This window comes from Anomalospiza imberbis, chromosome 1 (assembly GCF_031753505.1).
Source record: "Anomalospiza imberbis isolate Cuckoo-Finch-1a 21T00152 chromosome 1, ASM3175350v1, whole genome shotgun sequence".
NCBI classification, from domain to species: domain Eukaryota; kingdom Metazoa; phylum Chordata; class Aves; order Passeriformes; family Viduidae; genus Anomalospiza; species Anomalospiza imberbis.
The window spans coordinates 94991689-95135867 of NC_089681.1; the positions used below are offsets into that span (position 1 = coordinate 94991689).

Here is a 144179-nt window from a genome sequence, read left to right on the forward strand (position 1 = left end):
CAAGAAGCTGTCACAGAAAATTGGATAGGCAATAAGGAGTTTGAACTTTGTGCTAGAAATAGATGAAAACTAGGAGGTTTTGAATGTGTGAGATGGGTCTTGACATTTAGAAAATGTCTTCAAATAAAGACCATTTCCTAGAGGTGAAAGGGTTTTGTTTGTGCTGTCTTTTGAGGTGATCAGGTCTTATTCTGAGATTGAAAATGAAACTTTTGGGTTTTAATCACCAGAAAGGCTGAAAAATCTCAGCAGCTCCATTTGTTAGGTTTCTCTTCAGGAACACACAGGTGGTCACTGGCAAAGGACCAGCCAGAAGAAGGGTGCTTCCAGCTGCTCCACGTTTGTCTATGAGCACTTCAGAGGCCCAAAAAAGCCCCTTACAGCAGTCTCTGCCCTGTTTGTGAAGGCCCAATATAAAGCTTGTAGGACTGTGTGGAGATTCAGGGGGGAAAAAGGCCTGAAAAAGATTCTGAAAATCATCAAAGCTTTCACACTCCTCCCAAGGGAGAGAAGCCATATCCATGTGTTTGGTAAACATTTACATAGACTATTTCTGAAAGATTTGCCAGACTCTTTCTGGTGGATATTCTTCAACTTCCCTAGGCAATACATTCCAATATTTCACTAGCCTTATCTTTAGAAAGGTTTTTTGTCCAACCCAAATTTTCCTTGCCTCTGTTCTTGTGAAGGAAAATAACCTGTATTCGCCACAACCTGTTTGCAACAAAAAACTTGCTTGCTGTCATGGTGGTACTCAAAAATAATGCTGGATGACTCATTCAGGGTGGATTTTTTCCCCAAACAACCAAAATAAAATTATCAGTATAAAAATTCTTATTTCTTTTCTTTGCTCCTCTTCAAAAGAATCACTGCCCACCATCCCAATCTTTCAGTACATTCCCAATCCTTCACAAGCTGCCAAAATAACACCAAGTCCCAACATTGCTTCAGCTGTTATTTTTAATTCCTGTGATGAGTGACCCACCTTGAATTAATCTGAAGGCAATACTCTACTTGTCTCACTTTTTCTCACTGAGTGATACAGTCAGGTAGCTATCAATGTCTAGAAGTTTGGAATTAATTACTTTCAACAGTTTGGAATGAATTTCTTCTAGTAATTTGGGTGTTGGAGCTGCATAATCCTTATGGTCCTTTTCAGCCCAAGACAATCTGTGCTAATGCCAAGGTTTCATTAACACAGATTAAATAATCTGCCACTTCCTGTGAGAGCATTTCTGTTTTGCTGTAGCACTTCAATCTTTTTATGTCCCTGATTTGGTATTAAATAGATAATACTGATCAATTGAATGTGATAATGCTAATTTCAAATCTGTATGAATTAAACTTTCATTTTGAAGTACTCTTACCTTAATTTTAGGCCTTGCATTTACACATTCCTGGACAAATAACTGAACAGATGTTGGAAACAATCCTAGACTTGGCAGAAAATGGTACATGGCAAAACTTCTGGACAACTTAGTTTTGGCTGATGGCTTTAATGCACATAGGCACACTTACATGTGAGCATTTGCTCTTATTCTATGAGCAGTAACAAGAACATTTAGTAATGGTGAGTCAAAAAGAAAAAGGAAAATTAGAGTTTTTCCAAATCTCTTTACATTTTCCAAATGTAAGTAGCTCTAGAGATGCCTTGCCAATGAGTCAGTGCTCTAGTGACTAACTAGCAATACTAGCTAGAATTGTACTACTAATACAAAAACCATTGTATCGCAATAATAAACAGGATAAAAATAACAAACATTAACTTCACCAGAGAGAAAATCCATGTGCTTGAGCGCTCTGTTCCCTTACCTGCACTGCACCAGGAAGCATGTCCTTGGTGCCTTCTGGAAAGAATGAGTTTGCTTTGTTTGCTGCTTTTGCATCTTTTTTAGGACCAAGATGGAGCCTTTAGGCCTTTTGTAGAAATAGTACATTCAAAATCTCACACTGTTCTTTAACACACCGTGTTTTGCTCATAGGTAAGATATTCAGAAGCTGCATATGCTTCACAGGGATATATGACTGATAATATGCTCCTTAGAGAAAAATTCAGGGAATGCAAGAGGAAGATGAAGGAATGCAAAATCCCTGCAAGTGTACTAGCTCTAGACATGTGGTCTGCTTTCAGCTGTTGGGTTCTTTCTGTTCATTAGGGGTCTTCTTAACTTGTTTTACTCCCATTGTTGTATATGTCCTTCAAGTTATATTCTGAGCAGTTTTTAATAGGTATGATAATTCATTTTTCCCCCTTTTGGTTTCCTAGCATAACTATAAAATCCCCCATGTCCTTTACAAAGAAGAGGATGTCAGCCTAGTTACCAAAAGGCTGCTGAAGCAGAGACAACTACCTGGTTATGTGTCTTGTTTTCTTGGGCCTACAGGTGATGTACTGAGAAATCAAAGAGTGGATTATGTTATTTGGTCCAATGTTGGCTGACATGAGGAACAGTTCATCCCCACAAATACAAGAAGCACAGAGGAAGGATGGACAATCCCTGTACCCCAGTAAGAAGAATGAAGCCTTTGTCCCAAAGCTGCCCCAGGAAAGCCATCAGCCTTGCTGTCCAGCTGAGAGTCCCTGCGGATGATCCTGCTGCTGGAGATGAAGAGATTTGCGGAATAAATAAATAGACTCCACAACTCGATATAGTTGTGAAGTGGGTATGTATGCCAGCGCCCAGCACAAGCGAGATAGTTCTCCAAAAACTTGTGCCCCGAGCCTCAGTCTGACCCACATTTTTATTCACAAAGGTGTTCCATATGCAATACATTACACAACTTTCCCAAGCATATTCAACCCCTGGCCCCGCCTGTCCTCGCCTCTCATGATAAATAGGTCCCCGCCCTTCTGGGCATGTGTGGTTTGCTGTGGTGATCGTGCGGGTGGTCTCTGGTGGTCTCTGAGGCTGAAGATTGTGGTCTTCCTCCTATTTGAACTATTGAACTTTTCTCCTCTGTGCATGCACTTTTGGTCCTTTGGTGCTTATCTGAGTAGGTCTGTCAGTCTTGATAAGCTTGGAGACAGAGGAGCCCCTTTATCTGGGTTCTTTGCATCTCCTGGTCTTCTCTGGCATTGTCCTTTATGCAAGTAGCTTCAGAGATTTGCATTTTCTTATGCCCTTTGTACCATGGCAGAGGTTTCTCAAGTGAAAGGTTAAAATTCAACACATAATTCTACAAACTAAAATTTAAATGTTTTAATTTATTTTGTTAATTCAAGTGAACTCCAAAAATCTCTGTTTTAGAGAGGTTCTCTCCATCTGGCCTCCAGCTGTATTTCCACAGCATATATAGGGGAGGAACCAAAGGTAGGGAAAGCGGGAAGCGAAGGAACAAGCATAGGAAAAGAGAGGGGAAAGGGGATAAAAGGGATGGCTTGGTGAGAACAGGTGGCTGCCATTACACTTAAGGTCATTATACTTTGGTCATTACATTAAGGCTGCACCCTCTGTTGCACTCCCACATTCTGTTCTGTTCCATCATGAAAATCCATTTCTATCTACTTTAAATACACTTTCATTTAAAGACAGCTCTTTCTTTAGGATTTGCAGAATTTTACGTGCCATTTAGGATTGTGTTTCACTATTTTTCCCCTATCTTCACATCTAGGAGGTACAGAACAGCAAAAAACACACCAGAGGGCTTTCAGACTCTGTAAGTGGTTTTAAAGATAAAATTTTGGTTCTGTTTTTGAAAATGCTCTGGCACTTCTAAATGTACAAGATGTAAGTACAGCTTGATAAAGCACATTTAATAACATTCCCCCTTTCCCAGGTTTACTTTCATTAATGTTGTCGTGGTTTGACATGGAAGTGATTTTTTTTTTCAGGAAGTTGGGTCAAACCAATCAGTGGTCAAGTTTGGATATTGGCACCTGAAGTGACCACTGAAGATAGGGATACGCCTCTGAGAACACAGGGGGTTAAAAGCAAGAACTCCCAAGAGCTCGCTCTCTTTGGTTCCGGTCAGGGTGCTGTGCAGACCTCCCCTGCCCAGCCATGGGGCTGGGTGGGGGAGGGGAAGCCACGAGGCCTGGTCGAGGTGAGCTGAGGGGTAGAAGGACTGGAACCGAGCCAGCTCCTGTGGACGGAAGGGTGGAGAGAAGCGGAGATGTCTTTGTCATTCCCCCCCCACAGAAGGAAGAGATAGAGTCCGGACGGCACCTGTAACTTTGCCGGTGCGGAGGAGAAGGAAGGGGGGGGGGGGAAGGCACCCAGCCTTGGCCTTGGGGATCGGCTGCTGGGCAGAGATATCAGCCGTCCAGGGAGTCTGAGCTTTTAACCCTTTCCTGAGAAATGAAGGCTTTGTAAAATATTGCTCCTCCTTGATTTGAAGTAGAAGAGAGACAGTCTGGGATCCGAGATGATGGAAGAAGAAATTCTCGAGTTGGAAGGAGATGATGGAGTGGCTTGTGGCTGGACTTCTCTTGTTAGACATAAACTGAACCAAATTCTCCTAACAGAAGCTGCACTTAGGGTGGTGCGTTGGTGTGCCAGGAGACCTGTTTCAGTGATTACCAGCAGAGGAGTAGCGAGAAGGTGTGGAGAAGCCCTCTATCTTCAAGGAAGAAGAAGAGGAGAAGAAGACCTCTGTTCTTGGACCCTCAGCCCCAGGGGAAAATGGGGGGGACTGTAGTCCCAAAATGAGAAACTGAACTGTTGTCTCTTTTGGTCCATGGCAAAGCATCCTTAAAGGAGCCCTATGAGCAGTCTGTCCATGCACGGTGGTGAGAGCACTGTGACATGGAAAGGAGAGTGTCACCATGGCAGATTTTCTCCGGGCGGTTGCCATGTGTGACATGGAAACACAAGGGTGGCAATTGTGTTTCCTGGGGGGGGGGTCTGTGGCACAGGAGAGACTCCTGTCTCCCTTGAAAGACTGAGTATTTGAATATCTGAAGGGTAGCAACTTGATCAGGATCCTGGGTGGTGTCTCACTGTTAAGTTTGTTTAGAAATTAGGTGGGAGGAGGAGGGGTGTTTTGGAAAGTCTTCATCCAGGATTTAGTGTTTGTAGTTTTTCTAGTAGTAGTAGTTTAATAAAGTTCTTTCCTTTTTTACTAAGATGGGCCTGCTCTGCTCTGTTCCTGATCACATCTCACAGCAATTATTTAGAAAAGTATATTTTCATGGGGGCGCTGGCATTGCGCCAGTGTCAAACCATGACAAATGTATCTTCCATATGTGCTGCCTACTGAATTAAAACATAAAAAATAGTGCAGGTAAGGTATACAGGTATGCATAAAGGACATCACTTATTTCATTTGTGACAGCAGTAAATTATTACTTGATTTTCCTTTTTGGCACTAGTAAGAACACTTTTAAACCAAGCTACTCTTTAATTTTGTCCTTTTAAGATGCTATGTGATGGGCTTCATTATAATTTTGAGAGGCTGCTTATTCTCAGGCTTTCCATGAGAAGATCGTGGCCACACAGAAGGATGAGGGGCTCACAGCTTTTGTCTGGGGCATTGATACCCACATCTGCCTCTGTTCCACTGGAGGAGATGAGCTTTGGAGGATGCCAATCCACCAGCACAGCTAAGAATGTAGGAAAAAGTGTCTGGTGAAGGAACTCAGGCAGCTGAAGCATGAAGTGTATGCAGTGTTTCCAAGCAGTCTATTTCAATTTTAGTTTTATGTTTCTTTTTACAGCTCTTGCTCTCACTTCCCCACTGCCTTGTCCCTATGCATAGCTCCCTTTCTCCACTCTTCTCAGACATGTTGCTTCTCCTTTCCTAGCAAAGACATCCAAGTTCTCTAAATAACTTCCTTCATTCTTAATATGAAAATTACCCATATCTATATATATTTTTATTACAAACAGCTACATACGACGGGATAAATAAGGCACCTTTAACATTTTTATTAAAGCATTTTGAGAAGTATTCGGGATTAATGCATACTACCAAAGTTCTACCCTAATTCACTCATGTCACTCAAGCGTAGGTACAAATGGGAATAGGCACTGATCTGTAATTCATGTAGTTATAATGTCATCTTGACAGAACTTGATAGCTAATTTACGGAATAGCAAGAATAAAACAATTTCATTGTAGTTTAACTGATTAGTTTTAGCAAGTTTAACTAAGACTGATTTAAATAGTATGACACAAACTAGTCGCAAAAAATGGAATTTTATGCCTTCCCCTTCCTTTTTTATTTAACCTACCAATCTACATTGATTTTTTTCCTGTTTGAAAGTAGAAGCAACTGCACAATTGTCAATTAGCAGCATAAATTATTTCATACCACCCACACCCCTTTCTGCAAAGCTTGCAGACTGTTCACACAGAAATAAATGTGAATTAATTATATACAGTCCTTCAAAGGTTACTAATTGAGAGAGAATTATAGCTGCTAAAACATAGAATAAAATTAATAAGGCTCTTTGGATTCTTTAAAATATCTCACTGTAGGTGCAGGTTATGATGTAATTTTGAACTCAATTCCATAGTACAGAAAAACATAAAAATAACCTTTGGAAAACATTCCAGCAGCAATTCGGTCCTTAAACACCATATGGAGAAGTAACTAATCCTATACACAACTAGATAATTCAGTGGGATAATCCACAGAAGAATTTCCAGATGGCATTTTCAGTGTTCTTCAACACATCCTGTTCTATCTCCAGCCCATGCTTATGAAATGCTGGCAGATGCACTGCTGCTACAGAAGTCTGAGTTGAAAAGCAAAATGAATATCCATTTTATCTGTATCCAAAGACACAGATGACACATGGATGTGTCATCACCAGCTAAATGCTATTATTTGTCCCCTTGGATGGTGAGCCAAGGCCAGCAAGAAGACAGAATTTCAACTGGCATAAGAACAGCCCATCTCTGCTATGGTACAGATGTTCCAGGCTTGAGTTTAGATTCAAATTTAGATCATTAGGATGGCTGAAGGATTTGACTGGACTGAACATGACTCCTTTTGAAACACTCTTTTCCTACCTTCCTGTTATATGTAACAAGTATAATTTGCGCCATTTTTTTGCATTATATATATATATATATATATATATATATAATATTAAATAGTTGTTAGAATGTACCCTTTGGCATTAGAAGCCCCCCTTCTCAGGCAAAACCAGGTGTGTGTTGAAACCTGATTTACAAGCAAGGGGATATAGCTCGCCAGGAGATGGGCCTTATCTGAGGCGATATGGAGACACCCAGGCGCTGATCATAGCGTGAACGACCCGAGATGGACATCAGGAACATCCCCCCGGGCCGATACATGTGAATACTCTGTTCCCGTAAATTTCATCAAGAGTTTCAACGACACAGGACTTCAAATTTTTCTGCCTTGTCGCCGAGAAGGAAATCTCATCAACTTATGGGGCTTTGAATGAAACAAAGGACTGAATGCCGAAATCCTGGCTTCAGGCAAAATTTTCCCTATAAAAATCGCTTGTACCAGGATGGTGGTGTGGGGGCATAGAGAGTCTGCTGAGGCTGATCTCTGTGTCTTGCACCCAGCGCCGATCCCGGGCTCAGCACTGTCCTTTTCCGTGTGGCTAGCTAAGTTAGATCTCTATTGCTGAAATAAATTATTTTTATTTTTTTAATTTGGCTGGATCATTTTTCATTTATAACAATTCCCAAACTCCAGGATCTGCCAGTGTAATCTCCCTCATTTCCAACTTCTCAAACTGAAAATCTTTTTTTTTTTCCTTCTGTCAATCCCTCAGTGTTAGTCTATAAATAATTTTGTAATTATCTGTCCAATTAGAGGGTGTTTTACATGAAGGTACTCTAGACACTCTCTAGCAACCTCGGCCCTCATGCAGTGGTCTTGAAGGCAGCAAATTGATACAGATCTATTAATACATATTTCCATTATAAAGAGTACACAGAGACGGCAGAGCATATAAAGAGCATAGAGAGATAAAAGCATCTGACCAAACAGCAGATATGGATCTTATTGATTTCTTTGAGCATTATTTTTAGCATCACCTTCTTTAGCATGGAAAGACATAGTAATTACACTTCACTGATGAAGTTCTTCTCTGTTAAAGAAAATGAATGGCCTTGATGCTCTCATCACTGCACAACCTGGTTTTAAATTATCCATTTTATAAGTTCTGTTACCAAGAAGTGTATTTTACTTCACTCAGCATTTTCATTTGAAGAGAAGCAGATATGGCTCGAACCCTGTAACTGATTCCAGGAGCTTAAAATTTAGACTGACAGGTAACTTTAGTTTCAGGTGGCTTGCTCTGCTGAGAAAAGTTATGCAATGTGAAGCAGAGCCAGATTTCTTATAGTACCTTTATGAACATCAAAGCTGCCTCTGAGCAAGCATGAGATCCATTTCAAATTCCTTTCTGAAACAATAGAATAGTTTCTTAACTTACGCTCACTGATGATGACAGAATCTTATTTACTTCTTTATTACCTTCATAGCAAATTTTAATTAATTATACATTCTTCAATTATTTAACCACTTTCAGTTGACTATCCTTCCAGACTTGATATATGCAACATTAATTATTTGCCTATGGCAAGATTTTTGAACTCTAATATGCACCACATGTTCAACTTGCTCAAAATTAATTACAGACATTGTATTTGGCATTAATGTACATCCTTAATTTGCTTTAATTTCACATCTGTGTTGCTTTATATACAGCATTCTTTATCAGCATAAATGCACACTGCTTCTGATGGGTGTAATAGCAGCCATCAAACCCATCTTTTGTATTAACATTTTTTTTTCTTTTACTATAAATCTAGTTTTCTGGGCTAAAAAAAAGTAATTTGAAAATAATATTTCTCATTCATATTAATTATTTAGAAAGTCAGGTAGAAAATGCTGGCTGAGATCTAACAGAGAAAATATAAAGTCGCTAAGCTTTGCCTGAACAAGAAGGTTTGTCTCTTTAAGAAAAAAATCTCTTTGAAAGAGGCTTTGTTGTGGAAATCCATGCTTAGCCTGAAGAAACAGGCAACAGCCTCACTTACTAGCTAGCAGCTTGTTAAGGACAGCCCCAGGACCGCTCCCACGGTTCCTCTCAGTTTGTCTGGAGACACATCTGAGGCAGCTGTAAAGCCCTGCCTTGGTTCCAACCTGGAGATGAAACCGAACAAGACCCAGCACAGGAAAACGATTCAACTCTCGCTAGGAATCTGGCACTGGTTTATCATGCAGGTATCTAGTTGTTGATACACAGATTAGACAAATTAATGTTAATTTGGGTAAGTTCACAAGTGTTGTAAGCACCTTTCCAATTGCAAGGTGTAGATATCCTGAGAATTACAGCAAAACAACACTGCACATCTCAAATGAGATACAGTGTGTATTCAAATACAGGACACTCTTTGGTCCACAAAGTACTCTGCTGAAATACACAGAGATTTGCCACATTGACAATTTGGATTTAAGAAAACTGTGGCATAATTTTACTTTCTGAGGGTATCCTGATCATGTCAGAGCTTTTTCAGTAGAATGTGTATTTGGACCAGTAACTCAGACAGTGACTATCAGAATCTTCACCTATTGCTGAGGGAGACTTCAACATAAACTATGGAGTAACATTCAGCACTTTTTAGGATAGGAAGGTAGGACCAAAAGCTACTCAGCACAAAATATAATTAACTAATTATTCAAGGTATTACTAAAAGGGTAGCTGAATGAGCAGACATTATTATATTCTAGGCAACAGGAAATACAGCATACAGAAAAAAATATTCCTTTTCCCTTAGCAGTTGACAGGAGCAGCAAAAAACAAGATAACACTTGAAAAACAATTTCTGTCTTACCACCAGACTTTAAAATTATGCTGTCAGCATACTGTAATAGATAAGAGAAGCCTCTTTGTTCATCATTAAACAGGAACTCAAAGAAAGGAGGAGGCTTTTGTGAATAGCAGGAAACCCGAGGATATGGTGACTCCTTAAGTTGATTGTACAACTAGGGTCGGGAGGTGTGTAACCATATATGGAAAGATTGTTACAGGGTCATAAACCCCCAGCGAGGAAGAGGAGGAGAGCCTTCATCCAGATGACCACCAGAGAGCAGAAGGCGACCCCCCTAGCAATTGGAGGCGCATGCGCACAGTACTCCCGGAAAAGCCACAAACGCGGAAGAAGGGGGAAAATAAGACCGTGGGAAAAGAGAAGCGGTGTGAGCCTTGGCGGAGTACTGACTCCCCGGCTGCACCCAGCGCTTGTCATTGCTTGCTATAATCAATAAATTTTCCAATCAATCCCTAAAGGATCGGACAAATTATTTACCTTGACTTATAACAATACTTGTATTAAACTGCTTTACACTGAGGCATTTAATTATTTCAAGTCCCAGAATTCCACTTCTCATTCTTAAATAATCGGTAGGACTCAATTCCAAACGGATGCTGCTTTGAAAAGGCCAATGCACACGGTTTAAGTGGAAATCAGTAGCCTGCAGATTCAGCATCCAAACTCCAAGGACAAAATTCTTTGCTTTCTAGAACAATTTAACTTCATACCTCCCTTACAGAAAGCCAAATTTTAGAAGCTTATATTATTTCAAAGTTCAGTTTGCTGCTTTAAAGTGAAGGAAATACTTTCAGTGGTCTCAAATATTTCACCTGGAACTGAAGAGGTGACTTAGAGTGTCTATGAACGACCTTTGAATTGTCAGACCCACCCACATCTTCTCCCTGCCTGTTTGCTTGGGGGACAAATTACTGCTGCTAATGACTTGGCACGTAAGTGGCACTCAGGGGAAGCGGGATGCACAGCAGTTCGCCCTCATCCAAAATCAAGCCAGATTAAACCATTTAGCATTACTGAGAAGAATGCATCTAAATTGTTCAGGTCCTTGGTATTTTCAGAGAATCTAAACCCAAAAATTCAGCCATCGTGCTAATTTTCCTATGGGATCTGCTGCCGCCTCGTGGTCTCGCCGTAAAATTTAAGTCCCAAGATAGAAAATTAGAAGTTAACCTTGGATTGCGGGGGGAAAGCCCAGATACTTAACTGACATGTAACCTCACTTACATACCAGCATCATTTCTGTCCTGGTGTGACAAGATTTTTGTGTAATCAGGTTACAGTCGAGACTTCACTTTCTTGAATTTACAATTATAGCAATAAAAGACCTCAAAATACAACTAGCTGTATTATTATTTTTTATGGCTTCGGTCAACAAAGAAGTAATACACTTGAATCACTCTATACTGTGTATAGAGTGTAGAGAGAGAAAACTTTTTCAACTTATTGGAGTGTTCTCCTGTATTGTGTTGGTTTGGTTTTTGGACCATTTATAACTTGATATTGGAATTAAAGGGTTTCTACAGATTCTTCAGGCTATATAAGATCATGGAGTCATTAATAGCTTGGTAGATTGTCTTCAGAGGAGGAGGTCACTGGGATATTAGATTGGAAAAAGGAAAAGCAGTTTGTGGGACACTGAATTCCATGGGTTCTTAAAAATTTTCCTATTTTACTATTGCTGGAAAATCTGATAGTGGGATGTTAAGGTGCTCTTCCAAAACACCTGAAGTTGTCAGAAGCTTGGAATGACCAAGCTTCACCTTGGAATGACGAAGGCAAAACAGTTGCATGAGCAGTATGAAATGAGCAGTAACTTAAATTCATTTTAACTTGATTGGATAGCTTGCATCTCAATTCCCTTTAATTCTTACCAAAAAAAAAAAAAAAAAAAAAAAAGGAAAAAGGTGGGGTAGCCTAATCTCTAAATGGAAAATAAACTGCAGTGGTGGCTCTACTGTACAGAGGTTTCTTCAGTTACAGACTCTTTAACTGTACACCCTATGGACTGAATTTGACACCGATGATGGATCAGCATCACGGTGTCACACGGTGTCACAACAGCCTCCTCGCCTCTGTCCTCCCAGCCTAGGGGTCATTCCCCTTTGTAGCCCATGCTTGGGACCACTGAGGCCACTTCTCCCCCAGTCACTGGATACACAAAGTAATCTCAAGCAGAAAACATTGCTATAAAGTTGCCTTACAAACATAAAAATCACAGAATGGTTTGGGTTGGAAAGGACCTTAAAGACCATCTTGTTCCAAACCCCCTGCCATGGGCAGGGACACCTTTCATTAGACCAGGTTGCTCAGAGCCCCATCCAACCTGGCCTTGAACACTGCCAGGCATAGGGCATCCATAGCTCCTCTGGGCAACCTGTGCCAGTAACACACTTCCCTCTGAGTAAAGCATTTCTTCCAAATATCTAATTTAAATATCTCTTCTTTCAGTTATAAGTTATTCCCCTTTGTCCTGTCACTATTTGCCTGAAGTCACTCTCCCTCCTCTTAATAAGCCCCCTTTAAGTACTGTAAGGCTGCAACCAATTCTTTAAAAGTGATGTCTATAATTATGCCAATAATTCAAGTACTATATAAAAATAGAAATTAACAAACCAACCGAGTCTGTTCCCCCTTCTCCTCTCCTTAGTCCTCTTTTCAGACCGAGCCCGAATCCTCCCTCCGGGCACGGCCCTGTCGCTCCATGGGCCGGGGAGAATGAAGGCTGCGGGACGCCTGCGACCCTGCAAGAACAAAACGGGCGCCCGCGGTCAGCCCGTGGGCGGGCCGAGGAAGAGCATGAGGAGAGACCAAAACCCCCCCTGCGCCGGGCTCCTGCTGGAATGTCCGCGGCTGCCTGGCGGGGGCGGGGCCTGGCGGGGCGGCTCAGCCAATGGGCGCGGTGGGCGGTGGCGCGGGGTTGACGGGAGGGGGCGCTCTCGGCTGCAGAGCTCGCCCGTCCTTCCATCCCTCCGTCCGTCTGTCTGCCTGTCCGTCCGTCCGTCCGTCCGTGCGGCGGTCGGGGGGCGCCGGGCGGGGTTGGCGCGGTTTCGAGACCCGGCCATGGCGGCGGCGGCCGCTCGGTGGCCCTGGGCCCTGCTGTGCCTGGCGGCGGCCCTGCTGTTGTGCCCCGCGGCGGCCGGTGAGTAGCGACCGCGGGGGAGGAAGTGAGGGGAGGTGGTTGCGTGGGTCCCTCTCTACAACATGGCGCAGGGGCGGTGTCGCCGGCGGGAATGCGGCGCCGCGGGACTCTCCTGTCCGGCCGCTGTCGGGGCAGGATGCGGAAGCTGGGGAAGAGGGGGGACCCTGCCCTGCGCCCAGGAAGCGGCAGTAGCGCCGTCCCGGTACCGGTCCGGGCTGGTGCCTGTGCCGGCTCCCCGGGGAGGGAAAGCGCCCGCCGGAATCCCTGCGGTCAGGACCGGAGCCGGGGAGAGGCATTTCCATAGCCTGCATAGCGGCCGGATCTCCGGCATCCCACCCGGCAGCGTGACGGGCATAGACTTCCTCGTCTACGCCAGCGGGTTCCGTGCCTCGAGGCCGGGATGTGTGCCTTCGGCTCTCAGGCTGCCTGCGGATGAATTTCCTGGATTGTGGCTTGAAATGGTCTAAATGGGTAAAACCTGACGCAGTGTCAGATCAGGCTGTGTGTTACAGGGCTCCTATTCCTTGTTTTCAGTAGAAGAGTGGTATCGAACAAGGTATCGAGTATTTTAAAAAGTGGGTGCAAGACGTTTAATAAAGAGAAGGATGGCAGTAAAATAGCTCCACACATTATAGCTGTGATAGCAGATGTCTTGGCAATGTGTGCGCACAGCCCAGAATGCCAGTCACGTCCAAGTTTCCCAGAGGATGGATGCTCCATTCCTGGATGTGTTCAAACGAGTCTGTATGGGGCTTTAAGCAGTCTGGTCTACTGGAAAGTGTGCCTGTTCATGGCAGGGGGCTTGGAACTAGCTTATCTTTAAGGTCTCTTCCAACCCAAACCGTTCTAGGAATCTATGTGTCTGTAACTTCCTGACAGGACCAAAAAAAGAGTGGGGGGAAAGAGAAGGCAGCTTAAGACAGGTATTGGAAAACACCCTTTAATACATAGATGATATTGTCATAGGAATGGAAACTATAAAACATGTAATACTTTAAAGCAGAAGACTGCAGTCACTAAGACATTTATGGGCATTTAATTGTTCTGTAGTTTTGGTTTCTAGTGAGGCTTAGTTCTAGGAGGGAGACAGTAAAAAACTAGTGGAATGAAATACGACAGACTCTGGCCCAGCTTTCCATTGATAAACCTACTAATATTGCAAGGAAATAATGCCCAAGTTCCTTCTTGATGATTCAGTCAAAATCTCTTTGGTAAGGTGTTGTGAAAAAGACTTTAGTTGTTGTTGTACCAGTGTGATACATAGTTCAGATGCATCTCAGCAGAAATCTATAATCATTAAATGATCATGTGTGTGGAACTAAAAGCTTTGAAGGACACCTCTGTCTGTTTTCTAAAACACTGGAGAACATAGGAAAATGAGGATGAAAATGGATATTAAGGCACTGTTCAATTCATTTTATATTTGCCAAACTTAACCATGAATGAACAAAATATTTGAATGGTAGGGGGTACAAAGCACAGCAGAGTATAATTCTAAAAATGCTGCTTTAAGCTTCGGTCTTTCGTGACTTTCTCAGTGCTTCAGTTGTTTTTTGGGGTTTTTTTAACTCTTGATGTGTTCATATCTGTGTTTGTTCTGTGACTTCCATCCAGTCAGGCAAATCCAGTCTTAATCATCCATCACTAGTGAAACAATGTACAGTTTTGTTCCAAGGTTTTTAGAACAGAGAATTCACTGAGCAGCTATGTGAAAAGAGACCATGGTCTGATTTCCTTCACCACCTGTTCCTAAATGATTCTTGCACTTTTCAGATTCTGTGAGATGATTCAATTTACAAAGGCACATATTCTCTACAGAGATTTTTGGCAGGTTTTTTGTTTACTTTTTCATATTTATTCTTTTTTATGTTCCCCCTGAGTTAATAAATTAAATTGTCTCATGAAGGAATTTGCCATGTGCCAAGCTAGTGCAAGTTAAGTAGCAGAAATGTGACTAGAGGCAGAAAGGGAGTGAGATCTCATTTTGGTAGCAGTGAGTGTTCAGAGGTGACTGTGAGACTTCTTGTAAGGATCTTCATAATTTCAGAACAAAACTTTCTCTTGTTCATTTTTTGCCTTTTGGGAAGGAATGTTTCCCACAGTCATATGTGGGCCAGAAGATTGTCCTGATAGAACATCAAGTGTGTACTTGTGTTCAGTAGTGATGGTTAGGTGTTTCAAAGCTTTTAAGTATCTTTTTCCCTCTCCCTACTTTTCCATAGGCTTGTCTTGTTGTTACCATGCAAAGGACAATTTAATGTGCCGTGATGTCTGTGAACAGGTAAGCTTGTTTTAAATTTAACTCCATCAGAGTTGAAATTGCCTTTAGACAATGATGTAGCAACATTAAGTTCTTAAGCTAACGATCCTCTCTCTGGAGGCTGTGTGTGAATTGTGAGATGTAATGGTATCGAAATGAAAACTTGGAAGTTTTAGAACCGTAGTCCTCTTTCCTTTCGTAGTGGAAAATGGGTTCTGCTGAAGTTGAGGAGAAATAGAAATACCAACATGAGGCCACAATTTGGTCGAGAAGTGATAAACACGTTGGGAAATGAGAGGTCTGAAGGTATTTTACAGAATTTATGAATCTTACATGTTTCTAAATTCTGGGGAGTTCAAACTGAAGAACAAGATGCTGGTATTATTATTTCTTCCTTCAGGTTCTTGTTTGTCCAATAAGCATCTCATTATGATTTTGGCTTTGTAAATGCAGCAAAAATCTGCTCACTTACTCTAGTCATAACACTGTTTGTTCTGAAGTCAAGCTTGAAAAGTATTTTTCCATAAGTTATGTTTGGATTTGTACCTGTTGGTAGTAATTTGTACAGCTTTGGGTGTGTGTGTGTGGTTACATATATTCATCTACATAAGAATTTTACATCAGTAAAACATCGATATAGACACAATTTTTATATTAAAGTTTTGTTCTTAGATCATACTTGCCCTCTTCTTGTTTTCATTGCTCAGTTTGGGGCTGTTCGAGCAATAAACCTGGTTATGATTAAGTTTATGTTTATCTCTGATTGTACTAACAAAACTTGCACTTTAAATTGCACTTTTCCCTCCCTGATATAGCTAGAGAATACAACCAAATCTTCTTTCAGCTTTTGTATTGTTAGGTCAAACAAGGAAAAGTCTTACAGTCTCTTTGCATAAGATATTCTCTTAATTCCTATAATAATTCTTGCAACCCTTGCAGTATAAGGTTATCTCTTTTAATGCAGGTAAGCAAAACTATACACGGCATTATTAAAAAAAGTGTGGAACTCAGTCTTAAAAATTGTGTTCGAACTTGGATATAAGAGAAAGATATCCATTCCTGTATATTAAAAAATGGTGAATTTAGTAGTTGAAGTGATACAGCATTTGGAATCATCTTCCCATTTTTTTCTTGTATTTAATTGGTTTGAAGTTTTCACTTTATCATGTTGGCTCTTCATGAAAGGCCGCCAGCTTTTTACTGTCAAATTCCATCCTAATTCTGCTATACTGGTTCTAATTATTACATAATTTTCTGTGGGTTTTGTAAGATACTCTGATCTGGTTTCATCTGGATGATCTCTCTCCACTCAGATAATCAGCATATCCAGAATCTTAGTAGTGAGAGGTCTAGAAAAAGTCTGAAGCAAGACTGGTGCTCCTCAAAGTATGCTATAAGTAGCTGGCTTAGCTACCTCACATCAGGCTAATGGCATCATTTTCTGTGTGATCCTTTCATACAGTGCAACAGGCTGACTGAAGGAACTGTCTGCTGTTATTTTACTGGTTTTCATCTTCTATAACTTAACTGTTTTGTGCAGCTGACAGGAGGAAGTAGTTTCATGGCTGTCTTTGGATATGTACTTGCCTTGGAGCAGATGAGGAGGAACAATTTGCTGAGGAGCCATCTTGGCCTAACCAGCAGATTGTAAACAATACCACCAGGAGAAACGCTCCCTTCTGCAGGGCATGGAGGCACTCACCTGCAGAGGAGGCTTTCTGGCTAAGGTCATTTGGTTTTCAGGGACTCAGATCTAGGATGCTGCAGGAATCACAAGGGTTTTTTTGACCCTTAGACTGTTTCATATTGTCTGCACATCTGTACAGACACTGGCAATAGTATTGAGGGAGGCCTTGCCTGGGAGTCGAGGGACTAGGGGGAAAGGCACAGGACACCCAGTGATGTTGCCCTGGATCCTGGCAGTTAAGGAAAAAGGCTTGATTAAGGGTAAGGAATTCTACTAACCAGTAAATCAGCTACTGTGAGACTTTTGAAAAATGAATGTGGATTACAGTTATGTTTGTCAACTAACATGATTGAAACAACTAATTATTTTGCATTCCTAATAAATATTACTCTACTCTTCGCTTTAGTATCATCTCCTTTTCATGATTATTTGATTAAACGTGTCAGATACTGTAGCAAGGAATAAGCGGGCCTCTCTTTCTTCAGTTGATTTTTTTTCCCTAAATTTATTTCTGAGAAGTTTCATTGTGAAAAGTTTCCTGGCAACATTTATCTTTATACCGTTTCAGAGGACTCTATCCATATCTTTCTCTAAGCATAAGGACTGTCTGTCCCTGCTCCCAGGAAAACTCCTTAATGTTCCAAGAATCTGATTCAGATAAACAGAGAAGTCATTAACAAGCTTTGGTGCAGAAAAGGTATGGTATAGAGAGTGTAGAATCAGGGAAATGTTTTACAAGAAGAATTTAGTCCTTTTGCCAAGGAAAGTAAGGTTATATAGGGAAAGACAAAGCACAGCTGGAATTGAGGCTCGTAGAGGAAGTCAAGGGCAACAAGACATTTTATGGCAGTAGTGAAAGGCTGAAGAAGGAAAAATATAAAGCTGTTGCTGAAGGCAGTGTGTGATTTAGTGTCAGTAAATTATTCCTGGCCAACCTGATTTGATAATGAGACTGGATTTCTGGATGAGGGGAGAGGTGTGTATGTCATTTGTGTTGTCTGTAGCAAATTTTTAAACATTAATTCACTCAATGTATTTGTATTCATTTGAGCATCATATAGCTTTGAGGAATGGGCAATTAGATGAGTAAAACACTGGTTGTAAAATCAAGCTCAGAGATAGAGGTTAGTGGGTCCTACTTTGCCTACAGGCTAATAAGAAGTGGAATACCAAAGGGGTCTGCCCTGGCACCTGTCCTGTTTAACATCTTTGTTAACAACCTGGACAAGGCAACTCATTGAGTTTTCAGGCCATATGAAGCTGAAAGGAAGTGTTGTTAATCTTAATGGTAGGACTGTCATCCAGAGGGACCTGGACAGATGGAAAGAATAAGCAGATGGACACCATGATCTGGTCTCGTAGTTTACCCTTCTTTGAGCATGAGTTTGAAATAAATGATCTTCTAAGATCCCTTCTAACCTGAATTATTTTATTATTCTATGACCTCAGAAGAGTCAAAATACTTATACAGTTCTTTTTTTGCTCTCATTTCTGAAACAAATGGTGTTGTTCTCTTGATTTTCTTTCAATAGGTTTATCATGTTAGAATAGAACTGTTTATAGTGTTAGAGTAGAACAAATTTAGAATAGAACTGTAATGTATTTTTGATTCTGAAATTCATCTGTTTCAGTTATATATAAAATACTTCCATTTTCATATCACACATTAAGAGGTCTGTTTCCATTCCTCTTGTTGACCAGTTTCTTGTTTTAATTTATAAGTAAACCTTTTTTAGACTGCTAAAGGAACAACATCTTCAACATCCTCAGTTGTATTCCATCCAGCAACTTCCTGGGTTTTCAGTTTGCATGTGGATATTATGCATTCCCCTGCTAGTTTTGATTGTGTCTTTAACTAGTCTTGGTTTTGTTTGACCTTTTTCCACAGAAATTACTTGTTTCAGGGTTTTTCTGAAGTTTAATTGCTTAAGGTCATGTAACATGTAGCAGAAGGTTAAGTAAATAGAGTTGTATAGTGTTTTGATATGTGCAGCAGAAATCCTCTTGCTAACATTGCCCTTCCACATTCAGTAGGAACATTTTGATTGAAGTGTTTGAGGAGGAATTTCTCATTTCTTCTAAACAGAAAAAATTGTGTCTCTATAAAAAGTGAAACATATTTGAGAAACTACAAATACATAAAAAGACATCTTAAATTTGAATTCTATTCATACTGTTAGGCAAAGTAGTCAGAGTAGATATTAGAGAAACTAAAACCAGTGAAATCAATTGAAAAAAGTACTTAATGTGCCATTACATTCTCTATGTTTTAAGATGTGTTTTGTTTCTAACAGATTTTGTCTTCTAAGAGTGACTCCCGTTTGAAGCACTTAGTGCAGCGAGCGCCTGAATATTGTCCAGAATCAATGGTAAGGCTTGCTAGAAAAGCTCTTCAAATGAGATTTAACCCCAAAGTAGGATATTTTTTTTTCTGTAAAGCCATCATAAATTATGTTACTTGCAATAAGGTGGCATGTATAAGCTATAAAATGCAATGAAAATCTTAGCTATGTTATAAAAACTTGTGCTGGGTGATTGTCACTTGGATGTTAATGGTAGTGACTTAAATTAGATTGTACCTTCCAACATTTATGGCACAAAGCCATGAGGTCTTGGGCTAAGACAAGAAGGCCCTGATAGCTGCACCAAATTGTTTATGGCCTTACCTGAGAAACTGAAGTAATGCTTTTATTGGATAAGTAAGATTGTTGTTTCCTGTAAGTTCTGTAGTGTCACTAAAGTCCTTTAGTTTCACTAAAAAAAGAATGTAATCTGCTGCGTTTTGTAAGGACAATCTAATCAGGGAGTAGATAAGTATGGTCATTCAGATTGTAAATTTTAGAGTCTTATCTCTTGGCACCCTTTTGCAGTCAGAAATGCCTGCTTTCTTCTGGTAATTTCTGTTACTCCTGAACAGTATCAATACTGTTTGCAGCAAGCCTAAAACATAGCTCAGCTAAAACTCAGCTCAAGTGAGCCTAAAACTCAGCTCAAGTGAGAAATGAGTCGGAGCAGTAAATATAGGAATAACATTTAATCAGCAGCTTTACAGGATTGTGTTCGCTTATAGATCCTTTCTGTCTGTGTGTCAAATTCCTTAGGTTTTTTGTTTCTGGGGTCAATAGCTTTAAGGTCTCAGAAGGTTATAGACAGCTCCTGGTATGAGTAAAACCTGTCATGAAAACCTGTTGAAGTGATGAATAGCATTTGGTTTGGTACTGGTTTTCTTTGTCTTTCATTCCCTGATGAGTAGAATCTTATCTGTACAGTAGAGAACTGCTTCTGATAAGATAGGATTGGAGATTATCTGAAAGGGGAAAAATGACACAATGGTTTTTATATCTCTCAATTACTATCTTTATAAATGATAAGTCAGCTGTCCAGTGTGGATCTTAAATTAATATCACTGAACTGGTAATACCTAGATACATAAAATAGTTAACCATTCAACAACCTTATTTGTTGTTCTCAGATATCTCTTGTCTTGTTGGACAGGTGTTCTAGTGCCATTTCACTGATGAGCAGATGGGTTTAGATTTAATCAGATGGTCAATATTCTCGAGCACTGGTTACAGACATTGTGTTGTGTGTATTCCTTCAAGGAATATTATAGGAAGGGTATTGCCTGGTATTAATTTAAAAAGTAACTGTCAACACAAGAGGTGATTTTTTTTCTTTGATTCATAGATGCATTTAGTTTGGAAAAGACCCTAAAGATCATTGAGTCCAACCATTAACCTCCTCATGAAATAAAGGAAGTCAACTGAATCAAAGGGATGGAACCTGAAGAAGTAGCAGCTCTTTACCATCTTTGTTCGATCTTGCTTTGACCCTTGTCTAGGTAGAAAACCTCCACAGATACAGAGTATGATAGCGTTAGATCATTAAATACAGATCCATTGCAACTTTGGAAAGTCATCAATTCCTGTGATGATAGATAGATAGATAGATAGATAGATAGATAGATGTGTCACTGTGTGACAATACAGTTTGCTGTGTCAGTGTGATTGAAACACTTTAAAATTTGTTTTCTGTGTGGTTTTGTGTGTTTAGGGTATTTTTAAGCTGGTGGGAATGAATGTCAGGGCAGTGAGCTTCTCCACAGGTCTTAGTCCTAGACAAGTCGTTTTCTTTGTTTAAGTTGCCGTTTAGTTCTGTGAACATTGATGGAGAGAGTTGACTAGCTTGTGTATTCTAGATAACTACATTATGTTCTACTCCTGCAAACATGCTGCTATTGATTTTATAGTCTGTGCATAGCAGCCCCTCTCATGGAAGGAAGTGGTACTCAGCTTCTATCATAGCACTTCTTTAAAATATGTTTAAATGTAAGAATTCTTCCAATCAGATATTTAAAATCCAGTGAAAAAATGTTGAAATTGCTGGTTTGAGTCTGCTATAAATTCTCTTATTCTGTAGACTTTCTTTTGCTTAATTGCATTTTTACTTTTCAGAGAGAAGTGTGGGGTTGTATAAATTCTTCTTTGCCAGGTAAGAAATACCAGTTGACTATTGAATCATGTTGCTTTTTCACCCTGTCTGTTTTGATATTGAATCTGCCACCTGCACCTATCAATTTCATGATAGTTTAACTTCCACTATGCATCTAATACAAACTGTGTGTTGTTAAGTTTCCTCTAGTATATAATGAGTTACTTGTGCATTTTATTAATAGTTTTCCTAGTTAAAAATATTCAATGTGTTTGTATAATTAAACATATTCTTCTGTGACAAATCAGGGAAATATCAGCATTTCTTTCTTTTCAAGATTTTTTTTTTTGTTACACCTTAACCTGATCTACAAAATGGTTGATAATTATGACTTTACTCTAGATGCAGCATAATTTGAACAAAAACTGAGTAACACAGGGAGATAGTAAGAATTAGGCAAGCGATTTAAGTGCAGGGGCTCAGATTATGAACCCAACTGCTTGGTACAAATGGATTTAGAAAGTGTGACAGGTTGAAGCTGGCCAAATGCCAGTTCACCCACAAGAAATCATTTATTCATTTTCCTCTGTAGTTAAGCAGAGGGGGAAAAGAAAACTCATGGGGTGAGATAAGGATTAGGAGAAAACACTGTAGGGGCAAAGCAGGCACAAAACTTTAAAAGGTATAAAGAAAAAAAATCAACAGAATTAGAAGAGGATAATAAGAACTAAAAGAAACCTTTAGAACACCTTTCTCCCCCGCCCCAGCCTCTTTTACTTCCCACTGACAGCGCAGGGAGACAAAATATGCGATTTTTAGTCAGTTTGCCACTTTTTAAGATCTTTCTTCAGTTCACTTAGGGAGAGGAGTCTCTTTTGCTATGCTATGGGGTCTTTCCTATGGGAAACAGTTCTCTGTGAACTTTTCCAGTGTGGTTTTAATTTTCACAGCTAATAGTCCACCTGGAACCTGTTTGCAATGTGAGATCCTTCCATGGCTTGCAGTCTTCCCACAACTACTTTTCAGGGGCCATTTATTTTATGGAGTGCAGTTTTTAAGGATGAACTGTTCTAGTATAAAAGCAAGGTCCTCTTCCTCTATCTCTGAAAGCAAGGGTTCCCTCTCTCTCTCTCTCTCTCTCTCTGTTAAAGCCTCACACCAGATCACAGCTTTTCAGCATCCATGTGCTCCAGCATGAGTGCCTTTTTCTCTTGGGCTGAGGGGAAATGCTGCATCCCCCCATGCACTTCCTGAATCACAGGGAAACAGTTTTATAGAGTTCTGCAGCACTGAAAAACTGATTTAATCCAGGCTTTGCATTGGGGAATTGCTTGCTGTGCCTCTCGCTGTTGGTCACATAGTCCAGGCCCCACAAGGTTTTTGTGTCACTGGGATGCCCCCCTGGTGACAGGATCTTGGCAGCCAGGATGGGGCTCAGACACACTGCTGACCACCCCTCCAAGGGCAGAAAGAGAGCTTCCTACAGTTTCTTCTTTCTTAAATATGTTATCATAGAGGCATTACGAGCTTCTCTAATTGGCTTAGCAGTGTGCCTGTTCTCAGAGCCAGCCAGCGATTGGTTGTGCCAGGCACGAAGGAAGCTGCTAGCTGCTCCTCACAGAGAATTACTTCCATGGCTGACTCTTTCCCTCTTCACCAAAAGTCAATTAAAGCAAATACAGCATAAAAAGTTAAAGCATGAATCACAAGATAGGGCTGTAATGTTAAAAGGAGAGATCAAAAATAGATTAAATCAGGCTTAACTAGTCATTGTATCATGTGTGATTTCTAAAAGACTTTGAAATTACAAAATTAAAATGCTATAGTTGGAAAAGTGGGAGTGAGGGAAGAGGAGGCTGTAACAGTTTTACAGCATCTGCTCAGACTCCCCCACCTCCTTCCTGTCCCCCCACCAGGCCTTGGAGGCAAACTGTTGATTCCAGTGCTTGTAAACAGACTTCCTGTCTTATTGGTTACAAACCTGTGTGCAGCTACCTGGCTTCCATCCTGTTGGAGTCACAGAGACAGCAGGAAAGCTCCCACAGCAGGTGTGCTGTGAAGAACAGGTACAGGAAGATGAGAAGCAGGAGTTGCCCTTTATGTGAGAGCGTTAACTGGATTGCATGGAGCTCTGCCTGGAATGGCTGATGAGCCAGCTAAGAACAACCTGTGGGCATGGGAGTGCATTGTACAGAGAGCCTGACACAGGTGATGATGTGTGTGTCTGCTGCACACTGCCTCATCAGGCTGAAGTAGTAAATGAGGTCTTCTTTGTACAGCTGGAAGAAGTCTTGTGTTTACAGGCCTAGTGTTTATGGGCAGCTTTAATCACCCGGATATCTTTTGAAGAGAAAACACATAAGGGCACAGGCAGTCTACTTGGAAGAATGCCATGGGCCTTGGAACTGGAGAAAAGGAGGGTCCAAGAGAGCTGCTTGACCTTCAAGGATCACCTTATCCAAGCTCCACTTAATGCATGGTGGGGTTAGAAAAGCCAGAGCCTATCAGGAGTTGTTCCTGGTGAATAATGTGATTGGCAGCCAGAAAGCTTCTTGAGCTGCATTAGCAGAAAAGGAAGACTGAGAAGAATGTGAGCCTGCTGCTGAATGAGGCAGGAAATCTGGTGACAAATGACACTAAATAGCCTGTGGTCTTCTTTGCCTCAGTCTTTATTGGTAAGATGAACCTGCAGGAGTGCCAGGTCCCTGAGATCAGTTGTAAAGTCCAGAGCAAGGAAGACTTGTGTTTGATGGAGGAGGATGGGGTTAGGTATTGAGAGGGGATAATGAGGACTTTGAAGAAGAAGGGAAGAAAGCAAGTTCACTCCTGCCTCTAGAAAGGGCAGGGAGGACCTGAAGAACTCTAGGCTTGGACAGTTTCACCTCAAATCCTCGGAAGGTAATGGAGCAGATCTTCCTGCAAACAATTTCCAGACACATCAAGAACAAGAACGTGATACTCTATAGTAAGCATGGATATATGAAGGGGAAACTGTGCTTAACCAACCTGATGACCCCCTATGATGAGATGACTGCCTTTTTAGATGAGGGGAAAGCAGTGCATGTTACGTATCTCAGCTTTAGTAAGGATTCCACAGCTATTTTTTATGACTTGCTTATAGACAAACTGATGAAGTGTGAGCTGGATAAGTGAGCAGAGGCAGTGAAGTGAAAACTGGCCAAATTGCTGTGCCAGAAGGTTTGATCATCATCACAGAGTGCAGCTGTAGGCTGGTATCCCGAGGGTTGATGCTGGGTCTAGTCCTATTTAACATGTTAATTAATGATGGGACAGAGTTTACCCTCAGTATATTTGCCAGTGATGCAAAAGTGAAAGGAGAGGTTGCTAGACCAGATGGTTGTGCTGCCATTCACAGGGATGTTGATTAACCAAAGGAATAGGCAGACCTTATGAAATTACAGAAAAGGAAATGCAAAGTCCTGCACCTGGTGAAGGCCCCATGCTCCACAGCATGCAGGAGGCTTGGCCAGCTGGAAAGCAGCTTGGTAGAAAGGTACCTGGGAATCCTGGTGACCAGCAAGTGGAACATGATCCAGCAATGTGCCCTTGTAACAAAGAAGACCAGCAGCATCCACACTGCATCAGTGAAAATGTTGCCAGCAGATCAAGGGAGCTGATCCTTCCCCTCTACTCAGCATTGGTGAGACCACATCAGGGATACTGTGTCCAGTTCTGAGCATTTTGGATGAGAAAACTATGAACACTCTGGAGCAAGTTCAGCAAAGAGCCACTGTAAAGTGATTAAGGAGCTGGAACATATATGAGAGCAGGCTAGGTGTTTGTGTTAGGCAACTAGATGATTTGTTATGGCTCAGGAATCTGTATGGTACAGATTAATGTGATGAATTATCATAACTGTGGGCTCCAGTCAATTAATTGTGCACTGAAGGTGTATTTGCATTTAGAAATGCACACAACTACCTTGATGACAAAATTAATTTACAAGTTACTGTATTAAGACTGAAGTTCAATGTTTCTTTAGAGTGTGACATCAATTTATTCACAAGCTTGTCTGCTGGCTGGATATAACCTGAAGAGAGGGCCACTTGTCAAGAAAACATTAACAACAGCTGAAAATTATCAGCCTTCTTAATTTGGTGTGTATTTGTAGTTTGTTTCATTCTTTTGTCACCGTTTAGTTCCAGTATGTCTGAAACCACAGGCTCTGTATTGTACAAAATATGGATGACTGATTACTTAGTGGTGACTGCTAATTGGTGACACTGCTCCTGAAGCTGTCCAGATGTATTTACCATGTGTTTCTCCTGGATACAGCTAGTTATTGCCGCAGAAATTTCTGGAAATCTTTTTTTTCATATTGCCCATGATATTTCTTTCATGTTTTTTTAGATTGCTTATGCCTTATGTTATCAATCCTACTAATAAATGTTCTACCAAATATTACTGTTCTGATTGAAAGGAATCCCCACACAGGAATTTATGCAAAAATTACTGATGCCTACTGATTACTGTTATTTTATGCCTAAAACAGAGTACAGCGAGTGGTTGATTTGGCCATTAACTGTACATATGTAGGAAAACCTAAATTCCAGATTCCTGAGCAGTGATTGCAAGCTACTGATTTGTGCGCTACGGCGATCTCTTTGACACTGTCAAAAAGATGCTTAACCTCTGAAAAACTAATTCTGCACCCCAGTTGTGGAAGTGAAAGGTGAGCTGTATTTGCAGTTGTTAGTGACCTTCACAGCTAGTGTGAATTGGAAAGCTGAGGCAATGCTCTGAATAGATGTCAAGAAGATTTTGAGAGTCTCCAGAAGGTTCTGTGGATCACTGGCCTGCAGAGGGTCTGAACCATTCTGTCAAACTGACAGAATACAGGCTACAACCAGAAGCTGTAGTGCACCTTTGCCCCTCACTTCCCTTCCCTGGCTGAGTAATGCTGTACCTTACTTGCATTAAGCTTTTAATTTGTATTTTAATAACTGTTATGCATATTTTAATGTCCACAGGGAATGTGTTCATTTTGCTTTGTTCAGATTTTGCTCCTCTATAAATTTGCCATTAGCACATTTTCTTAATTTACCCATTGGAATGTCATGAAAGACAGATGCCGGCAAGACTTTCCATGCCACCTGTGTTTGTAAAGCCAATCAAGTGTGTTTAAAAGGCAATTTTCTTTATTATAAATACCAGTTGGCCATTGTTTTCCATTGATTGCAATTATTTTTTTATTCCTTTTTTTCCAACACTTTTTCCAAGTGTTTTTGTAGCTTTTAAATTTAAGATCTTACACCTAGCTCTTTCACTTCCCTTTTTCAAAGCTGGACACCCCATGTGGCTCTTGTAAATAGGCATTTCCAGTAGGCTTAAGAGCATTTTTTTAAATTAACTTACTGGTTCTGCTTTGTCATGGTTTGACACTGGCGTGATGCCAGTGCCCCCATGAAAATGTACTTTTCTGAATAATTGCTGTGAGATGTGATCAGGAACAGAGCAGAGCAGGCCCAAGCTTAATAACAAAGAAAAGAACTTTATTAAACTACTACTGCTATAAAACCTGCAAACACTAAATCCTGGATGAAGACCTTCCAAAACACCCCTCCTTCTCCCACCTAATTTCCAAACAAACTCAACAGTGAGACACCACCCGGGATCCTGATCAAGTTGCTACCTTTCAGATAATCAAATCAAATACTCAATCTTTCAAGGGAGACAGGAGTCTCTCCTGTGCCACAGACCCCCCCCCCAGGAAACACAATTGCCACCCTTGTGTTTCCATGTCACACATGGCAACCGCCCGGACAAAATCTGCCATGGTGACACTCTCCTTTCCATGTCACAGTGCTCTCACCACCGTGCATGGACAGACTGCTCATAGGGCTCCTTTAAGGATACTTTACCATGGACCAAAAGAGACAACAGTTTAGTTTCTTATCTTGGGACTACAGTCCCCCCCATTTTCCCCTGGGGCTGAGGGTCCAAGAATAGAGGTCTTCTTCTCCTCTTCTTCTTCTTCGAAGACAGAGGGCTTCTCCACACCTTCTTCAACTCTCCTCTGTTCTTTCTACTCCTCTGCTGGTAATTACTGAAACAGGTCTCTTGGTTCACCAACGCACCCCCCTAAGTGCAGCTTCTGTCAGGAGAATTTGGTTCAGTTTATGGCTAACAAGAGGAGTCCAGCCACAAGCCACTCCATCACCTCCTTCTAACTCAAGAATTTCTTCTTCCATCATCTCAGATCCCAGACTGTCTCTCTTCTACTTCAAATCAAGGAGGAGTAATATTTTACAAAGCCTTCATTTCTCAGGAAAGGGTTAAAAGTTCAGACTCCCCGGACGGCTGATATCTCTGCCCAGCAGCCGATTCCCAAGGCCAAGGCTGGGCACCTTCCCCCCCCTCCCTTCTCCTCCGCGCCGGCAAAGTTACAGGTGCCGTCCGGACTCTCTGTCTCTTCTGTCTGGGGTCGGGATGACAAAGACATCTCCGCTTCTCTCCACCCTTCCGTCCACAGGAGCTGGCTCGGTTCCAGTCCTTCTACCCCTCAGCTCACCTCGACCAGGCCTCGTGGCTTCCCCTCCCCCACCCAGCCCCATGGCTGGGCAGGGGAGGTCTGCACAGCACCCTGACCGGAACCAAAGAGAGCGAGCTCTTGGGAGTTCTTGCTTTTAACCCCCTGTGTTCTCAGAGGCGTATCCCTATCTTCAGTGGTCACTTCAGGTGCCAATATCCAAACTTGACCACTGATTGGTTTGACCCAACTTCCTGAAAAAATCACTTCCATGTCAAACCACAACATGCTTTCTGCTTTTTTATTTCTACATAAAGAATATAATTTATATATTTAATAAAGTACTGCTTTATTTTTTAAATGTTTGTAACAAAAATGAGTGGTTCATTTGAGTTAAATAATTCTACCTCCTGTCCTAAGAAAAGGAATGTAACAAGTTTTGTCACAGCAGCTGGGCAGCTGCATAAATCAAACCTTCCCTTTATTTCTGTCTTTAAGGTTACAGGAGAAATAGATGCAGGAATGCATTTTTAAATTTTATTTATGGTGTTTGGAAAACATTAGAAAATCTGTATTTATTATTAATTTAAGAGGATGAAGCATCTAATGGCAACAATTTGCTTCTTACCATATTTCTGTGTAACCTTGTGGTAAGAAATGACGATCATGCAAACAGTGAAATAAATGGATTAAGAGAGACAAGGAGATGGGAAACTTCTATTTGCAATAGTTCTGGCTATGAAACCATGTTGCTGGGGAGATAAATGACAGAGAAAGTGTTACGGATTAACCCCAGTAGGCTGCTAATTACCACACAGTGTTTGCTCATTTTCCCATTAGTGGGAGAGAGGGGAGAATCAGAGGGCAGCAGTGAGAAAACCCAGGGGCTGGGATAAAGACAGTTTCTAATTCAAAAATGGAAGGAAAAACAAGAAAGAAAGGAGGAAAAAAACCCAAACCCAAGAAAAACAAGTAAAGCAAAAAGAAAGTAATTGCTTACCACCAACCAACTGATACCCAGACAGTCCTCAAGCAAGGGCAGCCCCTGCCATCCTCAACCCCAGGCTTTATTGCTGGGTATGGTGCCATGTGGTATGGAATGTTAGCTGGGGTCAGCTGTCCTGGCAGTGTCCCCTCCTGACCTCTTGTGCACTGCCAGCCTATTTTTGAGTCCCTATGAAAAACAGAAAAGACATGGATGCTGCCTGTATTTGCAGTAACTAAAACATCCCTATGTTATCGACACTCTTTTAGTCAGAACTCCAAAACATAGCCCCATGTCAGCTCAGCTGAAGAGATTTAACTCCATCCAGACCAAAACCACCACAGGAAGTTTGGAGAAAGAACACGGAACATTTTCTGCATTGGCAAAGTTGGTAGAGAAATGTGCTATTGAAACAAACAACAGGGTGTATCTGTAAGAGATGATGCTGTAATGAGATTTTTTTCCTGATGGTTTTTGTTGTCTTATATTTCAGATTAGATAGATTATCAAAATCTGGTATTTCCATTGAACATATAAAGTAGTTTATGTAAAGCACCTTTATCCTCAATGTGTGGAAGGTACTTCATTAATTGCTAGTTTCAGCATTTATGAAAACACAGACTTGGGGTTTTTGCTTGCAGTTGGTTTGGAATTCCAGTAAAATGTAATCTGTACATAGGCTTCCTGAATGAGAACAGGATTTTCAAATTTGAAAAGTAGAGGGAAGGGAAAATGATGGCATAGTTTCTCTTTCTACTCTAATTTAAAGTCTGTCATCTTATTTCCCAAGGAGTTTTGAAGAAGTCTGATGGGTGGGTTGGTTTAGGCTGCTGTGAGCTGGCTATTGCTGTGGAGTGTCGTCAGGTGTGTAAGCAGGTAAGGCTTTCACCCTACTGACTGAATCCAGGCTGATTCTGCAGCTCTCTTTGGTTATGCTAAGCTTACTTCTCACTATTTGTCACAGTCTCTACATAAAAGTTGTTACTTTAAAATAATGTTGAGTGAAAGGCAACACTTGGCTGATCCTAAGCTCTTTTTCTTTGTAGTGTAATGTTTAGTGATAAAACATTGTGGTTACAGCCCCTAACAGATTTTTGTGCCTCTTCAAAGAGGTTTTGGTTCATCAGATTAAAGAAAAGGGGATATTTTGGTGTTAATAGAGCCAGTGCTTTTGTCAAGTAACAGTTTTAAGCATAATTTGTAAATTTAGCAATGACCTTTTTGTTAAAAATCTGTGAAGCATTTAGTGATTTTTTTCTCCCTGAATATGTGTTTGTGGCTTTAAAAACATCTTCAAAATCTAGGAGCATATTTGTGTTTATCATCATCCTTGTAATTCATTTGTGGAGCACAGATGTACTTAATATTCATATTTGTGAATGTTGCCTGTGTAGCACAGTCTTAATCTTGACCAAGCAGCCTGCTGCAAACTGCCGTGATAACAAAAGAAATTCTACTTTCACCCAAAAGCACAGGGTTTAAACTATGTGGCAAGAGATGAGCAGTGAGTACAGAGTAGTGTGGGAGAGAGATGAGGAGTGAGTAAACTGGATACTTTTGATCTTCAGGAAAGAAGATGTGTTCATTCTCAAATGCATTTTTAAGCCCTGTTTTCAAATATGTCCTAATGCTTAAGTGTCTCCAGACCTGCTAAAGACATTTCTGTTTATTGCAGTCTTATTAAATTCTGTTAATTTAATCTCATGATTGTTACATCATTTCTCATTATTCTCTTAATCAGATGTTGTATTGTTTGACTGCAGACTGTTGTTTCAGAATCTTAGCTATATTTTGTACTTCAGCAGACTCTGGTTAAAACATTTCCTGTTTTTTTTCATTTATTCTAAAATCTAAATACCTGCTAAATATTAGGGATAGTGGGAAATACTTGAATTTTAATTTTGATCCTTGAAACTTGAGGGGATTTTGGTGTCATTTTGAAGGCAGTGATAGAATAGGTCTGAGGACAGACTTTACCCAAGTGTTTTAAATTACTGGAGGGGGAAGTAACGTGTTAGTAGTTATTATAGTTTTGAATATCTGTCATATGAAAAAGGAGCACGAGATTTTGTGTAGAACAAAGGGATCTGCAGTTCGCAGGGAGAATTTCTGCAACTCAGTTTGACAATAGGAACCATAGAAATGAACATACAACAGGGAAGAGAGTGGAAAGCGACACACAAGTTATAAATCAGCAGGGAAAATGGGGAGATCCTTATGCTCAAGCTCTTCAATTTCTTAAATGCTTCCTGTGTTCTGCAATCTGGCAAACCTTTCACAAAACCTAAGTTGCTTTGTGTGCTTCTGCTATCAGCTAACTTGGTGCAGAAATATGAGGGTTTGGGTTTTCATTAAATGTCATATTAACAGTCATGGTGTCTGCTCTTTTTTCTTAAAGCTTTCTTTAGGATTCTTTAGGTTCTTAAAGGAACATTTTAATAGATCATTAATCCATTGTTATTGCAGTTAATTTAAAAGTAGAACAGTCTTTATTTCACAACATGATTTATCGTTTTCTACTACAAATGGAGAAATTTATCTTTCAGGCTTCTGCAAAAAATGATGTTTTAAAGGTCTGCAGGAAGGAATACGAGGTATGTTTTTATGTGTCTGAATATATCTGAAAAAAAATCAACTTTTATATCAATCATTTTATAAGTCCTGTAAAAATATCCTGTGGAAGAGGGAAAGTTCAGTCTTTTTAGAGCTGTGTTTCTGAATGTGTTTATTTTCATATGAATGTAAATTACCTCTCTGCAGTTTTTATAAAAGTATAATCACATTCTGTAAAAATGTTTTGGACTTTTTAGACTTGCATATAACTTAATTTAAATGAAAAAGTTGCAACTTTCAAATTGGATTCCCAAAAAGTTTATTTCATAGGAGTTTTGATCAAAGTCAGCATTTGTTGTGATCATTCAGTCTGTCAGAATCCTTTCAGCTTAGACAGTGAGAGCTTAAAAGTGACCTTAATGAAATAAACTCAGGATAGAACAGCCTTAAGTATCGTGTCTGAATATAAATAATTTCAGTGTATAATTTTTTGTAATGTCAGTGAAACTGTTGATGCTTGCTGTTATTTTTACTGTTTTGCTCATAAAATTACTCATCAGGATATCTTCAGAAATCTGCCTTTACCTATGTTCTTTTTAACACAATGTATGGAAATGCTATTTTGCAAGAACTGCTTTTCTTTCGATCTTCATCTTAATTAAAAGCCAGATTCCTTCCATCTCCTTTCATCTGATTTCCTTCAGCCCTAAGTTACGTAGTCCTGCATCAGTTCTGCTCCTAATCAACAGTTCGGGATATCAGAAAATTTTCCATTCTTTTGATTTGGGCAGAAGTGGAGCAGTTTTCCTGTTTTTTTCCAGGGAGTATTGAATTACTTTTTTTAAATTTATTTTCCCTTTTGTCTTTTTATCTAAACAATCTACAGAGTATTTTCCTAGACTCTTCACTGTGGAAGTTAGCATGGGTTGAAGTTGCTGTAGCTTGTTCTCTTAAAAATGCATTTTCATTTTAGGTAGTTCTGTCTCCTTTCATGCTATAGTATGCTATACTGTCAACATCTGCAAGCTTCTCCTCTATTATGCTGGTCTGTTTCCTTCTTTTTTTCTGTATTTCTGCATTGCTGTAGGAGGTTGGCCAGGATGGGTTGAAGGAGAACAGGAGAGGAAAGGTAAGAGAATAAAGAATGACTTCAAAATGGTCATACTCATCTTACTTACTTTTCCAGTTTTTATCTGGAATTTTGAAAACTGTGTGTCTCACTCTTAATCAGGAGTTAAGAGTTGCTGTTATTGTACAGAAAACCTTAATGCTTGCTATCTGTGCAAGACTAAAAGAGAAGGAGAGGGAGAAAAATCATAGTAGAAAGTATCAGTCTTCTGATTAGGGAAGGAGAGAACTTTTTTAATGAGGACTAGGTGTAGTAGATAGAAATAGTGTGTCAGGGACAGAAATTGATGTGCTAGGTCTTCAGTTATGATAGAATTTTATATGACAATGATTTTTCATATGTATCCAGGCTTACAGGTGCTCATGGAAAATAATACTTAAAATACCCTAGGAGGCTCATTGGTTGAATTAAATTCAAGGAAGTTATGCCTAAGATTGAAAATTCTAAATACAGCTTTTGGAGGGAACCTACATTTTCCCTGTCATTCTTTCTCTTAAAAAAAAAAAAAAAAAAAAAAAAACCCAAAAAAAAAAAAAACACCAAAAACATTGTTCTTGCCACTTTGGTGTATGAGTCCTGCTCCCTGTGTAGTATGTGAATAGCTTCTTTGTCCTGTACTGTACTTTGCATTCTGTGGAGTTGGCTGGGGAAGCACTGAACTGGGGAAGGAATGGCTACTTGTTCTGGTTTGAAAAGGAAAACCAGTGAGAGATTTCAAGTCAGAAATACAATTTATTAGGAAAAGAGAAAAAAAAAACTAAATACATGCAATAATACAAAAGGAAAGAAAACAACCACTGACAGAGTCAGAATACAACCTGACACTCTGGTGGTGGTGGGAGTCCAGACTGGAATGGCCTCAGTCTTCCTAAAGTGGCAGATGTGATTCTGTCAGATCCTGTAGAAGGGTGTAATCTTCCTCTGACAGTGCAGTGGAGAAACCCCAGCTATTCCCAGTGGGAAACTGCCCAGATTATATTCAGCCAGGAAATGCTCGTCTCCTCCCTCTGGGCGGAGCATCCCACAATGGGATGATGTAATTTCAACAGTCATGCAGTGACATTGAATGGGCCATTAACAACAGATATCCTCCCGGGGGGGAAAGATAAGAAGATAAGAGATAAGGAGGAGGTAGAAAAGGTAAGAAGAAACTGCTCACTGATGGGAAATAAATAACATCTTGCATTTCAACCTGGGACACTACTTCAAACTGAAAGAGGTGACATGAGATCACAAATAACATGTGATTCACATAAATACCATGTCATACATACTGTGTTTGGTTTTGCATTTAAGAATTCATACTTTTCTAAAAATGAGGATCCAATTAGAAAATTAGTTTGCAGTGTGGATCATAATGCTTGGTAATCAGCTCTTAGGTCTGTTGCTGAGGTATTTAATAATTAAGTACATGACATAAAAGTAAAAACTCTGTTAATTAAGTATGTAAATTATAATTCCATTTTTTGTAAACACTCTCATAGCTTACCAGTCTTCTTAACTTAGTTAGCTTACGCACATAAGGATTTCCCAGAGAACTTTTACAAGCTGCTTAGAGAGTCTGAGCTGTGCATAGTACACTTCTGTAATCTTTTGTGATTAGGGAAGCAACTTCTTGAGTTACCCTTCAGCCTCCCACTAAGTTAATGAGGGTGAAGAAGGAGGTAAATCTTCAGGGTTAGGGCAGAGGGTTCAGAGCAGTGAAAAAAGCCAAATTCCATGCTGGAGCTGTCACAAGTTTGAAGTCACTAAGTGGAGTCTCAGGTTGTGGCGTAGCAGAATCACTTCAGCATTGATGTGCCAGCCTTAACTGAAGATGCTTTTCCTGCTGATCATATATTTCTGCATTCCTTTTACTGTAAATATTTATGTTTATTTTAATGTCGAGATTTTACACATTTTAGAAAAGTATTGTGTTGGAATAAGGTATTCATTTTTATCAGTGCTTTGAAGATGGCGTGTCCTGTTAAACAGTTTTTATTTTCAAGCAGCACTGCATGCAGAAGTGAATTAATTTTACACAACTTGCGCAGTATTTTTGAGTGTTACCAAAAGGTATTTTATTTGCCTTCTTTTGAAGATTTTATTCTAATAGTCCTTTTTTCCATCTTCTGCTACTCAGATACTCATTTTGTCATCTTCATTTTTCCTCTAGTTCTGTGCACCTCAGTTCTTTTATCTTTCACTACTTCTTCCAGCTTTCTGCTATCGTGTTCAAATTCCTCTAAAAAGAAGGTAGGTAATAGTCAAAGGAAGAAGAAGAAAGAAGTGGAGATGGTATGGACTGTATGTAGGATTTTCTGATTTTTGAATTTTTAAAACTTTCATGTAAAGTGGGGGTTCATTTTTTAAAAGACCACTGGAATACATGCTTGGAGGAGCAGCTTAAAATACTTCATTAGTCTTAAAATAAGCTGTAAAGGCTTTATTACTCTGTTTAAGGTCCCTTTTCTTTCTTCTGTGCATGGAAAGAGTAGCACTAAAGTTTCCATTAGATTGCAGCTCTTGAGTCTGTGCACTGCATATTGTGAGTTCACCTCTCTGAATATTAAGAACTCCAGTTTTTACTTCATGTGTTCCAAATAAGACATATAAACTTCTCTAGTTAATTGGCACTGTGAGAGCTTTATTGCAGCTGAGCACTATTAACATCTCCCAAGCAGTTGAAATGCAACTGAAAATGTCACCACTTATTTAGCCTCTGCTCTTAAAACTACTTTTGATACAGTGGTGAACACTTGATGTCCCTGGATGGCTTAAAGGTAGTTTTGCTATCACAGATTTGAGCAGTCTAGTCTAATCTCACTTTGCAGCTTTTAAACACAGAAACTTAAAATGCAGTGCCTGCAGCTTCAAGTGCTGTAATGGGTATTCAGAAAAGTATTCACTCTGCTATGGTATTGGTTTGTTTTTTCCTTCTAGGGTCATATGATCCTGCTTTTTGTTGAGATTTTACTCAGTGCTGACTATTAATTACCCCTGCTGAAAAAGGCAGTGATCCGTTTTTAGCTCTTATCTAATTGTTTGTGTGGATTACTCCGAGACAATAGATAGTAACCCTAAACAGTTTTAATGAACTCCTAAGGCACAGGACTGTGTGTGGCCTCTGGAAATACTGCTTAATGAATTCAGGATGGACTCTGACCATACACTACACATCGTAGATAATGTTATTGTCATCTACTGATGCTTTTTGTCTCTATTCTCTGCTGTTCAAAGAAGGGTGATAGAACACTCAATGATCTTGCCAAAATTTGAGTTCCAGTAAATTTTGTACTATCTCACTGTGCAAGTGTTTTCAGTTCTTTACTGGTTTACATAATAGAGGAAAATCTTGACCTTACTTGTTATTACTGCAAGTTTTTAAAGTTTTTAACATATGTTCACCATCATTTGACACTTCAGCTGATTCCACTAAACCTTAGTATGCTGACTTTTTCTGAGTTTTATCTTCTTTCAATAAATTAAAAGATTAAATGAAGTCAAGAGGAGATCAAGAGGGTTTTCTGTGCTTCACTGCACAGAGTTAAGCATTTTACTATTTGTTAACTGTAGGTAATACTTATAAATTAAGATGGCCTTAATTGGGTAGAATCTAGATTCAAATATTTGTCATGGTTATGTTGCCCAAGACAATAGTACTGAAGTAATTTTTCTGCCAAAGTTAGTAGAATATAGATACCATTATAATTTTTAGGGAGGAAAATATTTTTTATGGGTTGTTTTCAAAATACTCTTAATTTCTGGTGTGAAACAACAGCTTCACTGTTGCTTTTCATTCAAGACATATGATGTAGCCATTTAGAAAAAAATGTGCTTATAATGTGAAAGCATGCCTCGCAGAGGACTTCTTCCTTCAGCAAAATGTTCTGCTCTTTTTGTGTTGGGGTGCATGCATTTTTGAGTTTTGAGCCGTTACCTGCAGCTGATGAGCTCCAAAAAGAGCGAAACCAGATAGGTCCTGCAGTACTGGCTAAAATCTTCCTTCAGGGGGTTCTGGTGGGGAAAACTAAAGAAGGTTCTCTGCTGCATAAACCTCAACAGCCTTTTTCAATTTCCATAACACCAAAAAGAAATCTGTGGGAGTATTTGCTTTAAGGTGAACACTGTTGTGGTGCTGGTGTCCGCCTGCCACTTTTCACTCCTGTTTGTAGTCTCACTGGCTTTAATCACCAGGCTTGGAAACACCTGGCTTTAAAAACAAAGAAGTCTGAAGGATGGGACTTGTGCACAAGTAAAACAAATCATTGTGGTTTTGGTTTAGAAATGTTGATTTGCCATCTTTGTTTGCTTAATTGAGTATTCAACACATGTTAAAAATGAAGTATCAGACTGTGTGTACACAGTATTGCCTTTGTACCATCATTTTCCCAAATCCTGATGACTTAATCATTCCTTTAAAGAGAATATACTTTTTTCCTCGTTTGGTTTTTGTGTTGATTGGCTGGTTTGGTCTATATCTGTCTTTTACCTTTTGTTTTCTGTGTCTTTCTTCACTGCCAGTTCACTCAAAGATTCCAAAGGATATGAGTGAAGGATATCCTTAGATATGAGTGCTAATTTAGTAGAGATGGACATGAACCTTGTGTTCTGAAAAGAAGTTGCAGTTAGTAATTCAAATCAGACTGACTGTCTAATGATGTTAACAACTTTATTTATGAACATGTGATTAGACACTAATTTTGAAATTTTTTAAAAATATTATCTCATATCTATGTAGCTATACCCCTCACATGTGTGAGGGGTATATACATACACATGAACTGAACATTACCCGGACCTACCCAAAAAACGAAGTCGGCACCCTCAACTAGCATTCTAGTGGTGGCTACAGACACTTACTTACAGTTTTGTGAAATATGGTGAGTTGCTGTAACAACTCAGTGCAGCTGAACTTCTTCCCCTGCCTTCCTTCAACTGCCGTTTTTCCACACAATTCCCTCCCCTTCCTTGCCTTACTCTGCCTCTGGCATCTGGCAGGTCCTTCTAAAAGACAATATCTAAAAAATGCTTCTTTTATTCTGCTCTAACATAGTATTATACCTGTTGATATCACTGATTTAATCCTAAGGGGATGAGAAAAATGATTTTTCACCAGGGTTAGTGAGAAAGATCAGGTCATGACAAGGTGATGGTGCAAGGGCATACACAAAACTATACAGCTGGGAACAGGGGAAAGGTGGAAAAGAGAAGCCAGACCACCTCCTCTTAACAGAAATGTGAGGATTATTGCAGTGATTCAGCAGTCTGTGTAACTGTGGTTTCGAAATACAGAAAGAAGATTTATTATTAGGTTAGGAATTCCTATATGTATAAAATTGGTGTGTGAAATCACTGTGAAAAGATAATTTTATCTCAATTTGAGCCCTTCTTTAGAGGAGGGATATTAGTAAATGCCATAATTTTATCAACATTCTCCTTTCTTTTGTGTCCTCTGAGCAGGGCAAGTGACACTATTATTCATTAACTGCTTTAGAGTCACTTGTTTGTATCATTCAACTTCTAAATAACGTGACAATTTTATCTGAGTTTATTGCAGCATTAGAGTATGATTCTAAGTATTGTTTGTGCTAACAGTATGATCAAGTACTCTGTGTAACCATGGCAGACAGACTTTAGACTTTCCAGCGGCCTCTGCTGTCCCAGTGCCTTAATTAATAAAGTTACGGTGCTCATTCTGCCTGGCTGGTTTGTGTGCCACCTTCCAGTTCTCTGTGCAGGGTGGCTCTGGAGAAGTCAAATATCAGCAGTTTCTGAGGACAGTCAGTTTACAGGCAGAGTGTTGTTGTGTGTGGCAGGTCCCAAGGAAACCAGATGGCCACATCGAAACAGGGCCTTTCTGGTAACCTTTGCCTGGCATCCACAGTGAAAGATATATGGTGCTACAAAAATGTCATGAGCCTTTAGGCAGCAGTATAAATCTATTCTTTACAGAGGTGACCCCACCTCTGTGTTCTATCTCCATTAATTCTCTTGTCCCTCATCTGTGTTACACAGATGGATGCGTAGCAAGATTTGGTTTGTGTGTAGGAAAGAAGGGAACATCTAAAGTTAATCAGATGAAAACGTGCTGCTGGGATGAAGAATGTTGCTGCAAATTCATTGTAATCTGAGAGAAATAATGTAGTATCCGTGCTTTTGGGAGAAAAGATCTGAAATACTGCAGAAGATATTTTTGGCATGAAAATAAAACATCTGAATTGCTGCTCTGTGAAATCCGGGGCTTTGTTTTATGTAAGGCACATTTTTCAGTTTTTGTGTGAGGTGTACGAATAGGTCTGTGCTTTATTTATGATCACTAAAATTATGAATAGTTGCTGTTTGTGGAAAAATAACTTAACACCTTCAAGTTAGATGTGTGTTTATTGTCTTAGGGCCTTTCTTTGCCACATCTGCCATGGCTTACCCAAGGTTTAAATTAATTTCTGAGTGTTAACAGAAGGAATTTGATGCTGCTCATTACAGTATTGGGACTGTCCTGTTTAAGATCTTGTGTTCAGGAGAAGGAAGTAGAAAATACGAATGAAAAACAAATTCCTGCACACTAAACAATATCTAAGTCAAAAGCAAAAATAAAATAACCAAGTTAATTCCTAACACATTTGTATTTTCATATGTTTGCTGCTGTACAGATCTGCATAAAATAGCTTCAAGATTATTTGGGATACCCACTTCTCTGCAATGCAATCAATAACTAGTAATTAAGATAGATGAAGAATGGTGAATTACTGAGCTTGAACTAGGTCTGCATTTTGAGCTCTCTTCCATGTGTTAGAGGTAGTAGCACATCTGGTGCTTTCCTGTGTTTAAGCAAGACTGTAATCCCACACGATTTGGGATCAGTCTGATGGTGATTCTGTTTTCTTCTCTAGATACTCTCTTTTGTGTGTAATACAAATTTGCTTAATTATAGGGATAGGGGAAATGGAGACCAGGAATTTTACAAAGATGAGGATTGTGTTTTGTCACTAGATCAATGTATTTGATCAGTTTTTATAATCTGGTGTTCTGATAATTGTAGAGGTTAGATATTTTTAAATTCAAATTTCTCTTCTCACAATCATATAATTTTAGTCTTTAATAACTGGCAACTACATTTTGGAATTTCAACCTCATGACTTCATCTTTTCATGGAGTTCCAGACAGCTTATATGCAGTATCTAATTTTTTTAATAGAAATGGGCTTATTCAGTGTGGGGAAGACTGTGGGTTTTTTTGCAAGAGTTCAGTAGTCGTTAGGGTGGGGATTCTGTCTTTCTGCTCTGCTCTGGTGAGACCCACCTGGAGTGCTACATCCAGGTACAGGATGTGCTACATCCAGTGCTACGCCTTCAGCCCAGGGAAAATGTGGACCTGTTGGAATGAGTCCACAGGAGAGCCACAAAGAGAGATGGGGCATGTCTCCTATGAAGACAGGCTGAGAGACGTGGGGTTGTTCAGTCTGGAGAAGAAAAGGATCCTGAGAGACCTCATAGCACTTCCTGGTGCCCAGAGGGGACTTACAAGAAAGCTGGAAATAAACTTTTTGGCGGGGCTTGTTGTGATAGGGCAAGGGTTAATGATTGCAAACTAAAATAGGGTAGTTTCAAACTAGATACAAAGAATAATTTTTTTTTTTTATGATGAGGGTGGTGAGGCACTGGAACAGGTTGTCCAGAGAAGCTGTCGATGCCCCATCCCTGGATGCGCTCAAGGCCATGTTGGATGGGGCTCTGAGAAGCCTGTTCTAGTGGAAAATGTATCTGCCCATGGTAGGGGGTTGTGACTAGATGAGTTTTAAGGTCCCTTCCAATCCAAACCATTCCATGACTGGTCTGCTGATTAGAGACCTCCGAAACAAAGCAGCAGGATGTGTGTGTTTCCCTTCTTCTGAATTTTGAGACTTACATTCCCCAGCTGTGCCTTTTGGCTGCAGTTCAAGGGAGTTGATTGCATGCTTTAGCTTTTAAGGTAAATTGTCAGGGAGTTATTTTGTTGAGACTTCCTATTTGCATGCATCTGTGCAAAATTATTTTTTTCTACATAGAATCTTTAAAATTATTGTCCTTAAAAAAATCCCAACATTTTGGGACACCCTATTATAACCATTTACCCTATTTCTAAGTTAGTCCAGGAAAGTCTTCCAATTTACTTGTTTGCTTGAATATTTATCTGTTTTATTATGAGTACACACAGAACTTTGGTGACCCTTGATCTCTTAATTTCCTGGTTTCACTGTTTGTATAGTGGTTTTGTTTTAATATAATCTAATTGAAGCAAATAATACCAAAGGTTTATTAGCTCATTATAACAAATGACTGGATTTATTATTATTATTATTATTCAAATATTTATTTGAAGTTTTCTGGCTTGTAACACTGCTTTTGTTTTGATTTCAGAATGCTCTCTTTAGTTGTATTAACAGAAATGAAAGTAAGTATATAATGGTTTCTTTTGGTTTTCTTTTATAATATTCATTTTTCTCTAAACTATAAGAGATTATGTAGGAGAATGTGAACATATACACAAACACATGTATTTCAGACCTGTATAAGCAAAAGTCATGAGTAAATTGTGTTACTCAATAATGAAGGGATTTGGCTATTTGTATAATTAATATCAGTTTTAGTTTGTGTATCTGCATTTGTCTTTTCTGTCATCTTTTTCTTCTGCTTGTTCATTTGATGTGTGCTAAGTAGCAAAATTAAATGCATAGCTGAAATGTTGAAGAACCATGTGTTTTGTTGCCTGATATCTGTTTATATAAAATGAAATCAGTGTCTCAGAATTAATTCAGGTAGAAGCTGTTCTCAAGAACTACTATATGTGTTTAACAACATAGCTAAAGTGGGTGAATCACCAATACTATCTGTCTGGGTTTTTTGAATGATAATACTCTCATATTTGTTTGTTTATTAGTAGCATTTCTCTGATAATTCAATTATTGGACATGTCTGGTTACCTAAAATAAGAACAAAACAGCTGAAAATGAGATTTAGCTGGGTTGTTCATGTCTTGAACTTGAGTTCAAGGCAGCTTTAATGCTGATTTTTTTCACCTGCCAGACAAACAAATGTAGTTTGGCTAGTTACAGATATTTCCAGTCATTCTGTAGACAGAGGTTTTTCAGTAGAGCATAGAATTTATTCTTTTTTTTTTTCTTCAGCATCATTGTGTGTCAGACTTGCTTATGTCTTCATTTCTCTGCGTAGGAACCCATAGATTTTCTGTTGTTTGTCTGTTTGCTTCCCCAGTGGGTTCAGTCTGTTGCAGTTACGCAGGTCACCATACGAACTGCCGGGAATATTGCCAAGCAATTTTTCGGACAGATTCCTCTCCTGGTCCGTCACAAATTAAAGCAGTTGAAAATTACTGTACATCTATCAGCCCTCAGCTTATACACTGTGTGAATAACTATACACAGTCATATCCAATGAGGAACCCTACAGACAGTAAGTACAAATAAAACCATCTTTACTGAAAGAAAGTTATAGAAGATGTTGAAAAGGTACTTCTTGTACTTTTTATATAAAATGTGTTATTGTAGAAGTCTATCATATAATTGCATTACTATCATTATGTGTATATATATGATTATAACTTTTGGGTTTAGGTGCAATCATTATATGAATTTATATGATGATAACTTTTGGTTTAGGTGCATTAATAATTTTTATTTACTTCTCATTTTTGCATATTGGCTTTGTAGTTTTTTTACAGAGTTGATTCTGTATCTATTTAGGAGAAGCAATGTTATTTGCGATTCTTTGGAGGAGAAGATACCTTACAGAACTTTTATTTTTCAGGGCTGTTATGTTGTGCATCTTTAACGTTGTTTTGTGCTTGACTGTTAACTATTTTGTTAACAGGTTTGTATTGCTGTGATAGAGCAGAAGACTATGCATGTCAGACTGCCTGTAAAAGAATTCTAATGTCAATGAAAACAGAGCTTGAAATTGTTGATGGACTTATAGAAGGCTGTAAAACCATGCCTCTCCCTCAGGACCCACTTTGGCAATGTTTTCTTGAGAGTTCAAGATCTGTTCACCCAGGAGTCACTGTGCACCCTCCACCTTCAACAGGCCTCGATGGAGCTAAGCTCCATTGCTGTTCTAAAGCAAATTCTTCCACATGTAGGTCAGTATCTCTCTAACCTCATTTACAATTCTGAAAGTATTTAGGAATTTGTCTTGTTTCTGGCCTTTGCCTGAATCCTGCTGAGTACATCAAATAGGAAGTTCTGGAATTCTTAGAAAAAATACAGGTTCAGGTAATCAGATAGTAATCTGTTTAGTAATGTATTCTGTCCAATACTTTGTATCTCAAAACATACTGTTTCATAAGAGGACTCAACCTTTTCTTACATTTGGCACTGGCTTATTACAACAGACACAGTAAGTTAATGAAATTTGTACCATACTTGTGGTCATAATAGCCAATATTGCAACCTCTGTTTAAGAGGTCTTAATGAGATGCTAAAGAGAGACAAATGATTATCAGCTCCACAAACGCTCAAGTGCCTGGTTGCTTCATGTTAGAACCTTGGCAGTATTCCTTTCTACATGTTCTTCTGGTTTTTGTCAGTGAAAAATAACTTAGGTGTTTTAGTAATTAAACAAGGGAACTAACTATTCTGACATTTAGAAAAACAAAGGTTTTCAGCAAATTGTTGCATGCTTCCAAATTATTGAGGCATTTTTAGTCTAGAGTGGTTTTCTGTCCATTTTAAAAATAGATGATGATTGCATTTGAAATGCATCAATGTGTCTGAATAAGTGGCAAACACTTTTGAGCTATTGCTTCCTTTTATATCAAAGTTTCCAGTAATGTCTCATGAATGCAGCAGGGTCTTTAAGGGGTTTAATAGTAGAGCCCTGGACTTACATTATTTCTTAGAATGTTATAGCATAGGATAGTTAATAAAGTATCTTTTAGTTCCTTGCTTTGACAATGAGTTCTAAAATGGATCCTTCTATCAAGTTTTCAATAGGCAGGAGATCTAATAATACAGTGAAGTTCCATATCTTGGGATGGAAACATTTGAAGTTTGTAGGACATTGCTGTAAACAATGTGGGCTGGGTATTGCTGACACCAGGAAACATCTCAAACAAAAGCTGCAAACAGTATCCCGAACATCAAAGAAGGCAAAAGAAGGAATGTATTTTGCTTGACAGTCATTTCTGTAGGAGGAGAAAGTGTGATTTGAAGCTGAAGGAAGGGATTAGAAGTTGTTCATTGTGATGGCAACTTAGATTTATTACCAGTAAAATCAGCTGGGATAGTTCTAATCTCAAAGTTGTAAGTTCAGGTTTCAAGTTGTTGCATTTTTATTGGATATTACAGTTTTATATCCTGAAGTCTTTTGATCTTACTAGCTTAAAGATGTGCTGACATGCTTGAGCAAAATGAGTTACTTGCTTTGAGCACTACATTTGGCTGCCCTTGGAGATTTTGTGGGCTCTAACACAATGCTCTGTGGTGAGCAGAGGCAGAGTGATGGAGCAAAGAAGTGATGGGCTATATCTGAATGGCTGTTCTTTTAATTTTATTTTCTTCTTCTCTATTTCTTTTTTGTTTTCAGAGAGCTCTGCACTAAACTTTATAGCACGAGCTGGGGCAATTCACAGAGCTGGCAAGAATTTGATCGCTTTTGTGAGTATAATGCAGTTGAAGTTTCCATGTTGACCTGTTTAGCAGATGTACGAGAACCTTGTCAGCTGGGCTGTAGAAATCTTACTTACTGCACTAATTTTAATAACAGGTAGGAGAGAGACACTGAATAATTTATAAAGGAATTCCTATTCTTTGATTTCAAAAATAAAATTAATTGGTTTTAAGACTTATTTTGAGATTGTATGTAACTTTCTTTCTGCAAATATGGTTTTAGTTAATTTGAAAATAAGTACTTTTTCTTTAGAATGGGCTTTTGGAAATACATTTAACAACAGATGTAACAAAACTTACAAGAATAAAAGTTGTAAAATGTCACAGTATATTACGTCTGCGTATTCCTCTGTCTTACTGCATAGACAAGTAAGTCATGGTTACTGGAATGTTGTATATTATAAATAAGGTTAAAGTGTTTGTTAAATTTACATGTTACTCATTTTCAAAATTCCTTTTTTGCAGAAATGTTTCTGTGGGTGTGTAGGACAAAATTATTTAAAAGTGGTGTCAGAAAGTAATTGCAAGGTTAGAGTTTAAAAAAAACAAACTAAAATTTGTTTTAAAAAAGCCCTAAATTTTCTTAGCTATTAGAGATCGCTGGCTTTTTTTTTTTTTTTTTTTTTTTTTTTTAATAGTATGTATTGGTGTGAGTGTTATAGGAGAATCCTAATTCTGGCTAAATATAAATCATAAATCAACTTGCATTAGTGATTCACTAAGAAACAGAGATAATTACAGAGATATTTGGGCTAAGGTATTTTCTCTTAGGTCAACTTCATGAGAAATATTAAAGTGATATTTGATCTAAGAGATAGAGGTGAGAAGGGAGTTTCAGCCTTGAGTCTTAAAGACCTTGTCTTCCTTAAAGACAGATTTCAAATTGATTTTGATCTTGCTTAACTGTGGGAGGGATTAATTGCTTGTATACCACAAAAAGCAAGCCATATGAAGGATGTAGAATTCTTATGGTGAAAAGGGAAAATGTGGGGTATTTATTTTTTTTTATACATGCTACATCTTACCTTCTCCTTTTAAGACCAACAGAACTATTTAGAAGCTGCAATATTCAGTCAGACCAGGGGGCCATGAATGACATGAAGTTATGGGAAAAAGGGAGTATTAAGATGCCTTTCATAAATATTCCTGTGCTTGATATTAAAAAATGCCAACCAGAAATGTGGAAGGCAATTGCCTGCTCCCTGCAGATTAAACCTTGTCACAGCAAATCTAGAGGAAGTATTATCTGCAAGTAAGTACCGTGGGGAAAACTTCAGAGGTTTTACTAAGGATTTTAATGAAAACTAAAAAGCTGTAGGACTGTATTTGCTATGTTAGGAAAACATGGCAAGGCAAACATGGAAGGAATATGAAATTGTTTGGTTGCCACTACTTGAATCTCCAACAGTGTAATTTAAGATATTTGCCTGTTAATGAGATGGATGTACATGCTTGCATTGTAAAGTGAAAAAAAAAAACCCAGATGTATTGAAGTTTTTTGGCTCTCCATGGAGTGTTAAATCTTTCCCCTTTTTTGGTTTTGAGATCTACCAATGACTTTCAGCTGACAGAAAGATCTGGGAAAAAAAAAAGTGGGTTTTTTTGTTGTAATAAATTTTGAAAGTAGGTGATTGAGTAGAAAAAAGAGCAGTCAATAATGCAGGTAGTGAGGTAGAGTTCAACCCATATTAGACATTAGTAAAATTAAGGAAGTGCTTGATCTTGGAAGATGGCATATTATGCCATAGAAAATAAAGATCACCAAGCCAGAAGTCAAAGAGGAGTAGTACAAGCGGTAGTTTCTGTCTTTGTGTCACAAATTTGTTCCTTCCTCTTACTTAAAATGTAACATATATATATATAAACACTCTGCTGTGAGGCATATTGGGAAAGTTGTGGATTCAGCGAAGGGAATAACATAGAAAGAAATTTTTTTCATATAAGCCCTTTTTTCTTCAAGTAGTCTTCATGAAGTTCTGTCTTTTTATTTACCTGTAGATCAGATTGTGTGGAAATACTGAAGAAGTGTGGAGATCATAATAAATTCCCTGAAGGCCACTCAGCTGAGAGTATTTGTGAGCTCTTGTCTCCAACAGATGACTTGGAGAACTGTATACCCTTGGATACTTACCTGAGTAAGTACTAACATACCTATGCAGAAAAATTAGAAACCAGGATACTTTGAATGCTTGTCATTACTTTTAATAATATTCATTATTGATCTTAGAATTGTATTGAATTTGAGACATTTTATTTAGTGTATTAGAGAAAATATGAATTTTCTAGTTGCCATAGTTCATTGTTTCTATTCCTTCTTGTATTGGACATATGTGACAGGAAAATCATTGGGCAGACAAGATAAAAAAAATATATTTTGTTTGTGAAGGATTATCTGGGTCATTATTTCCAGGACTGAAGATTAAACTATTGAAATAAGTTAACTACCTGGTAATATCACACTTCTACATCTATAATTAAAGTAAAAAAATTTCACAGAATTGTCAAAAATATCCTTTTACTGGATGTACGAAATGCCATGCTTTGCTGAAGGAACATAAACCTCATTTAAATCACTGTAGATGATGTGTATTCTGTTTTCAGGCCCAAGTTCTTTAGGCAACATTGTAGAAGATGTCACACATCCATGTAATCCAAACCCATGTGCAGCTAATCAGCTATGTGAAGTAAATAGAAAAGGATGTCAATCTGGAGAGCTGTGTCTTCCATATTTGTGTGTGCCTGGTAAGGTTTTTGGGCTTCTCTTTACTGAATTTTGCAGGTAAATGTACCACTGAAATACTGTTGAAGATTTTGAAGTGAACTACTGTGCCATGGTTTAATCCAGCTGACACGTGAGTACTGCACAGCCGCTCACTCGCTTTCCCCTCTGGCCTGGGCAGGAACAGTTTAGTCACTGAAATAAAGTTAATAATAATAATTGTCATGGTGCTGCTGATGAAAAGGGAGATAAGAAAAAGAGAGGAATACAACCCAGAGGAACCAAGAGATACACAGTGCCACGGCTCCCCTCCCACTGACCCAATGCCCAGCCCTTCCACCAAAGATGTCTGGACATGCAGCTAACGGCGTTTCTGCTTCTGCTCCCTTCAGTGACACGTTTAATGTGGTTGCACCTCACCAGAAAGACACTTATGGTCATTTGGGAACTACTTTTTTAGAACACTGGTGTTGTCTAACCTCTGCACCATGTGTAAATGTGAGCTGACTGGGGAGAGAGCCTCATGCAGAATAAGTTTCAGGTACCTGACTTTGAAATGGCAGAGTTGGGTGGTGTCAGTAACAAGGATTAAACCTACAAAAGGAAGTGTGAGACTCTGCGATGTCCAACTTCTACAACCCCTTCATTGTTCTGCCCTAGGCACTGGTAGTGCTTGCCACAGTTTTCACCTTTCCTTTAAAGCAGGAGGTGTCATTCAGTGACATGAGGGGTCAGCTGTGGTTCTTGAAGCAGTGCAGAAAGTGTGCATTTGGTGACCTCTTGAACATGTGTGTGACTGAGCAAGTGAGAGCAACACTCTCACTCAATTTTTACACTGAATTGCGTGGAGCAGCCTTCTTTCTAGAGAAGGTGATAGAGAACATTGCCATAGCTGTCTCACATCAGTTCCCTCAGCCTCTTTTCTTCCATCAGTTTTCCCAGTGGTTCCTAATTAAAAAGGAAAGCTGGATTTTGCTTCACTCATACATCTGCTCTACTTGAGCTCTTTTAAAAGTGGGGATAGACTTCAGCTCATTCTTTGTGTGAGCTTAGGGATATTGTTTTAGTTACACTTCTATGACCCTTACAAATATTTTTGTTTTCCTGGAAAGCTGAGCCTTATTACTATAAAGGTTGTATTGTCTTTACTTGCTGCAAAAGTCATTCAAAGTCATCTGAAAACAAGCTCATACAGAGCTTTTGAAGAGACAATTTACTTCCTCTGAAGGCTGGAAAGTGACTTTATATTTTAATTCAGTCTTTTTATTGGCTGAAAGTTTCAGGGGGTTTGTTGCAGTTCACCCCTTGTAGGGTTATTTCAATCTGGTATTTATTTTATTATTTTTCCTTGCAATTTTTTAAAACAGTTGTTTTTTTGTTTCCATTCTTTCTTTTTTAAATCCACTTTTCCTGCTTTTTCTCTCTTTCTCCCCTCTTCACGTCTCTTGTAAGAATCCTTCAGTGTTCACTTAAGAGGTACAAGTAGAGAAGAAAGGCACAATAAAATATGTGATAGAAGGGAAATAACTGGGCTTTGCTTGTGAGACCCTTTAATTCAAATTCTGTATTGGAGAGGGTGAAGCATATGTAATATTTGTCATATAACATGTTTCATACTACTATAGAGCTGAAAAATTAAAATACTTGAGAATTGTAATTTCAAGTCTATTTCTCAAACGTAACTTCTTCTACAGGTACTTCAGAACATTGTCTCAAGCAACTGTCTTCTGTTTTTGCTGCTTGTTGCCTCTGTGAAATGGGTGAATAAAGGGGCAAGAGTAAGGCTGCTCAAGAACACCTTATGTTTTTTGCAAGTCAGTGTAGTAATTAATTTCAGTAGTGGCACTTGCCCACGTGTTTACTACTTACGAGCTAAAATTTTTCCTTGTATTCAGGCTGCAAACTGGGAGAAGCCTCCGATTTTATTGTCCGACAAGGTACACTTATCCAAGTTCCATCCTCAGCTGGTGATGCTGGGTGTTACAAGATTTGTATCTGTGGACACAGTGGCTTGCTGGAGAACTGTATGGAAATGCGTTGTGTTGACCTCCAGAAATCATGCATTGTTGGAGGACAGAGGAAAAGTAAGTAATAGAGCAGTGATGCATCCAGCACCTGCTCCTTACCTAAGGAATTTTGAGCTATGTGAGAAGATACAGAGGATCTGAATTCAGAGCTTATCAGAAAATACAAAAGCTGATGATTGCATTCCTATTTTTAGTACTAGGTTAAGTCTTACATATGCTGGAGGGTTCCACTGTTGAAATCAGTACTGAACTGTGCCTGTCTCAAATCAATCACAGTCCTGTGTGAAGGGTATTCTCAGTACAATATTTCGTTTTAGCATGGGATGGTTTCTCTGCTAGCTCCAAATGGTTGGTGAGGGGTTGTTTTGAATTTGTTGGGGTTTTTTAATTCCTTCCAGTGGCTTGTGGCATCTGGGCCAGTGAACTCCCAAGGTTTGTGTTTCCACTCCAGTGGTTGGCACAAAGACCCCTTTTCCTACTTACTGATTCATTCAGCTTAAGGTTTGTGAGTACTCATGCAGCTATTCAGAGTAGGAAGCACACATCTTAAAAGTGTAAAAATGGGATTAGATAAAAATATAGGATAGGTTGTGGTGATCAAATGTAGGGTTTAGTGAGAAAGGCATACTGTCCAGATACCTGTCTACATTGAACCATTCTCGTTTTCCCTTCTTCCCTTTGCTTTCCCACACATCTTCCTGCTTGATTCATCCTAATTCCTCCTTTTCCTTTCCTTTGGCTCTTCCACTAAACATCCCTTAATAAATTTTGCACTATCTCAGCATTAAGTAAGAATTATAGTTTAAGATATTTATCCATGGGGCTAACATATGCCTAAAAAGAAATGTGTAAGCAAATACATGATGATGATGATGAAGGTGCATTGAACAGTCTGGTTTTTTTAAGTCTTCCTCACCATGGCAGCTCCCTGTTTAAATTGGCATGGATAACAAGGATTAATTGGGTTCTACCTAATCTGACAGTCCAAGGAGTTCAAAGAGATGTGACAGGTGCTTCTTAGAAGATTATATTGATTTATTTTCAGATTAACTCTTTGCTTTAGAGCTTTAAATGTGTATTTTTGTCATGCAAATTGGCATAATAATCTTGGAAAAAGAAAACAAAAAACAAAAAAAACAAACAAAAAAAAAAAAAAACAAAACAAAAACCAAAAAAAACCCCAAAAAAAACCCCAAAAAAAAGCTACTAAGGTAGGGGGAAACTTACAAAAGGTATTGATTATAAAATTGAGTTTGTGCTGAGCTGTGACCTGTCTGAAGTTGGTGTCTTTTAATCAGCAAGCAAGAGATATTCTGCTAGTGAACATTTGCATAGCTCAGCACTAGACATTGTTTAGTGTCTGTAAATCAGCCCTTTTAAACTACTGTCACACTGTTGTCCAAGCAGAGCTAAAGCAAGGTAAAAATACCTCAGGAGTCCAAAATAACTGAGGTTTCTTTTTTACCATGTGATATGAGTTATTTTCACATTAAGTAAAACTTTAGAAGCAAGGCACTTATTGTAGTTTCATTTGTCACAAACATAATTTTCAGATTGGAAACCAAATCCTCAATCATGAAAGAGCAGGAAATTGGGATATTTCTTTCTCACAAAAGATACCAAGTTGAGCTAAATAATCAACTGAACTATTATTTTCATCACTCAGAAAAGTCTACCTGCAGTATTCCAGGGAATGGAATGGGGGATTTTGGAATCTGGTCTTTTGTTGGTTTTTGTCCGAAGAAGATAAAAGGCAGCCAAACATACTTAAAATTTTTCTTCTGTTATTTTCTTTTTTTTTTTTCAGAGTTGGTACTATTTGTTAATGGAAGCAGAACAATGAAAACATCTTAACATTAACAATATATTTGATGGGCATTTGTAGAAAATATCTAGTGAAAGTGGATGCTTTTAAGATACAGTTGTTAACAAATACAGTTTTTAAATGGTGACTGTGACTTTTTATGGACCATTCTATCCAAGGAACTTGTAGTTTTTCAGATTATTGGTGAAAATAATCACAAAGATGTTTGATGCTGTATTTGTATTTAACAGTTGCACAGTGTACAGCTCTCACTTGTTCTGGGAACCATAACAGTATGTGTAGCTGTAGGTTTTCAGTAAGTGCTGTCCATTTAAAAACAAACAAACAAACTACCACAACCCCAAAACCAGACAGCTTCCTCTTTTGCCATAGTGACTTATGAAGTGTTTATGGTGATTAAGACTCTAGGTATTATGTAATAAAAAAATGAAAATTACTAGGTTTCAAATTTGTTAGATGATGCATTGAAAGCAAAGAATTAAAAGTTTATGGTCACCATGTAAATATTTTGTAGTAACTATATTTCATTAGTTTATATATCAATCATAATAAAAAGGGTTTAGACATAACATCTGAACTGTGTTTTTTAAAACCATTCTCTATAAAGAAAACAACTCTGAATGTTTTGAATGATGCTGGGGTTTTTTGTGTTGTAAGTTGACTCCAGCCAATAACATGATTACTGATGAGGACAGGTTGCTGTGTGTGCTCTTTGACAGTGAAAGACAATAGCCCTGCACAGATTTCAAGTGGATCCTAAGTCAGGTACTCTGAAGAATCACCTGAGATCCTGTGTTTGTCATTACCTTCTAAGCTTTTCTTTATCCCTGCTGGCAAATTCTTTGCTCCTTTGAGTACAGTGGTGTAAAGAGAGCTGTTTGTGCTCCAGAGGCTTTCTCTCCCACCCCTTCTTTTCTGCCCTCATTTGTCTTCTGAATTGCTCCAGTCCTGAGGGGTTTCCAGCCTGTGTAATATTTTCTTTAAAATTCTAATTCTCAATCTCAACCCTTTGAAAAGAAATGAGAGGGAATTACCTTACTTTGTAATTACCTTATTTTGTAAGGTAATTCCTATTACGTTTTCCTCAAGAGCTGTGTACTTTTTGGTAGTCTTTGATAACCAGTTTGCTTATGGATAGATCAGAGTCTTGTCATCAACATTAATTGATTTGATATAAAACATATATCACAGCAAAGGGCAGTCATATGGGCAGTTCAGAAAACCAAACTGGAGTTGCTAAACTGAAGAAAAATCCTCTAAGTTTGCAGTTGGAGTCTTAGATTCAGGTGTGAAAACGTTACTGACTTATAAAATACATTCCAATCCAATGAAGGCCAGAATGAAGCATTGGAACTTTTACCTCTTGACAATCACATACAAGTTGTGCTTAATGTGTGAGACTAAAAGTTTAGGAAGCTTATGTAAATTTTATTTAGAAGAATGTGTCTTTACAAAAGCTTTACCTTTAAGAAAATATGAAACTTGCTAGCCAGAATTTATTGTTCTTAAAAAAAATAAAACCTAATTTATACAGGCTTTGAAAGAACTAAGTGCTTGCTTCTGTGGTTAACTAATTAATCAAAACCATATGTGAACAGGCTTTTCTATAAGTGAATAAAGCAAAACTTGAAATCTATTGAAAAAAAAAAGATGGAAATTTCAGTGGGAAAATATACTGAGAAGAGAAATTACAGAAGCAATTAATGAGAATGTAATATCTTTATAGTGCATATGAATATGTAGTCTTTGGGTGTATTTGCATTAATTCTATGTATTTACTTAATTTATTTGAAGGCCATGGAGCATCCTTTAATATAGATTGCAATGTCTGTTCCTGTTTTGCTGGAAACTTGATTTGTTCGACACGTCAGTGCCTAACTGAGCACAGCTCAGAGGATGAACGTCGGAAGTTTACAGGTAACTTTCCAAACCATGAAAACTCTTAAGTTGAGTATTTTTAAAGCAGAAATTATCAACTAAATTCTTTCTGCAGTACTAATGGAAAGCACCTGATAGTTTGTTATTACTATGGTTTTTTAACTATTTATTTTTCTCACATCCAACCTGCACTGCAGGAAAAAGCACATACTTTAAAAAAGAAAATCAACACTGAAAAATAAAACCTCAAGTAATACGTAAAAATAAGTAGAGACAGGGTGCACTAGGTATGAGAGAGATAAAGAGTTTAGGGGGAAAATGGAGAAAGCTGAGTAGAATGAGCAAAGAGGCAGGACACAAACTTCTCTTCCTGCTCCTTGTGCTCCAGCACTGCTAAATGGCAGGTGGCAGAAAGGGGCTGAAGGTGAGACGCCTTGTGTATCTTGTGTCATGGAAAATGAGTGTGCACCCAGTCCCTGTTCTGTGTGTTGCTCTTGCAGGTTTGCCCTGTAACTGTGTGGACCAGTTTGTCCCAGTCTGTGGCCAGAACGGGCGCACATATCCCAGTGCGTGCATAGCTCGCTGCGTTGGGCTTCAGGACAACCAGTTTGAATTTGGATCATGTATTTCCAAGGATCCTTGCAGCCCAAGCCCTTGTAATAAAAATCAAAGGTAAAAGCAGAATACGTTTTTCAGCTTTTCTTTGGATTCGTCCACTCATAAAGCAGATTTATGTGTTCTTTGAATGTGTTGTATATTGTAACATTCTACTTTGGGGGTATTCCAATAAAAATAACTGTTTGAAGTAGCTGGTTTTTATTTATCATAGGTAGTAATATTGGACTGTAATAACTGCCAGTTCTGGGTTCCAGTTTTGTAATACTATGCCAATTAAATTCATTATGCAGATCTCAGTTTAGCAATAAAGGAGATTTGACATATACTTTCAAAAGTGGGAGAATCAGATTTTGTCAAAATGGCAATAACTGTCATTTTACTACTTTGTTTCACACCTTTCACTAGTTTACAAAGAAGACCCACATCTGAATTCAAGACTCGGAGTCAGTCTTGCTTATTCAGTCAGTAATCTGTGCTTTTTGTCTCTAAAATAGGAAAATATCAATCACCCTTTTTTTTCTTAGACTGAAATCTTGTGAAAACTATGTCTGTACAACCTCTGGTTTTTCAATATCAAGAAAAGAAAAATCTGCATAGACAAATACATTAAAACAAAAATATGCTTTGTACTAGTGTCAGGCAAAAGAAAAATCTGACCTTTCTTAAAAAGATCAAAGTCTGTGGCTCACAATATTGGTCTCTGTCTTCAGTTTTCCCAGTGTTGTGCAATATTGCAGTCTCCTTTGAATTAGTGGATTTTTCTGTTTTGAAAGAAAGCCATCAAAATAAGTTGTGTAATATTGTGCTTTCATGAAAGCTGATTGTAGCAATTTTAGGGTTTTTTCCTTTTTCTGCACTTGTAATGCTATGATGCAGAAAAATACTGAGAAAACACCATAGTTTTGTAGCTGTTACATCCATAATGACATTCAAAATTGGAATTTCAAACCTGCATTGTGGATAAACATTTTTTACTTTTTATGTTTGAAATTTGGAGAGTACATAGAGGCTCCAGTTTTTCAAAATACCATTATGCTTAGAACCTCAAGTTGTAGTTTCAGTAAAAGACTGTACACAATACATTTTTCTGGGTCAGTTTGATAATATAGCTCAAACTGAACATGCTCATCTGAAAATGCCCCTGATGCACTTGGAATGTATTTAGGATCTTACATTCCACTTGTGAAGTGTTTAAATCTCAGAATTTCCAAGCCTTCCCTAATATCAAAGGCGTGTCTGTAATGCATGAGAGTGCAGCACTCAGAGAGAATAAGGACATATTGTGCATTATCCAGTGGTGGCAATACTGCTGTAATTTATTGAAGCAGGGAGTTGTCCAGAGAGGCCATGAGACCTTTCATCAGCCTGCTCAGCAGACTGCATTGGCTGGTATTTCTCTAGCAGAGGGATGCCTTGCAGGGCCTATGCCAAATGTTTTGTACATAAGATCATGGAAGGTACATGTTTTATACAAAAGGGAAAGAAATTGTGCTGTTTTTCTGTCTGTACTTGTCTCTGAAGGCTGCAGAGGAATGGACGGTAAGAAAGGGTAAATACAACATTCTTCTGTTTGTTTGCAGTCATCCTCTAGATGGGATGTCGTACAATATTCCGAACCTCCAAAGCTAGAATCCAATTAGATATTCGTAATTGAAACCATATAATCATGTAGATCTTGTTTTCACCCCTTTCTCAGAGAAGGGCAAGACTAGACCTCTGCAATAGAATCTTTTCTTCTTGCTGTTTCCATGTTTTCTCTAGCCTACCTGTTGCTAAATACTCATCTACAAAATGAAGTATGGGAGCAGGTAAGAAGTTTTTCCAAGCATTTGTCAATAATCCATTGAAAAACACTTGGTAAAAGATAAATGTTAGTGGAAACTGCAGTTGTGTTGACATCATTGAGTAAACATGGGGTGCAACTGTCCCAGGTTTGTGATGAGACCTGAAAAGGGCTATTCAGAGTGTTTTATCACTTGTATTTCCTGCAGCTCTGCTGAACCACAGTTAGTTCTAAAGCAGTGGAGAAAATTTCACTGAAAATATTTTCCCTCAAAAAATAATCCCGTGACATGAAATGAAATTATTATGACTTTCTGCAGGTGCATACCAAAGAAACAAGTTTGCTTGACCAGTTTTGAGAAGTTTGAATGCAGCCAGCATGAATGTGTGCCAAGGCAGTTAAATTGTGACCAGACCCGGGATCCTGTTTGTGACACAGACAATGTGGAATACACTAACTTGTGTACTTTGTACCAAAAAGGAAAAAGTTTGGCATACCGAGGACCATGCCAGGTAGGAAGTGGTTCTGGCAATAAGTATCAAATAATGTTCTTTGTTCCTTGGTGTTCAACGTAACAGTTTTTATTTTTATTTTTTAAAATGTTGTTTGGGTCTTTTTTTAAGTATTCTTTTTGGGGTTTATAGCTTATAAAATGTTCTAATAAAAAGTAGTAATCTAAAAACTTATTTTTAACTTATTTTAGTATAAAAATAATCTCACATTCTTCAGAATTTTGTCAAATCTTTCTCTGCTTTAGTTAACAGTTGTCTCAAAGCCAATCAAAAGCTCTACTAATGCTTTCTTGGTGGCAATACTCTTGATATTTATATCTTCCTATATATGCTATTAAAGCTTGCACACTAAGGTGTGTTTGCAGTAATTAGTGCAGTTCCATGGTTACTTAAATCTAATTCTTACTGATATGAACGTGTTGAAATATAAAATAATGCCCAGTCATGCAAAGTCTTTAGCTTTTTGTGTGATTGTGCCTCAGGTTTACCAAGTTCATTGCTCAGGATCTATTTACAGACTAGGCAGTCTGTAATAATTTCCTTGTTAGTCTGCATTGGATTAGTCTTCATATTAATCCTTGGGAAGGATTAAAATTAGGTTTAGTTTTTGCATCCCACTGCTCTCTACGGTGGTGTTAGATGAGTTACTTCTGTCACCTTACAATAACACATATACAAATATAAGTAATATAGGTAAATAAATGATATGTAAAAATATACAATGTGTTAGAAACACATGTGCATGCATACTAAATTTTAAGCACACAAAACTACACTAAGATGAATTAATAAATTACTAATGAGTTGTTAACAAATTAATTTTATTAATAGAATATTTTAAGGTATAGTGAAATTATAATTATTTTAATTGATTATAAAAGTTGATTTAAATATGGTCCTTTTATTTAAGCACTGGAGAGAACAAAAGTAGTTAGTTTCTGAAATATGTTTTATTGTGCATTTCTCAGACTCTGTCACCTTCTTGGAGTACTTACCCTTTTCATTTATGGCCCATTCATAAACTGGCAGGTTCTTTCCTCTGGATTTCCTACCTTTTCAAAGTTCTGACAATATTAGTAGTGAATTCCCATTAACTTTGGCTTTTCTCATGTTGAAACTACTTAGCAGTTTGTGCAGCAGGGCTGAGGTGACACTGCCGGCGTTGCTGTGTGTTCCAGCCCTTCTGCAGGTCGCTGGAGCCCGTGTGTGGGCACAACGGGGAAACCTACGGCAGCGTCTGCGCCGCCTATGCCGACCGCGTGGCCGTGGACTACCAGGGGCACTGCCAGGCCGTGGGCGCGCTCTTCGACTACGGCTTCCACTCCGAGTGTGCCTTCGTCAGGTGTCCCCAGCTCTCTTCCACTGGCTGCAAACCAGTCCTTGCGCCAGGTGGGGCAGGTCACTGCAGAGAGGGGAGAGTGCTCCAGGCTCTGGGGATAAATAGGGCGATACTTGGAACAAAACACAGGCTTTAAAATGTTATATTAACAGAAAGCATAAGGTAATGACTCTGCTTAGGGCTAGAATAAGCCAGTAACAGGACTCAGATGAGTAAACCTGAATTGGAAAGGCCTTGGCCTTAGAGGGATGCTCCTTCAGTCTCTTAGAGACTGGCAGCTGGGATGGGTTTGGGAGAAATGAATGAGCTCTGTGGTGTCCAGGGTATGATGCTTCTAGGAATCCGGTGAGTAATTTTTTGGAAGTGGCAGCACAGATACCACAGTGGAATGCTGAGCTGTCATCAGCATAGGATTCCCAGAAGGGCAAAGATGGTATTTAATTAGAAGACAGAGTAAAATACCATATGTATTCACAGTACTGTGGAAGACAGCAGGAGTAGTTTTGCAGTGTGCTGGTTTGAACCAGTTTTTATTGTTTTCACAAGTGCTTCCTTTATGAAACAACAACTCATCATAGATAATACACAGAGCAAGAAAAGCTCTGTTCTTGAAATGGAAGTTTTATTTATTTTTCTCCTTTGTCACCCCCTTTGAAAAAGGTCTTCGTAATAACATTTATTATTACAAAGTAAATGTTACTTTGTAATAACATTTAGTACTGTAAATGTCACTCTGTGAATGTGAATTACATATAAGTTGGAGAGTGGATTTAATATAGAGGCATGGATAGAAAGTTGAAATATTATCCCTTTGGTTTCTGACATGGTGAGGAAAAACAGTCGGAGAAATACGATACCTGTCAGACAAGCACTTTTTCTCCCTTGTTATCTAAAGATTTTACTCTCCAACATGGTGTAACTGCAGAAATTAATGCTTGCAATGTGCATAAATGCTTCTGTCATGTCCTAGCTATATCAGCTCTTGAAATCCATCATTTCTGTAGGTCATATGCATGCATCCATACAAAATCTTGTGGTACACACAGTGCCTCCAGTTTTTAGCTTACAATAATGAAGGATTTATAAAGGATGAAAATTCGTCTTGTTGCTTCATGCTGATAGTAGTAAATGTGTGTTGAAATGTGACTGATTTTGCATTATAAATATTTTCAATATTAAAAAAACATTAGAAATGTGCAATTCTGCTGTCAAATTGAAACATTTTCTTTGGAAATTTTGCTATTTTCATTCTCAGTTAATTTTCAAATTTTGACTCTTGCTTACTTAAAAGTGAAAAGACTATTTGTTTTTATTACTGAGATTTCTTTAATCCACATAGGAGCCTGCTGTCCACTGTGTGCTGGAATGCTAAGAATCTTATATGACAAAGACAAGCTGGATAATTTTGCAAGGGTAAACAGTTCAATCATGCCTAATGTTTAATGGTATATGAAAAGTCAAGTTACAATGCACTTCCTCCTGAAAGGTTAACATGTTCTAAAAGCCATTATTTTTCAGTTGTTATTTGTGATTGTAGGTTTTTTTTTTCCTTATACTGCTTATACTTTCCTTTATTTCTTTATCTGAATCATAAATTGAATTACAATGCAAAGCAAAACAGAATTAGATTACGCATGAACAAGCAGACTCAGGTTTGCAGTTTATAATACTGCGGTTTGCAGTTTTTGACTTGTAATAATGCAGACAAATTACATGATTCTACTATGATCTATGATTCCAGTGCTTTCCTGTCAGAGATTTTATGTTTGTAGGTGCTGTGTATGTGTGTTGACCGATTTTGCTGAATAACAGTATTTGTTGGGTCATGACTGCATCCTGGATTGCTGTCCAGTTGTCATCTCTAATGGTATCAGGGACATAGTGGCTACTGCATCTTCTCAGTTCATACATTACAACATGTGACTGTGATGAAGAATTATTAGTTTCTGTTAGAAGAAGGCTTTCTAGTTAAAGAAATGTATTGGTCTTATTCAAGTAGTTGGTGATAACTGCTCTCACCTACTAAGCACCCTAATACCTGGATTGTAATTTCTGCCTCTTTTAGTTCAGATACCTTGTTCATGTGAGAAAAAACTCCTTCAAATATTACAGAGTTCTATAAATCTAGGGCTGCTCTGCCTCTTGTTTTCCAGTGTGGGAGCACAAACCACTGTAACAGATAACCAGTTACATTATTTTGAGGTACCTGATACATAGACACACTAACCATGAAGGTGGACAACACATATCAAAACCATAGTTAATATAAGAAGTAAATATTTTTCCTCTTTTCCTTTTTCTTTTTTTCACTTTTTACATTTTTGGAGGGGTTAGTTTTCAGGTTTTTTTAGAATCAGTGAATCATTTGTTTGAATGATGTTTTCGAAGCATTGAATTATTTAGGTCTTTTGCTAGCATTTAGAGTAGAGTTTGGAATAGCTGAAACATTTTCTAGCATGACATAATGTTACAAAACTGAGGAGGAGAATTTTCCATAATATCACATCATCCACAGAGTTCTTTGTTTTCCTCCAGGTAACAAATAAAAAGCCGATAACAGTACTTGACATACTTGAAAAAATCCGCCTGCATGTGTCAGTGCCACAGTGTGATGTGTTTGGATACTTAAGCATAGAATCAGAAATTGTGATTCTCATCATTCCTGTGGATCAGAATCCCAAACCATTGCAGGTAGATGATGTTATTATTTTATTTACATTGCATGAATTTGCTTCACTATTGTATGTGTAGGATGGTGCTTGTTTCTCAGGCAGATCCATTGGGTGTAATTTGATTGCTCATGCCCTATTATGTCCAACTCAGCTCCAACTTCTGTCTCCTTCTCTAGCAGAAATAGCACAAAATGTTACCAGGACTTAGGAAGGAAATTCTTGCCAGACTGGTCAGTCAGCCTGGTCAGCTCTCACTCCATCTGCAGCAGATGCTGTCAGATTCCTGGGGGGAGGAGGATTCCAAAATCAGAGGCCACCACTGCTTACCTCATTGGTGGCACCCATTGCTGAGCTAGACACTCCTCAACTTTCAAAGCTTTGGACCTCCAGATACTAAGCTTGTCAAGTTTAAACTTCACCAGAGGCAGCTCCCAATGCTTTTAAAGAGGTGACTCTTTATTGCTATATTTCTTTCTAGGGTGCAGTAGAAAATGAAGTGGAAAAAATTAATTTCCTAACAGAAATTAATTATTATCATCATGTCAGTGGGGGAATGGAAAGCTGAAGTTTCCCAGGTTCTGTTGCTTCCATTCTTTTCTCCCTTTCTCATAAACAAAATCAGTTATCTCTCATTTGGAATAAAAATCCCAGGAAGGAGAAAATCTGGGTTTTTCCACCATTGCAGACTTCAAGGAATTGAGTTGGTCAATCAGGAAGGAAGTCCTCAGTTTTAGAGGCACTTTCTTTAGTGATAATTCACTGTGGGCTTTTTTGCATCAACATTCAAAATGTATCATCCCACACTAACTTGTATATAGATTCCTTCCTTTTCCTTTTCTACTGCTCAGGGCTTCCACAGGAGTTTTCATAGTACCGAAGTCTATGATGAGACCTCTGATCTGTTTTCCAAGTACTCCCCAAAATTGTATAAATCTTATGTGCTGATGGGAATATTTTTGCATTGGCATTTTACATGGTAAGAGAAATAATAACTTTTTTTTCCCTCTAGATTGAAGCGTGCAATAAAGAGGCAGAAAAGATCGAGTCTCTGATCAATTCGGACAGCCCAACATTAGCATCACATGTGCCACTGTCAGCTCTAATTGCATCTCAAGTGCAAGTTTCATTTAGCATTTCTTCTGCTTCTGCTCAATTGGTGCCTGCTCTGCACTCCCTGTTCATAAGCCTTCTATTCCCCTTGTCATCAGCACTGAGATATTGCATATAACTGCTTGGGAAGTATGCATGAGCATATGTATTGTGAAGGACATTTGGAGTTGTTGATCACTGAACCAGAAAAAAAAAAACGTGGAAGATTTGGTGAACTTATATTTTTCAATGAAGGACTAAAAGTATTTGAATAATGTGAAAAGATTATTCTCTTATTCATAACTAGTCAGATGACTGTTTCAGCATAATTAGATTGTTTTCCATGGATCTTGGAAACATAAATATGTTCTGGAGCGTTATGACATTATGGATTTATGATTTTGAGGAGAAGGGATTTTATAAGGTTTTTTCAGCCATGAACTAAACAATGTTTTGAGTTTACTGAATAATGCTAATTTTATATTATTCAGATGCATATCAGTGACAATGAAAACATGTACCTATTTTAAAGACCATTTTTGGAAGAAACAGATTGCTGCTACTTAATTACCTTACCAAAAATTTAAGAGTTTATTCTCATGTAAATATGCTTTCATGTTTTATTATGAAGAAAACTAACTAGCCCTGGGCCTATTTCAGTAGACTAGTCTTTCCTTGGACTAGTGAAGACTTGCAGGACTCTGGGCTCACTGCTTGTAAAATGACAATCAAGCTCTATGCTAGTACCTGACTTCAGTGAAGAGATGTATTCTTTTTATAGTTTTGTACATTTCAGAATCTCATATTGGATGCAAAATATAAAGAATCTCAGTATCTATATTTAAGTGCCATTTAAAATATTGCAGTATTTGCATGTTATCTAATGAAATTTATACTTCAAATGTTTATACAAACAGTATGTTTTATTACTTATTGTATTTTTTGCACCTGATTTTACTCTACATGAAGTATTTTATATCAGTATTATGATAGCCAAGTTTTGAAGTACATACAGAAAAACTTATTTTTGCCAAAATGCTGAACTTCGAAAGAAAGCACTGAAAACTTTTTGAACATGTATGTTGTAGCATGTTTATAGTAATTATTTTCTGCTAAGTCTCTTAAATGCAAAAGCATTAAAGCTTTTTATTTTAATAAAGACATGTGTCTTGTGTCCTTATGTAGAATGCATGTGATGTTACAGATTCAGCAACACTGCATATATTTCCCTTTCTCTCTCAAAATAAGCACTTAAAACTAACTGAACTTACATACTTGCATGACTCACACAGATAATGTTCCTAAATAGATGTCAAGAGGGTCTCAAGGGTGAAAGTGTTCTTGCTAAATACCTTGAGGAAGACTCATGCACATAATCATCCAAGTCTTGCAAAAAAACCTTGAGTATGTTGATAATTCATCTGTTTCTGAAATTTGTTATGTGTATTTTTTAGACTTGGACACAGAAATAGAATGGATGCATTTTTGAAAAGCTTTTTGAACTGAAATGGCTCAGAAGATAGCCCCAGAAACTTCAAACCATTCAGATTGTTTAATTTTTCCAAATCATCAGCAAGTATCTCTTCAATATGTAGTTTCTTAGCTTGATTAGCATTTAGCTGAAGCAAATCTGATGCTTACTTAAAAAAGTAATTACAAAAGTCTTAAGAAAAAAAATTATATATACACACATGTGTGTTTATATGTGTGTGTGTGTGTGTGTGTGTGTGTGTATATATATATATATATATATATATGCACCACACTGAAAACTTAGTAAAGAGCTTTAAAAGCACACTTTTTGTAGAATAGAATATACAGTGAATTTACTTTTATACGTCTGTGAAAATTTTTATTGATAAGAAATTATAACAAAAATGTTGCCTTTAATTTGTGTGATGAATCTGGGAGAAGCAGAATTTAAGACCAGAGATTGTGATTCTGTAATTTATATGTCAGCGTCCATTGCTTGTAGAAAAGAGTGAAGCTTTTGAGAGGTTAAATATGTGCAGGACCAATGAGGTTTCACAGAATCCTAAATTCTGAAACAAAAGTCCAGCATTGAGACTGTACAGGGCTTATGCTCTTTTTTCTGGATGAACAAAAGCACTTAAGTATTTTCTAGGTTTTCTCAAGACCTTGGAGTACCTCAAAAGAATGAAGAAACTGTTTACTCATGGGTTTTGAATTCAGTTGAACTGGGATAAAAAATAGAAGAAACCAAGCCCAGTCTTAATCGCAGTTTAGGAAATCTGAACCTGAAGGGACAAATCTGATACAGGTTTCAGAGAAGTTTTCCATAAAGGTGCTAACGATCTTCTGTCACCATCTGTGTGGAAATCTGGGTTCACTTAAAAGGAATGGAGACAGCATAAGGGCACTTCAAAGCAGCACAAGCCTGTTAGTTGCTTTTATAACAGGACCCAGATGAAACATTTACCAAACATTATTTGCTTCTCTGCTGAAAAACAGCAATGGCAATAACTGGCTCCAGAGAGATGCCACTGTCCTCCTTCAGTTTGCTTAGTTTGGCTCTTCCCAGCAGGGTGGTATGGAAGTGGAGATGCCAGAGGTGCCACCTTGTACACCCCGAGGAGAGGATTAGCCAGAGACAAATACCAGAGCAAGTAAAAGCAAGAGATTTCTGGCTGAGTTCTGAGTCCCGCAGGAGCTGGCATCTGAATTTTGGAGGTGAGAAACAGTCAGTTCTGAGCAGGCACAAAATCACACCTGAAACTGCAGTGTCACTTCACAGCCCCACTCCTCTCCCTTGCTCTGCTTTTATGGAGCTTTACCCACTATCATCACTTGGAGACTTGCACGTGTCTCTCAATTCAAAGGTTAAATGTTATTTATACATCTCTACTGAGTTCATGACACTTCTTTAGCTCTTCCTTTTACACATAACAAAGGATATTTCAAAACTTTTCCCCACCATCTCTAGTCCTAGGAAGGCCTGGGAGCATTTACGTGAGCAAATACAAATACATGAATGCTCTGTGAGACTGTGGCCTAGGTGTTTCCTATTTTAAGTCTGGACTGTAAGGTGACCCTATAGTCAAGTGAATCTCAAACAGTAACTATTAGGGGAAAAAACATTTCTCTGGCAGAGGAGTTGTGCAAGATTGATTGCAACTTCCTGCAGGTTCTTTGAACTGGTGCTTTTATACAGTGAGACAGTGGCTCCAGCTACTCCATGTGGAGCAGTAATGAATGCGAAAACTGTAGGTAACCTTGTCACCTCCTGTGAGTGGCTGCACCTACCACTGCTAAGGCATTCTGCCTCCCATATAGGTGTTTAGGCACTGCTTGTTTTGTGCTCTCTCCTAGCCCTCTCTGGGCTGCAAAATTTAGCAGACCCCATTGCATAAGCCAAAGAGAGTCTTAGCCCATAAACAAACAAAATCTCTGTGAGAAAAATGTTTCCAAGCCCTAGCAGGTTGGTTTGTCTCAAGTTATCACAACTACAGTCAAAAGGAAATGTTGATATACATTAGCTTTTGTTAATTAACACCATGAAGCTGAAGGTTTCAGTTATATTTGAACTATAATTCTATACAAATTCAATGCTACTAATATATGCATTATGGAAGGCCAATTGTGTATAACTAATATTGAAAGCAAAGGTTCTTACTTTGTAAACTGGGGAAACATCAATTTCCCAAAACCTTTCTTAATTTTAATGGACTTTGTACATGCAGTGCTTAATGGAAAAAAAGTGGGAGCATTTAATCTCAATATAAGAAAGACATTTTTTTACAGTGACAACAAAAAATCCCTGGAATAAACTCCCCAGGAATATGGTGGAGTCCCCCCAACTGGAAGTTTCAAGATAAAACTGGACATGGTGCTAAATGCACCAAAAGGTTGGATCAGATGATTTTCTGAGGCAACAGTGAAATAGCTAAGTAAAAGCTCTTGTAAAAGGATTTTTTTTGCCTTTCAGTTCCTAGGACATAAAGGAGAATAAAAAATAAAAGACTGCCTTCCCTGAAGATGCAATAGTTCCTGAAATCGTGCAGAAATCCTACCATTACTTAAATAAAGGTTATTAACATTACATTTTTCATTAGATTATCATATATATGAGAACAATTCTGATTCTATATGTATATATATAACACATCTGTGAACCTATAAATTACTTTAAAACTTGTATTAACAGATTATTAGAGTTAACAGAGTTAATTAGATCTCAGTCCTTTCTTAAAACAGAATAAATCTATTCTTCCCCCCAGAGTATTTTCTGATTCGCCTTCCTTAAAGCTGGATTCTGCTTCATTTGGCCAGGTCCACTAAGGAGAGTAACCTGAGCCAAAGGGTGTTGATGCCTCTGTAATTCTGACACTCCTTCATAATTCCATAGCTTCTTGCTGTAAAGAGCCACCCGTGTGTGTGCGACAGTGCGCTTTTCTTCCCCTGGTCCCAGGCAGCGGGGGTGCCCGGCTAGCGTGCTGCTTCTGGGCTGGACCGGGGCCACCACGTGTGTGCAGAGCTCTAGGGTTGTGCCTCCACGTGGGTCCGCCGCGCTGCAGCCAGATGCTGAGACGAGACAAAGGGTGAGGGAAGATGGCACACCCTGCTCATGTGGTTGAGAACTCTTTATTCTCTCATTGCTGCTGTGGTGGATAATGTAACTGTTCCCAAGCCAGCATGGGCAGAAATGGCGTCGGGCTACTGGGAGCAGGGGGTTAAATAGGGGGCGGGCTGACAGGGGCGGAAGCCCCTCTCGCCCAGCAGGGACAGAGGACAGGGGAGTAACATGGAACAGAACCTATGGGAACATAACAGGGGTGTGTACAGGGTTCTGGGACGAATGGGATTACAGAAGTGGGGTGACTGATGCAGAACATTCCGAGGGGAAGGGGAGTGGTTACAAGATTGACATGACTGAGCTCCTGTGATACAGCTTGGAGCAAACCATTATGAGGGGGAAATAGGGGTACATAGAACCGATCTAACTAACACTTATAAAATTCCCTAACTGTACCAGCTCGGGTTGCAACACCTGTGTTTTTGCAAATGCCTTCAGTTGTGCTTGGCAAGATTTCTCAATTTGCCTCTTTGTGCTTAGTTTTCAGCATGAGCTGCAATATATACAAAGGTCTTCAATCTGTTTTATCAAGTTCTGACTCTAAGACAATATTCCTCTGCAACACTGCTGAATAGTCCTAGGGGGTTAAATGATTCAATCAGTGGGTTATGATATATAGCAGAACAGAAGTTCTCACCAGTGCTAATGTGGCAGGTTTCAAATTAAAGCTTGCTCTTCACCTTGGTGTTCTGTAATTCCACACTGTTGGCTGATAGTGGAAGAAGTGGATGGGTTGTTACTACTGTCTGGTGTATAAATTTACTTTTTAGCCACGTTTTAAGCTGCAGCAGCAGGAGCAACATTCTATAAATGAAGGTATATTCATATGCACATATATGCTTGTATACATACAAATATACACATATATATGTATATAAATATATTTTTATCACAGTGTTCTGTATCAGGCTCCATATCAACCTCTTCAGGAAGAGCACATTTGGCCATTGTAGAGAATTTAGCAATTTATTTTAGTAAAGAATCCAAATATGAGGGGTTAATACTTTGAATTTCAAGTACAAATGGCAATCAGTGATGCAGGATCACAAAGACTTATCATGTAACTTATACACTATGTTGTCTGGCAATATTTACGCAAAAAGTTTAAAGATAACTTTGTATGGTTTCATTCTCAAGTGCACTCAGCTGCAGCAGTTCATTTTCCTCTGAGTTCCCTCTGGTCTTTTCACTCTGGTCCCTCTTGCTCAGGGCAAGTAAGAGCAGCTTCCAAGTACCAGTGGAATTGCTGGCATCAGTCAGGAGCCATCAGACTGCTGCCACATCAGAGCCTCTGGCATAACAAAATAAGTTTAAATATTTGCAGCCATTAATTCCATGCAGCAACTGAGCTGCTGTCAGCAAGGCTGTGGCTGTGTTGTCATTAGCAGTGGCTGTGGGCACCACCAGCTTCATCCAGATCAGAAGCAGGGACATGTCTTAGCCAGAAAACAAGACACAACAAGCAGCCCATCTGGCTTCCATGCTGGAAAACAAATGCTATCACACACTCACGCACATTCCCTGTGCATATGTTGAATATGGCAGGCTGTGCATTTTGCTTCTTTACCAGGCTTGAAGTGGCAATGTAAACTCTGGATCAGCATCTTGTAGCTGCAGTACTTTCTGAAGTGCTGCTCATATCCATAATGCAGGACTTTCTGCATCCCTGCACCACAGCTTTAGGACTTCACTCAAGGCCCAAAGGAGTCAAAGGAGATGTGAGAAATGCAAATACACATTTCCAAAGCAGAAAAAATTAAATCTATCTTATTTTCCTTTCTGGCTTTAGGTTTCAACAGAAGAAACTGTACAGGCAAGGTCAGAGGAATGAAACCATGTAACAGAATGCTTATCATAGAGACTAGCAGAAAAGAGAGATGGAAACTATTATTTCCTTCCATACGTAATGCAATAAGGATATGCCATCACAAACAACCTCAACACAGACTTCTCACCCTGCTCTGGGAGATGGAACAGCCAGGCAGTTCTGGTCAGTGACCACAGCTTAGGTACAGAGCAAGCAATGTTGTGGCCTATGGAGGGGAGCTGAGTTACCCCTGTCCCAGGTCAGGCAGTTGTGACGGCAAAGCAGCTAACACAGTACAGATTATAACAATAGCGATACATGGAACTGAAATGCATTTCATTATTTTGAGAAGGATTTTTAGTCAAGTTTAAGCACATTCAAAAATATGCAAAAGCTTCATTACAATCCAGTAACAGCATCTGTTATGTTCATGTGGAGAAGTTTCTCTTGGCAACTGTTTAAAAAACTTCAGAGGCAAACATGGGTGTGAGCAAGGGCCATAGCCTTTGTAGTAGCTGTGCCATCCTTTGATGCTCTGATTTTTAACAGCAGAGACGCTTCCTACCAGAACATAGCAGGAACATTTATTTATTTTAAGTAAATGGGTGTGCAGCTGCTGCTAATCTTCGATACATTTTTACTACCCTCTGCAGCAGTCTTTTAACTACTTTGTTATTGGCAGATGTCATTTTCCAAGGCCTCAATCGTTTTCTATAAGTGTTAGGAAAGGCAGACCCTGCTGGCAGGACAAGAGGCAGTGGACACAAATGAGAAACCTCAAACTTCACCTGAACATCACTTTTACTGTGAGATTGGTTAAAGCAGTGCTTGGCACAGGTTGCCAAGAGAGGACAAAGGTATTTTCCATCCTTGAAGATAGTCAACACATGTTGGGACACAGCCCTGGGCTCTAGGTGGCTCTGCTTCATCCCACATCAGAAATGCTGTAATTCTGTAATAAAGCTCTGAGTAGCTGAAAAGTAAGACCATGCATGCTAACCACTTTGCCGGTCTCCTCGCTTACCTTGCATTTTTAAAACGTGGTCATTTCCAGCATTTGGATTTGAATTCCATGACATATTTTCTCTCTGCAAGTTAATTCTAGATCAACAGTTCCATTGCAGCAACACATAATCACAGAATCACAGAATACCAGGCTGGAAGGAACCTCAGGCATCGTCTGGTCCAACCTTACTTGGCAAAAGCACAGTGTAAAGATGGCCCAGAACCCAGTCCAGCTCAACCTTAGAAGTGTCCAGTGCTGGGGAATCGAACTTTCTTCCCTGGAGAAATTATTCCAACGCCTGTTTGCTCTCATTGAGAAAAAAAAAAAAAAAAAAAAAAAATCTTGTTTTCCTTTGTGCATCCAACCCACCTGCAGCCCTCCGACAGTGCTGTGCCACATCTGCCAGGTAGGTACTTGACACCCTTGAAAAAAACAGCACTCACTGAGCAAGAGGGTTAAACCTGTCCAGTCCTTCCCAATCAGGATAAAAGTGGTTACTAAACCTCCAGCAGACCTACTGGCTTGAATGAGAGCTCTGTGGTTTACTTGGGCAATTCAACCCACAACTTAGTAACAACAGTTCTGTGTTTGGAAAGAATCAAATGAGTTGAAAATGCATTCCATACATTACTACTTATTCCTGAAGAGTACATATCTTCTCTCATATATTGCGGCCTTTTCTGTGTTGTGGAATGAAAGGTCTTGCCCAATATACACAAATTAGTAAAAGACTCACAGCCATAACTCAGATGCTTCTACTTTGAGTGTTTAACACTCAGGTCACTTGTCTGGAGTTTAGGACTAGTATTACACTTTCAGATCTATTTTTTTAAGTTTGCATTTAATTATGGCTCCCAAATGCTAATCTTTTAACACAGAAATCCTCTACTCTCCAAAACACGTATGAATTTCACAGGTTCAAAATCACTACTGCAATGTCTGCAGAAACTCACAAGATTTTTCATAGATTGTATTATTCTGATGATTTTTTTACAAGGCCGATCTAGTATGCACTAAGCATTTCAGAAATGCCTCTGTGGGCAGGAAGTATATGAGGTGTTGGGCTCAGGTCTGTAATTGCTGACAGCAACACACCAAAGTTGCTGAGACAGAATTCAACTTTCCTAAAATTCAATACAGAAATAGCTAACTACAGAGTGGGAAACGTTTGTTTTGATAGACTCAGGAGGACATCATGCTCTTGTGGTTTTAAAATAAACCTTCAACCCTAAGATTAAAAATCTAAATGCTGTGGTCAGGGTTGTGTTCCCCACAGAAATCCCGTAGGTGGCATCACAGCACAAGGGGAATTTTCAGCTGCTTTTGATTTAGAAGGAATGCAGCCACCTTGGGATTTTTATTTTTCAATTGTTTTTGTTTAAAGCTAACATTTTCCTGCAACTTCAGTTCTATTTTCTGTGCCACTTCATTCTCGAGAAGATCAAATCTGCACAGGCTTAAGTCTCTCTTGCTTTATGTAAATTTATTTCCTCCTACAGATGCCTAACAAAACCTACTCAGGGCTGCCCCAAGAATGTAATTCTCCAGTTGAGAAGGATAGGATTGGATAAGCCATGTCTGACCAACCTGGTCTCCTTCTGTGACTAGGTGACCCGTCTGGTGGATGCAGGAAAGGCTGTGGATGTTGTCTATTTAGACTTCAGCAAGGTCTTTGATAATGTCTCCCACAGCATACTCCTTGAGAAGCTGGCAGCCCATGGCTTAGACAGGAGCACACTTTGATAGGTTAGGAACTGGCTGGATAACCAGACCCACAGAGTGGTGGTGTGAACGGTGCTGCATCCGGCTGGCGGCCAGTCACCAGTGGTGTCCCTCAGGGGTCTATACTGGAACCAGTTCTATTTAATATTTTTATAGACTACCTGGATGAGGGCACTGAGTCCTTCATTAGTAAATTTGCAGATGACACTAAGCTGGGAGCTTGTGTTGATCTGTTGGAAGGAAGGAGGGCTCTGCAGAGAGAGACTTAGATCGGTTGGATAGATGGGCAGAGTCCAACAGCATGAAGTTTAATAAGTCTAAGTGCCAAGTTCTACATGTTGGCCACAAAAATCCGCTACAACATTACAAGCTGGGGACAGTGTGGCTGGACAGTGTTCAGGTGGAAAGAGACCTGGGGGTGCTGGGAGACAGACGGTTGAATTTGAGCCAGCAATGTGCCCTGGTGGCCAAGAAGGCCAATGGCATCCTGGCCTGCATTAGGAATTGTGTGGCCAGCATGAGCAGAGAGGTCATTCTTCCGCTGTACTAAGCGCTGGTGAGGCCACACCTTGAGTACTGTGTCCAGTTCTGGGCCCCTCAGTTTAGGAAGGACATTGAGATGCTTGAGCACATCCAGAGGAGGGCAACAAGGCTGGTGAGGGGCTTGGAACACAAGCCCTATGAGGAACATTTGAAGGAACTGGGGTTGTTTAGCCTGGAGAAGAGGAGGCTTAGAGGTGACCTTATTGCTCTCTACAACTTCCTGAAGGGAGGTTGTAGACAGGTGGGGGTTGGTCTCTTCCACCGGGCAGCAACTGACAGAACAAGAGGACACAGTCTCAGGCTACGTCAGGGAAGGTACAGGTTGGATATTAGGAAAAAAATTTTACCAGAAGAATAATAAAGTACTTGAATTGTCTTCCCAGGGAGGTGGTAGAATCACCATCTCTGGATGTGTTTAAAAAAAGACTGGACATGGCACTTGGTGCTATAGTCTAGTTGAGGTGTTAGGGCATAGGTTGGACTTGATAATCTTAGAGGTCTCTTCCAACCTCATTATTCTGTGATTCTGTGATACCTGACATCAAGAACATGTATGGATGTATTAAATTGTTGGCATGGAAATGAGTCAAATCCACAACCATAATTTTTGTCACCAGCAATACAAAGAGTTCATTTAACTGGGTACTTCAGGGATGAGTCAGACACAGGCACATACACAGGCACACTCTCAAGCTTTCAATACTTGTTAACAAAGAAGTGAATATTTTGAAGGTTTTTTTTTTAAGAAAACCCCAATGGTTCAAAGAACTTTTGTGCAGACCTGAAATTATAATAAGCAACAGTAAATTCAGCATTATTGTCTTAATTCAGAAGAGGAGGGAAAAGCAAATGAGTGCATTAATATCTGAACAACAACCAGTAGATGTCAGCACCATTTTTAATCTGGCATTGGTGGCCTCCACAAGGGGAGGACTGGGAAAACCAGCGAGGAGTCCAGGACAAGAACTGGACCCAGCCCCAGTTCACCACACGACCATCCTGTCCCCAATAATTGACCATCAGGCCAAAGTGCCCCACCCTCCAACTAGAGCCACATTGGTTTGCTTGATGTGCAACCATCTGGGCACAATGTATGTTATCTCCCTTCGAAAAGAAAAAGGAGGTAAATTGAGGCAGGGGTTCCTCTGGGCTGAGCCTTGACTGGATGCCTGACACCAATGCTCTGCTTCTCCCTTGCAGCTGACTTATTATACAAAGCAGATTAAGAAAACAGTGTACTTTTAATTAGCAGTATGGATGAAAGGAGAAAAAAAAAACAAACAAAAAAAAAAAAAAAAGGGAAAAACCCAGTAATTCCCTCTTGCAGGGTTTATAGCCCTTCTCAGGACTTCTCACCAACATAGTATTTCCAAACACAACTTATCCCTCTGTCTTGGGTAAGTCCGCTTATAGGGTTTGCAAATTCCTTTGTCTAAAGCTGCCTGTTTAAATTTTTGCCCTCCTATATCCTTAAGAATCCACCTCCCCCCACCCAGAGGGATGGAACAGGGAACTGGCTCCACCAGTTAAACATCTTCTAATAAAAATGCCACTGTATTTAAAGGTTTTAAGGCTTCAGATTTCCCATAGAGAAATCTGTTTCTCAATATGATAAAAATACTCCAGCAAAGACACAAGCAGATCTAACAATGCTCAACCACAGAGTAGTACAAAGCAAAAGTTTTATGCCAGTAACAGAAATCTGTCCGTTAATTTCTCCTCCACTTAGTCCAAAACTAGACAGAGAAGATACACAAATTGCAGATTTTTGGGTATTTCAAAGTTTTTGCCAAGATTTTTGGGTATTCCTATGGCAGTTGATCTCACTTAGGGCAACAGAAAGAGTAGGAAGCATCTGCTCTGAGAAAATGTCTTTTTTTTTCTACTAATATATCATCTTGCTGAGCTCTGTTTCCCCAGAGAGCCTTGCAGGATTAAGAGGTCTTTATTGGTGTTGTTGTTGTTCTGGTTCCCTCCTCCTCTCCAAAATGAAAGCATTCAGAACACTTTGTGCAATTTTTTGAATATCTGTATTATTTTTAAAATAATTTATTTTACACATATTTGACATTTTATTTCTTAGTTGAACAATTCTTATTAGAAAGCCCTCAGTCCAAGCTAATTAATCTATTAAAGAACAAAAATGGCATCTGAAGAACCCAGTGTCACTTTTGAGACAGACCTTTGCTCTGCCCAAGACTCCATGGGCCTGCAAGCCCCAGCCCCTTTGGTGCAGCAGCACCAGCTTGGTCTCATGCTCAGAGGGGCTCTGGAGAGGCTCCCCCATCCTCACTCCCACGGCACCCCAGCACCCAGGGACCCCAGGTCCTCTTCAAACTTCTCACTCATGCAGGGACCTGGTCAAAGCCATGTTCAGCAAAACCCAGGCTTTACAAAGAAACTGCAGAGCATGAGCCACGGCCACTGTGCTCACAGAGAGGTGTTTTGGGAATTCACCTACAAAAGCCTTCCTTGGTGCAGTGTTTAACAGGGAGCTGCCTATCAGCTTCCAAATGCCATTCCACGCTTCGACCCAACAGGAGTACCACCCTTGTTAGCTGGGCTTTCAGTCTGCTCCCAGGACACACATTTTTGCAGAACTTGGCAGGTTCCTACAGAGACTGCCCAGCCCTAGCTTGCACTGGTGGGTGACAGCCCCTTTGTACCTGGAGCAGACACCTCACACACCTCCTCTCAGCTGAAGTTCAACCCAAAAACATCTTCCTGCCCCAATCACACTTGGTCCTTCTCAATGTCACAGCCCTGAACCCAGCACTAGCTCTGCACAATGCCACACTGAACGTGGTCACATCACCCTCCATCTGTGCCAAGGCTACCCTGGGCCTTGAGCAGCAGTGGGCTGGGTGGATCTACACTGGCTGACCTTTATCCATGCGTGTTTATAAATCATGATGCTGTTGCATGAAGTCCCAGCACCCAAGTTCTTCACGTATAATACTGGTTCTTCTCTGCACCAAAGCTGCCTAGCAGCTTTTCCTCCATTAACAAGTTGGGTTAATAGACTTGCACTTTTCACAGCATTAACAGCTTTAATAAGATCAGTCCAGACAGCTACCTTAAAATGAACTCATACTCCAAAATGCAGAGGATCAACAAAATGATCAGAGGGATGCAGCACCTCTTTTACAAGGAAAGGCTGAGAGAATTATTCAGACTATAAGCCAAATTGACATTGACTCTGATAATACAATTAATCAGATCTTTCCCCAGAAATGCCCAAGCCTGATGGTTTTCAATGACACACACACTGTCAGCTGTCCCATCCTTGGCTTACTTGGTGCAGCTCAATGCACACCCCACCTGCCAGTCTCAGCCTTCAAGGATGACAGAAGTGCTCTCACTCCCACTTCGTGGACAAGCAGACAAAATAAGAATGATACCTGCAAAGCTTCTTGAGACTTCTACTCCCCTTCATTCTATTACAAGCTGCTCTGAAACATACTGCCAGGTAAAACCTTGATGAACAGCAGTTGGACTTAAAAGGGTGGGCACACGGCCCACTTCCTCCTCCTGGTTATCTGTAGCAAGCGCGGGTCTCCAGGACGGTTTGGATGGATGAGAGATCTCTGAAGTCAGATCTTAGAAAATGTGGTTTATTAAAAGGGAGAAAGGCCCTGCTTGGAGTTGCCAGGCACAACTCGTGGCAGGCCCAGGGAGAGAGGGAGAGGGAGAGAGAGGGAGCGAGGGTTCCAGGTGAGGGTCCCAGGGGAAGGTCCAAGAGAGCGTCCGGTCCCTCGGGCACACCTTATCAGGGGGCTTCAAGGTGGGCTGGAACAGGACTTGGGCCAATGGGGTCACAGATACCTGATACTTCAGGGGAGGGTCACAGGTGTGGGATGAACCATACATTGGGGGTGAGACAGAGCATTCCATCTGACCTTTGGACCTATCTGCAGGTAAAGGGCATTGTTTAATCAGAAAGGGGGATTGCTTTCAGCCTGGCTATACTATTGTTTTCTAGTTATTCAGTAGTCAAGGCTTGTTATTTCAAATCTAGTTCTCATCTCAATGTCTATATTTTCCAAATCTTTTGCCAGGCAATCATATTTATAAGGTTTTCCTATTTCATCTTCCCCAACATTATCTGCAGATCAACACGCTCCTCAAGCACACCGGGCAGCACCACAAGCACACCACAGACACCGCCTTGCAATCAGTGTGCTAAAATGGGCAAGTGCAGAGCAAAAACAATAGTGTCACACATGTTTTGGTATATGGTATCCAGGTAAGAAGAGAAATGGGCACAGCTCTGGCTGCTTGTCAGATCTGAACAGCCGGAATGAGACAAGGAATAAGACAGCAGGCACTAAAGTGAGGTGTTAAGACTTTAAATGCAGCACCACAAAGCCTTCCTTCATTCATGAATACTCAATTTGTTCTTTTCACATTGCAGAGAAGTTAAAGGTCTCCTGACTTTAAATAAAAGCAATGAATGTTTTCATTTTATTAAGTTTTTAGGTTTGGGGGTGGTTGGTTGGTTTTTATTTGGTTTTGGGGTGGTTTTTTTGGGGGGGAGCATTCCCCTCGCTATTAAGACTGCAACTTTTTTTTCCATGTATCTGTACATTCCTAATAAATACCAGGTATCTTTCCTACAAAAAGGTGTCCATAATCAAGTTTTCAAGTTTGAGAAATATGTTTGGAAATGGCACAGCCAGCTGGAGTAGAATATTAGCTTTATAGATAATTTTGTTGAGAATTGTAAACCCAAAAATTATATTCATCAACTAGCTGAATAAGCATCTGAGGTTTTCTGAATTTTAAACACTGAAGGGAAAAAAAGTTTTATGTGATCGTGAAGGTAGGTGGCATTCCACACACTATTGAAAACCCACGACAAAGGTGCTTTGGTTATTGGTCCCTTCCAAAATGTCAGTTTACCAAACAATATTCAGTTAACTCCCAGCACATAAGCATATGCAGAAGAAACATGACCAATATAATAATAATCCTTCCTACTACATATTCAAGTAATAAGTTATCACACTATTTCACAAGCACAAAACTCAAGGCACCACAACAAGTATTACTGCTCAAATATGGGCACCTCTCCAGACCAATGTATTTCAGAAGCAGAATACCTGTAGATCTGGGGCTTTTTCAGTCCCATAGGAAACAAGTACTTGCAACAATCATCCTGCAAGCCAACCAGTATTCTTTCCAACTGGGCTTCCTTCACATGCTTCAGGGAGTTGTATTCATAAAGTCTGCTGCAGAGGGCACCTCCACTGTTTTCCCATTCCCATATCCTAGCAGTGTGAGGCGTGTCCTTAGAGAAGTGCCTGAGAGACAATTCCACACTGCCCATGTGGAGCCTGAGGCAGGGGTAGCAGTGTGTTTCCTGACTTTCTATCTGAATGATTTCACTTGTGAGAAGCCCACAGCAAAAAGCCTGATTTAGTTAAAGTCACTGATTTTTAACTTGGCTGTTTTCAAACTCCTTGGTTTTCCTGAAAAACACAACCATACTACGTTCTCAGTCACCACTTTCACATTTCAAAATTCATGTTTTTTATTTCTACAGTACCCACTTAACAAGAGCACAAGCATTTAGTGATAGCAAATTAGTACCAAGATTTAGGAATATCAGTCTGTGGGAAAAAATGCAGCCATCAATATTTGAGATAATACATAATTACTATAATGCACTAAGATCTACCTGAGGCATCTAGATCCAAGTTCTACATCTTACTTTCTCTTACTTTCCTCTTGTTTCTTTCAACAGCCATTCTGCACCAAAAAATGTTCATATAAAGTTCTGTGAATGTATTAGAAGAGGGAAGAGGATGGATAGGCAATCATTTGTACACACACCTAAGAGAAAGTTAAAAATATGGTTTATTTGAAATTGTGAAATCAAAATCCAATAAATTAAGTGTTTAATATCAACACTGGACACTATGTAGGAAAACTCTGGTAAGACTGGATTGTTCCCTTGGTGCCCCAAGCATGGATGAACCATGAAATGACTTCCCAGCTCTCCACAGCCACATTGCTCACTCTACAATCTTTCCCCATTCATGGCAAGCCTTCCCCAGACGCACACTGCCAAACCCCCATCTGAAGTCTCATCAGAATCAGCAGAACTGCTCCAAAGATGACAGGGCTCACAGGGCAGAGGCTATAAGAGCAAGAGTAAGTGCCTACATTTCAGGACTTCTAGAGTGCATCCCTCTTCCTCACCCACAGGCCTCTGAACAGGTTTCATGAACTGTGTGCTATGGCCAAGTATATTTTATTTTTTAATTTTTAATGAGCTATTATGAACACAGGCTATAAGAACACAGTTTCTTAATCACTTTTTGGGGTGAGGCATGCAACTGATCCCATAAATATTGTTTATGTTTGTTTAACACTGCTATTAAATTACTAGGTTTTTCCAAATAGAAGGTTCTCTCTAAGTAACCATATGTTACATACACATTAAAACTCTTTGAAGCAATAAATATGAAAATATGAAGATTTTATCCAAAATATAACTCCAAACAGCTTATAAAGCCTCAGGCAGGAAGTCACCAAATTCTGATAAAAATGTCACGCCCTTTCAGAAACAGCAATAAAACATTCTGTATCTGCTTAAAAAAGTGCCTATGGCACAGGTCAAAAGTCTACTTACTACCTTAAAAAATAAAAATATGCTTGGGCATATCACCCTTTCCTTCTAACAATGGCACAAGTGAACTCTATTTTTTTCCTTCTTAGAAAGGAGGGTGGGAAGAGTGGGATGAAGAGGAGAAAATAAAAGCAATGCATCTTATAGGTTATTTATTATGCAACTGGCTGTTGTATTGGAGGCACTCTTTGACAAGCCAGATGAAAACAAGCATATCCAGAAAGGGGACACACAAGGCCTCGATGTGGCCACCAGTTTGTGCTTCAACTCAAGTGAACCTTCCCAACAGCTCTTCTGTATTCTGCAACAGAGATATTAGTCCATACTGAAGGTAAGTCTGTTTGGGTGCAATGCTCTCTACAGGCCAACAAGAATCAATCACTACATGAATATCATGAGCTCAAGTACTCAATAGTTTAAAGTCTTGATGCTACCAATTCATCCAGGTTCAGTTTGTACCATTTCTGACCCAAGGGACTTCAAGCCAGGGATATAATTTGCTGGTAACTAGGCTCTGCTCAGTTACTACCTCATAAAACAGCAATTTAAAATGTCAGATTTTTCACCAAATTTGGGTAGTATTTGGATAGGGCTTCTACGCATAAGTGACATGCACAGAGGTCATATACTCCATGTATCAAAGCAATGTGACACTCTCCAAAGCAGCTTTGTTTTTTGAAAAAGAAAATAAAATAAATGCTGCTTTGAACAATAGGTAAACAACCAGGTTTCAACACCAAATGAAAAGGATAAACACTTCTGGTTAGCAAGATCTATTTAACAGATAACACAACCATTTCAAGTCAGTTCACCGTAACACTTCAATGGGCACCCAAAAGCCCCTCATGTTAATACTCAGCAGGAACCACAGATCACCAGACTTAACTGGCACAGGTATTGTGACCAAAGAAAAAACCACAATGTCATGTATTTCACAGCTACCAGTTCCCTGGGAATTTGAAGGGGCAGTGGATGTAATGGTTGCAATCACTTCTTCAGTAGATAAACCAGAAACAGGTAAAAAATATCAGGACTTAAAAATACAAATAATCAAATTCATCTTTTTCACATAGTTTGCCTTGTTATTTTAACCCACATTACACATTTTATTACTTAGAAAAGATGACACTGCAGAAAAATAAAATAAAATTTGGTTTTAACAAGGACAAGGGTTTTACACAGTGGTATAAAAAAATGTAATCAGAGCCTGGAGGGGAAGAAAAATAAAAGGAAGTGGAACAAAACACAATAAAAAACAAAAACCACAAAGCAAAACAAGTAACAAACAAACAAAAAACAAAATACAAACAAAAGAACAAACAAACAAAAAAAACCCCCACAACACTACCCCCAGGGAAGGTAAAAAGCTAAAACAAATTCCAGATGTTTATGTCTGAAGGTTTTAGCTTTTATAATATACAACTATGTGTGCCTTTCACAATAACAGTCACAAGTGAATGATACTTTTTGTATTACTGCACCCTTCAACAGGCCAGTTTGCAAGTTAAAACAAACAATATAATAAACTGCTAAATTTTAAGTATGCATTTTAGCTGTTATAAAAAGCTGGGTTACATATCCAATGGTCCATCTTTTAAATTCAAACTGTGCTTAATGTTTTTTAGTTCAGACATACTGAAACCCATCAGCACAGATGGTTTGCAATGTTCTATCGCCTGTAAGCATGTATTCCTCATTTTTCCAAAGAATGATGCAACATCAATTTTCCACGCATATAGCAGCAAGGAAAGTAATTCCACCTCTTTTTTAGAAGGATATGGCCTCTTGTGAAAGTAGTCTGACAAAAACTGTTTCTGTGCCTCATATGAATTGTGATCATACTGATTAGGATCTACTGCTAGAAAGCGGAGATCCTCACTAGAAGGAAGCTTCCTCATCTCAGTCCTAATCTTTTGTCGTTTAAAAGGCACTACCCCTGAATTCACTTCGTTCTCTGCAGAAAGAGCTATGCCATTACTTAAGCTCAGAGGCTGCTGTTCCTTATTCCTTTGGTCTTCTGCAACAAAGCAGGAATCTGACTGCTTTCTTTTCACTACCACAGAAAGATGTTTCTCACCATTCACAAACAGCAGCTCTTTCCTCTCAGTGCGGTCAAGCCGCATCTTCAGGCTTGAGTTGGTGTCTTTAGGAGCACTTCTACAACGGAGCAAATGTACAGCAATAGCTGTCAGAGTCATATTTCCAGTGTACACACCACAACAGTGGATGCACTTGAAAGCAGGAGACTTTAAAATTGTATGCACAGTCGGCATTATATGATGCCTCTCTTTCAAATGCTTTTCATAAGTTTCTCTACCAGCAAATGTACCTAAGCAAAAGGGACAGGTGAACATTTTTCTAGTGCATCTCCCGTTCACTTGCGCTGTCTGAGGTTTCACTTTGATGTAAACAGGGACAAGAACTGTTGAATATATTCCAACAAGCACTGCCAAATGTACTTCTCTTTCACCCATGTCTTCATCTGGTAGCACTGTGTTGAAATCAAAGTGTGGGAACACAAGGCCACCCTGAGCATCATTACCTAGCTGAATTCCTCTGTTGCTGTAACTTGCATGCAACTCCTTTCTCCCATTGTGTGCAGTTTTGTTGTGCTCCACGAGGCTTTTTAAGTCATAGAAAGTACCTGTGCAAAACAAGCAAGATAAGCCATGCATGAAGATATGCTTCATGAGCTCTTCCTCACAGAGAAAACATTTACAAGCATAACACCGGATCGCCTTTTCTGTCATCCTCAGAAAGGATGCGCAAGCTGCAAGTTTGTGAGGTTCTGGGGTTTCTACTTTTACTTCAAGTGGTTTGTGGGCCACCGCCATGTGCACCTCGTAGACATTTGAGGGGAAAAGCTCATTACAAACAGGGCAGGTCTTCCATTGCTTGGCCTGTCTGACAGCCTGGCTTGTTTCAGGAGCAGACGGGGAGGCCTGCAAGGATGCATTGTCAGAGGTCAGAACCACAGGAGGAGAGGGAGCATTGGCTGGGGTCTGGGACAGCTGAGCCACTGATGCCGTCTGCATGAGCTGGATGGGCACCTGCGGAGGTGTCACAGTCGCTACTCCACCACCGGGAGAAACAGGCAAAGTAACAGAGAAGGGGGCCAGTGTGAAAGTAGGTATCCCATTAACTTGCTTGCCAGTGGGAATCAACTGCCTCAGTAGAGAGCCCGCAGTCAAAAAAGCTGTGTTTTGAGAAACTGGAGGTTGAACTGGTTGATTAACTGGGATAACTGCTGGGGCAACAGGTTGATTAAGCTGAAGGAACCCAGATCCAACAGGCTGTCTAACAGGAACCACCCCAGGAGCAAGAGGCTGGTTAAGCTGGAGAAGACCCGACCCAACTGTCTGCGTCACTGGAAGGACCCGGGGATCGATGGGTCTGTTCATGTTCCCAAGTGACTGACTGACAGACAGAATTCCTGGAGCAACTGACTGATTCACAGGGAGGACTCCTGGTGCAACTGGTTGACTCACAGGGCCAACAGGTTGAGTAGCAGGGAGCGGTCCAGCTGGAACCAGACTGTTTATAGTCCCAATGGTTTGATTAACAGGAAAGAGCCCAGGCCGGACGGGCTGATTAAGAGGAAGAACCGCAGAGGCCACAGCTCTATTTATGGTCCCAACAGAATGATTAAGATGAAGCCCATGAGAAACAATGACAGCCTGCGAAGGTGATGGCTGAATACTATGGTTATTCTGAGCCACAGGAGGATTGCTGGGCACAAGAGCGACCTGTGAGGACTTAGCAGCAGGAGCATAGGCGGTTTTTGGGAGGCTGCCAGAGGCACTTGGGACAGTCACTGGCCCAACTGTGTTCTGAACGGCTTGTGTATGCACCATGCTCTGGTTTTGATTATTCTGTGGAAATGCAACCTGGATGCAAGCTGGAGCTGTCACAGAACCTGCTGGGACAACAACAGGCCCTGCCGATGGGGCGGCTGCTGCTACACCTCGGACAGGCTTTGGAGCAATATGCATTTGTTTCACAAGTCCAGGTTTCTTAATACGTTCTGAAATCAGAGATCGAAGTTTGCTCTCCAGGTCTCTGTGTGTTTCAGCTGTCAAGACATGGTACATTAAAGAATCTGGGCTGTTTGCAGAAGCATTACATTTTTTACAGTAGAACTCAACTGAATTCGGTGTACTTTCATCACATTTATCGCTGAAATATGCACTTAGCAAGTTTTCAAAATGGTTCATCAGCACATGTTTCTTCATATTGTAATACAAGGTGTCTGTGAATTGACATTTTAGACATGTGAAGTTTATGATGTCACTCCTAAATTGTTTCATGCCATCCAAAATGCTGACTGTATAGTTCTGTATTTGTTTATTAAACGAATGAAACATCCAGATGTGCTCTCCCACTACTTTGGGACGAGAAGAAAATGCACATTTTGGGCAAGAAACCACCATCTCTTGGTCCATTTCATCCTCATGGTAACGATGCAAGTGATTCTTGAAAGAAGTAAGCAATTTGGATGAGAACTTGCATAAGCCACAGCAGTACGGTTTTGTTCTGTATCTCTGCAAACAATAGAAAAACATCCACTTAGAAACTGTGGTCCTATGTCACTGGTATCTGTTTAAATCTGCACTATCACCTGTCAAAAATGCCTTCACAGGATGTAGAGCATGTATCTTCTCAGTTTCTTCTGGTTTTGAAAAGCAGATTTAAAGATTACATAATTAAAGGGAGAAACATTTGTGCCTTTTTTGTTTCATTATAATTTACTAATGTGAAAAATGCATATTTTATGATTGGCTTTTCGCAAATATTAAATTGAATACTATATGTATTATGTTATATTGATTAGAAGTGCTGTATTAACATTTTAATAGTATGGTAGATGTAGTTTTGTAGTTAAAATAGAATCTATATATGTGGGGTTTTTTTTTACTAGCTCAAGCAAGAGATGAGATAATCAAGAAACTCTTCGCACAGAGATGGCAGTGATGGGGGCCCATAAAGAATTACTGCCTCCTTATCGGAAAAGACAAACATTCTTCCACCTTCTCTCCGTCTGTATGGAACCACCAGGATTAAGGGGAGGAAGTTGACAAAAACCAGAAAAGTTCTTAATTTGCAAATAATTTATGCATCATGTATGAGATATATGAATATGCAACAGGCTATTGCTTTTAAAGGTTATTCCTTTGTTCACAAGGTATGCTTATCGGGCTTAAGTGCCCGAGAGCATCCGGACATCCGTAATTCTTTGCTTTTTATTGTCTTGTAATTGTCCTAACTCTAAATTTCCATTACTCTAATTGTGTTACTATTTTTATAACTATTTTCTTATTATTAAACTTTTAAAATTTTAAAAACCAAGTGATTGGCATTATTCACACTAAGAAGCCTTAAATGAGTTTACTTCTACCCTAGTTCACAAGAAGCAATTCTGAAGCTTGTCTCTTTTTAAATACAGGAATCACAGAACAAGACGGGAAGAATTTGTATCTCCACTGTACATAGAAGTTAAGCCTTAGGAATCAGGAATAGCAGCCCTTTTAATATGACACTTTTAAAACTTTGTTTATTTCATGGCCAGCTCCTATCTACTGGACAAAAACACAAAAAACAGAACAGGCAAGGATTTTTTTTTTCTGTATTTCAACAACCTATTCTTCACTGAAAACTCTCCAGTCCTTCCCAACAAAGCCATAAACAATGATTTTTTTAAGAACATGCTTTTGGAGCCAAAATAATAACAGAAAGTAGTAAAACCACCTTTATAATAAAGCAGTGATGTATTAACTCATATATACAATTTATATTAACTCATCCATACTGGGCATCCCAGTATCTTTCCTCAAAAAATTTCCTCAAAAACGCTCAGTACAGAGCATACACAATCCTCTCAGGAAAGTGCTTTAACTGCTTTTTAACTGCTTAAGAACACATCTATCTTGTACTAAGCAGAGATCTGCTCCCTCAGTTACATGTCACATGACAGTACTGCTTTCATATCCATATGAACATCATTTGATCTTTCCGAAAAACTGGTAGCCCCATCAACCATTTTTTCTGATAAACTTCCTATTAAGTTAACCCCGGCTCCTGCCAAAAACTACAGAATCAGTCATAGTAACAACCATGTGACAAATCTGTACACACAAAAGTCTAGTGGAATCTGTTCCTTCAGACATGTTTTTCACCTCACTGATTTCTGCCCTCATGAAACAGAACCCAAAGGGAACAAGCTGTTCTGCCACTACAGCATCCAGCCCAGTTGGATCACCCACATACATCTCATTGACACACCATGAAGAACAGCAACACAACACGTGCAGGTTTGGGGTTTTTTTGCCATGTTATATAACCATGCAGGTTACAGTCAGCCATTTACAGACAACAGCCAGCAGTACTAGGAGATGATAACCAAAATCTAAGCTCCCAATTCAAATGACTGGGTCAGACAATGCCACTGGCTGGCTAAGGCTGCTGAAGAAGCACATTGCTAAGCTATCACTGAATTATCTTCTAGTTATACTCTTTAGCTGCTAGCAAACAGCAACAAAGGAAATTAGCAGATGCATCAATCATGAAGTATCCCGCCTAGAGAAAGGCCACTTACACTAATGAACTAATGAAGCACACAAAACATTACTAGAAGATATGCCTCACTACTTCTGAAGGAGTAAACTGACAAAGGAAAAATTCCAAACAATTCTCCTTCAGCTGAACAGAAGCAGGTGGAAGTATGCTGCTTTGATATTCTCTGTATGAAACAGAGCTCTTCCACACAAACACTTTACAAACCATTCTGCCAGCACATTCTCCTTCCATACTCATCTGCTTTTTCAGGTTCACCACAACCTACCAATGGCATGCCAGTTTCATAGAAAATTTGACAAAGTAAGAATTACAAGCCACTTAGGAAAAACAAAGCCTCCTGGAGGTTGACCAACACAACCTTCAAACTGTATAAATGGAATCCAAAAGAAGGCTTATTAGAGACATTGTGGTAAACTCAATTAACCCTCCTTTAAAGAACCTACCCAAGAACATAGTAATAGTTTCTGTTGTGTAGTCTCATATTCCCCACAACCTAGAAGCATGCAGAAAGACAAACGTCCTCCAAAAAACAAAGTTCTGTCAGAATTGTTAATGTCTCCCTAAAAATAGGTGGAAACCACCAACTTCACTTACATAGACATCTCCTCCAGCCTACTGAGTTTACAGAAGGAAACAATTTATTTTCCCCTATTGGCAACAACTTTGGAATAGAACACTCTGAAGGACCAGCTTCTTTTCTCCCAAATTTAGGAGGCATGATATGTGAATGATATACATTAATAAACCAAAATGGTTTAAAGAAAAAGGATAAGAACAAGGTTAGTATCCAAAAGGTTTGGAACACAATCTGTTCCACAGCAAGGTGTTATCAATTCCACACTGAATTTCATTGACAGGTCTTCCATAAGAAGGCCATGAGGGGCCCCAAGACTCTTCAGCAAGACTGACAAGTCTACTTTTTTTTATGGACATAGTCCACTGCTCTATACACAGCATCTTAGAAACTTGCTACTATATAAAATTATAGAATTGTTCACCACAACCCTGCCTTTTTTGTGGAGTCTAGATATACAGAACTAAAAGCTTTTTCACATACACAAATCTAACTGGAAAGAGTTTTCCACTGCCACCCTATACCAAGCCACTAATAATAATTTCATCTTAATCCACCTGCATCTATGCAATCACACTTTCACCCTTCCAATGAAATGGGAGTCATGTTGTACAGTAGACCATGCTAGGACTACATATTAAGTTAAGCTAAAAAGGCAGAATATTGTTGTGACATCTTAAACACTGATGTTTAGGGTTGTATCCTTAAAGACTGAAAATAGTAACTGAAGTCCTCATAACCACCTGCATTACAGGGAAAAACAAAGAGGATATGTAAGATTATTCCCTGACTAATAGCATTTAGAAAACAAATATTAAAGCTATTTTTTTCCATAAAAAAAGCTGCATTCCAATTTCTGAAAACTGTCAAATTCAGCAACTCCACACAATACATTTATCCAGAATTTGTGTCACAAACATACATACCTTCCTTCTGCCCACAGGATCCCAAGGAGAGACATCACTCCATGAAGTGTTACAAAAGTAGTTTTCACCTGCATCAAAATGTTTAAGATTCTAAAAGTAAAATAAAACATTAAATGAAAATGAGGAATTTGTAGTCTATTCTGAATATAAAGAAATTCTCAATAGGAAATAAGGAAAAATAAAAAAGAAAAACACACACAAATAAGAGGATGACTTGGAAGTCTCTAAAATCCATTCAAATAAATTACTTCTTTGATCAGCTTTGATTTATTTTACCTCAAATATTTGTTCATGTGACTGCCTGGTAATACAGTAGGAATTCTGAACACTTCCTAGTTACTGAAAATAATATTGTGTGTGAAAATATTTACACTTGAATTCCACTACTTCCAGCCACGTTCACAATGAACACTCAAAGTATTTTTCCTCTCTACCTTCCACCTCCTTCACTGGTAATATTTCATTGCTTACTTCATTGCTTTATTAACTTACCACTACGGTTTACTTTGCAACAGGTTTTAGTATTAAATCTGCATAACATTGTTATACTTCTAACTTGGAAAAACAAAATACATTCACAGAAGCTGATTTCCAAGAGATGTTTTTCCTGAAGCTGCAAAAGCAACAATATTACTGTGTCTACAACAACTGGCAGGGAAAGCAACTGTCCTTACAGCCTTCTATTAATTAATCCCATCAGAGCAGTTCACATCCCTCAAGACAAAGCCAGCTCCTATCCTAAAAATACTAAGTTCATCTCCAGATTTCTGAGACCCACACATATTTAAATACAAACTTAATGTGAGGAAAAAAAACCAAAAAGAAATCCCCCAAAAACCCAAGCTAGATTCCAATTTACTAAGCATTTCTGAAGACCCTAAACTAGATTCAACAGCACACCCAGAATGCCTTGGATGGAACACAGGCTACAAATCCAGGCTCTACCCATAGAAAACTTGCATCTCTTCTCCCCTCACACTGTTCTTTTTCACAAATCTCTCTTCACTCAAAACTCTGCAAATACTTAGAGAAAGTATGATTTCCATCTCTTCACCAAACACCAGCAACAGCAGAAGCAGGTAACAAATAACATTTAAGATTAGATGACCTTACAAAAGGAGCAGAATTCATTAACCTAATAGTTTGTATTATGTGAAATTTAGCAGCAACACAGAACATAGTCAGCAACAAAGAGCAACAAAGCTTCAACAATCAAAAAAAAATACAGAATACTACTTAATGCAGGCTCTGTCTGCACTAGGCTCTTGTTCATTTGCACTCTGCAAATATAAGCATTCCTACGTGTTCAGCAGATTACAATAAGCCAGAACATCATGCCAGTGCTAATTTGATTTTAACTTCATTATTCAAGAATTTAGAGAAACAGAGCAGCTGCGCTTGCAATACGCTGTCTACCTTTTCAACCATGAAGTACGCTAAAAGAGAAACCAGAAAAGCTCAGGGCAACAATAAACAAATCCCCTGCAATCTAATCAACCCTAGACACTGAATGAGTTATGTATTTGCCCTTCAACCAACCAACCAAAAAAAAAAAAAAAAAAAAAAAAAAAAAAAAAAAAAAAACCAAAAAAGACAACAATAAAAAAAAAAACACAGAAAAATCAACCTAAGAAACAAAAACAATACAAACCACAAAAACCCCAGAAACCTTAGAAAGAACTCTTGCATGCAACAAGAGAAATCTCAGAACTTTAGTGAACTATTTTTGATAGAGAAAATAGAGCCACTTGAGATTTTTCAGCCGAACACACTGGAGTGAATAACACACTGTTAAAAAAAGTTTTCTTAAAGTTTATAACTTACCTGAAACATTCTGTTTTTGGTTTGAGTAATGGGCTCCTACACTTAAACAAAAAACTCCCACAAGCCAAACACATGAAATACAACTACATATATTTGCTAAAATAACTATTTCCTACAGAGGAATAGCCATTCTTATCAATACAATTCTTCAGCAGTGCAAATGGCTGCTGTGAATACTTGCTTTAAACAAAGATCCACTAATTAGTTATGCCCTTTCCAAATTTCTCATTTCCAGGAGGGGATGAAAACAGGAGAAGGGAAAGGTAACAAGAAAGGAACAAAGCCCTCTAAGAAGCCTGACTAATCCTGATACAGAATAGGTATTTTTAAGTTGAAGAGAAAAACATTTTTAAACTAAGAACTGTTCTCCCCTCTGTTTTAAAACTACCACGGTTTTCCTTAACAAAAATGTAAAAAGGTAAGAGTTTAAATGAAGACACAGAATCATAGAACAGAATCATGGAATGGTTTGGGTTGGAAAGGACCCTACAGACCATCTAGTTCCAGCCCCCCCATCATGGGCAGGGATGCTACTCACTAAACCAGGTTGCCCAGGTCCACATCCAACCTGGCCTTAAACACTGTCAAGGATGGGGCATCCACAGCTCCTCTGGGCAACTGTACCAGTGCCTCAGTACCCTCTGAATAAAGAATTTCTTCCTAACATCTAATCTAAACCTACGCTCTTCCAGTTTAAAACATTGCTGCCCCTTGCCCTGTCCCTGTCTGTCTGTATAAAAAGTCCCTCTCCCTCCATTTTATGAACTCCCTTCAGGTACTACAGGGCTGCAAGGAAGTCTCCCCAAAGCCTTCTCTTGTCCAGGCTGAAAACCCCAGCTCTCTCAGCCTCAGAGCAGAAGTGTCTTCAGCTTCAGAGCAGAAGTGCTCCAGCCCTCTGATCACCTTCACAGCCCTAAAGACCACAGTATGTTAGAGAAGCTGGAACAGTGTATTAAAGGAAAACCTCTGACCTTACAGTGTACTTAAACACACTACTTGGAGAATCAAACTATTACTGCAGACAAAATGCCCATGTTTTGTTCCTAGCAGAGATCAATTAGCCTAAAAACTAATCCTTTTGGTCTCTATGATACAGAGAGCTACTAGTCATACATTATATTCCTTCATCTTCCTCACCAACTATTGTCCATTATCATGCCTTATTACAACAGTGCAAGACCAGATTCAGGTCATGTTTGTAGCATATCATATTTCAATCAATTTCTTACATTGTCCAGCCCCTTCATAAAGAGTCCAGAAAGCAATCTAAATATTTGAGAAAACAAACTTTAGGTACTTCCCACTAGATGGTTTTCAAGGTGCTTTCAAACCCAGGCCCTTCTACAATTCTAAGTTTTATTAAAACCTCACACATCCCATGCTACCAAAAAGCAATACCATCATCATATGAACCAAGTACAAATCAAGCTATAGAAACCATTCTTCCTACTGCTAAAGTTGCACCAAAACCAGCCCCAGATTATCTGGAAAAACCAAACTGAAATTATGAACTTGTTGAGGGAGAATTAGTTGCAAAAAAAACCCTAATATGGTATTTTATGGCACAAATTTCACAGAAGTTTTTCTACAATGGAAATGCTTGCTGGGTTTCCCACCACCATTTTCCCCTAAAAATGAAGCAAAACCAACTAAACGCACATTATACATACTCCCCAAAACCCAATCAAATACAAAACAACTTATTACTTATTTACCATTGAAGTCCATGCAACAATCAAAGAGACCGCAAGCAATTTCATAGTAAAAACCTGCCACCATGAAAACATTCCTGCTTCCAATGGTCAAGACAGACTCAGCTTCTGAGTTAGAACTGTGATTATAGAATATTAACAAAATAAAAACAGCATGTAAATGGAAATTAGTAGACATTATGATTTTCCTTGAGCTGTTACAACATTTAGATATATACAAAACTGTTCAACCGCAATAACAAAGAATGTTCCAAAAACAGTTATGCATGTAGACTTGAACATTTTTTTTCCAATTACTAACAGAGTTTCAGGAAAAAAACACCACAAAAGACACAACAGCACTCTTCTAGAGTGTTAAACCTACTTTAGTACTGCCATACAGAAGCAATGAACCCTCTGTCAATGCGAAGGCATGAATATATTCAACAGCCAAAAAAGCCTGTGCACCAGCTCACTGAAATACACTATTGTTAAGAAATGGAATTACATTGCTGTGTTTGCACCTTTTCTGGTATTAGGTTTGCCAATCTGATGGTGTGCATTCTTCCTGACTGATGCACAAAATGTTCTTCTCGAAGTGGCAACAGTGGTACAAGGTTTATCTTAATCACCCCAGTACACCTGCATATACTTTTTAAGATACAGAACCAAACTACAACTCAGTAAGATCATTTTGGTATTTTCCACCAGACACAAAGTTTAAAGGCTTATCCATTTTCAGAAATGCAGATGATTTGTATGGCCCTTCAGAAGCTTGCCTTTGATATGTGATGGGATGTCTTTGAGGAGATTCATCCTCATCTGCCTGAGATCTTAAAAGAATTGAAAAAGGTTGTGGCATAGCACACAAACAACAATTCATTAGTCTGTGGTAGTTTTTCCTAAAGCTGTACTGTTTCTTTTTGTTGAAACATTACTAACAGAATATGTGGCACCATCTATGACACATATTTGTTAGGATTTTACATTTCAGATTGGTTTACATTCTTTCAAATACTTTACCTTCAACAATTCCCTGCAGCTGTCAAGCCCAAGATCCACAAGAATGTCCTTCACCTTTTTTCGAGCCTTCCTTACATTATCAAGGTTTTGAACAGGAATTTGAAACATTTTGCACTTTTCCTGGGGAAAAAAAACACAACAACCAAAAAAGAAAAAATAATTAAAAAAAAAAAAAAACAAAAAAAAAAAAGAGAAAAAATAAGAGAATGAAAAAAGGGACTAAATACTTGAACACAGGCACTTGCATTTACGTGTGTTAAAATAAGAACTAAAATCTGAAAAGTCATAGACTAGAAATACTTAGGTTAGAAAAGACCTCTAAGATCATTGAATTCACACATTAACCCAAAACAATCATACCCATGCCTCTCATCACTACACCTATGTGTCTTCTAAATACCTCCAGGAATGGGGACTGAACTACTTCTCTTGCCAGCCCATACTAGTGGTTGGCAACCCTTTTCCTGAAGAAGTTTCTCCTAATAGCCAATTTAAACCTTCCCTGGTGTGACTTGCTCTTTTCCTGTCACTTGTTATGTGGGGGAAGAGACCAACCCCTGGCTACACTCTCCTTTCAGGCAGCTGTAGAGAGTGGTAAGGTCTCCCCTGAGCCTTCTTTTCTCAAGCTGCCTCAGCCACTCCTCATTGGACTTGTGCTCCAGACCCTTCCCCAGCTTCACTGCCTTTCTCTGAGCTCACTCCAGCTCCTCAATGTCTTTCCTGATGGCACAAAACTGGACACAGCACTTAAGGCCTCACTGTGCCGAGTACAGAGTCAATCACTGTCCCAGTCCTGCTGGACACAGTCTTGCTGATATGGGCCAGGCATGCCATTTCTTAAATATGAAAACTCAAAATCCTTGAGCCAAAGAAGTGGGCTCATTAGCATTTCCCAAGTAGAACACTTGACTGATAATAAAGGAAACAGAATCTAATATGGGGGAGGAGGGGGGGGGGAAATTCTTTATATTTCTTCTACCTACAGAAAATTCCAAATATTTCTTTCAGATCTCCTTGTATCTACATGGCAGGAACACTGGTTTTGTAGGGTTTTTGTAAGAGAACATGAACACCACATTTTTATTCAGTTCTATTCAGAAAATTACTATAATATCATTTAAGAAGGAGAAATTCCGCACCTTTCACCTTAAATGCTAGCATCAAGATGAGAAGTCTCTTTGATAATTTTGTTTGCTGTCAAGCATGTAGATACTTAAAATATGATTGCTAGTAAAATCTAGATTTCCTGCAGAAACTTCTACTTTTGTAAACTTGTAAGGTATCTCCATAGGCTCAGCTTTAGAAGTAAAAAAAGCTCAGCCTTTGTCAACTCCTTCCTAGATAACAGCAAGATGCAATTTAGACTAAGCTTAAAGAAACTACAATGGACACAGAATGAAAAACCTAACCCTAAACCTGCACTGATAAAGGTCACTAGAAGCTTCTGCAGTATTTCATGCTTAAACAGATGACAGAGGATCCAGGAACATTTACAACATCTTAGTCCTTACTGCTAAACAATTCATCCATCCAGGACACACTTGAACAGGAAAAAAAAAAAAAAACAGAAATACAGGAAATCTCCAAACAGTACTTTAACACATACAGTCTCAAATGTCTAGAAAAGCTGTATTTTACCAAAAAATAGCAAGCTCTCTGCCAACATGAAAGCTCTACTTTGAATGATGAGACTTTCATGTAAATAGTTGCAAAATCTCCTTGCACATAAGACACCAGCTACAAGCTAAGCCTCAGAAAAAAAAATCCCCAAAACCCAGAAACCATATAAAAAATGTTCTAGTCTGTATGTAATCACCCCAAACCTTAATATATGTACAAAACATACAACTGATGGGTTTATGATTAAAATTCAAACAACTCACATACTATTCTTTGCTTCTTCTCCCTTGAAAGGAAAGGTATGGAGAGGGAACCCCATTTGACAGACACTAGTCTTGTTTTCTAATGTTTTTTATCACCAAGAAGTCCAGAAGACATTCTGATACCATCAGGGTAGGTGTAGAACAGGAACCTATACAGAATGGAATAAATCAGAGTAATTGGTCTGGCATTCTCTCAAAATGAATGAGCAAAAATTTTACATAAAATACTCTTTTTAAAGTGAAGTCCATCAGGAATTTGCAGAGTCCCTAGTTAAAGCTTTAAGATCAGTCCCTCTATGACAGCAGGTTATGCACATCAACCCCATGGTCCAGTGCGGGTAACAACAGAGCTGCCTGGATACCACCATGCCCAGTGGTGATCAGCCAGAAGGAAATATGGTTCAATACATTAGGCTCCACTGGAAACAGTTTCCCCATCTCAGTCCTCCAACTCATACACTAATGCTACTAAAGAAGGTGAGGCAGGCATTTGTTGAGGCATGTCTAGCTCACAAATAAGAAACAGTCTATAAGGCCGTAGTATGCAACATCCATGAACTTCAACACCTCTCTTAACTAGTAATCATTCTGAAATTATTAATGCAGAAGACAAAAATGAAATAAAATTATTAATTATCCTTCAATTATTAATCCAGGTGAAAGAAAAACACACCAAAACCTCCACCATAACAGAAAAAAATAGAATATAAATTATTTTCCAGTTTTCAAACAGTTGGTCTTCAATCCAAAGGCCACCATGTGCCATCACATGCAATGTTATTCAGTAGGTATTTAAACAACCTTCTTGGCAGTAAGGATCTTAAAGGATCTTGCACCAGAATCACAGAACAGTATGGGTTAGAATGGATCTTAAAGATCATCTAATTCCAGACTTACTTCCATGGGCAGGGACACCTCCCACTAGACCAGGTTGCTCAAAGTCCCATCCAACCCAGCCTTGAACATTTCCAGGGATGGGGCATCCACAGCTGCTCTGGAAAACCTCTGCCAGTGCCTCACCACTCTCACAGTTAAGAATTTCTTCCTAATATCCAACCTAAATCTACCCTCTTTGAGTCTCTCTATGCATTAGACCAGCACTGCCCCACCATAAAGGTCACAGAATATCAACCTTCTAAACTTCTTCCCTCAAATCCTCAGTTTAATTCCTTGATTATTATGCAGTTCATTATCCACATTTTCATACTAATAATTTATTTTTCTTCTATTTTGGACACTCCTCAAGCTTTAGTTTGCACTTTGGTTCCATGCATTTGCTGCATGGAACAATGCACAACAATTTGTTCCACATTCCATCCTTACTCAGCAAATTCAACACAAAAGGAAATGAACAACAGTTACCAAGAGTCTTCATAATTTTACTGCGCTGCCTGTCTAAAAGACAAAAATTTATTCTTCACTGCTTTTAATTGTTGTTTCCAAAAACCTGATAATCCACTGCATTTTCAGACTAGCGCCACTTCATAAACAGAACCAAGGCAAGTTTTTAGCAAAATAAAAGAATAATTTTAGCAGATGATGTCTCAAATTCAGTTCTAAGAAGGCCATCCAACTCTTGCTCAGGCATTTTAGCCATCAAGCTATTCCTGCATTTGTTGCTTGTTCAGATAACATCTCCATAATGATATACAGAGTGAAGCTTTATTCAACACTACAGGTTTGTTTCATTTCTACATTTGTGATCACAGATTGTAACACCCAGCAAACTACATTTGACTTTTCAAAGATCACAAATGCCATTCCCTTCCAGCAGTACTGCAGTATTTTAAGACTAGACTAAAAGATAAGGTAACAGTCTGCACAGTATCTTGGTAGTCAAAGATACCAGTTTTCAAATTAACTACCTTTTACTGTCATTTCTCTGCATGACAAAAAAAAAATAAAAGGAAAAACACTAATACTGCACCTCTTCAAAGTGAGAAGTCATCACAAAATGCCAAGCTCCTATTCATTCTACTTCTTAGAACCATTCGCATTCACCTTGGAAGGAACCTCAAGACGACACCCAGTCCAGCTTTCTGTAAGCAGGCTCGACCATTAATTGAAGCCAGGGAACTCTGTTTTGGCCAGTCAGGTTTGGCGAGCTCTCTGGACAACTTCCTCCAGTGATAAGACTATGTTCACATAGAGAGCTTTATTCCTTACATGAAATCCGCACTACTTCTGTTTTGTGTTCCTACAGGAAGTAGGTATTTGCAAGCCAATAAAAATGGAGTTGGTATGGAGCTGACAAAAGGAAGATGCAAATATGTGCCTTCAATGGGCATGCAAATACTTCCAGCAAAATCCAATGAACTAGATAATCAGGCATTTCTAGAGTTTTCAGGAAAAGAGGAATGTTAGAAGATCCACAGAGAAAATAGCCACAATGTATTTTAGACACCAGATTGTTGCGGTGTGTCTCCTCCCTCCCAAAGGTAAAGTCCTCTCTCCTGTCCCCCCACCCCCAGTCCCAGGAGCCCTGGCTGTGAGACAAGGTGTCAAATGATCGGTAGAGTCAAAAGATACTCCCTGCCCCCTGTGGCCATTGGTCAACTCAGGTGTCTCTTCTCCCCCTGGGACCCCTCCCCCTCACCTGGTTGGTTTAGATATTATAGCAGAAGTAGTCAAAAAATGAAAGGAAGAATTTTTGAGTGCTGTACAGGGGGGTTTTAGGCCTTGTACAGAGGGGTCTGAGTTTTGTACATGGGGGTCAGAAGTTCTAAGATGGAGGGACTTGGGTGTGCCCTGTCCTCTTTCCTTCCTTCTTCCTAACCTCCATGTTCTTGGTGATGTTGGCACTCACAGATTGGTTTAGAGTAGAAAGTCACTGTTCAATATAGGTGATGGGCATTGGGGAAAAACTATGAACATCTAATACGCAATGTATGATATAAAAGAGGGCACCAGCCCCCTGGGCATTGGAGTGTGCCCTTGCCTGACTGCTGAACGGACCGCAGCAGCTCAGGGAGAAATCTTTTAGATAACATACAATAAACTACCTTGAGACCGGACGGCTGAAGACTACTGAATCTTTCTTTGGAGACGCGGGTTGGAGGAGAGACTTTTCCACCTTTCCAGCTCACCCCAACCAGGGGGTGAGTTCCCATAACTCATGAGGGGAATCCTGGTTTCTCCTTGTCCCCCGAGGTAGGGGCTGAACCGTGCTCTGGGGCAGTACAAAGATGATGGCTAACAGGGGAATAGGGAGGGAGTGGCTGAGGGACATAGTAACAGGGGGTCCCAACACCCCCTGAGGGAAGCCTCTTGTGTCTCCCCAACCCAGGGAATGCCACTTAGGGTCCCCACAAATTAATTTCATTATAGTAAACTCATTAGAAGTTGACAATTCAGTATTAGTTCAGAAAACAATTAAAACTGCTTCATTCCTGGAAGTGGAATGAAAGCATGTGATCTATTTTCAAGAATCCAAGGAACAAGAACACTGGATGGCAGAGAGCAGCTAGGAGGACAGGCGCACTAAGAAACTGCCTAGAAGAAAGAGAGTTTGGCTTGGCCATGCCAAACTTTACCCTCATCAATTTTTTTTTTCTGATAAGCTTACATGTTCTCTAAGAAATCACACCTGGGTATCTGCTCAACCACACATTACATGGTCAGTTCCATTTCCTGGACTCTTATCTCTGCCTTCTGAAAGATTCCTAACCGGATTTACAAGTACGTCAGCACCACTAAAGCTCATCCAACCTATGGAGGGAGAGGGAAGAAAGCTTCCTAAAGAAAAAGTTGATTGATTAGAATGGGTGCCATTCTTGTTCACTGTTTAATCTGCTGTAATTTAAAAAATATTCTAATAAAACTTACAAAGAGCAGTTCTGGTCAACAAAGCAGTTTCTCTTTATCTTCTTATATTCAAATTTCTATCCAACGGCAACTTAATAGAAATCTCAGGTAAGAAAAAAATTTAACTCTTCTTTGTCTAGCTATATCAGAAACTTCTGGGCATTTCAAATCATAGATCTCTTAGAGTCACAATGATTCTGCTCTTTTCATAGCTATAAATCATATACCTGTTAAAAAGGTCATCTTGCCCAACACCAAGTTGACCATCATTCAAGAGCTGCTAACACACAATGAAGAGCAGTAAGATATGAGATAGTATAGTTTGAGATGCAGCACAACATCCTGCATCTTACCTAACATATCAAAGCAAAATTAGATCACTAATGTCAACTATTGTGGTTTAAATAACTATTGTGATGGTTCATTAACACACAAGCAAGTCCCTGCTATCCAAGACTAGTGAGAAGAGGCTAAGGGACACTACCATTTAAACTCATGGAGCCTTCCTAAAGCACTAACACAATACTTTGACTCCCTTGGGAGTCCCTTCTCAGCACTGGCCAAAACCTGAACCCAGCAGGATCCAAGCTCATCCTAGGTGATGTAAGCATCTGCATGGAGCACACTCAAATCCTGCAGGATTTGTCAGCCCCATGTGTATGTGTTCAGAAGAGTCACACCCTGAGTGCAGCTATTCCAGGAGGAAGTACCACTGCATTTGTGCTGCACTCTTCAGCTTGGTGTGACCCGAAGACTCTGCACTTTACAAATGCACACAACAGTCCACAGCATAGACAATCCAAAACCTTAACAAGTCAGAAAGGGGACAGAACTGACAACCCCTTCCCCAGGGCTACACAACAGGTTTCAGAAGGACTAAAGCGTTCAAACACAAACCAGCTCCACCAGCACTCAGTAAGACTTAGCCCAGATCCAGGAATTCCCAATGGAAAAACATAAGGTGCAATGGAAGTGTGTGTGCTCTTTCTTGTTTCTAAAGATTTGCTGTAATTTCTGGGGGATGTTTTTCACAAAATTTCCATGAAACAAACCACAGAAACTATTACAGCTTATCATATACACTATACCTTATAATAGGTCTTATTACAGCTTATCATATTATTTATTTCTTACCTAGTTCCTCTAAATATTGTGCTTCCTTTTTTTTTGATCAAAATTAGAGAAAGTTTTTTTAAAAGAAGCACTAGGATTCTAGAATACACATTCAATATCCCAGAAGTCTTTTTAAGTATTTAATTATAGCTCTTTATAAGTGTTTTTAACAAACACAGATTTTTGGTTGACAGGTAGCTGTTAAGGACAACAACCAATTCCTTCCCAATAATTAACACGTCAAAACTTTATCTGCTGAAAGCGAGTTGTTCGTAACTTTGACAGTACAGGACTCAACCACTGCAGCAGGAGTTACACACATGTCTTTTATTCCATTTACAAACCAGGACAATTGGAACTCCCTGTTACGTGCTCTCGACCACCAAGCAAGTGCATTCAGACAGTTTTCACGGCTTGCATTGTGTGGCAGGTGTTTGTTTACATTATTCATAAGCTTCTTTTCTAAATGTATGCATTGCTGAGGCACCACAAGAATATTCAACGTAATTTTGCGTCCCATTAACTGGTTCCAGTAACCGGTGAGGAAGTGCTGGTTCCGTACGTGTGTCACTCCTGTCCCTGCAACAGCTTGTCAAACTGTTTCAAACCAAACCAATTTATTAAAAGTGATTAAAATTATTTATCTAGACTTCAAAGCAAGCTATTAAGCTGGTTCCTTAGACACTCCATCGATGAAGTGCGACCTGGAATTAAACAGCCAACACGCAAGACGCGCGATGATAACGAGCTGCTCACAGCCAGCAGCGGCGGCGAGGCAGCGGGGGAGCATCCCCGCGTAAAACGCCTCCTCTGATGGGGCCACGCCTGACCCGTCCCGACCCTCCCCGCGCGGGGAACCCGCTCTGAGCTCGCAACGCCCGCCGAGACGAAATCGCGCAGCCACTGGGGCGTTCGTTGCCCTCCGCCCCGCCCCGCCGCACGTACCCGGCCGGGCTGCAGGGGGAGCCCCCGCGGCTTCTGCTCCTCCTCCTCCAGCGGCCGCCGCCGCCGCCACCCGCCGCTCACGGCTCTGGCTCTGCCCACGGCGCTGCCCGGTGCCGCCGCTCCCGCGGCCCTGCCTCCCGGCCCGGCGCCGCGGCCGTGCTCAGTGCGCGCCCCGAGGGGGCGGCGGCATGGCCGAGGCTCCGCGCGCGCCTCGCCCCGCGCCCGCCGCCCGCGCCGCAGCAACCACTAGAAAGAGAAAATGGCGCTCGATCTGGCAGAGGAAGTGACGTAGAGGCTCATTTGCATGGCGGGCGGACAGACAATGGGGGGAGACTCTATCAGCGCTCCCATTGGCTCCCCGGACGGGATGGGCGTGGCTAGAGGCGGGACCTCTGGTGGGGGCGGGGCCCAGCCTGGAGCTCACCTGCGCCCCTTCACACCTCTAAGGGGCAGCACTGAACGCTCTCGCGAGAGCTGTGACGTCACCCTGGGGAGGAGCCTGATGACACCATGCCCATCACGTGAGGCTGCCACATGACCACCCAGCACTGGGCCGCATGGGGTGATGGGTGGGGCCTCATTTGCATCTGCTACATTCTGGAGGCTCCGCCCACCCTGCTGGTCACAGGGGCAAGGCGAGGCCTGGCGGGAAGGCTCCCCATTGGCCGCACTCCAGGGGGCGGGGCTCACACACCTCGGTGCCACGGCAGGGCTGGGCCGGGACGCGACACCTGGACCTGGGCCGGCAGGGACACAGGGCAGGGCCTGGGCACACAACCCCTCTGGTGACGCCATCCGGGAGCGTGGCACTGCCACACTCATGGCGCTGGAAGGCTCTGAGGTGTGATGGAAGACACCTCACTGCAAGTTCTCTCTACCAGACGTCTCCATGTCTGTCTGCTCACACAGTTCTTCTTGCTCTTCCCATGATGGCAGATGGTTTCTGATGGTCACAAGATGCAGAGACAATCCCCTGTGCGGGCAGGCAACAGCCATACCAAAAGGACCAAGACAAGCAACCACAGCAGCAGGATGTGTGGCTCTCCACCACCAAGACCCCTGATGTGGCCCTGCCACCAGAGCCGGCAGGAGTCCAGTCAATGGCAAGAGACCCGATATGACCATGCTAGATCCCATCCTTGGCACATCAGGACCTTCTCCCTGCATTCCTACCATCTTCCTGGCACAGCTCTCAGTCTTCGCCACAAGACTGACCTGGCTTTGCTCTGGCCATTCCCAAAGGTTTCACAATTGACTTAGACTAGAGATTCCCTAAGTATTTACCATGTGAGTGAGACACACATTCATGGAAGCCAAGGGGGATATTGCCATGAGCCTGGGTAGTCATACAATTTCACTGTTGGTCTACACACAGCTCAGACGCAAGTCAATGTGTTGGCCAGCACACTCAACGCCTCTGAAGGCCACAGCAGCAAACTGACTGGCATCTTCTCAAAAAGTAATACAAATCAAACATTCACTTTCGCAGAAAAGTCTTCTTTTTTAAAATTTTGCAGCAGTGGCCACAAAAGTTATTTACTTTTGCAGTCAACAGTCCAATGCAATTAGTTTTTTTTTCTGTTAGTAAGTTCCTTAGCTATGTACTCTCAGAACTTTCAGTGTATGCACAGTAAGGTTGTAGGTAAAAGTATTTACAAAAAAAGGGGCAGCCATCCATGAAAGATAAGTTATCCATAGTAGATATAGGACCACAATATAAAAATTGTTATTGCCAGTGAAAGAGGGATATGTCCCACTTAGTTTAAATGTAGCATTTAAAATAAAGTTAATAACTTCTGTCTAATAATTCATAAAATAAAATAATTGAACATGGTTTTGCCAGTATGGAGAGGCCCAATAGCTCCCACATTAGACTTCCATTGCTACAGACCCAATAATTGCAAAGTGTATCAAACAGTGGATGTGTTAAAGAGATTAAGTAAAAGGTTAAGAAAAAAACATTAGTGAAAGGGTCTTTCATGGCTGAACATTCCAGCCAAACTGTGGGGTATGTCCTCATTTTCACAGAACCCCAGGATGGTTGAGGTAGGAAAGGACCTCAGGAGGCTATCTGGTCCAACCCCATATTCCCAAGCCACCTGGAGACAGTTGCCCAGGATCATGTCCAGATGACTTTTGAGATCAACCAAAAGTGTTTTCTATCAGGTGGTAAAAAAGGGAGCTATTTTATAAAGGGGGCAAATTAAATGTACCCTCATGATAACTTTAGTTGTAAATCTGTTACCTGTTTATCGCCAGCTGCCAAAATCCTACAGTGTGCTTAGCAAAACTGGGTCATGTTTAAATCATGGCACTCATTCACTTGGGAAGGGAGGTTATATTTTCACACCGTGTGACTGGCATTAAACTGTGGACATTGGAAGTATGTTCATCAGCCACCAGCACAGGCCTAAGACTTTCCAAACTGAAACTTGTGACCAGGCTTCAAATTCCTTCCCTCATAAAAAACAATCAAACAAACAAACAAGCAAACAAAAACAAAACCAAAACAAAACAAAACAACAAACCAAGAAGGACAGAAACATGCAAAATCAATTGAAGAAGAGGATTTGGAAGAATAAAAATGGATCAGATTAAGAGGTAGGAAAAATGTATGTATTCACTTTTCCTGCAAGTCAACAACAATTTCACAATATAAAAATAAGTGGGCTTGGGGACAGCAGAGTGAAGAGAAGTCATAAACACACAATGTGAAGAAGAGTAAAAAAGCTAAAAAATAAGGTTTTCTTAGATAAAAGTAATAGCTTTGATCAATCAAATCCAATGGCTTAGTAATTTTCTTAGGGAATGTATTTGAAGATTAGTACTTCTCCAACTAGAGGGCATCAAGAAATTTGGTGAATATCAGTTTACTGTCATATGAGAGTTAAATATTTGTTTAGATACCTTAACAGGTTGCATTTAACAGTAACATATTACGTAATATTTTTGCTTATACTGTTGGGCAGTTCAGGTCTGGAGGAAGTGACAACAGCAAGAGAGTGCTTTGGGAGGTTACAATGACTTGTGAGTGCCTTAGGCCTCTCCTTTCCTTCCTGTGCACGTAATTCACAGTTTCAGCTCTTCCCATTAGCTGTCTCCAAGCAGAACAGCAGCAGCAAAGAGCACCCATCTACAGGTGTACAGCCAACAGAGGGGTTGGCAAAAGGGACTCCTCAGAGTCTATAAGAGAGTCAGGAGAATTACCTTCCATAGCTGCCTTCCAGGTCCCAGTGTAAGATCCCAAACCAGTACTGACCTAGATGACTCTTTTGAGGAAATGCAAGAGGATGGAGGGGAGCTCTGTCTTTTTACAGGGATTTCCAGCCAATATATTTTTCCTTCAACTCTCCAGTACATTTTCTGCATCAGCTTATATTTATGTTTTTGAAGATGATGCTGCAGCACATACCAGTCTCAGTGATCATCTGTAACACTGCCTAATGAACATGTTCATTGGGTTATTCTAGATGTTTAAGGATTAATGTAATTACTTTACACTCTTTCTTCCCAACAAGCAGAAGTTGCAAGGTCTCTTTTTGCATAGTCTGTATGTTTAATTTGCCAGAAAAACATGTTTCCTTGCTTGTTGTAGTGTTGTTGTGATTCTGGAGAAACAGAAGACCTTGGAAGAATTTCCAAAGGAATCATGTGCCAAGCATCCCATTGCAACCCCACTCTTCTGCTCCCTGCAGGAGACCCTCTCAAATTCCACTGAAATCTAGAAAGATTTTACTGAATGTCATAGCTTTTCAAAAAAGTTTTCATCATGAGAGGAGGAGCTTCTCTTCTAGAAGAAGAAAAGGAATCCAAGAAGCAAAGCACAAAGAAAAGACAGAGAACAATGCCAAGAAAGCAGAAGTTATGCGAAAAATAACCATACTTAATAAATTGTATTAGTTCAATATTCGTATTCATATTATAGGAGAAAAATATAAAGATTCCCAGAGGAAAATTTATCTCAAATACTTGTGATTCTGGCTGAAGCAATACCACTTTTTTTACTAAACAAAACAATGTTTATCAAGATGGTTTTACCTAGAAAAAATTAGACTTAAAATTACTGTTAAACAATGTGATTATTTGATTAAAGGAAAGATGGATCTTAAAAATCCTGGTTATGTTGTAGAAAGGAACTAATTATTCAGACAAGCTGAGAAGGAAAGATAACTAGAAAAGAATGAAGGATCTGTCCAAGTCCATCCCCTAGTTAGGATCTCTGACATTAATTGACACTCAAAATTATTCAAATTAGTTTTTATTATTTCTGAATTTCAAATGTCATTGGGAAATTTTCAGTTTCAATTACATTGAAGCATTTTAGCCAAATTTGAAAAGAGCATGTCTAGAGAGATTAAATATCTCAAATTAAAAAAAAAAATCATAACATCTGCACAGTAATGCAGAAAATCTATTCCTTAGTAGATGCAAATATTCTACTGTAAGAATTCCATTGGAAAATACAATTCAGTCTACTTTTCATAATTTCACAAGAAAATGTTTCACAAGAAAATGTTAGAAAAAAAGAATCACAATGCATTTGCCGACACTTTGCATGTACAATTCTGATATTTTCTTTTCAGATGTTCTCTGTTTTTAGAAGAGGAATTTAAAAACTGTTTTAACAAAATATTAGGTGTTGCCAGTCTTTGTCTTTTTAATGGTAAACATCCATTCAAGTTTAATCCAATATTCCTTAGGTTGTTCTGGAAGTACAGAGGTATATGTCTACCAACACCAAAGGCAGATTACACACTGTAGGCGTGCACATTTGGTTCACACAGCAAGGCTAATAAGGATGATTAAATCCACCAGAATGCCAATGTTTCTCCATTATTTTGGACTTTATCAAGCCAGAGAAGATACCAAGAGAGTAGGCTGTATTTTTGTCACCTCTATTTTCCCTTGTTCAAATTTTACCAGGAAATAACTTTCCTATAGCACTAGATGTCACATGTAATTTGTGTGATAAATAAGTACTTATACATGCAGATTGTTATTCACTTACTCAGCCTTTTCCTTATGTTCCCCATCAGGCAGGCATTCTGAGAAAGCTAAAAACCAGGATCATATAGCTTCTTTCTGAATGATGTACATATTACATATCAAGTGTTTTTCTTTATTCAGAAATACTTTTTATCAAATTCTGAGAATAAATGTAACTCGTGTATGTATTCATTCATATAACCACAGTATTCAGATTGTAGTCTTTAAGAACAGGCAACATTGATTACCCCATTTTGGCTCAGCTTCCTGTGCTGGGCATTTGATGGGTGATGAGATAAAACATAAAACAATTGATGTTTAACAGAGCTGCAGACTAACCTATAAAAGAATAATTAATGGCTTGTCATTGCTAGATTTAACATTAAGTGGAGGGTTTTTTTAAATTATCTAACTAAACAAATAACATGCCTAGTTATTGTTCAGGTGTAAAAATCAATGTATTTCAGCTAATTCTGAGAAGGGCTGATTTTGGACAGTCCCTGTGCAATGGTTTTGGAGTTCTTTGAAACAAATTAAAACCTTTTTTTTTCCAGCCAGTATGCTGCACACATACTTGAAATAATTAAGTGAATATTTAAATGTTTGGCTTGTGCTATTCACACATAAAGGAATTTTTCTATTCATTTGAAAGGTAACAGCTTTAAGTCCAAAATAATTAACACTTTCATTAAATATGCTGTTCATGATCACTCTCAAAAAATTCTAAGTTCCCTTTAAAAAACACAATAATCCCATTTGAATATATCTGAAGTTGAAAATCCTTTGGCCATTGTATAAGAGAACAGACATTTACATTTAAAATTAGAATGCTTTAGCTGTATAACACCCTGAACAATCCCTCACCTTGTATGGATTCAGACGTTTACTGAAATATTGCTGGGAAAAAAAACAAACCAAACCAAATCAAACCAAACCCCCAGAGATAAAGGTCACTTACTGTTAAGTCATTGCAATTCTAGACAGCCTGGCCAGTGCCCACCACTGATGACTGGCAGACTTGCTCTTGGAAATTAGATTCTTCAGTTGGGTAGGTGAAAAAAATGCTTGTGGAGCTTCTCCCTCTTCCAAAGCTGACATGTAAATCCAAGTCACAATATCTAAAAAGTTGAAGAGATTATTCCATTTTACAACCTTTCAGATGCCTTGTCTTGACATATTGCTAATGTGGACAGAAAGGTTTACCTTATATGTTGTTAAAGATTAAGTTTATATTGAGTATGAGAGGTACACATGTCAGCTGATAGGACAGGAAGGTGATGACTCCTTGATGTCTGGTTTTGGTTAAAAATATGTGGGTTGGAAAAGGAATTGATTGATTTCATCAATATCTCAAAGCAAATTCTAAATAATTTAAGCACATACAATATTTTTTCCTTAAAATTTACAGTTTTGCTGGAAGAGAAGATCGATGAAGAGGCCGATTTAGATGATATTCCAAGACTGCCATATCGAGATTAGGATCTTCATTTTATCTTACCATGATCGTTTGCCACACACTGGTTTGGCTAGAGAGGTCCAGATGAAGGCTGCTGGAATCTCAGGAAAATTGTAAAGGTCGCAGACAGCAGCAGATTCACAGCTGACAAAAATTGTTCAAGAAAAGTGGGGGAAATGTGTGGGCTTTGTGAAATTTGCCTTAACACAGCTGAACAGATTCAATTGGGTTCAGTGCCAGCAAAGGAGGAGCAGCCTATTGATGATTAGGAAGCATTACTTCAAAACACAGCATCTAGGGGTGATTGTGAAGAGCCTAGTTCTGTTCCTGTTTTTAAAACCAGGAATGTGTTTGAAGCTACTAACATGAAAGTCCTCCAGACATATAATTTGTTTGGCCTCCTCACAATTCTCTGGAATGCTCATCCTACATAGCTGCCTAAGAACTTCTCCTTTAAAGGAGCTATGAGTCACATCTATAAGAAGACTCTGTATCTTTTTCTAAGATTCATACAACTATCAAAGTCCTGTTTTCAAGCAGGTACCAAAACTGCCAATCAAGCTCCACCTAAACACACAAAAATAATACAATGCCTTCTTGTGCATCAGGCAACATATTTTTTGTAGGAAAGGCACACACCAAAGCCCTGGTGAAAACTCATCTATACCACTGTGGATATTTCTCATTCCTGAGGTTCAAATAGGAGAAATTCCATCTGAAGTAAAGGCAAACAAAGACTGAAGCAGTTAAGTAGGGACATGGAGGACCTATGGAATAAGAAGAAAACTAGCAAGGTAAGACAACAGCTGAGAGAGCTATCATCACTTTCAAGAAAGTTAGCAAGGATGAAATCCAAGGAAGGAAAAAAGCTACTGAAGTGCAAGGAAAATAATGTTTAACAACAGAAATCAATTCATTACTTCTTTCCAAAAGGAAAACCTCAGCATCAACAGTATAGTAGCAAATGTCCCTTGTATTGGGAAGAATGGTGAGGAAAACATGCATGCTGTCTATGCCTCTACAAAGTTCACACAGAGGAAACCAAAACCCTATTTTTCACCTCTCATGTCACCACAATAAGATATGCCCTTATTTACATAGTCTGAATGTACACATTCATTTTGGCACCAACAGAGAAAATTACAAGACTAGTACATTCCTTCCTCTTTCAAGGCTCAAAATACTAAATCCTAAAGGAAGAAGAGACTTACCAGACTTTTGTATAAGTTCTGAACATTTCCCCATGAATGGAGGTGCACAAATAACTTTCAGAAAGATCTGAGTCACTAAGGAGCTTTGAAAGTTTTACCCTATGGATGGAACCCATATAAATACAGCCAACTGGGCAGCTTAGTTTCAGTGGGAAAAGGGGATGTGAGGGTGATAGCAACAATGGGATGTTTACAGTTTGGAAATTTGCCTGACTGTGCTTTGGGCATGGATCCAAATGTTCTAGTTCTGAAAGTAACCAGCCTTTCCTCAGCACCTCCTCCCCCTTGTTTTTCAAAGTCTATATTATTTTCATAGTGGTCTCTTGGCACTGTTCATTCCAGCCAATGGAATACATTTGGCTACATTTTGGCTTTTGAGCCAAAAGTGTAGTGATGGCTCCGGGTTGAGGGAGAGCAAGACATGGGAATCTCGTGGGAAATGGGACCAGTCTGTACTGGCAGGTCTTACTTGCAAGGGAATTGCCAGCTGCTAGCACTGAGGTCAGGATGGAGTTTTCCCCAGATCAGATTGGCACTAGTCTATGGGGTTTTTTGCCTTTCCCTTCAGCATCAAGCATGACCACTGTTAAGGGCTCTCCAGTCCCTTTCTTCCAGGCTGCTCATGCACCTCAAAGAGGGCCTCTTGTGCCCTGCAGCTGAAGGGAGGAAGGCCTTTTTCCCCCCATGGTGGTCTAGCAAGTCTCTCTAGTAGGTTTTTTTGCCTTTGTCTGCAGCACTGAGCACAGTCCCTTGCCAGGGCTCCTCTGGGCCCTTACAGCTCTGTTCCTGCCTGCTGCCCTTGCACTTCCCAGACACTACTGGTGCCCTGGGTCTCTCTGACTCTTCTGCCCACTACAGGCTTGGGGCACCAGCCTGCTCCTTGCTACATGTGCATCGTGTTAATGCTTGCAAGCATCAGCTATGAAACAGATTCCGAAAAGTAAAAGAAAATTACGTAACGTAAATTCAGATATAAAAATAAAATACCATTCTCTTTGTAATATTTCAGATTTGTGTCCTTGAACATGTTTTTAAAGATGAAAAAGCCTTGGTATTTCAAGAAAATAACAGTCTCATCATTGTTTGACTCATGGTGAGCATCGTGAATAGGATAGAATAGAATAGAATAGAATAGAATAGAATAGAACAGTGCAGGACAGAATAGTTCTGCTATGTTATGCCCAGCGTTCTGCATGACAAGCTATGACCCACATCTGAGTGTTCTATCCAGGAGAGCGGCTCTCTGCAGAGACACCTACAGCATCACTCAGGTTGAGCTGGAACATACCCCTACATCCCTGGGCAGGAGTCAGGGGTATAGATGGGAGGGCAGCCTTTAAGCACAGACAGGGCCCTGGCAGAAGATCTGCACTGATCATGTGCTCTCCTGTAGACATTGATGGTTGACCACTTCAGAGACAGCATTTTGGGCCAGATGGACCTCAGCTCTGATGGAGCACTGATGTTCTCTGGGTCTTATGTTTTAAAAGGTTTTTCCAAGAGAAATGTCTGAGGCATTTCTACAGGTGAATACAAGGAGAAAAAAAAATCCACAGGGAAATGAACATGTATTGCTCACATCAAACAATTTGTAACCATTTAGTCTGAAGCACCTCCTGCCCCTGACTGAGGGATTGATCTCAAATCTAGATCTCTGATCTAAGTGTCAGAGATGTGGGGGTTTGCCCAGCTAAACTGGATAAACACAAAGGACTTTCAAAAAATACAGTTTTGATGTGCTTTTTGCAAATGTGTTCAGGTGATCAAATGTTCTTGAGGTGATCCACAGCTCTCACCTCCATGAAAAGGTATGTGCCTCCTTCCTACAAAGTGAGAGAGCCAATGCCCAGGCTGCAACACAAATGCCTATTCCATCCCCTCTTCTAGTGTAGGGCTAGGAAGAAATGTCATCAAAGATATCCTGAGCATCTAGTGGTAAGGAAAGGAGGAGGAAGCAACAAGAGCCAAATCAAATTAAATCAATTTGGATCAAATTGAATTGAATCAAATAGCTGAGTCGTAAAGGATGATCATGGAGTCCAACTGCCTGACTACTTCAGGGCTGACCAAAATAAAAAGCATGGTATTAAGGGCATTGTCCAAATGTCTTTTAAAACACTGACAGGCTTGGGGGATTGACCACCTCTCTCAGGAGCCTGTTCCAGGGTTTGATCACCCACTGGATAAAGAAATGCTTCCTCATGTCAAGTCTGAACCTCTTCTGAGGGGCACAGCTTTGAGCCATTCCACATGACCTTGCACTGGGTCCCAGGGAAAAGAGGGACCTTTTCTCCTTCCTTGCCTCAGAAAGTTGTAGAGACCAGTGAGGTTGCCCCTCAGCCTTCTTCTCTCCAAACAAGAAAACCCCAGTGTCCTGAGCTGCTCCTCACAGGACACCCTGCAAGCCCCTTCCACAGCTTTGGTGCCTTCTCTGGATTCATTCAGGAACCTTCACATCCTTTTGAAATCATGGAGCTCAGAAGCACACAAAACACTCAGGGTGAGGCCACATCAACACCAAGTACAACAGGATAATCCCTTCTTTGAAGTGGCTGGTGAAGCTGTATTTGATCCATCCCAGGATGTGGTTTGCCTCCTGGGCTGCCTGGGCACACACTGCTGACTCCTGTTGAGCCTCCTTCCAGCCAGCACCCCCAGATCCCTCCTGCAGGACCGCTCTCCAGCCACTCCTCATCCAACTTAAGACGTTTGCCTGCCATTACTCCTTCCTATGCGCAGAATCTGACATTTATCCTTGTTCCGTTTCATGCCACTGATGTTTGCCCAAATACTCCAGGCTACCCAAATCCCTCTGCAAGGCCTTTTGTCCCTCGGGAGCACCAGCAGCACCTCCCAGTTTGGAATCATCAGCAAACTTGTTCATGTTGCATTCAATTTCTGCATCCAGATCACTGAGAGATATATTGAACAGAACTAGCCCTAGAATGGAGCCCTGAAGAACACTGCTGGTGACCAGTCACCAGCCAGATGTGGCCCTGTTCACCGCAACTCTTGAGCTCTGTACTTCAGCAAGATCTTCATCCAGCACACCATGAACTTACTCATCCCACAGCTGGAAAAGTTGTCCCAAAGGATGCTGTGAGGTACAGTACTAAAAGCCTTACAAAAACCCAGAAAAACCGCGGCTGCTCTTTTTACTTTGTCTGCCCCGGTCAGCTCCCGAATGCCCGGCTTGGGCTTCTCAGCTTTTCGTCGGGGCCGGGGCTCGCCGCAGTTTCCGGGCGCTTTTGCTGTCGCGCTCCGGGGTGGGCTGATGGCCGCGCTTTGCCGTCGGCGCGAGGGAAGAAACAAAGAGGCAGGGAATTCGTCCAAATCCGTCCGCGTGGCGGCTGGATGCTTTATTGGCTGCGAGAGCTGCGATGGAAAGGCTGCAGCCGATCCCAGCTTCGCACGGACGCAAATGGCCTTGAGCATGCTGAGGAGTGGGATCAAATAGGGAAGGGACAGGGCGGACGGGGAGTCCTCCCGCCCAATGGGTACAGACATCGCGGTGATGACGTGTACTACAGCGACCAATGGGAACACGGCAGGGGCGGACACGAGACTTTGGGGTGAGTGGCACCACGAGAACGGGAACACAGGCACGGAAACCACAGGAGTAGGGGAAAACCCGGGGGATGCACGAGGGTACAGAGAACTGGAAAACTAACAAAGGAAAAACCCATGTGAACCCAAACCTGGGATGCAACAATTCCCCGCTTTAAATAATATAAAAAAGACAGTTGTTTCTCTTTGGATTCTTGCGCAGTGGCTTCTTCTCTTAGCTTCTTCTGCTGCTGTGACTGCTTTGTAGATGGAAAGGGCTTGGGGATGGTACTGCAGCTGCTTCTTCCCTGGGTGTTTGGGGATAGGGGAACTGGGACAACAACTTTATTATACACGATTTGGAGACATACATGGTCTGAGGTAGATGTGGGAAAAGTGCTTTTTAGGGAGATGTTGAGTCTCTCCCTTTTCTGCGGCGCCTGCGATTGGATGCAACCCCTTGGTTGGTGGGATCATTGGTTGCATCTACTGGCACTGTATCGCTCCGACTCACTGACTGTCCTGGTGTGTAAGGTTTGACATGCCTCCTGGGGATCCACTTGACTCCTGAGGGCGTGGATACGCAGGCATATCCCCGTCCCCAAGTCAAGAGTGGGAATGGACCCTGGATTTCTTTAGAGTCTGGATCCCTCACTAATACTGGAGGCCTGTCCTCTGGCTGGAGCTCCTGATGTTGTTTGAAATGTCTCAGGGCTGGCGGTTCTTGCCTGTCAAAAGAGCAGTTTAGGAAATTGATAGTAAACAAGGCCTTGCAGAGTCTCTCGTGCGGTGACAGCACTCGCACATCTCCCCGCTGTTTCCGGAGGACTTGTTTCAGCGTCTGGTGAGTCCTCTCTATTATGGCCTGGCCGGTGGGGGAGTGAGGAATCCCAGTATTATGCTGGACCCCCCATTCCTGCAGGAAGTTACTGAGCACCCTGGAAGTATATGCTGGACCATTATCAGTTTTTATTGTGGCTGGGACCCCTAAAGTAGCAAAGGTGTGTATGAGGTGTTTTTTCACGTCTGTGGCTCTTTCTCCTATGTGGGCTGAGGCAAAAACTGCTCCCGAGAAGGTGTCCACGGTTACATGGACATTCTTGAGTTTCCCAAATTCGGGGACTTTGGTGACGTCCATCTGCCATACCTCACAACTGCGGAGACCTCTGGGATTCACACCTGCTCCCAGTGTTGGTAAAGTTGCCTCCTGACAGTTGGGGCATGAGGCCACAATTTCCCTGGCTTGGTCACGCCGCAGATGGAATTGGCGTACCAGACCTGGGGCATTTTGATGGAACTGCTGATGGCTGAGTTTGGCCTGCTCGACTATGTTTGGCTGGCCTCCCAGCTGTACTGGGGCTGCCAAGGCGTCTGCTCTGCGGTTCCCTTCGGCAATAAAGCCTGGGAGATCCGTGTGTGACCTCACATGTACCACATAAAAGGGATGCTCACGGTTAGAAACCAGGTGTACTAATTCTGTGAGCAACCTGAAGATGACTTGATTTGGGACCTCTTTTACAATTGCATGTTCAGCTCTAGACACTGCTCCTGCCACATATGCCGAATCTGTGACTAGATTGAAAGGTTGATCGAATTTTTTAAAAGCCCTCACGACAGCATCCAACTCAGCTACTTGTGGGGAACCTTCCACTACCTTAACGTCTGATTCCCACAACTGAGTCTCTGGGTCTTTCCACGTCACTACTGACTTGTGGGACTTCCCTGACCCATCTGTGAACACTGTCAGTGCTTTAAGTGGTTTTTTACTTTGCAATTCTCTCGGCAACAATTTGAATTCTGTATTGAACAGATGATGGCCAGGATGCCCAAATTGAATTTGGCCTGAGAAGCTGTCTAGAGCAAACTGCAAATTTTCATTTTGTCTGAGAAGGTGTTCAAAGGTCTCCTTGGTCATTTTCCCCGTGGATGTTTTGATGGGGAGGTGGATACATGTGAAGTCACAACCCGCTAGTACTTGCAGACGAGCCCTGGCCCGTATTATGAGCTGCGCCATCAGCTCTTGTGGCCTGGTGATACTTTTGGACTGTCTGTGGCCAAGGAACACCCACTCAATTATCAAGAGGGGGTCCTGTTGGCCCTTGTCCCACTGAAATATTATACCGTATAAATGGGGTAACTCACCTAAGATGATGAAGCGGAAAGGCAGCCCTGGTTGACAGCGATGGGCTTGCCTACTTGCGATGGTGGTTTGGACCTTCTCGAGTGCGGCTCTGGCCTCCCGGGTCAGGACTCTTGGGGAACTTAAACCCTCATCCCCCTCCCTTTCTGCTAACAAGTCAAAAAGAGGGGATAGTTCTCCCGTGGTGAGTCCCAGCCATGGCCTGATCCAATTTAGTGATCCACACAAGCGCTGGATGTCATTCAGCGTCTTGGGGTTGTTACTTATCTGAATTTGTTGAGGCCTAATCGTTCGGTTATTAATTTCTAGGCCCAGGTACTTCCAGGGTGGCAGTAACTGTACCTTCTCTTTTTGTAGCTCGAATCCGGCCACCGACAAGGCCCCAACAGTGTCCCCCAGAGATGCTTGTAGGACCTCGCTGTCAGGGGCACAAATCAGCACGTCATCCATGTAATGATAGAAAATACAGGATGTCCACTTGGCACGCATTGGGGACAGAACTCTGGCGACATACCACTGGCATATAGTGGGGGAACATTTTAGCCCCTGAGGTAGTACTGTCCAGTGGTAGCGCTTCATAGGGGCTTCCCTGTTGATGGAGGGTACAGAGAAGGCAAAACGGGGAGCATCATCCGGATGGAGCGGGATTTGAAAGAAGCAATCTTTAATGTCAATTACGGCTAAATTATAATTTTGGGGTAGCATAAATGGAGATGGCATACCCGGTTGGAGAGAGCCCAGATTTTCTATGGCTTCATTAATTTTCCTTAGGTCATGGAAGAGTCGCCACCTGTCCTTCCCTGGCTTTTTAATTACAAACACCGGAGAGTTCCAGGGGCTGTTAGTTTCGACTATATGTCCCTTTGCCAATTCCTCCTCCACTAGTTTTGTGAGCGCCTGTAGTTTTTGTTTACTCAGCGGCCACTGCTCCACCCAGACAGGCTTATCAGTGAGCCATGTTAATTTCTGTGTGGGGCGCTCCTCAGTGGCCGCACCTAAAAATGTTGGGGGGCCAGAAATTCCAATTTGGCTCCCCACTGGGACATGGCGTCTCTCCCCCATAGTGTAAATTTACAATCGATCACAAACAGACGTACTGAGGCTAGCAGTCCGTTCGGACCCTTAATTTGGATAATATTTTTTGATTGCTTTGCTGGCTGGGGCCCGCCTAGTCCTAAGACTGGCGTGGCCACATTTTGCAGCTCCCAGTGTGACGGCCACTTATGTGGTGGGATGACCGTCACATCTGCCCCTGTGTCCAACATCCCCTGAAGGTATGCAGAATGCCCCTTGCACTTGAGTTTACACCATACGAGGGGTTTTTCCTCTCCCAACTTCCCAGCATAAAAGACTGAGAGTTCCAGGTCATTACACAGAGCACGAGGAATAGGAATTGCCTGTGCAATAACCTGGCCCTTAGGCAGGAAGAGGGGGGGATGGACACAGCGTGCCACGAGATAGAAGAGCCTCGGATTAAGGGTGGAAATTACCGGAGGAACCTCTATCTCCAGTGGGGTGCTTTTTGTGTCTCCGACCACGAGGTACCTGCAGTTCAGAAGGTCCTCCTTCCTCCTGGTTTCACAGCGGCAGATGTGTGATAGAAGCTCTGCATCTGCTATGAAGAAATGCCAGTCCTGGGAACGAAAGTGGACAGAATTGGTGAGTCGGAGCCGATAAGGCTCCCCGATGTCAGTAGTTGAGAGGCAGCCGCTTACAGATGGGACTAGATGGTGTATCGCAGCTCCTCTCGCGGCACTACGACTTGCCTCATTTTTGTCAGCACGCGAGGCAAGTGCGCGTTCCTTTCCTAGTTTTTTGGGATTGTGGGGCTCCCATCCCTCCTCCCTCCTCCCGCAGCCCTGGGTGGTATAGTCCTTAGAAGTGGGCAGCGATCCTGAAAATGTCCCTCCTGATGGCAGTGGAAGCACCGGCGTGTGGATGGAAGTCGCTTCGGAGCTGAGTTCCTTGGAGGAGCAACAGCAGATGCGACCAGCTTGTCTTTAGGTCTCTTTGGGGCTTCCTCCTCTATCAGGTGTGATTTCAGGGTGCACTCCTCGATGATCTGGTCGAGGGTCGGCGCTGGTGAGGCCGGCAGCGACAGGATGATTCTTTTGCACATGGTGTTGGCGTTCATGTGCACCACTTCTAGGACTAGTCCGTCTCGGTGTTCAGGTCTCTCCACCCGTCTCTCGACTGCCGCCCGGACCCGGTCTACGAAATCTACAAAAGGCTCTGCGACACCTTGTTTAATCGCTGTATAGGGAACCATCGGGTCCTTGGTGGGCATGCCCAGGAACGCACGCTCTGCTGCACCCCTGGACATGTCCAGCACGGCCGTTGGAATTCCCCGAGCTTGAAGTTGCCCTTCACTCCATTCTCCTTCACCCACAAGATGGTCCAAAGTGATCGGTTCTTCCGCGAAATCCAGGCTGTAAGGCCCTTCTAGGATTTCGGGAAGCAGGTCTGCTGCCAGTTTCTTCCACCTCCTCTCCCACAGGCTGTATTCTGATGGGAGAAGCAGGCAGCTAAACAGACACTTAAGGTCTGCTGGCACTACGGTTCTAGACGTTAAAGTCGCTTTTAAAATGCCTTTAAAAAAGGGGCTTTTTTGTCCAAAATCGCGTGATGTTTTGCAGACCTCTTTTATGGATTCATAGGGAAGGGGTGTCCATGTAGGGTTTTCCCCTCCCCTGGCGTAGGAGGCTGGAGTGCGGAGCGACTGCTCGACTTCATAGATTGGGCCCCGTCCCCTCCCCTCTCCCCTACTTCCCCCTCCCCCCCTGGGTATCCGAGGAGCGGGAGGACGTGGGGGCGCGGTACGTGGGACAGGGCAGGGAGAATCTTCTCCCTGGGACAGCGGGGCGGAGGTGACAGAGCCCTCCCTGTTGGGGGAGGGTGGGGCTGATGTTGCGGCAGGCAGGACATGGAAGAAGGGAACGCCCACCCGAGGGGGAACAGGGGGAGGGGTGGCAACCCGATGCCTGGAGTGGGCGGTGCCCACACCCACAGGGAAGCCGGAGGGGGTGGGGTCAAAGGTGGGGATACAGGGAACAAAGGAGACAAAGGGATTATGGGGAGAAGAAGCCTCTCCACGTGGCCGCCCTCCATCTTGGGAAGACAGAGGCCCTAGCCACGTGGCTGCGGCTTCCTCAGGGGGACAAAGAAAGGGATTCAGGGGAGCAGAGCAGCGCGGGGTAGCGCCAGAACTAGGATTTCTAACTGGGAAAAAGGGATTGGAAAAGGGGTTTGGGGTTAGTTCCTCAGCAGAGTAGCTAATTCCACCAAGGCGGGGGTGCCGGGACGGCTCGGGGGAGCCAGGAGCACGGTCCACGTCTGTGGAGCTGCCCTGCGCCTCAGAGCGGCGGAGTACTCCCCTCTGCCTACCCAGTTTGGGGGAAAAAGGGGTAGGAGAGGATGGGGAAATGGATTCGGGGGAAACAAGAGTTTTGCCCGATGGCTCTTTCCTTTCCTTGGCCGCTTCTCGCGCGGACCCTGCTTTTACAGCCTCCGAGATTAGCAAATGGAGCTTTGGGAAACAATCTTTCACAGAGGGATCCTTGTCCATTCCCTCTGCTAACCTGGCTCCTACTTGCTCCCAGAACTCTGTTCTGTGAGCATCCTCCGCGGTTACACGTGGAAAAGAAAAGCAGAGCCATCGTACAAACTGCTTGACTGAATTTTTGGGGTAGGGATGTTTTACTGATAAAATCCCCTTAATTTGGGTATAGAATTCCCTTTGTTGGGCAGATAGTGTGGTCCCCATGCTATTTCTACCCAAAGCCTCACCCCTGGTGCAGAAAAGGCGAAAGAAAAAAAGCAAAAAACGCGAAAGACCCCGGCGGCCCGCCGCACACACTGCGCGCTGCGTGATCCGTACCCCTGGAAACGCGGCAGAGCCCACCCACGTGAAGTATCAGCCGGGTACCCCCCGCGGCTAATCACTCACCAAACCGGAATCTTCGCAAATAAAAGCTGCTACCAGGGTCTTCTTTCCCGGGAAGCGTCCGTTCTTCGGCTTTCCGTAGCCGTGAATGGTTGCGCTTCCAGTCCCACGCGGGAAAACACAGCGTGTTTTCCTGTGGGTGGCGGAGACGTCACTGACTTACTTCGGGGGGGCACTTGCTCCCGTTTTCAGCCCGGCACGGAGCACTTTTCCGTCGTGGACCGCGACCCTGCGGTGGCGGCGGCGGTTTTCCGCGCGGATCGCGCTCGCTCGTCTCGGCAGCGGCGCTCGCTGGTCGGCGGCGCGGCTTCGCGGCGGCGGCGCTCTCTCTGAGCGGCTCCCGGGTGCTCTGTGGTGACTCTCTGCCTGCTCCGCAGCTTTGCACTGGCCGTGGCCCCACGTTGGGCGCCACTCGCGGCTGCTCTTTTTACTTTGTCTGCCCCGGTCAGCTCCCGAATGCCCGGCTTGGGCTTCTCAGCTTTTCGTCGGGGCCGGGGCTCGCCGCAGTTTCCGGGCGCTTTCGCTGTCGCGCTCCGGGGTGGGCTGATGGCCGCGCTTTGCCGTCGGCGCGAGGGAAGAAACAAAGAGGCAGGGAATTCGTCCAAATCCGTCCGCGTGGCGGCTGGATGCTTTATTGGCTGCGAGAGCTGCGATGGAAAGGCTGCAGCCGATCCCAGCTTCGCACGGACGCAAATGGCCTCGAGCATGCCGAGGAGTGGGATCAAATAGGGAAGGGACAGGGCGGACGGGGAGTCCTCCCGCCCAATGGGTACAGACATCGCGGTGATGACGTGTACTACAGCGACCAATGGGAACACGGCAGGGGCGGACACGAGACTTTGGGGTGAGTGGCACCACGAGAACGGGAACACAGGCACGGAAACCACAGGAGTAGGGGAAAACCCGGGGGATGCACGAGGGTACAGAGAACTGGAAAACTAACAAAGGAAAAACCCATGTGAACCCAAACCTGGGATGCAACAAAAAACCACATCCACTGCATTCCCTTCATCTGCTGGGCAGGTGACCTTATTACAGGATACTAAATTATTTAAACTGGACTTTTTTAATGCATCTGCATTGACTATGACTGATGATTGCAGTGTTCTTTAAGTGTAGTGATAGGACAAGTCCTAAGTTTTAAATTAAAAGAGAGTAGATTTAGATTAGATATAAGGAATCAATTGTTCCGTCAGGGTGGTAAGGCACTGGCACGTTGTCCAGAGAAGCTTGTCCAAGATGCCCTATCCCTGGAAGTCTTCAAGGTCAGGTTGGACGGGGCTCTGAGCAACCTGCTCCAGTGAAAGGTGTCCCTGCCTATGGCAAGGGGCTTGGGTCTAGATGATCTTTAAGGTCTCTTCCAACCCAAACCATTCTGTGATTCTGCTGTATTGTAGGGCAACCTCCCCTTGTTTATTTTCTTTACCTCCCCATTAACTACTGGAATTAAATTTTCTGTATTTCTGGTAGAATTTTCTTTTACTATCTTGTTCATTGTAATTTCTTTGAAGCTTGCAGCCTTCTGACTTTATACACTCTTGCTATTATTTATGTGCTTTGAGTCAGAAAGTTTTATTCTCACTTTTTATATGATTCCCTATTTATTTTCAGATCTCAGTTTCTGGAACATTCTTCCCTGTTGCTCTTTCTCTGCTTTTCAAGCTGTTAATACATTTTCTAAGTCACAATGTTTTGCCTGACTTTACCCAATGGATGAGCAGTTCTCAGGTTTTTTTTCTGATGCAGTTCCCCAACTATATATTTATTTTCTTTCAGGGTTGTAACTTTATTGGCCATCATTGGGATGTTTTTGTAGAAAGTGTTCCCCCATTAGACTAGTCCTCTAGAGAAGACCCTGTCCTCATCTCTGTGTGATGAAGTTGAACACTACTGTCATTATTTTGCTTCCCTCTTCCTTCCTTATATCAGAATAACAGGCACCATCACTTAGAGGTAACCTTTAGCAAGTCACTAAAAAAAAATTAAAATAAAGATTGCAATATAGAAACCATAATTTTATTGGAAATGATTAATCAACATAACTGCAAGAAGTTTTAACACAGTGCTCCAATAGGCATATTTTACTGTTACAAAACTGCTCTCTGGTTGAAAGTCCCCCAACTGCAGCAGCTTGAAAGCTGCTTAACAGAATGTCAGTTAATGGCAGTTTTTCTTACATACTTTGTGCTAGCAAACCTGCTCACATGTGGCAAACTATTAGTTTGAATGAGGAAGTGGTAAACATGTACAAAATAAATCTTTCAGTAGCTATGGCAGGGGTTTTTTTTGTTATTGGCAGCCTTCATTTCGAAGGGAGTGACTTTTTCACTTCATGTCACTTTACCAGTAGGCTAAGTTTTGTCATCATCCACCTCCAAACCATTCGCCTCTTCCAGTAATTCATCCTGTAGCTCATAGTCTGAGGCTGATTCACTGTTATCGTCACAGTAAGCAGCTTTGTATCTGTCCAGTAAATGTTTCTGTGGTGTACTGTCATCATCGTCAGGAGGATTCTTTGCTTTTTTCTTTTTAATTTTCTTTTGAATCTTAGAAAGCTGCTGCTGATGCTTCTCTGTGCAGGCAATGTTTTCTATATGTCTTGACACTTTCATTTTTTTATAGTCCATTATCTGTTTATTCAGCAGTTCATGATCAACACCAAACAGATTAGGCCGCATGGGTGAATATGAAGATTGAGTTGTTGAAGGGAAGAGTTTACTGTGGTAAAGAAAACAAGTAATGGCTTGGGTTTTTTTTCCCCACATATATTTCTATTTTTGACAACTTGAGTAACACAGAAATAAATTGATCTTTTCAGTTTAACTTTATTAACGCCCTGTGTTTCCTATGTTACGAAGGAAGAGATACCACCATATCATGTGTCCAAGGACAGTTTGTGTCAACAGATTTAATGGGAGAAAGCCAATAAAACAACAACATGCCAGATGAAACTGTCTGTCTCTGGGAAAAAATGTACCTAGGTGAGCACTGTATCTGGGAGCCCCAAGGAACTCAAGACTTCTCCCAGCTCTTCCAAGAAGTGAGAAGCAGCAGCCTCTGCCTAAAACACAGAGCAATGTGACACTTTATGCTGGACTTGACTATTTCCCCAAGACACAGAGGAAGCTGTTAGGTGCCCTTTGGGGAATCTGTCACAGGAATGACTTCCCACAGGAAGCTACTTCTGATTCACACCTGATGGACCATCCTGTGAGATGCTGAGGCACAGAAGACATTTCTACCACAGACTACAGCACACAGGTACAAAGGCTGTTGGCTTTGAAACCATCCAATCCACAGAACCACTATTCCAATAGGTTGTGCAGCCCTGTCTCTCAGTGGTTAAAATTCCTTCACTGAAGATGTTAAATTAATTTAGGGAGATTTGTCAGTAAATTTGCAATCCATGTATCTTATATCAGAAAAAAGTGGACAAGTAGAACAGTACTGGTAAATGCCATTTTCATCCTCATGAGACAATTACCAGCAAAAAACAAATGTTACTGCTGCCGAGCATTTTTAAAATTTTGATTATCATCAACACATCAAGTCTTGAAATCTTAAAATTTCTACATATATTTCACTCATAAAAACTAAGATATTAATACCAGAACAAGTATCAGGTCTGCAAGTAACAATGTACACACCTAATTAAAATACACTTTCTCTTATGTCAAACAATACCCAATTTAAGTTGGCCAGCAAAGATGAAAATGGTCACTTGTACAATTCTGAACCAAAAAGACCCACCTTGAATCATTATGAGATGTTTCTTCTTCTGGAGATCCAAAATCAGCAATTGCCAGTAAGTCCTCGACCTGTAAACACATGAAGGCCACACATATTAAGGATCCTGTTTAAATCTTCTTTGTTCCCATCTACACAAGAAACAGACAAGTATCCAACAGCAAATATGATCTTTTCTATGTTTGGAATATGTAGCAAAACCACTTTAAAACAGCCTTTTCCTTCTTTTACATGGAATTGCTTATACTTCTTGCCTGGGATGTTTTTGTCAAATAGTGGATCCAGAGATTCCTACGAAATTTTTCGCCTTATGTGCATTATGAGCCCTTGGCTAGGGATTGTCTGACATATATATTTTTTGGTTTATTTCTTCTTACCTCAGTCTTGCAAATCCTTTTTCATAACATCTTTTTCATAACATCCTGGTATTTTTTTCACCTCTTCTCCCTTTCTGCAAGTTTGCATTTCTCTTATAGGCAACTATGGAGTTCCCAAATCCCTTTTAACATGGCATCTAACCAGTAAGTGCTACAAATTATTAATGCATTATAATATGCTGTGCTTACAGACTATATGTAATTGTAAAAATTTTCTCGTTTGAAATTTCATTTCAGCCTTTCTTTACATTTATTCCCTTCTAATTAATTGTATTATTCTAGGAGTTTAATTGGATACTTTTTCCCTTTACTTACAATACTTAAAAACCAAATTCAGTGTGTTATTTGAATCTGTGATTGACATAAATCTGATGAACTGTGAAATGGGAGAAAATGATTCATCTATCTGCTCCCCAGTGTCATTCCCTGACAGAAGTAATATAAAGAGGGTTTTTACTTGTTTTCTGTGAAGTGAAACTCAGAACTTTTCTGATCATAGAAAGTTCAAGAAATTCAATGCATTTCTAGAGAATCTGAAATTCTTTTTATCCCTTCCAGCTCTGCTCATGCACACTGCAGGAGCCCATAAGGGTCTAACAGTAATTGGCTGTAGCAGTAACACTATTATAAATAATAAGGCACTTCAGGACATAGAAGCATGAACCTGTTCTTTTCAACTTCTGTTCACATCAACAGCTTGAGGAGACATTTCTCATCAAATTCTATTCATTGACGTCATCTTTCTTTTCTGGAAATCTCACTATTTTAGAGATCTCGCTTCACAATCCCAGTGACAACAAATTCCTAGGAAACATCAGTATTCTTTTAATATGTCAACTAATTAAAACTATCACCACCTTGACAGAAAACATGAAATAATAAAGACAATTTTAAGTTAAAATTAAAATTTAAGTTAAAAAAAAAAAGTAGTATGAATAAGCCTATATCCCCTATGCAAAGATTTGTACTTCCCACAAACATTTTAAGAATTCACAGATGGAAAAAGATATGGGGAAAAATAACAATAAAAAAACCCCACTGGTTATTCAATTGAATCTTAAAAGCACATAACATTTAAAATGTGGAAAACAGCTCCTCCAACCTCATTTCCATAATCATTTGCACCAGGTAACCCTATATTATTCCTTAAAATGGTAATTTAATTCTTTAAAATTTCTTCACTGGTCTAATGATACTGCCTACAATTCTTCTACATATTATATAGGCATCAATCTTACTCAAGATTATTTGTTAAAATGATCTTTGCAACTATAAAGACTGATTTTTAAAGTAAATTGGTAGAGCAACTAAATTATCAGCTCTCTCTTAAGCCACTATATTTGTACATTGAGTCAAAGATTAGATTTACCTCTTTTACAGCTGCAGCTTCTTTGTCTTTTATAAATACTACTGGTGGTACATTTCCTACAATCTGCTGACTCTTCAGAAGATACCTGGCAAAAACAGAGCATTCACAGCATGAGTATCAGTAGATCATCTCCAGGACAAGTAAAAGATGTTAAATTAGACTGAGCAGTTCTGCACATTTACAGATATGGCTTGCAAAACTTTCAGTCTGATGAGGAGCTATTCAGGTTGATGCTAAGCAATATATATCACTGCAGAGCCCCAACTTTGAATGCATGGCATACCAAAACTACTGGCTGCAGGTCCAGCTGAGTATTGATGATAGTAGGTTTGTCTGTATCTGTATACATAGGGTGGCACAGGTCTTTCCCCACTTCATTTGGTAGCCTTATCCTTATCTCTGTAGGGATAAGAGCAGTGGGGGATACAGCCCTCAGAGCAGGGCAAGACAACTTATCCTACATGCTAGCTGCAGGAAGGATTGACAGGGGTGCCCGTCTCTTCTTCCCAGCCAGCAACTTTTCTTCTTTAAGAGTGGAAGCTGTGGAGTAGAAGAGAACATTGTGCTGGAGCAGGAATTACACAGCTTAGGGAAACAGGAAAAGGAAACGGCTTTACAAGTATGCTTCTACGCCACCTGCCACATGAGTGAAGTCCTGAACTTTCAACAGACTGGCTGGATAGAGGGAAGGCCAAGGAAAGGGGGGAGAGACAAAAATGTCAATGATACCGTGAAAATTCACTGGACTCTGTGTTGGAAAAATGGGGAAAAGCATCACAATACATGGTATAGCATTCTCAATTTGGGTTCTTTTTTGGTATCAGTACTGTGAAGAATTTCTGTAATAAGTCATCCCTTCTGAAGCCCAAATCATCCCTAGCAATCAGAACTTCTCAGTGAATCTGCAAGGAGATCCTTGCAGCTGTCAGTCCTGTGTCCAGCATCCTGTCCTGGACTACTGTCCCGCACAGCCTGTCCAGCCACTACCATCAGGACACTGGAGTGAGACCTCACCCACACTCCTCTTGCTTTCTGCTCGACCCACTCCTGTCCTGGGAAAGCACAGAAGCCAAAAAAGCCAGCTATGCTCCAACAAAACATCACACAGCTGGTCTGACACAGCCACCCTTCCCTGTGAGGCTCATCACAGGAGATGCTCTACTCCATGTATCTAAAAACCTAAAGCATCCCAATAGGTCAGGTCTAGACTGTCAGAAGTACTTAAGAAATGGTTCTGGATGTAGGAAGGGGTCTATCCCACAGTAGTACCGTATACGTGGAGCGCTCTTTCGCAGCACATTTTCAACGTAACTTTCCTTCTCCATAGTGGAAGCAGGATTCCAGTACACACGGCACGCTGAAAAGTTGGATGACAGGGACACCTATAGAAAAGGCAAATCTGTCTTTAAAATTATACATATATATACACACACACCTCATATACAACAAAGTCTGTGATGGATTGCAGAAAGCCTACTAGAAAATGTCTTTTGATAACAGAAGTGATGATATCAGACCAGAATCAGTTCATGAGTAAATCAGGATTGATGTACGCCCAGCCATGTCCCAGTGCAGCACAAACACTGTGCAGCTGTGAAATCTGTACTATATTGGGAAGAAGTCTGTTTCTTTCTCTCTCTCACATTTTAAGTTGTTTAATTTACAGCAATGCCTCCTGAAAGAACTGTCTTGCCCACACCAGCCAGCATTTTTACATGCAGACATATGATCTGAGACAAGCAATCCTCAAAGCCCTAGAGAGACAGAAATACTCTGTGAAGGATACTGTACATATGCAGCCAAAACACTCATCTTGCCCATGTAGTTTTGAACACTTTCCTGACAACAGAATGAATTCAGCTGGCAAAACATCTATTTTAGTCATGAATGACAACCCTTTTGTCATTGATGCAGCTTTGAGGTACCATTTTCCATGCTTCTAATATCAAAGCAAAGTCCACCAAGCTTTTAAACCAAACACTGGTATAATTTAATCTTTACAGAACAGCAAATGTAGAAGATAAAAACTGCAGACAACACACAAGAATGCAGAGACTGACTTAGTTCCCATATCAGAACTCAAACATCCCTTTCAAATCCACAATTTATGACACCACTAGATACAATTACGTACAAATCTCAATTCTTTCTCATATCTGGCTCGACAATGACATTTTCTTAGGCTTGCCCTTTTTTTTGAACTAATCTCATGCATCACTTTAGTCTTCTGCCAGTAACATTGCTGGGAGTGACACAAGCAGGTGACAACTGTCACACAGCTGCAAGAAGAACAGACTGTTGGAAAGATACACTTATGTTGGTAAAACCAAGCTCCTCCTCCTGAAAGGGCAAGACAAAGAGTTTATGTCTGAGTAGCAGGGAAAAAAAGTCATATCAGGAGAATCACCATTTAATTGGCCTGAGTTGCATTTGCATTAGAGTGGCAAAGGTCTCCTAAGCCAGGTACTACAGTGGCAAAGCGCTTGTGTGTACTCCAGTACCTGATCTTGCTGCACTCTGCCACATCAGAAGCAATGCAGTAAAATTCCTCTTGCACACATCACAACACCCAGGGGAGCTCCTTTGGCACATCCATGCCAACCTCACAACCTAAACAGAGTGGCTCAGCACAAGCTGTAGCTTTGGCACTTGCCTTGCAGATTTCCAGCTTGAGATCATAAAATTCTTGACTGACTTCACAGGTAGTTGCCATCTCTAACATCGCTTTATGAATAAGACCATTCAAGACTCTGCAGCGCACGTTGTCTTCTTTCCTTGTTTTTGTAAGCTCATTTTTCATTAAAAAGTCCAACTTGGTTGTTTTATACAACTATAAAAAGAAACAACACATTAAACAGTAGTTACACACACTTGTATATATAATTTCATGCACTTTACTAAGTGCATTCTTATTTCATTATTGCAGCTGTGATGGCTTTATATAGGTCCTATGTATCAAGTGTTTCATTAAGGAATATTTCTGTTCACAATGTCTTTGACATTCTTGTACTACAGTCAAAGTTTCTAAAGTTCTTTTTGTATTTTGTAGCAAGTTATGAAGCTCCATAGATCCGCTTTCTCAAATACAGCATGCACTGACTGAAAAGCTTTGCTTGTTTGAAAAAACAAACATTAAAAATTTTTCATTAAACTAAGCTCATAGAAATTTTAATCTGGATCAGTACTCAGGAGTGTGCAAGAGAGCATTGATGCTGGCAAGGATGAAAGATCAGTACAGAAGAGGAAACAGCCATGGGAAGCGAAATGGCAATCCTGTCACGGTCAGACTGGAGCCCTACTGTATGTTCACAACATCCTGCTATTTCTCCATCAGAAAATGCTTCAAAGTTAGAATCAATGGCAGAAGCACAAGTCTGTTCCTCCTGGCACAAGTAAACATATTACATTCAGAGCTTGCACTTACCGTTTGTGATCCCAGGGTAGGGCTGTCATACCAGAACTTCTTTCTTTTGGGAAAAGGAAAGGAAATTAGACTTATCTTTCAGTAGCTCAGAGAAATAAGGATTCCCTGTGTAATTAATATTCCATCTGCCTGAAAGGACACCACAACACCCAGGTTTTCATGCAAGTACCTCTCCTCACAGCTAAGGGTGCAGGGAACAATGTTTCCCATCCACAGATGAAGCTGCACATAGATGGAAAAGGGGTGGAAAAGAATAGCTCTCAGATTTCTTTAGATTCACAGAATCATTAAGGTTTAAAAATAGGGCTAACATCAATTCCCACTGTTAACCCAGCACTGCCAATTCCAGCACTAAACCATGTCTCTAAGCACCACTTCTATACATTTTCTAAACACTTCCAGAGTCAGTGATGACACCACTTTCCTGGGGATCCTTTTCTATTGCCTGACCATTCTTCCCTGTTAGTGAAGAAATTTCTCCCAATATACAATCGAAATGTCTCTTAGTGAAACTTGAGGCCATTTCCTCTTGTCCTGTCACTTGTTTCCTGGGAGAAGAGAGCGACCCCCACCTGGCTACACCCTCCTTTCAGGCAGTTGTAGAGAGTGATAAGGTCTCCCCCACGAGTCTCTTTTTCTCCAGACTGAACACCCCCAGCTCCCTCAGCTGGTCCTCACAGGACTTGTGCTCCAGACCCTTCGCTGCTGCCCTTCACTGGACATGCTCCAGCACCTCAATGTCTTTCCGGTACAGAGGAAAAACACAGCTACTCGAGGTGTGGCCTCACCGAGGCCAGAGCACAGAGGGACAATCAGGGATCCGGTCCTGCAGGACACACTATTGCTGACAGAGGCCAGGGCCATTGGCCTTCTTGGCCACCTGGGCACACGTTCAGCCGCTGCCGACCAGCTCAGATCGGCGCCTCGGGTCGGTGCCTCAATCTCCTCCGCGGGAGCCGCGGGAGCGCCCGAGCCCCACAGCCCCCCTTACTCCCCTTGCCCCAGCGCCCACAACCCACCCCAGCACTCCGGGATGCCCCCGCTCCCGTCGGCCCCGCACCTACTTATTCTTGCGGAGCATTTTCCGCAGCAGGTTCCTGGGGCCGCCCAGCCCTGCGGAGCTGCGCAGGGCCCGGCACCACCGCGGCACCGCGGCCACGCGGGCGCCCCACATTGCTGCCCTGGCCCGCCGGCCCGGCCCGGCCCGACCCGACCCGACCCGACCCGGGGGACTCCCACCTCAGCTCCGGCTGCGGCTCCCCCTGTCGGCACGGAGGACCGGGCCGGCGGCTGGGGGTATCCCGGCCTGTCCCGGCGAGGGAAGGAAGGAGAGAGGGAAGGAGGGAGAGAGGCCGACCCGCCCTCAGGCTGGGCAGGGCTCGCACACACTCAAGACCCTGGCGCTCCGGCCGCGGCGGGATGCACGCACCCAAGGGTCGGGACTGCTGCTGGAGCAGCGGCCGGAGCCGCTCCGACACACCGGCTGAGCTTGCGGCTGTGCCGGGCGGTCCCTCTTAAAACACGATTTACATGTCCTTCAATTCGCTGCTGCATCGGCGGACAGCTGTAAGGGGATGCGAGGAAAGTAAATGACACTGAAGCAAGACTCTGTGCTCTGGAGTTTTTCCATTGAAGATCAAGACAAAACACTGCAGTTTTCCACACAGAACCACTGCTGGGTATTTAAATAAATTGAACCTGTGCTTTATATATTTTATCTGCATAACACAAAATTACACGAAATAATTAGAGGAAAAGTGATCAAATTACTGTTTCTGCAATAATGGCATTAATCCTAAATGCAAGCTGCTTCAGGGCAGCACCTCACGAGGGATAAGAAGACCCACCAGGCCTACCTCTATGCTTTCTGCCATTTCCTCCATCATAACCCAGTGTGTCTTCTTGGTGGCACTTCCAGTGTGAGGGGTTATTATAACATTCTTCAGCTTTAACAAGGGGTGATCCCTGGGAGAGGAAAAGAAATGCTGAACTAGTCACTCACAGCACATTCATCAGTATTTCATCAGTATTGCAGGCCACCAGGGAAAATAGTAATTAAAAATAAAACAAAACCTAATTGCATGACCCACATATATTCAGAGGAGTTTAAAGTGCTGCCTAGCTTGGTTTTATATAAAACCCCTAGCTTGGGGTTTTACGCAACAAGTCCTCCAAATGAGTGAGTGTGAATTTTATTTGGAACAGGATCAGGGACATGATTTCAGCAGGACTAGTGCACATACTTCATGTGCTCCTACTAACAAAATTATGCAACTTCTCGCATGCTCACACATAAACCCTAGTTTGAACATCATACATCCACCCTTTTATTTTTAACTTAAATACATGTCCTACCTTGGCAAAGGTTCAGGATATGTCACATCCAGAGCAGCTGCCTTAATAACTTTGTTTTGAAGGGCTTCCACCAAAGCATCCTGATCCATTACCAGACCTGGGTTACAGTAAAGAAGGATATGTTTATTTTCATGTTCCTTACTGTCCTCTCAGTATTCTTTTGGGCACAGTGGTCAGCCAAACAGCAGGGCAGGCTGTCACAGTGCAGAAGCAGCAGTGGGGCATGGTAGAGTGGGAGTGGGAAGCCTGGGTATGTGCATCAGGGAACTAGCAGCATGAAACAGAGCACCAGGCATCAGAGTAGACTGTGCCACCCTAATGTGTATTAGCAACAACAGTGCATTAAATAAATAAAAGGCAATATATAAATACACATGGGCTTTTAACACTCCAAGGTCACTAACATTGTAAAGACCTACTTTCTCATTATTATAGGAACAGTTAAATATTTTACTGAGATATGACCATGGGTATCTAAATAAACTAATAATCAGAAAATTTATGGAAAAATTCAGAGGGACAGACTATATTAGAGGTTTTCCCAGGACTTGTCATGCCACCAAACTTTAATGCAGTTTTGTTTATTCTGCACCTTACCTCTGCTGATATTAATAAGAATAGCAGTGGGTTTCATCAGCTCCAGCTCCCTCTTCCCAATCAGTTTGTGTGTCTGTGGAGTTAGGTTCACAGCCAATAACACAAAATCCAACTGCTGGAGCAAATCCTCTATCTTTTTACAGTAAAAAGCTCCAACAGCACTTTCTTCTTCCTTTTTTCTGAAGGGAAAATCCCAAAATTAAACTGCAGTAGCAAGAAACGAGGGAAATATCAAATCACCAGTAGAGAAAATATGTTTCTTTATTGTTTTCTTTGCTGTGTGGTGCAAAGCAGTTAGCTGTTTGTCTGAAACTCGGTAAAAATCAAGCTATTTCCCACAATACCAAGTGAACTGTACACAAATGTGCAGTACTGTGGGAATGGAAAGTAAGAAATTAATATCACATAAATGCACTGAATAAATGATAAACCAAATGCATTTGTGTCACAATTTCTGCTAATAATGGGGATTCTTTTCCTACCCAAATGCAAGACTGATGTCTTGTGAAAATTAAGTAATTCAAGTAAGTCATGTGAAAATTACTGAGGAAACACACAAGACAGGGCAGGGATTAAATATTCCCAAATCTATGTCAGCAACAGCCTGATTGTGCTGTGCATCAGTGCTGATTCACTGAAACCACATGCTGCAGGAGCTGCTGGCACACTTGATCTGTATCAGGACGAGGTTGGATGGCTCTCATCAAATTCCCACAAAAGAAAAGAATAGAATGGGCCTAATGGGAGCACAGGGGCACAGGGCACATACACCTCATCTAGAAGACAGCAAACAGACTGCCAAGTCTGGCCCTTTATTGTCATGTGACTTTGGAAGGGTGAGATACCTCTGCCTGAATCCTTGCCTCACCTAAACCACAGGACTTAAGTCCCAGTTTTCTCCTTTCCAGTCCATTGCAATATCACCACCATGGCAGGAAGAAGTCACCAGCCCCAACTAATGGGGAGAACAGTGAGGTATATCTCTTCCATTCCTTCCTTACTTTTCTTTCTGTATAAACTGGGAAATTAATTATCATATTGGAAAAAGTGTATGTTCTTTTCCACTTAAAATAAAGAGCACTGTAAAAAGTAAAAGCACAGTGAAAAGTACAAATAATAGATAAAAGCGTGACAAAATAGGGTGCCTTGGAACTGCAACAAGCTTTACCTCTGATTTCTGTTCTGGTACAAAATCTTCATTTCAAAGGCTTTGGCTCTTTCAGCCACTTTGTAACCAATTTTGCCCATTCCCAGGATCCCCAGTGTTGCTCCAGAAACCTCAACCCCCAGCCAGTCAGCAGGGAAATACTCTGTGTCAGGGGAGACTGCCATCTCATGGCCTTGGAAGAGCAGAAGAAGAATTATGTAATCTAAGGGATATGCCAGCATCTGGTTACTTCCCCCCCACACTTTTTATCATAGGACTAGGCAGAAGCACAGGAGCAGTAATGTATTGTCATTGTGTTTCTGGACAAGAAGTGAGTAACGCTGCACTGTACACAGGACTGCCAACACTGATTTCTTACTCAGGAGAGAAACATACCCAGCCTCTCTTTGGCAAGAAAGGAAGCAAGGAAGGTAAGGCCAAAGCAGCAGTAAGGCCATCTGGTTCCCAGCCTCCTTGCAGAAAGTAAAACAGAGCATGGTGAACAGATTTCTGAACAGCTTGTTCATAATGACTCAGATACATGGTAGCTTGGCAAAGACAGGCTTCAAACCTCCTTGAAAATATATTCTTTTAATCCCCTTGTATTACAACTTGAAAAGCAAGACTGCAATGAACAAGTACAATGAATAAGTGGCTGTGGGCTGAGGGAGAAGAGCCCTGAATTTACAGCTGTCCAAAGAAGGAACAACTCTACCTTGCCAATATGCCAGTTTGGAAATAGGATGCCAATTATTGTCAACAAGACAGATCTGTCTTAACTTCTTCCTTTCCCCAATTTCCCATATTTCTAGTGTTAGGCTTACTTTTGCATCAGCATACATATTCTGCATGTTTTGAAATAATCTTTTCTATGAAAAGACTAAGACCATTTAAGTTATTACCTTCCACAAGTCTCCTGGAAGATGCCAGCAACAAAGCCATCCCCATGCCTGCAGTGTCAGTGGAAACAATAAATGGAGTATTGGACACCTTCACACCATAGCTGGAAAGGAGTTTCAGGTCCAAGTGATCTATTCCCACTCCAGCACTTGCAACTACGTTCAAGTTAGGCAAGCTCTGGAGCAGCTCTTCATTAATAGCTGGTTTGTGATACCACATATAGATCGCCCTGATCTTTTTGCTGAGAAATGTCTTGTTTTCAGGATATTCTTTCATGGTGATGAGATGAAAACGTTTCTTCAGAAATCTGAGATGGTCTTCATGTACTCCAAGTCTCCCTCCTATAGAGTCAACTAGCACATAAGGCAGTTCCTGACCCTCCATGTCCTACAAAAGCAAAGAGAACCAAAAGGACATGATCTGAAGTGATCCATTATACCTTTTTTCCTAAAAACTAGGAATTGATTGGCTCAATTATATGCTGTTTTCCCACTTGATGAAGGATTTGGCTAAAGATAACTACTCCTGCATGCAGAAGTCTTTTGGCTTCTCCCTATGTTATTCAGAAGGATGTTCAATTTCTATATAATCTTGTTAATAAGAAAACATTTCTGGCATACTAAGTATGGTAACACTTAAACAAATGAGCAACTAGTTGTTACTCCTGTTCAATGTTCCGTATTTAAAGCCAAAGTCTTGATAATTTAAGAATGTGGCCATGTGAGTGGAAAGATATTTTTTAGTCTGCAAGTTCTGCCACTTCTGCAATTATATTAAGCAATTATCATTGATGAGATTATCTCAGTAAAAATCTCATTTAATGTAACAGAGTTATAAATTGTCAACTATGAACTTTGGAGTTACCCATGAACATAAGTTTACCCTTTCTTTCTTCTGTCTCCTTCAGTGCTTTGCCAGCTCTCCACTCTGCTGACTCTGCAAAGAGCCAAGGCTGTGATCTCGGGTTAAAGCCGAGACCCCCTCACGCCGCCCCTTTAGTCCGAGGCAATGCTCCCGCATCGCTCCGGCACCGCCGGGCCGGCTCCCCCTTCTGTGCCCCGACCACTCGTCGGCCGGAGCGCGGTGTCCCGGGAAGTTCTCCCTGCCCAGGGCGGGCTGAGCGTTTTCCGCTGTCCCGGCGGGCCTAGGGCTGGGACTAAAGATAGGAGGGAGCTGGAGCGGCGGCCGCAGGCTCTGTCCAGCCCTGAAGAACAGCTGGGAACGGGCGAGATTCCTCCCGCTCCCAGCCCGGGCGGAGCGCGCAGGACCACGGGAGCCCCTGTGCCCCGCACGCCCGGTGCTACCCCCGGAGCCGCTGCCGCCCGTGGGGCTCGGAGCCCTGTCCCCACCCAGCAGAGGTGGTCCCGGCGCCCCGCAGGGGTCCCGCGGTGCCGCTCGCACTCACCCCGCCGGCCGTGCCCGCCGCCCCGGCCGCCCCAGTCGCAACGCAGGGGCGGAGCGGGAGCGGCCGCCGAGGCGGGCACTGCCTGGCCGCCCGCACTCCGCAGGGACAGCCTACGGGGCCAGTGGGGAGGAGAGGCGGTGCCAGGACACCGTACCCCAATCCCTCGGGGAGCTGAGAGAGAGCAAGGGGAGCTCACGAGTTATTGTGTGTTTTTGTAGAAGTTTTTCTGTTCTATTCGTGATTTTAGTACAGTCGGAATTTTGCTTTAACGTCCTGCATGCTGTTTTCCATACTGTCTTTGAAAACCGGACGTGGTCTGGCCTTTCTGCTAATCATTACAGTCTGTGCACATGAATTAACATAAAATGAAGATTTGTCTCTGACCGACAGACACCAATGACAACTCTCACTGCATACATGAAGGTCTTTTCCAACCTATATGATTCTAGGAATACCCTCAAAAACTCTATTTGAGAGCTAAGCAGCTGGGGCAGGTTCAAGTGCTTGGACATCTGAGATGTTATCCCAGATACAGGCAGTCATGTGCCGATTTCAGCTGAGAATATGTGAGATTTTTTCTGAGAAGGTTACTTGGTCTGTGTCATAGAATCACAGAATGGTTTCGGTTGGAATGGACCTTAAAGCCCATCTATTTCCAAACCCCCTGCCACAGGCAGGGACACCTTTCACTAGACCACGTTGCCCAGAGCCCCATCCAACCTGGTCTTGAACACTGGTAGGGATGAGGCATCTACAACTTCTCTGCTCAACCTAATCCATTGCTTCATTATCCTCAAAAAGGACAATTTCTTCCTAATCTTCTCCATTCTACTACCTAATCTAAACCTACTCTCTTTCAGTTTAAGGCCATTCCCCTTGTCCTGTCACTATTTGTGAAGAGTCCCTCTCCAGCTCTCTTTAGGTACTGTAAGATTGCTATAAGGTCTTCTCTGAGCCTTCCCTTCTCCAGGTTGAACAATGCCAACTCTCCCATTCTGTCTTCATAGCAGATGTGCTCCAGTTGTGTGAAAATTTAGTGGCCTTCTCTGGACACACTTCAATAGGTTCACATCTTTCTTATGCTGAGGACCCCAGGGCTGGATGCAACAATCTAGGTGGGAACCCACAAGAGCAGAGCAGAGGGGAAGAATCACCTCCCTTGATCTCCATACCCAGTGATGTGGACTGGGAAATACAGCTTCGGATCTCAGTTCACAAAAGCTGTGCTAAAGTGATTCCCCTTGCTGTGCAGGTGGTCATAATCCACTGTGGAGGATGCTTGGTTTCTGGAGTCGCAGCAGCTCAGGAGCCAGGACACACCACTGCTGTGGGCATCCAGGGATCTTTCTCCATTCATACTATGGAATAACCAGCTATAGGGTGCTGCTGTGTCTCTCGTGACTACTGTAGTGCTTTTCAAAAGAATGGATTACAAAATGCTGTCATCTTGAATTCTGTCAAACACACTTTGATATGCTGAACATAACGACAGTCAAGTTTAACACCAATCCTCTATAAAATTGCTAATAAAAATTAAAATATAATAACAATTCATATCAATTACACAAAACCATAAACTGTTCTTGTTACCCTGGTGATGATTTTTGAGTACCAGTTGCTTACATTAATTTCAAGTTCAAGCAGTTAAACTTTAAAGCAAAAATTAATTAACTAGCAATATGGAGTTACAGAATGTTAACTGGATTCTTAGTTAAGTTTACTTGCATTTTCTTCCTTTAAAAAAAAACCAACAACCATAAAATGATTACACATTACTTCTTCCACATGAAAAGTTTCCAAACTGTGTTGGTGATAAGATCGTAATGAGTAAGCTTTTAACTTACTGCTCACCTGAGATTGAAGGATCCTTGTAAAGTTCCTCTCAAAGACACAAGTCTGAGTAAGGAGGCCTACCACATTTTATTCTTGAAGGTAAAGAAAAACCTTTGGAAGGTCAACACTGTAGTTTTTACCTTTCTATATCAAATCCACAAATTTGAATGAACAAAACAAAGGAGGAATTAGTCAGAGAGCCAAAAAAATAATAGTCAAGGGAATGTTACTCCAAGCAAAAATCCAGGACATATGTATCAAAAGTCAAGAAAATGGGTGTGTTATGTAGTTAGATGTGGAGAAAATCAGATGTTTTCAAATCTGTTTTGTGCAACTTGAGCATTCAATTTTCAAGCTATAGTTCAGGAGCTGATACAGCTCTACAGAAGTTATGAAGTTTAGCATCATATGTGAAAAGAAGTTGTCAATTGCACCAGTGCACTATCATGTTCTAAGTATATTTAGTTTGTAGACCACCTTAGACCACTCCATGTAGTGTGTTAAGCTGAATTTCACTGTGTGTACATTGTTGCTGTGTGCATGTTTTCTCTTACAGAAAGGGATCTCATATACCAGCACTGTAGAGAGCACTGAAATGAGTGAGGTCTGTGGGTACGTAGAGAGAAGTATTGCATAGTCTGTGGACTTCATCCCCATCATAAAGTATTGCTGTTGGTATCCATGTAATCCTGCAGGGTGAGCTGATGCCTGCAGTGTTAATAAGGTGCTTGCATAATAGTTGTTTCTTAGCATTAGGCTTTGAAGTATTGCATTACTCTAAGACTTTTTGTTATAAACGCCAATCACTCGTTTTAAAAATTTATAAAAGTTTACTAAAAATAAAATGGAAAAAAAATAATACAAGTATAGTAATAAAGATTAAACGATTAGAGTTAGGACAATTAAAGAGACAATAACAGCAAAAAGTTACAGCCCGGGCTGGGTACCTCTCTCTGGACAAAAGTGAGCCAGGAGAAGGACCCCGATAAAAAAGAATTCCCTCCTTAAGAGGGGCAGCCTGTTGCATACACAAATCACTTCATGAATATGCATATATTTATTTAAAACAAGAAGTTCGTCCGGTACTTGTTGAGGAATTCCTGTTAATCCCAGGCGCCTTGAAGTCTAAGTCGAGTTTGGAGAAGTTTGGTTTTTTGTTGATAAGGAAAGCCATAAATTCCTCTCCTCTGGAAGATTTAGGGGTTTTTGTAATTGTTATCTCTGTGTGAAGAATTCCTTGATTATCTTCTCCTTCTCTTGAGCAAAAAGAATACCACACACACATATTTTCTATTTTAACTACTGAAGCTTAATTTCAATCACAAAACTACATTTACTATATTATTAAAATGTTACTACAGCATAACTTTCCAACCTAGCATAATACATATCGTAAATATCTGCGTAGAGCCATACATTCTGCATTTTTCACAATCCTTCCTCTTTCTTTTTATAATTATTTTGGCTTGAGCAATATTTACTGCTTTCTAGTCTTCACTTTTCGTTCATTTTCTTCATAAATCAATCTAGCCTCTTGAAAGGGATCTTCTATATTATTTTGTTTCTTTAATACCATAATCTTTTGCACCGTTTTTGTTGTATCCAATTTTTGATCCATGGTCACTAATTGCATGCCTTGAACTACACTGGTGATGAGTCGAATGAAACAGGGGATCAAACAAGGAAGGAATATTAGACCAGCTGTAGCGCATAACAGGAAGAAGCCTAGCTTTTTCCACCATTCTATTTCCAATACGTTATCCCACCAGCTAGTATTCAGCATTGGTATACAAATTGTCAAGTGAGATTGGTACAGGTTTAGGTGGTGGTGCTGGCTTAGCTTTTTTGTTTATCAATTGCTCTTTTACCAGATCCTGTGCTTTATTCCCAATAGCGTATGTGAAACAAATCCATTTTTCCCCTTTTGGGCATTCACTTCTCGCCCTGTTACCACTTATTCCTAGATTCTCAGTAATCCAGTACTTTTGTCCACTGTGCATGTAGTTTCCTAATCTGGATGGGTTATAACAGTGACTGTTGACATGAGTGTGCGAGATAAAAAAAAAGGAGCCTCGTTGTCTTTCCATATACAGCTTCTGGTAACACCTGTAGCATGGCTTTGTCAATATCCCAAAAGGGAAAAGACAGAAAATGAGTGACAGAAAAAGGAGAGGTCCAGTATGGCTTATACTCCCACCTCCCATGCCTATGGGGTTGCAACCCACAGCAGGTGTATGTGATCTTCTTGGTGGCGATTATAGAGGCCAATCTGGTCTTGCCCTCTCTTCTTTTGTCACTTTCTCTTAGCTAATTTCCAGGCAAATCGTTTTTGACACTCCTTAACGGTGGTCTCCCACTGTTCCTCAGCTATTTCCCATTCAACAGGCACTAATAATTCCCATCCACAAAATAAAGTTATTATTTCAGTTGTTTCGAGCGCTGCTTGGATAGGGGATCTAGTTGACACTCGACACTTCTTGCAATGGGGGCGTCGCTTGTGTGAACTACAATACCAATTATTCCCACAATTCAAACATTTACATTTAACCCAACTAACATGCCCAGTATTTGGGTGAATCGAACAGGGTATATTACGTGGCACTGATTGAGGTTGTAATCCGCCCTCCTCTTTGTATAAATCACAGGCTAAGGCCAAAATACAGGAGTTTTTTTTGTCCGAAACAGTCCTGATCCTCCTGTCTGTGGTGGCAGTATTCCTTCCCAAGGAGGGTACCGGAGGCACCTCAAAGTTTGTCCAGGCAGTATTTGAAACTACTGATGTAACTCGGTCTTACTTCCCAGTTAGGTGTGATCCTGTGTATATTTCTTGGATCATTCAGGTCTTCCCAGTTCATTACCACCCATTCCCCGTTTAAGAGTCAATTTTATATCACCCGGTTCAGATGTTATTGTCCACTCCTTAGGTTCTTCCACAGGTCCTTTGGTTCTGCTGGCGTGGATCCACCCTCGTTCTCTGGTCCGCATCGCAGCCTTGGTCGTCAGCAATACCTGAAAAGGACCTTCCCATTGTGGAGTTAAAGATTGTTCTTTCCGTGTTTTTACCAACACCCATTCTCCTGGGTGAATATTATGGATTTTAAAGTCTAAAGGTGTGGTTTGGGGGATTATTCCTTTTAACTTCCAATTTTTAAGAGTTTTTGCAATGGTGGTCACATATTTTTTAACATTTTCTTCCCCTACCTCATGGGTAGCATTTTCATGTAGAGTAGTCAAAAAAGGTAATCCAAACATCATTTCATAAGGTGACACTCCCAGGTCTGACCTGGGTTGTGTTCGAATCCTCAGTAAGGCTAAAGGTAGTCATTGTACCCATGACATTCGGGTTTTAACTATTAATTTAGTTAAAGTTCTTTTTAAAGTTTGGTTCATTTTCTCTACTCGGCCAGAACTCTGTGGATGCCATGGGGTGTGTAATTCCCATTTTATCCCCAAGGTCTGAATTAATTGTTGTAACACTTTTGACATAAAATGTGTTCCTCTGTCTGAGTCTATCCTATTAACCATTCCATATCTTGGAATAATCTGTTCCAAAAGGGTTTTACTTACCACGTTGGCTGTAGCCGTGGCAGTGGGAACCGCTTCCACCCAATGAGTTAGATGGTCTGTTATTACTAATAAATACTTCCATCTTTGAACTTGAGGGAGTTCAGTAAAATCTACTTGAATACTTTGAAATGGCCTTAGAGCTAATTCCCGACCTCCCAATGTGGTTTTTCTCATTACCTTTTTATTTATCCTTTGGCAAGTTATACATTTTTCAGTAACCTTCTTTGCTATCCCAAAAATCCCAATATACCCATAGTTCCTTAGAAAGTGATCACACAGAGCCTGAGTACCCCAGTGAGTTTTTTTATGCATGTCTTCTAATATCCTTTTAGTAAGTATTTTATTAAGTAATTGTCTTCCATCAGGAAGTTTCCATTTCCCTGATTCATCTTGAAAACTTCCTAATTTTTTTTAATTCTTTTTTCTCTGCTTCACTAAATTTTGGAATTTCCAATTTCTCCTCATTTGGAGTTAATATTAGCATAACTCTTTCAGTTCCATTTTCTGCTGCATCCTTAGCTTCCTGGTCTGCCAAATTATTTCCTCTTACTTCTGGAGTCACTCCCTTTTGGTGACTTTTAATATGTACTACAGCTATTTCTTCTGGTAATCTTAATGCTTCTAAAACCTCTAAAATGAGCCCCTCATGTACTAATCCTTTTCCCCTTGAATTAAGCAATCCTCTTTCTTCCCAAATTTTTCCAAAGGTATGTACTACTCCAAAGGCATACCTTGAATCAGTATATATAGTTCCCTTCTTGTGTGCTAAATATTCCAGTGGTCTTTTTAGAGCATATAATTCACAGGTTTGAGCTGACCAGTTTGAAGGTAATTTCCCCTTTTCAATGGTTTGCATGTTTTTCCCATCCACTACTGCATACCCTCACATTCTTTTTCCTTGTAGACACCTGGAGGAACCATCCACAAAAATTATCTCCCCTTCTGAAAGGGCTTGTTCTTCAAGATCTTCTCGAACCTTTGTTTGGTATTGGATAATTTCTAGACAATCATGTATTAGATTATCTGTTGGTTCCCCATATAAAAATTGAGCTGGATTCAAACTTCTGTTTACTTCTAGTGTTAAGTCATCACTGTCTATCAAGATTGCTTCATATTTTAACATCCTAGAGTCTGTCAACCATTTTTCAGCCTTTTGATTTAACACATTTCGTACTGCATGAGGTGTGCACACAATTAGTTTGCCCCCAAAAGTCAGTTTACGACTTTCTTCCACCAGGATTGCAGTAGCTGCTGTAGCCTGTATACATACTGGCCAGCCATGACTCACTGGATCTAACATCTTTGATAAATAAGCCACTGGTCTCTTTACTCCCCCCCACTCCTGAACCAGAACTCCATGAGCCACCCCCTTTTCTGCATTCACATACAGATGAAAGGGTTTTTCTAGTGAAGGTAAGCTTAAAGCAGGTATTGAGGCCAGTTTTAACTTCAGTTCTCCTAATTTATCATCATCTTCCTTGGTCCATTTTATATCATCTCCCTCTGTTAATTTTTCATACAAAAACTTTACTGCCTGTGTGTATCCCTCAATCCATAATCTACAATATCCCAATAACCCAAGTAGTTTTCTGATCTCCCTCTTGGAAGAGGGAGGGGGAAGGGATAAAATTCCAGCAATTCTTTCTGGGTTAAGCTTCCGACTACCTTTACTTATTAAGTGTCTAAGATATTTTACCTCTGTTTCCACAAATTGCAGCTTCCCTTTTGACACCCTTAATCCTTTTTCCCCAAGAAAATTCAAAAGTTTTATAGTAGCCTCCCTGACTTCAGCTTCAACTTCCCCCGATAGTAAAAGATCATCCACATATTGGAGAATTTGTATCCCAGGGGGAGTGGGGAAAGCTTGTAATATTGTTTCTAAGACTTGTCCGAATAAGTTTGGGGACTCTGTAAAGCCTTGTGGTAATTTCGTCCATCTTAATTGCTGCTTTCTCCCAGTTTGTGGATCCTCCCATTCAAAGGCAAAGATATCTCGGCTCTCTTTGGCTAATGGGCAAGCCCAAAAAGCATCTTTAAGATCCACCACACTAAACCACTGATGCTGGGGAGGGACCTTACTTAGGAGAGTATAGGGATTTGGTACCACTGGGTAGCGAGTCCGAGTTCTCTTGTTTACCTCCCTTAAATCTTGTACTAGTCTGTAACTCCCATCAGAGTTCTTTACTGGGAGAATAGGGGTATTGTGAGGAGACATACAAGGTTCTAATGTCCCATCCTCTATTAGCCCTTCTATTACTGGCTTCAAACCTTCTCGTCCTTCTAATGAGATAGGATACTGACACACACGTATGGGACAATCTTCTCTCTCAATTGTAACTTTTATAGGATCGATATTTAATCCTCCCCTATTTCCTTCACCAGCCCAAACTTCCTTTTTAATTTTCTTTTCATCCTCCTGGTCTAATTTTAGCACTTTAGCTGTCATCCTCCCATCTTCTGGTATAACTCCTATCCCTAATTTCACTGGAAAATCTCGTCCCAATAAATTACTACCTGCTCCTGGGACTAACAAGACATCCCCCATCCAAAATCTAGTTTCTCCCTCCATTACCACATTTTTGATGACAGGAACAGTGAAACTCTCTCCTTTTGCTCCTGTTACTTTTACAGTATCTTTACTTACACTATAACCTTTTGGAATATTTAACAAACAGGTTCTTTCTGCTCCTGTATCTACTACAAATTCCAATTCTTCTTCTTGGGGACCTACTTTTAAAGTTATCACAGGCTCCAGATGGTATCTGTCCCCTAGAAAATAGAGCCTTGGACACCCCTATTCTTCTTCTGTGCTCATCTCTTTGAAGATTTTCAGATCTTTTGCCCGCTTAGGACAGTCCCTCCTATAATGTCCTTCGCCCTGACAGTAAAAACAGACATTCCTAAAATGCTCCTGAGGTTTGGTTTGTATTGGGGTTTTATTCTTTTCTGTTCCTCTGTCTCTATGACCGTTAGGAGTAGAGTCTGTGTGGTTTTGATTTTTCTTGTACTTGTTTTCTCTCATGGTGACTGCCATAATTTTTGCCTTCAGTTTAGCTTTTTCTTCATCTCTCCGGACATAAATTTTCTGAGCTTCCTTTAATAAGTCATTTAATGGTTTATCATGCCAATCCTCAATTTTTTCTAATTTCTTTCTAATATCTGGCCAAACATTCGTTACAAAGTTAATTCTTAACAAAGCTTTCCCCACATCAGTTTCAGGATCTATTCCTGAATATTGTTTTATATTTTTCCTAAGTCTGTCTAACCATTCAGTTGGGGTCTCTTCTTTCCCCTGCTGTGTCTCAAAAGCCTTTTTAGCATTTTGCCCTCGAGGTGCCGCCCCTTTTATTCCCTTGATTATTGTATTGCGATAGTCATTCATAAGTTTTCTCCCCTCCTCACTATTTTGACTCCACCCCGGAGGTTCAGTTGGCATTATGTCTTCTCCAGAGGGCCCCTGTGGATGTTCTTTATTCCAGGCTTTAATGCCTGCAACTCTTATAATTTCCCTTTCTTCCTGAGAAAATAGTATCTTCATTATAGACTGCATTTCTTCCCAGGTATAAACGTTTGGACCTAAAAATTGGTCAAGTTGTTCAGCTGTGCCGATGGGATCCTCTAAAATCCCTTTGACTTCCTTTTTAAAATTTCTGACTTCGGAAGAAGTCAGGGGAGCATTCACAAATCCAATCCCACCCCCTCCCATCGGGACCTCTCTTAGTGGAAATAGACCAATTTCTTTATTCCAATGTTTTTCTGCAGCTTTATTTTCGTGTGGTGAGGAAAAATCAGGAGAAAGCTGCCTCTTAACTGCACCTCTAGTATTTTTATAAGGAGCATCTTCCAGGGACAGGGAGTTCCTTGGAGCCGGAGCTGCGGTTTCCAAGGGAACGGGACTCGGGGCCGGAAGGGCGGTGTGAGGAGGACATACCATAGAGGCCAGGTCCTCCAGAGGCGGAGCACGGGCGGGGTTTGCTGCCGGAGCTGCTGAAGGGGGGAGCGTGTCCGGGAAGTGCCCGGCAGTGCGGTCAGCCTCCACGTGGCTCACGGCGGCTGAGCCGGCCGCTCCCGGCGGAGGCAGGGCAGCGGCGGCAGCGCTCAGTGTAGCCGGAATGGGCAAAGCCGCGGGGCATGGGGCCGAGAAAACCGCTGCGGGAGAAGCGGCCAGAGACGGGACAGCCGGGACTAACGGGAGCCCGCCGGGCGCGGCCAGCGGACCAGCCGCGGACAAACCGGGCAGGATGGGGGAGGGGGTCGGTCAGGCAGCCGCGAGCAGCGAGGCGGGGGCCGGTACCGACGCGGCAGGCGGCGAAACAGGGACCAGGGGGGTTGCTGCGGGCAGCGGGGCGGGAGCCTGCAGAGCCGCCGCCGCGGGTACGGGAACCGGGGCAGGAACACGCGGCGAGCCAGAGCCCGGGACAAGCGGCTCGGCTGCGAGTGGTGTGGTTCCCTCTTGTTCCACTCCCTTTTCCCCTTTTTCTTCCTTTTTACTGGTTTTCTGTCCCATTTTTTTTTTTTCCCCCAAAATCTTATCTATTCATTCCATGCTCTTTTTTTTTTCTCACATTTTCTAACAACCTAAATACTACCTTCTTTCAACTACCCATGCAACAAATCCTTTCTCTCACAAACCATTCGACATAATACACCTCCCTCTAAAAAAATAAAGCTCAAAATAAACAATCTACATTACATATCTTCCACTCATTTCCATTTACTCGCCTTTATCTCTCGCTCACTCTCACTCACATTCACACCCTCAAGCCTGTTCATTCATACTTCTAAACTTCACAATATTGTTACATGTTATAAACGCCAATCACTCGTTTTAAAAATTTATAAAAGTTTACTAAAAATAAAATGGAAAAAAAATAATACAAGTATAGTAATAAAGATTAAACAATTAGAGTTAGGACAATTAAAGAGACAATAACAGCAAAAAGTTACAGCCCGGGCTGGGTACCTCTCTCTGGACAAAAGTGAGCCAGGAGAAGGACCCCGATAAAAAGAATTCCCTCCTTAAGAGGGGTAACCTGTTGCATACACAAATCACTTCATGAATATGCATATATTTATTTAAAACAAGAAGTTCGTCCGGTACTTGTTGAGGAATTCCTGTTAATCCCAGGCGCCTTGAAGTCTAAGTCGAGTTTGGAGAAGTTTGGTTTTTTGTTGATAAGGAAAGCCATAAATTCCTCTCCTCTGGAAGATTTAGGGGTTTTTGTAATTGTTATCTCTGTGTGAAGAATTTCTTGATTATCTTCTCCTTCTCTTGAGCAAAAAGAATACCACACACACATATTTTCTATTTTAACTACTGAAGCTTAATTTCAATCACAAAACTACATTTACTATATTATTAAAATGTTACTACAGCATAACTTTCCAACCTAGCATAATACATATCGTAAATATCTGCGTAGAGCCATACATTCTGCATTTTTCACAATCCTTCCTCTTTCTTTTTATAATTATTTTGGCTCGAGCAATATTTACTGCTTTCTAGTCTTCACTTTTCGTTCATTTTCTTCATAAATCAATCTAGCCTCTTGAAAGGGGTCTTCTATATTATTTTGTTTCTTTAATACCATAATCTTTTGCACCGTTTTTGTTGTATCCAATTTTTGATCCATGGTCACTAATTGCATGCTGTGAACTACACTGGTGATGAGTCGAATGAAACAGGGGATCAAACAAGGAAGGAATATTAGACCAGCTGTAGCGCATAACAGGAAGAAGCCTAGCTTTTTCCACCATTCTATTTCCAATACGTTATCCCACCAGCTAGTATTCAGCATTGGTATACAAATTGTCAAGTGAGATTGGTACAGGTTTAGGTGGTGGTGCTGGCTTAGCGTTTTTGGTTATCAATTGCTCTTTTACTAAATCTTGTGCTTTATTCCCAATAGCGTATGTGAAACAAATCCATTTTTCCCCTTTTGGACATTCACTTCCCGCCCTGTTACCACTTATTCCTAGATTCTCAGTAATCCAGTACTTTTGTCCATTGTGTATGCAGTTTCCTAATTTGGATGGGTTATAACAGTGACTGTTGACATGAGTGTGCGAGATAAAAAAAAAGGAGCCTCGTTGTCTTTCCATATACAGCTTCTGGTAACACCTGTAGCATGGCTTTGTCAATATCCCAAAAGGGAAAAGACAGAAAATGAGTGACAGAAAAAGGAGAGGTCCAGTATGGCTTATACTCCCACCTCCCATGCCTATGGGGTTGCAACCCACAGCAGGTGTATGTGATCTTCTTGGTGGCGATTATAGAGGCCAATCTGGTCTTGCCCTCTCTTCTTTTGTCACTTTCTCTTAGCTAATTTCCAGGCAAATCGTTTTTGACACTCCTTAACGGTGGTCTCCCACTGTTTCTCAGCTATTTCCCATTCAACAGGCACTAATAATTCCCATCCACAAAACAAAGTTATTATTTCAGTTGTTTCAAGCTCTGCTTGGATGGGGGATCTAGTTGACACTCGACACTTTTTGCAATGGGGGCGTCACTTGTGTGAACTACAATACCAATTATTCCCACAATTCAAACATTTACATTTAACCCAACTAACATGCCCAGTATTTGGGTGAATCGAACAGGGTATATTACGTGGCACTGATTGAGGTTGTAATCTGCCCTCCTCTTTGTATAAATCACAGGCTAAGGCCAAAATACAGGAGTTTTTTTGTCCGAAACAGTCCTGATCCTCCTGTCTGTGGTGGCAGTATTCCTTCCCAAGGAGGGTACCGGAGGCACCTCAAAGTTTGTCCAGGCAGTATTTGAAACTACTGATGTAACTCGGTCTTACTTCCCAGTCAGGTGTGATCCTGTGTATATTTCTTGGATCATTCAGGTCTTCCCAGTTCATTACCACCCATTCCCCGTTTAAGAGTCAATTTTATATCACCCGGTTCAGATGTTATTGTCCACTCCTTAGGTTCTTCCACAGGTCCTTTGATTTTGCTGGCGTGGATCCACCCTCGTTCTCTGGTCCGCATCGCAGCCTTGGTCGTCAGCAATACCTGAAAAGGACCTTCCCATTGTGGAGTTAAAGATTGTTCTTTCCGTGTTTTTACCAACACCCATTCTCCTGGGTGAATATTATGGATTTTAAAGTCTAAAGGTGTGGTTTGGGGGATTATTCCTTTTAACTTCCAATTTTTAAGAGTTTTTGCAATAGAGGTCACATATTTTTTAACATTTTCTTCCCCTACCTCATGGGTAGCATTTTCATGTAGAGTAGTCAAAAAAAGGTAATCCAAACATCATTTCATAAGGTGACACTCCCAGGTCTGACCTGGGTTGTGTTCGAATCCTCAGTAAGGCTAAAGGTAGTCATTGTACCCATGACATTCGGGTTTTAACTATTAATTTAGTTAAAGTTCTTTTTAAAGTTTGGTTCATTTTCTCTACTCGGCCAGAACTCTGTGGATGCCATGGGGTGTGTAATTCCCATTTTATCCCCAAGGTCTGAATTAATTGTTGTAACACTTTTGACATAAAATGTGTTCCTCTGTCTGAGTCTATCCTATTAACCATTCCATATCTTGGAATAATCTGTTCCAAAAGGGTTTTACTTACCACGTTGGCTGTAGCCGTGGCAGTGGGAACCGCTTCCACCCAATGAGTTAGATGGTCTGTTATTACTAATAAATACTTCCATCTTTGAACTTGAGGGAGTTCAGTAAAATCTACTTGAATACTTTGAAATGGCCTTAGAGCTAATTCCCGACCTCCCAATGTGGTTTTTCTCATTACCTTTTTATTTATCCTTTGGCAAGTTATACATTTTTCAGTAACCTTCTTTGCTATCCCAAAAATCCCAATATACCCATAGTTCCTTAGAAAGTGATCACACAGAGCCTGAGTACCCCAGTGAGTTTTTTTATGCATGTCTTCTAATATCCTTTTAGTAAGTATTTTATTAAGTAATTGTCTTCCATCAGGAAGTTTCCATTTCCCTGATTCATCTTGAAAACTTCCTAATTTTTTTTAATTCTTTTTTCTCTGCTTCACTAAATTTTGGAATTTCCAATTTCTCCTCATTTGGAGTTAATATTAGCATAACTCTTTCAGTTCCATTTTCTGCTGCATCCTTAGCTTCCTGGTCTGCCAAATTATTTCCTCTTACTTCTGGAGTCACTCCCTTTTGGTGACTTTTAATATGTACTACAGCTATTTCTTCTGGTAATCTTAATGCTTCTAAAACCTCTAAAATGAGCCCCTCATGTACTAATCCTTTTCCCCTTGAATTAAGCAATCCTCTTTCTTCCCAAATTTTTCCAAAGGTATGTACTACTCCAAAGGCATACCTTGAATCAGTATATATAGTTCCCTTCTTGTGTGCTAAATATTCCAGTGGTCTTTTTAGAGCATATAATTCACAGGTTTGAGCTGACCAGTTTGAAGGTAATTTCCCCTTTTCAATGGTTTGCATGTTTTTCCCATCAACTACTGCATACCCTGACATTCTTTTTCTGGTACTGGATAATTTCTAGACAATCATGTATTAGATTATCTGTTGGTACACTATAACCTTTTGGAATATTTAACAAACAGGTTCTTTCTGCTCCTGTATCTACTACAAATTCCAATTCTTCTTCTTGGGGACCTACTTTTAAAGTTATCACAGGCTCCAGATGGTATCTGTCCCCTAGAAAATAGAGCCTTGGACACCCCTATTCTTCTTCTGTGCTCATCTCTTTGAAGATTTTCAGATCTTTTGCCCGCTTAGGACAGTCCCTCCTATAATGTCCTTCGCCCTGACAGTAAAAACAGACATTCCTAAAATGCTCCTGAGGTTTGGTTTGTATTGGGGTTTTATTCTTTTCTGTTCCTCTGTCTCTATGACCGTTAGGAGTAGAGTCTGTGTGGTTTTGATTTTTCTTGTACTTGTTTTCTCTCATGGTGACTGCCATAATTTTTGCCTTCAGTTTAGCTTTTTCTTCATCTCTCCGGACATAAATTT

At 40.8% G+C, this 144179-nt stretch overlaps 4 protein-coding genes across 11 annotated transcripts; 1 reads left to right on the forward strand and 3 right to left on the reverse strand.

Moving 5' to 3' along the window:
• Positions 1–12734: 12734 nt before the first annotated feature.
• On the forward strand, positions 12735–61704 carry RECK (reversion inducing cysteine rich protein with kazal motifs). 5 transcript variants are annotated; one of them, XM_068200633.1, is made up of 23 exons: positions 12736–12904; positions 15127–15185; positions 19146–19220; positions 21306–21342; positions 29548–29633; positions 31304–31351; positions 32398–32447; positions 34605–34674; positions 40818–40851; positions 41673–41870; positions 42288–42555; positions 44001–44180; positions 45123–45335; positions 46082–46218; positions 46685–46825; positions 48698–48886; positions 52449–52571; positions 53033–53204; positions 55253–55445; positions 56624–56834; positions 58124–58197; positions 59320–59475; positions 60466–61704. In XM_068200633.1, the coding sequence occupies exons 1-23, from the start codon at positions 12826–12828 to the stop codon at positions 60682–60684; spliced, it is 3012 nt and encodes a 1003-aa protein (XP_068056734.1). In that variant the 5' UTR covers positions 12736–12825; the 3' UTR covers positions 60685–61704. The 5 variants fall into 5 exon arrangements, with proteins under 5 accessions (XP_068056716.1, XP_068056734.1, XP_068056701.1 ...); XM_068200600.1 differs by lacking the exon at positions 34605–34674 and having other exon boundaries at positions 32398–32439; XM_068200615.1 differs by lacking the exons at positions 34605–34674; positions 60466–61704 and having other exon boundaries at positions 12735–12904; positions 32398–32439; positions 58124–58270; positions 59320–59474.
• Positions 61705–76058: 14354 nt separating this feature from the next.
• ADNP2 (ADNP homeobox 2) lies at positions 76059–97358 on the reverse strand. Of its 3 annotated transcripts, none has more exons than XM_068200575.1 (5): positions 97208–97358; positions 91350–91494; positions 89463–89582; positions 84925–85014; positions 76059–81392 (listed from the first exon to the last, which is right to left on the reverse strand). In XM_068200575.1, exons 3-5 carry the CDS (start codon positions 89568–89570, stop codon positions 78423–78425), a joined length of 3168 nt encoding a protein of 1055 aa, XP_068056676.1. In that variant the 5' UTR covers positions 89571–89582; positions 91350–91494; positions 97208–97358; the 3' UTR covers positions 76059–78422. The 3 variants fall into 3 exon arrangements, with proteins under 3 accessions (XP_068056676.1, XP_068056665.1, XP_068056687.1); XM_068200564.1 differs by having other exon boundaries at positions 91346–91494; XM_068200586.1 differs by lacking the exon at positions 91350–91494 and having other exon boundaries at positions 97208–97227.
• A 19200-nt stretch (positions 97359–116558) lies between these two features.
• On the reverse strand, positions 116559–124630 carry RBFA (ribosome binding factor A). The gene is made up of 7 exons (XM_068200645.1): positions 124471–124630; positions 123407–123449; positions 122636–122812; positions 121252–121364; positions 119983–120067; positions 118240–118307; positions 116559–117207 (listed from the first exon to the last, which is right to left on the reverse strand). Exons 1-7 carry the CDS (start codon positions 124578–124580, stop codon positions 116841–116843), a joined length of 963 nt encoding a protein of 320 aa, XP_068056746.1. The 5' UTR covers positions 124581–124630; the 3' UTR covers positions 116559–116840.
• A 464-nt stretch (positions 124631–125094) lies between these two features.
• LOC137479923 (probable 2-ketogluconate reductase) lies at positions 125095–129445 on the reverse strand. Of its 2 annotated transcripts, none has more exons than XM_068200664.1 (6): positions 129270–129445; positions 128408–128792; positions 127527–127698; positions 126359–126537; positions 125762–125858; positions 125095–125371 (listed from the first exon to the last, which is right to left on the reverse strand). In XM_068200664.1, the coding sequence occupies exons 2-6, from the start codon at positions 128787–128789 to the stop codon at positions 125218–125220; spliced, it is 984 nt and encodes a 327-aa protein (XP_068056765.1). In that variant the 5' UTR covers positions 128790–128792; positions 129270–129445; the 3' UTR covers positions 125095–125217. The 2 variants fall into 2 exon arrangements, with proteins under 2 accessions (XP_068056765.1, XP_068056762.1); XM_068200661.1 differs by having other exon boundaries at positions 129288–129443.
• Positions 129446–144179: the final 14734 nt, after the last annotated feature.

Bases quoted from the DNA above. Each gene is read 5' to 3' on its own strand.
- RECK (XM_068200633.1), top strand. From the start codon at position 12,826: ATGGCGGCGGCGGCCGCTCGGTGGCCCTGGGCCCTGCTGTGCCTGGCG. The intron at 34,675-40,817 runs GTAGGTAATAGT...TTTTGATTTCAG, and splicing joins CAAATTCCTCTAAAAAGAAG to AATGCTCTCTTTAGTTGTAT. The intron at 56,835-58,123 runs GTGGGGCAGGTC...TAATCCACATAG, and splicing joins CAAACCAGTCCTTGCGCCAG to GAGCCTGCTGTCCACTGTGT.
- ADNP2 (XM_068200575.1), bottom strand. From the start codon at position 89,570: ATGTTTCAAATTCCTGTTCAAAACCTTGATAATGTAAGGAAGGCTCGA. The intron at 85,015-89,462 runs GTAAAGTATTTG...TTTTACTTTTAG, and splicing joins GCTGCAGGGAATTGTTGAAG to AATCTTAAACATTTTGATGC. The intron at 81,393-84,924 runs GTATGTATGTTT...TATTGTTTGCAG, and splicing joins ATCCTGTGGGCAGAAGGAAG to AGATACAGAACAAAACCGTA.
- RBFA (XM_068200645.1), bottom strand. From the start codon at position 124,580: ATGTGGGGCGCCCGCGTGGCCGCGGTGCCGCGGTGGTGCCGGGCCCTG. The intron at 122,813-123,406 runs GTAAGTGCAAGC...TTCTTTTTATAG, and splicing joins CTACCCTGGGATCACAAACG to TTGTATAAAACAACCAAGTT. The intron at 117,208-118,239 runs GTGGGTCTTTTT...TCTTTACCACAG, and splicing joins ACATCTCATAATGATTCAAG to TAAACTCTTCCCTTCAACAA.
- LOC137479923 (XM_068200664.1), bottom strand. From the start codon at position 128,789: ATGGAGGGTCAGGAACTGCCTTATGTGCTAGTTGACTCTATAGGAGGG. The intron at 127,699-128,407 runs GTAATAACTTAA...TGCTCTTCCAAG, and splicing joins TTCCAGGAGACTTGTGGAAG to GCCATGAGATGGCAGTCTCC. The intron at 126,538-127,526 runs GTAAAGCTTGTT...TTTTCCCTTCAG, and splicing joins TACCAGAACAGAAATCAGAG to AAAAAAGGAAGAAGAAAGTG.